At 59.6% G+C, this 134,229-nt stretch overlaps 5 protein-coding genes, 2 long non-coding RNA genes and 1 pseudogene across 13 annotated transcripts in view; 2 read left to right on the plus strand and 6 right to left on the minus strand.

The window, feature by feature from the left end:
- Positions 1 to 13,569: 13,569 nt before the first annotated feature.
- Positions 13,570 to 24,056, minus strand: MAP4K2 (mitogen-activated protein kinase kinase kinase kinase 2). The gene is made up of 32 exons (XM_074273631.1): positions 23,883 to 24,056; positions 23,740 to 23,797; positions 23,579 to 23,669; positions 23,210 to 23,274; positions 22,731 to 22,786; positions 22,349 to 22,396; positions 22,103 to 22,145; positions 21,733 to 21,805; positions 21,531 to 21,662; positions 21,373 to 21,435; positions 21,078 to 21,159; positions 20,847 to 20,954; positions 20,673 to 20,751; positions 20,506 to 20,564; positions 19,943 to 19,986; positions 19,813 to 19,851; positions 18,881 to 18,914; positions 18,656 to 18,761; positions 18,464 to 18,552; positions 18,324 to 18,365; positions 18,085 to 18,169; positions 17,928 to 18,007; positions 17,482 to 17,542; positions 17,131 to 17,248; positions 16,976 to 17,034; positions 16,292 to 16,395; positions 15,448 to 15,625; positions 14,957 to 15,025; positions 14,768 to 14,854; positions 14,337 to 14,407; positions 14,192 to 14,247; positions 13,570 to 14,024 (listed from the first exon to the last, which is right to left on the minus strand). Exons 1-32 carry the CDS (start codon positions 23,976 to 23,978, stop codon positions 13,937 to 13,939), a joined length of 2,463 nt encoding a protein of 820 aa, XP_074129732.1. The 5' UTR covers positions 23,979 to 24,056; the 3' UTR covers positions 13,570 to 13,936.
- Positions 24,057 to 24,271: 215 nt separating this feature from the next.
- MEN1 (menin 1) lies at positions 24,272 to 27,865 on the minus strand. Its single transcript, XM_074276125.1, has 9 exons — positions 27,421 to 27,865; positions 26,576 to 26,784; positions 26,349 to 26,477; positions 26,087 to 26,127; positions 25,916 to 26,003; positions 25,416 to 25,552; positions 25,172 to 25,307; positions 24,922 to 25,077; positions 24,272 to 24,810 (listed from the first exon to the last, which is right to left on the minus strand). Exons 1-9 carry the CDS (start codon positions 27,863 to 27,865, stop codon positions 24,361 to 24,363), a joined length of 1,791 nt encoding a protein of 596 aa, XP_074132226.1. The 3' UTR covers positions 24,272 to 24,360.
- Positions 27,866 to 27,870: 5 nt separating this feature from the next.
- On the plus strand, positions 27,871 to 32,845 carry LOC141547661 (uncharacterized). Its single transcript, XR_012483581.1, has 4 exons — positions 27,871 to 28,536; positions 29,218 to 29,635; positions 31,094 to 31,229; positions 32,713 to 32,845. It is a non-coding gene; the product is annotated as an uncharacterized LOC141547661 (long non-coding RNA).
- On the minus strand, positions 31,473 to 54,431 carry CDC42BPG (CDC42 binding protein kinase gamma). Of its 4 annotated transcripts, none has more exons than XM_074276124.1 (36): positions 54,172 to 54,430; positions 49,536 to 49,627; positions 49,359 to 49,442; positions 49,042 to 49,137; positions 48,504 to 48,652; positions 47,934 to 48,027; positions 47,649 to 47,849; positions 47,063 to 47,311; positions 46,574 to 46,644; positions 46,247 to 46,359; positions 45,540 to 45,619; positions 45,077 to 45,256; positions 44,453 to 44,545; positions 43,878 to 44,011; positions 43,710 to 43,788; positions 43,291 to 43,397; positions 43,094 to 43,208; positions 42,711 to 42,859; positions 41,578 to 41,666; positions 41,171 to 41,223; positions 40,870 to 40,977; positions 40,424 to 40,477; positions 39,607 to 39,712; positions 39,365 to 39,498; positions 39,132 to 39,271; positions 38,104 to 38,185; positions 37,790 to 38,006; positions 37,308 to 37,370; positions 36,564 to 37,142; positions 36,292 to 36,389; positions 36,003 to 36,087; positions 35,486 to 35,606; positions 35,000 to 35,108; positions 34,181 to 34,307; positions 33,971 to 34,056; positions 31,473 to 33,332 (listed from the first exon to the last, which is right to left on the minus strand). In XM_074276124.1, the coding sequence occupies exons 1-36, from the start codon at positions 54,338 to 54,340 to the stop codon at positions 33,276 to 33,278; spliced, it is 4,563 nt and encodes a 1,520-aa protein (XP_074132225.1). In that variant the 5' UTR covers positions 54,341 to 54,430; the 3' UTR covers positions 31,473 to 33,275. The 4 variants fall into 4 exon arrangements, with proteins under 4 accessions (XP_074132225.1, XP_074132224.1, XP_074132222.1 ...); XM_074276123.1 differs by having other exon boundaries at positions 34,934 to 35,108; XM_074276121.1 differs by having other exon boundaries at positions 39,365 to 39,712; positions 54,172 to 54,431.
- A 235-nt stretch (positions 54,432 to 54,666) lies between these two features.
- On the plus strand, positions 54,667 to 59,348 carry LOC141546156 (uncharacterized). Of its 4 annotated transcripts, none has more exons than XR_012483254.1 (3): positions 54,667 to 55,877; positions 56,099 to 56,613; positions 57,618 to 59,348. It is a non-coding gene; the product is annotated as an uncharacterized LOC141546156 (long non-coding RNA). The 4 variants fall into 4 exon arrangements; XR_012483253.1 differs by lacking the exon at positions 57,618 to 59,348 and adding an exon at positions 56,644 to 57,608 and having other exon boundaries at positions 56,099 to 56,348; XR_012483255.1 differs by lacking the exon at positions 57,618 to 59,348 and having other exon boundaries at positions 54,667 to 55,881; positions 56,099 to 57,608.
- Positions 59,349 to 61,832: 2,484 nt separating this feature from the next.
- On the minus strand, positions 61,833 to 65,938 carry LOC141546818 (ribosome biogenesis protein NSA2 homolog pseudogene; annotated as a pseudogene).
- Positions 65,939 to 70,059: 4,121 nt separating this feature from the next.
- On the minus strand, positions 70,060 to 88,630 carry EHD1 (EH domain containing 1). The gene is made up of 6 exons (XM_074273399.1): positions 88,518 to 88,630; positions 86,475 to 86,901; positions 82,366 to 82,463; positions 72,392 to 72,804; positions 71,012 to 71,176; positions 70,060 to 70,875 (listed from the first exon to the last, which is right to left on the minus strand). Exons 1-6 carry the CDS (start codon positions 88,534 to 88,536, stop codon positions 70,351 to 70,353), a joined length of 1,647 nt encoding a protein of 548 aa, XP_074129500.1. The 5' UTR covers positions 88,537 to 88,630; the 3' UTR covers positions 70,060 to 70,350.
- A 26,804-nt stretch (positions 88,631 to 115,434) lies between these two features.
- ATG2A (autophagy related 2A) overlaps positions 115,435 to 134,229 on the minus strand; it is a 20,721-nt gene continuing 1,926 nt past the window's right edge. The window contains exons 2-41 of the mRNA XM_074276399.1: positions 133,933 to 134,095; positions 133,709 to 133,861; positions 133,507 to 133,609; positions 133,173 to 133,311; positions 132,968 to 133,066; positions 132,563 to 132,659; positions 132,333 to 132,479; positions 132,082 to 132,246; positions 131,477 to 131,720; positions 131,246 to 131,396; positions 131,056 to 131,148; positions 130,765 to 130,920; positions 129,549 to 129,792; positions 129,347 to 129,443; positions 129,073 to 129,235; positions 126,194 to 126,336; positions 125,974 to 126,119; positions 125,720 to 125,880; positions 125,143 to 125,293; positions 124,868 to 125,067; positions 124,707 to 124,787; positions 124,521 to 124,627; positions 124,349 to 124,441; positions 123,436 to 123,506; positions 123,079 to 123,155; positions 122,425 to 122,595; positions 122,020 to 122,146; positions 121,676 to 121,923; positions 121,374 to 121,582; positions 120,982 to 121,117; positions 120,415 to 120,612; positions 119,906 to 120,007; positions 119,395 to 119,479; positions 117,909 to 118,056; positions 117,735 to 117,807; positions 117,285 to 117,367; positions 116,949 to 117,070; positions 116,667 to 116,821; positions 116,213 to 116,365; positions 115,435 to 116,098 (exon numbers count right to left, since the gene is read on the minus strand). Coding sequence (XP_074132500.1) covers positions 115,862 to 116,098; positions 116,213 to 116,365; positions 116,667 to 116,821; positions 116,949 to 117,070; positions 117,285 to 117,367; positions 117,735 to 117,807; positions 117,909 to 118,056; positions 119,395 to 119,479; positions 119,906 to 120,007; positions 120,415 to 120,612; positions 120,982 to 121,117; positions 121,374 to 121,582; positions 121,676 to 121,923; positions 122,020 to 122,146; positions 122,425 to 122,595; positions 123,079 to 123,155; positions 123,436 to 123,506; positions 124,349 to 124,441; positions 124,521 to 124,627; positions 124,707 to 124,787; positions 124,868 to 125,067; positions 125,143 to 125,293; positions 125,720 to 125,880; positions 125,974 to 126,119; positions 126,194 to 126,336; positions 129,073 to 129,235; positions 129,347 to 129,443; positions 129,549 to 129,792; positions 130,765 to 130,920; positions 131,056 to 131,148; positions 131,246 to 131,396; positions 131,477 to 131,720; positions 132,082 to 132,246; positions 132,333 to 132,479; positions 132,563 to 132,659; positions 132,968 to 133,066; positions 133,173 to 133,311; positions 133,507 to 133,609; positions 133,709 to 133,861; positions 133,933 to 134,095 — 5,691 coding nt within the window. The 3' untranslated portion in view covers positions 115,435 to 115,861. The remainder of the gene's footprint in view (positions 116,099 to 116,212; positions 116,366 to 116,666; positions 116,822 to 116,948; positions 117,071 to 117,284; positions 117,368 to 117,734; positions 117,808 to 117,908; positions 118,057 to 119,394; positions 119,480 to 119,905; positions 120,008 to 120,414; positions 120,613 to 120,981; positions 121,118 to 121,373; positions 121,583 to 121,675; positions 121,924 to 122,019; positions 122,147 to 122,424; positions 122,596 to 123,078; positions 123,156 to 123,435; positions 123,507 to 124,348; positions 124,442 to 124,520; positions 124,628 to 124,706; positions 124,788 to 124,867; positions 125,068 to 125,142; positions 125,294 to 125,719; positions 125,881 to 125,973; positions 126,120 to 126,193; positions 126,337 to 129,072; positions 129,236 to 129,346; positions 129,444 to 129,548; positions 129,793 to 130,764; positions 130,921 to 131,055; positions 131,149 to 131,245; positions 131,397 to 131,476; positions 131,721 to 132,081; positions 132,247 to 132,332; positions 132,480 to 132,562; positions 132,660 to 132,967; positions 133,067 to 133,172; positions 133,312 to 133,506; positions 133,610 to 133,708; positions 133,862 to 133,932; positions 134,096 to 134,229) is intronic.

The following is a 134,229-nucleotide window of genomic DNA, read 5'->3' on the forward strand; positions in this document are numbered from 1 at the left end:
GGCCTCCGAGTAGGCGCCTGGTCGAGGGGCGTAGAGTTGCGCATGCGCACGGGAACCCTGGCTGGGCGCTGGGCGGACTCGGGTGGTGGAGGTGACCCGCCCCTCTCGGGCCTAGGACGGGGATGCTCACCGACCTTGACGTAGCAATTTGCCACGTGATCTCAAGCGCACGCCCCCTCCACCCCTACAGGTCCACAGGGAAGGGACCTAGGGAGACCATTTGTCCACACGGGGAAACTGAGGCCCGAGGTGGTCAGGACGCCCAGTCCAAGCCCACGACCTTTTGGGCAAGCGTCCAAGCAGGATAGGAGCTCAAGTTCCCATTCCCCCTCGGTGTTGTGGATCCCCCCCACCACACTCGCGCCCCATCCGGATCTGGTTTCCGCCCGGGGATCTCGAAGCTAGAGCGTCATCAGATCTGCCCCCGCCCCGAGGCCACCTAGGGGGTTCAGCTTCCCAATGGGGGGCAAGGGCGATGACGTCATTGCCTCAGCTGCCATAGCTGTCACAGTTTCCACGGTTCCCCCCCCTCTCTGCACCCCAGCTCTCGAACTTTGGTCACCTCGTGGCATCCCCTGCCTCAGCCGTCAGCATTATGAATTGCCTGCTTGCCCTCCCTCCCAGCATGCCCTTGCTAGCTTCGGGGGCCGCCCCAGGGGGCCTCCAGTCCCATCCTCCTTCCCTCTGGGACCTCTGCAGTTTGGCCGGGCCCTCCTAGCTGCCAACGGGCAAGGCTCAGGCCACTGACAGGCGCTCTTCTTCCTCCTTTCTCCATCTCAGAAGCCCGGGGTCGCGTCCCTCCCTCCCCCGCTCCCCACTTCCGCCCTGGTCCTGCTCTGGGCATGCCCCTTCCTTCACCCTGAGCTCTAGCTCTTCCCCCTCATCCTCCTGCTGCAACTCCCCGGAGCTGCTGCTCCATATTATGAATTACTCATTGGAAATTTCAACCGGTGGCCCCGAATGTAAATCAGCACATGCCGGGGCACTTTTTTCTCTTTGGCCGGATTTTCATAAAGAAATGGGTATTTTTAAAAATGAATATACATGGGATAACCAGAAAAAAAAGGCATCTCAAACTCGGCCTGCCTGAGTGAGCCATTACCCCTCCTCTCCTGCTCTTTCCTCTCCCAAATGTCCCCTTTTCAATCCAGGTCTCCCTCCCTCCAGAAACAGCCTCTTCCCTCCACTTAGTTGCCAGATTTTGCCATTTCTCCCTCCAGAACCTCTCTGACCGCTTTTTGTATCCTGCAACTTCTAGCTTAGTTCAGACCCACATCACCCGCTCATTTCCTCACACCAGTCCCTCCAAAATGTCCATTTCCCATCTCCAAGCCTTTGCCTGCAATTTCTTCGTTCCTTAAAGAGGCCCTTCCTTCTCTGTTCTTTAAACGGATGCTTGAGCGGCGTCTGCCTGAAATCTTTCCCGAGCCCCCAAAGTACATTTGTACTGACTGACTTATATTTACATATTTATGTCTCCATGTGTCCCCGTGGATTTGTTACATCTAAGATCCAATGTAAACTCTCTCCCTGGCACTGAAAGCTTGTTCCTTTTCGCCCACTTCTTCGCGCCCCCCCCCCATTGTGGGTTCTCTTGACAGAGGTACCGAGGGCTGCGCCATTTTCTTTCAGACGAGGAGACTGAGCTAAACAGGGTGACCTTGTGATGCTTTCTTTTCTCTAAATTGTAAATTGTCTCTATTCATTCCGGTGACTTAGCACCTTGCAAGAATCCTAACATGAGGTGACTTGCCCAGAGTCACACGACTGGGAAGCGTCTGAGGCCAGATTTGAACTCGGAAAGATGAGTCTTCCGGATTCAGGCCCCCTGCCCGCCAGCTGCTCTAGGCCAGACCCTTCCAGTTCTGGGTGAGATGGGGGCTGTGCTCTTTCCTGGCTGTTCCAGGAACACAGGCCAGCGATGACTCCCCATTCTCTGGGATGGTCCCTAGGCCTCCTACAGGAAACCTTCCACCCGGTCTATTATTTTTCTGTTTTTAGATTGCTCACAAATTGTCTCCCTCTGGAGGGTGAGCTCCTCCAGGGCAGGTACTGCATTTTATGGCTCTGTATCCCAGCACTTAGCAAGTGCTTAATCCTGGTTAGCCTTAACTAGGGAAGAGAATTTGGGGAGGATGAATCAAATCATCAAAGGGAGTGTTTCCTTCCTTTGAACCCATCCAGGCAGGAAGAGACGGGGTCATTCCCTAAGCCATTTGTCAAAGTGACAGAGAAAAGCTGTTGGGGGGGAAGGGAGGGAGCTTGGACACTCCTCTCAGAGGAGGAAATACAAAAGGTCTGGATTTCAGAGATCCCAGCAAAGGGGGGCCTAGGAAGTCCCAAGAATAACAGAGCAGCCCTTTCCCCAGCTCCTCCTCCTTCCTGACTTGACTCCCACAGGATCCAGTGTTTACAGTAAACTGGACTTAGGTGGTGGAGCCCAGCCTGAGCCAGGTGTGAGGAATTTCCTAAAGGCTTTGAGCAATTAGAACTTTTCCTCTCAAATCAATCCTCCAGAGCTAGGAAGGTACTAACTCTGGGACTGTTAGAGGCCCTTTTATTGCCCCCAGGCCAAAAATAAGAGCTACCCTAGCTTTCCGGTCTTCTGGGGAGCTTCTGGGAGCCCTCTGGTCCAGCCCTCCATCTCCCCCCCAGTTCCAACTCCCAGCTCCGGAGCCCAACATTAGCCATCCTCCACACACGCCCCACCCCGTGCTTGGGTAAACTCCACCTTAACACTTAGTAAGCACTTAAATGCTGATTGATTGAACGGTGAAGGAAATCTCCTAAGAAAATCCTTTGCCAACCTAAAAGCAGTTAGGTAAACTTAACTGTGATTTTTTAAGAGATCCCAAGTCTAGTGAAATGGCCCCTCCCCTCAAGGAGCTTATATTCTAATGGGGGAGCCGGCCAACAGGTAAACCAGAGGTAGAGCCCAAAATAAGCACCAGGGAGAAAGGTCACCCTGGAGAGGGAGGCCCTGGAAGCTGGGGGAAGGGGAGAAGGGGGCAATGCTAGACCTTTATGGTCGAGTATAGCCCCTTGATTGAGTAATAGGAGCAAATACTTCAATTCTGTCAAAACATTTAATTAATCAGAGTTAAGCTAATATGTTTAATGGAGTGCTCCGAGCCACTGGATAAAGTCAGATGATAAGATATATTAGCATTAGTTGAAAATTCTAAATATAAAACGAATTACAAAATAATTTTTGAGTGTTTTATGTAGGACGTCCTGCAAGAATTAAAGATGTAATCCAGCAAGACCTCATATGCTTATTATCTGCAAGACTTCATATCAAATTTCTTATTTTACAAATTTTCTTAAATAGGAAAAACATTTTTACCAAAATAAGTCGCAGGGGAGATGTTTAATGTAACAAGGATATGTAAAGTTAATTTTGATGCTGGACTTTATGTGAACAAAAGTTTGTAATATTTGATTCAACACCAGATAAAGTCTTAACTCTTGCTCTGCAACAAGTGAATTTCTGTGTTTTGTTTTAAAAACAATAATGTAAAAAGGCTTGCTTACCCAAACATGAGGTGGAAAATGACAGGAGAATCTATAAGTTTTCTGCTGGAAGGTGGAAAAAAATTTTTTTGGTTATTTATTTTTTAGCTTTTTGCCACATAGAGCCCAGCAATGAAAATGAATCACTAGTTAAAATGTCAAATATCTACTTGTCTACTGCGTGATCCCAAATGTATCAAATGATAAATGTGGATGCAGTTTCATATATTGTTTTGTGCTGTGGTGTTTTTTGTTTTTAATAATTTATATTTAAACTAACTTTTGGAAGGAAAGGCTCCCTTCCAACGTGACTCTTTTCCATCCCTGGCTTACCAATTACACTCTCACAGAAACTCGACGAAAACATCGTCTAGTGTCCGGTTCATTTGAAATCACTAGCAAAGGAAGAAGAATATAAGCAGAAGTTCAGAAATGTTTAAAGTCATCCTTAGTGCTCCAATAAGAAGGCAGAGAAGATTTGTTTCCGCAGAATATTGTGGATATTCCCAATGCCTCACAGTGCCCTGTGAGAAGAGCGAGTGTTTGTTCTGCAGGAAGGGCACCTTGTTGATGGAGATCATATGGCTATACCGGGGATGAGGTATGATTACAGGGTAACCCAAGAGAAGGCGGGAGCGACTCCGGACATCGGACAGAATACGCAGGAGTCTGCTTTCAGCCGTCCTGGGGAATCAGTTTGCATCAGAATGCCTCAAGAACAATCTGATGGGGGGGAGAAGCTTCAAGAAGTCATCAGGTGCCCTCTGGACTCACTGAGACCTCCCCGGAGCCCGAGCTCTTTGGGCTGGAGAAAAGTGTTACCAGGCCTCACAAAGGCCTCGATCCTGGGGCCCAGCAGGGCGACACGGAGGGGAAAGCAGGGACCGAGTCCTCCCTTTGCCTTGTGCTCCCTAAGCTCAGTGCTCTTGGAGTCACATGAATGTTAGAGAGGAGATGCTGTTAGCTTCTTATTAATTTACTTGGGGGGGGGGCATTCAGGCCCTTAGGCAGAGGAGCTGCTCCCACAATCTCTAACCACATCCCCTTAGTGCTGTGGAGGGACTTCCTGGGCCCGAGGGTAAATCTGGCCTCTGAGACCACGTTTCCTCCTCTTTCCTTCAGCTGCCAAGGTCTTCTTGGATCACGGCAGGTGTCCGTTTTACCTCCCAGCTCTGTCTGCAGAGATGAGCCCACGGTCCTGGCTTGGGCCAAGCCACTTGTCCAGGGGTCTCCGAGAGCCTGGGACTCCCCGGCCACGCTGCCCTCCCCCAGGTCCTCCGTGCCTCCTCAGGACCCACATGCTGAGCCCCTTCTCCCTCTGCCACCCTTCTCACCCCAAACAATTCTCTCCGTGCCCGCTCACGAGGGTGCTCTGTGCTTTGGCCCCCCACATTCTCCCCTCTTTTTCCTCATCTACCCCGAGGAGCAAAGGCTGCGGTTGCCATCTTGGTCCTCTTACCACCCAGGATGGGGCCTGGCCAGGGAAGCCAGGCTTATCAGTTTATGGGTAACAGCCTCTAGGTCTTCCCAACAGAGGCCAAATACTTAAGTTATACTGACCAGGTTTGGTCCTTTGGCTGGGGAGGCTGGGGACTCTAGGTTGGAAGGTCATGTATGAGGAAATAACCCGGGCCCTGCAGCAGCCTCCACAAGCATCCTTAACCTCCAGGCCCAAGGTCCGGATTGGGCCCCAAAAGGCCGCCCAGGCCCTGAATGGCAGAAGCTTCCAGCTTCCTCCTGCTCCTGATCAGAGCCCTGGGCTCTTCCTTAGTCTGGAGAGCTCACATACTAAAGCATCCCCAGACTTTCCTTCCTGCCCTGCTCACCGCTCAGCCCCAGTCCATCAGCAGCCTCTCTCCTTTCCCCCCTCCCCCGCGGGCAGCCAAAGCTTACCAGAAGGCCTTGCCCCTGGTGTTTGTGCTGCTGGCCTCGGATATGCCAGCTGGCCATAAATCTGGAGCCCATTGGTGAAGCCTGTGGACTCAGGAGGCCCCCCGCGTTCAAATTCTGCCTCAGACATTTACTCTGTGTATGAGCCCGGGCAGGTAATTTAACTCTGTTTGCTCATCTGTACAATGGGCTGCAGAAGGAAGCAGCAAGACACCCAGTATTTGTCCAGAAAACCCCAAATGGGGTCATGGAGAGTTTGACAAGACAGTCAGCAAAATACTGAAAAACACCCGTCCACAAACTTCAGATATAGCAATGGGCCCCAGTGCTTATTCATTCATTCCTGCTCATTCCAAACCTTCCCCGCCCCTACTCCCTCACATCTGGTTTCTTTGATAATTATCCACCAGCTTAATTAGGTTCAGCATTTGTGAGTCCTCCTCTCTCTTGCTGGGCTGTAAGTCTGGGGACATCTGGAGGATTCCCCGGCGGAAGAAGATCCTAGAAAGTGGAGAAGCGGTAGAGGTGGGCTTGGGGGGCTCAGGACCACAGATTTCAAGCTGGAGGGGTCTTAGAAACTCACCATTCTACGAGAGGAATCCAGCTCTGTGGCTCGCCCCTACTCGGGGTCACTTGCCAGCCCCGCTGCAGGATTTCACCCTCCATGCGCCAAAGGCTGGCAGCTCGACTCTTCTCCCCTTCTTTATTTTCTCCTCCCCCTCGCCCCTGGTAAACTCTTTGAGGCCCTGTCTTGCTCCTTTTCTTTGTATCCTCCAGTCTCTGCATCCACACCCACAGAAACTCAGGCAAGGCTTGGCTCTTTCTAACTCCATATTCAAGTCATCTGTGTGACTCATTAGCCATAAAGAAAACCAAGGTGTCCTTGGGCTATGGGAAAAGAGGTGAGGGATTCCCTCAGCCTGCTCAGGACCCATCGGGAGCCATAATTTAAGAAGCATGGTCAGGGAGAAAGTGTTCTGAACAGGTCTCGAGTCCCTGTCTTATGAAGGTCGGTTAATATAAACAGAGCTATTTCACTCAAAGAAGACTGGGGAGCCATCTTGAACTGAAAGGACTGCCAAATGGAAAGGGATTTTGTTTGTGTTGTGTGGCCCCATGGGCAGAATCAGAATTGCATGAAGGCAAATTTACTTTTTAAATTGTTTGGTACTTCATTTTTACATGTAAAAACAATTTTTAACCTTCGTTTCAAAATGTTGAGGTCCAAATTCACTCCCTCCCTTGAGAAGACAAGCAATCTGATGTAAATTATACATGTAGTAATCATGTAGACTGGGCCCGTGGGCCAGATGCCCCCGCCGGCTTCTGGCAAATGGGCTGAGGGATGGAGACAGAGTGTGAGCCTTTGTTTTTACTAAAATGCGGCCCTCCCACAGTCTGAGAGACAGCGAACTGGCCCCCTGTTTAAAAAGTTTGAGGACCACTGATGCAGACCAACTTCCTATTTTAGTTATGTTCTAAAAGAAACCATAAAAAATTCCCCCCAAAAATAACATAAAATTTTTTGAAAGCGTGTTTTGATGAGTACTCAGACTCCATCAGTTCTTTTCTCTGGGAATGGAGAGCATTTTTTCATCCTAAGTCCTTCAGAGTTGTATTGACTCATACTGCAGAGAAGAACTAAATCGCTGGCTAAGATCACAGTTGATCATCTTATAATATTGTGTACAGTGTTCACCTGGTTCTACTCCTTTCGCTTTGCATCAGTTCATGTAAGTTTTGCCATGTTTTTTCTGAAAATATCCTGCTTGTCATTTCTTAGAGCACAACAGTATTCCAGGCAATCAGTTGTTTAGCTACCCCCCCTCCCTGATTGATGGACATCCTCTCCAGAAAAGAGCCGCTCATCAATATTTTTGTGTATATCGGTCTTTTTCCTTTTTATCTCTTTTGAGATACAGACCTAGTAATGGTATTGCCATGTCAAAGGATGTGCATGGTTTTATAGCCCAATGTAGTCCCACATTGCTCTATATAATGGTTGAATCAGTTCACAACTCTGCCCACCATGTCTATTTTCCCACAATCCTTCCAACATTTGCCATTTACCTTTTCTGTTCTATTAGTTAATCTGATAGGTGTGAGATAGTACCTCAGAATTGTTTCACCTTGCCTTTTCTCCAATCAATAGTGATTTAGAGCCAGGGCTTCTTAAGGTTTTTCTACTCTCAACCCCTTTTCTCCCAAGAATATGACCCTGAGAATATAGATATAAGATAGATATACAAGTCAAACATTTACTAATAATAAATCATAATTTTGCCACCCCCACATTCAATTACGAGACTCCATGTTAAATCATAGTTTCTAAGAAGCTGAGATTCATGTGCATCCCCTTTGATCCAGCAGTGCTACTACTGGGCTTATATCCCCACTGAGAAGGGGAAAGGGACCTGAATGTGCCAAAATGTTTGTGGCAGCCCTTTTTGTAGTGGCCAGAAACTGGAAGATGAATGGATGTCCATCAGTTGGAGAATGGTTGGGGAAATTATGGTATATGAAGGTTATGGAATATTTTTGCTCTGTAAGAAATGACCAGCAGGAGGAATACAGAGAGGCTTGGAGAGACTTCCATCAACTGATGCTGAGTGAAATGAGCAGACCATTATACACTTCAATAACAATGATCCTGTATGAGGATGTATTCTGATGGAAGTGGAAATCTTCAACATAGAGAAGATCCAACTCACTTCCAGCTGATCAATGATGGACAGAAATAACTCCACCCAAAGAAGGAACACTGGGAAGTGAATGTAAACTGTTAGCGCTACTGTCTGTCTACCCAGGTTACTTACACCTTCGGAATCTAATAATTACTGTGCAAAAAGAAAATGGGATTTACACACATATATTGTATCTAGGTTATATTGTAACACATGTAAAATGTATGGGATTGCCTGTCATCTAGGGCAGGGAGTACAGGGAGGGAGGGGAAAATCTGGAAAAATGAAAACAAGGGATAATGTTATTTAAAAAATTACTCATGCATATATACTGTCAAAAAAATTTATAATTATAAAATTAATAGGAAAAAAAAACACATCATGCCTAACATACAGTAAACAATTAAAAAAAAAAAAAGAAGCTGAGATTCAGAGCATTTTTCATGTGCCTATAGATAGTTTCGATTACTGAAAATCTGAAAATTGCCCATGGAAAAACAAGTCTTAAGGATTGTTGAACCTTTGATTATGGGAAAAGGAGCGCAGTAGCCTCCGGTTCAGCTGCCCTGTGGTAACAAGCTCGAGAATTCCCAAATCGAGAGTTTTTGATTTAGAGCCATCACTTCCAAGCCAGAATCTCGGGGGGGGGGGGGGGGGAAGGAAAGCTCTACGAAATCTAGACTTATCATGGCTAACATCACGCCAACTAACATGGGGGCTCTCCCTCCTTTCCCCAAGCCAGGCCTTCAAGCAGGGTTTAGACAACCATTTGTACAGGTATGATGAGGGTGCCTTTCATCTAGATTCAGATTATAGGGTGGACTACATGGATCTCTTCCGACTCCGAGATTTTGTGATTCTCTGAGAATTGGCGGGACTTGGGGACTGATGGGATATCAGTGCCGGGACCGATTGGTATGTTCACATTCTGAACAACACGGGCTAAATGCACATTTCCACATGTGGTTCTTAGCAGCCCCTCTGCCCTGTTTCCCACCCCCACGGCCATCCAGGACTGGAGGCTGCTTTCCTTTTCCTCGTCTCCGGAGCTGTCATGGGCAGGTTTGTGGTGAGAACAAGGCTCTCTAAACTTAACAAGGCTGGTTCTCAGAAGGTAGACACAGTCTTTGGTTCAGTGGAGGAAGCAGCAAATTCACTCAGCACCTAAGCAATCGTGATTAAGTCACCTTAGTTTCCTGATGTGTGAAACCAGGGAAGGGTGGGCTAGATAACTTCTTAGGGTCCTTTCAACTCTAGATTTTCCAGAATAGTAAAGACGGCTCCATTCATATATTGTGCTTTAAGATTTGCAAAGCAGCTCACAGACTCTGCAGAGGGAAGATGGAGAAAATCATGTAGCCATTTTGACGGAATCCTCTGCAGATTTATGCCATGTAACCTCAACTGGGCAAACTTACTCTGGCTCCCTTATCAACTCTCCCACTCCAGTTCTCATCTCTTTTCAAACTTCCTATGGTGTCCCTTTCTCCTGCTTTTCTCGGCTGAGAATCTTCTCTCATATTTTACAGAAAGAAATCAAGGCCATTTGCCAGGAGGTCTCCCCTCTCCGGGATTCTTCCTCATGTCAGTATGCTTTCCACCACTACCCCCTCCACCCCCGTCTCACGTGAAAAGGCGGCCCCACTCCTTACCAAGCTGACCCCTCTACCCAAATAAGATGGGGAGCAAGTAGGAGAGGACAGGGTTACGAAGGCCCTTGAATAGCAAGCAGGATATTTTGTGTTTGATCCTAGAAGGAATAGGGAACCCCTGGAGGAACATAGGAAGAGGTAAGGGGGTGACATGGTAAGGAGTGACGTGGTAAGAAGTGACATAAGGGGGTGACATGGTAAGGAGTGACGTGGTAAGGAGTGACATAAGGGGGTGACATGGTAAGGAGTGACGTGGTAAGGAGTGACATAAGGGGGTGACATGGTAAGGAGTGACGTGGTAAGGAGTGACATAAGGGGGTGACATGGTAAGGAGTGACATAAGGGGGTGACATGGTAAGGAGTGACGTGGTAAGGAGTGACGTGGTAAAGGGGGTGACATGGTAAGGAGTGACATAAGGGGGTGACATGGTAAGGAGTGACGTGGTAAGGAGTGACATAAGGGGGTGACATGGTAAGGAGTGACGTGGTAAGGAGTGACATAAGGGGGTGACATGATAAGGAGTGACGTGGTAAGGAGTGACATAAGGGGGTGACGTAGTAAGGGGATGATGTGGTAGAGGGTGACATGATTGGTCCTGTGCTTTAGGGAAATCATTTATTGGAGTAGGGTTCCAGAGGTGGAAATGACTTGCCTTGACAACAGATGCGTAAATGGTAGTTTGCCAACATTCAGACTGCTAGGATTTAAAAATCAGGGTGCTAAAATGGAAAGACTGCTAGTTTGGGGGTGAAAGGACCTGGATTCAAATCCTGCCTCTGATAATATCTGGGCGACCTCCAAAAAGTCACTTGATCCAAGGACCTGTCTCCTCATGCATAAAATGAGCCGGAGAAGGAAATGACAGATCACTGTCCCTGCCAGGAACGCTCTAAGAGGGGTCACAAAGAGATAGGCACAAGTGCAACGAATGAACGGTATAGCCTGAAAGTTAGGCAGGTCAAGGAGGTAGCCCGTGGGTGGGGGATGGGGAAGACCTCTCAAGAAGGCCGCCTGCTGTGCCGGAGCGAGGCCCTGGTTAGCCCCCCCGGGTGGAGGGAGTAGCTGCCCACTCCCGTAGCCCCGAGGATCCTTCAGGTACCTAGAGTCTAAAGTAGCCTTTCCCAAATCTCCCCACACCTCCCTCGATGGCCCGTGTCTCGTTTCGAGTGACTTCCAGCCCCTTGAGATCACGAGGGAGCTCAGAGCCCGCCGTCCTCGAAGGGGAGCTCTGGCTGGTGGGTCCGCAGCGCAGCTGCTGCCCCTCGTTGCTCCTCACAGAGGCTGGGATCGTGTATCTCGAGGGACCTTCGTGCTCATCTCATGCAAACTCCTCCTTCTTCAGAGAGCTGACGGCATAGAGGGGAAGCTCCTCGAGGGCTGGCCGGCGCCATTTTTCTTTCCTCGATGCCTTTCGTCTGTTGCATCGACTCCACGGGCTTGCACGCATCATGGCACACGCTCAACTTCCAGGTCATTTGTCAAAAGATTTAAGGAGGCACATGGCAGCGCAGGGCCCTCAGCCACGGCTGTCTGCAACGCCCCCTTCACACGGGCGTCTGCGGCTCCTTTTCTGTTTCTGGAAGAGCTTCCTACCCGTGACAGATCAGCTCCTGTCCCACACTGACTTCTAGTCTCTGGGGAAACATCTTGCCCGGACTTCATGGAAGGTTAAATGCCCTCCCCGGCTTCCTCTTGGCCACGTGCTCATCAGGCTCCTGGCTGAGAGAACTCTCCTTGCTTAGCCAGACGTGAGCGTTACTCGCCACTACAGAAAGCTTTCAGCTGCCTTGGGCCGGAGAGTCCCCAGGGAAGCGGCGAGTCGGAATCGTTTCTGGTCCCCGGGCAGATGAGGCTCGGGGAAGGCAAGAGTCCCGCCAGCCTGCCGGGGTGATGAGAGCCCGGGATTTGGAGGCCCGTGGCCGCCCCCGGCTCCTCTCCCACCTCCCTCCTCAGGAGTTAGACCCTCAAGGACCTTCCTCCCTCTCCCCCTGCAGGCTGACATTGTTCCAGGCCTGTAAGGCATATAAAGCACCTGGTCCCCCCAACCACCAGTTTAAAGTGGGACCTGACGTTCGGAGGATCGTCCGCGCCCCACAGTGAGGAGTGCTCAGGGTGGGCTCGGACCCTCGGCGACTTCCGTAGCTGCCTCTCGGCGCACACGCGGGCACGGCAGGCAGCGCTGGGCAAGCCCCACATCGAGGAGCGACTGCAGGTAAAAGTGGAAGGCGGCCTGGCAGAAATCGAGACCAGCATTTGGGCCCCAAACGGACCGTGAGATATGTAATGAACCCAGCCGCGGAGAACAACCTGTGACTAAGAGCCCTAATCCCTACTATCCACGCTAATCCAGATAATCCGGAACCATAAATAGGAGCAGAGTTCTCCCCCAAAAAGGGACACAGCAGATAAAGCCTGCTTCTCTGGACTCGTGAAACTCTCCTGGATGGAAGTCTGTGGGTTTTAAGCACAAGGTGCTCAATAAATGCTGAGTTATGTTGCCAAGTGACTCCCGCTTCCCGAGACTGATTTCTCTCATGTTTCTGAATTGGGTCTGAAGCAACACTCGAGAGCAATCCAGCAAACATTGACCAAGTACCTACTGTGTGCAAAGCCCTGACTTACCGGAGCGGGGACAGCCTCAGAATTCAAGGCAAAGTGCGCTTCTGGCGTCTCCTCTCCCTGCCGCGCTGAGCTAGCCCTGTGCATCAGCACACGTGAGCTCACCGGACCCAGGACTTCGGGCCTTTACAGGGAAGAGGCTCGGGGTCGTTGGCTTGGGATTCGCCGCCCCCCACATCCCACCTTGCAGCGAGGGGCCCCCCGAGCTGGTCGCTCACCCCCTTTTCCTGTGCTGCTGGGTCCCCACGTAACCCCGACCTCGTGAGCACACTTCCTCCGGCTTTATCATTGTTTTAGCAAAGGAAACCAGAAAAAACAGCACTACATCCTTTCCGAAGGACGGGTCTTCCCCTCCCGCCTCGGCTGAGCCTTTGGGCGCCACTCGGCGCGGCTCGCTGGTCCGGAGCCGCTCGGTTTTACATTATCTAAAGCTTTTCCGTCCTGACAGAATCACGAGACAGAACTGGACAGACTCGGGAACACCCCCTCTTGTAGGTGAGGAAACTGAGGCAGAGACGGGGTAACCTGCCCAAGATGGCGGAGGCAGCCTCAGAGCAGGCATTTAAGCCCAGGGGCTCCCCCGCACCTCCCACCCCCCGGGCACATGGTTAGCTTTCCCAGGACTCAATGAGATTTTTTTTCTATCAATTGAGTTTGTAATTTGCAAAGCACTTGCCACTTCCGAGCCTCGAAGCTGGGACCCTTCTCTCCGTTTCGGATGGGAAGTCTCAGGAAGCGAAGGCCCAAGGTCACGCGCTAAGTGAGAGTTCAGAGCCTTCCTCGTTTTCCCGGTTCCATCCTCCGTAGCTCGTGGCTGCACGCGGGCGACGCTGGCGGGGACTCACCGAGCCCCGAAGGCTTCCAGCTAACGATGCCCGGGCGCCAAACTCCGTTGTTTTGACGCTTCCCGAGGACTTGGAGGCCGCCAGGGCCTCTTCCCTGACAGAAGTCCAGGTGTTTGACATGACGTAACCTACTCTTCCCAGGGGTCCCCCCCTCTCCTTTCCCTCAAGCCCACTTAGGCCCGCCCCGTTTGGAGGGCAGCCCCTGGCGTTCCGCGGTCGAAGTGTGGCGACCCTGGCAACGTGCCCGAGCAGCCGATGGCATCCGGGGCTACGCGAAGGCCATGGAAAGTGACCACGGCGTCCCCACGGGACCCGGAGCACCTGGCGGCCTTCCCTCCCCGGCAATGACCACAGGACCCAGAGGAGGAAAACAAGTGGACTTTAATACCAATATAGCACTCTGTTAAATACCATGTTCCCTGGACCATTGGGGGGGAGAAGGGAGGGGGGCCCTCTACCACCTGTCCCAGAGGGGCTGTGCCCATTTCTCAGGCAGGCACAGTGGCCAGCACCCCAGCAGTCTAAGGGAAAGCCTGGAGCCCGGGGGGCGGAGGGCACAGTCACAGCAGCTTGGTCCAGTCCAGTTATTGCAAGGGTGTGGATGGGGGGGTTCCCCTGCTCCCCGCCCCCCACAAACATCTCAGGAACACGCCTTCTCCCCCTCCTCCAGAGATCCCCGGCTCCGGCGGTCTGGCGCCGCCCCGCGGGGCTCCCGGCCCGGGCAGGGAGGGCTCAGTAGCTGCTCTGGTGGCCGGTGAGGATGTAGAGGTTGCTGTGGGCCCCGGGGTTGTCTGTGGGGGTGCTCTGCAGGATGATATCTCTGGGGGAGAAGAGGAGGTGGGAGGGGGAGGCAGGAGGTGAGCTGGTTCTGGCCCCGTGGGCCCGGGCCGGCGTCCCGGGAGCCGTTCTGCTCCGGGGCCTCTGCCCTTAGCCTTCGCCGTCCCCTCCCCCTGAGCGCCCCTTGAGGCCCAAGGCTCCCAGCCTTACCTGTGGGCCCCGAGCACTTGGAATATCCTCGTCTCGTCCGTGATCTCCTGAGTCAGCTGGGGGGGACGCGGGTGTCACGGAGTGCGGGAGCCATTCGGCCCCCCCATGGGGGCCCCCCCACCATGCCCCCCAGACTCGCCCTTACCTCGTTTGTCTCCAGGCTCCGCCCCTGCATGCCGTGCTGCCAAAAAGCCAGCACGCTGTCCTGGAGGCAGACTGAGGGCCAGGGGGCGTCAGCGAGGGGGGGGCCCTCCTCCCCTCTGCCCCACCCCACAGACAAGACAGGAGCTAGATCCAGGGCTAGAAAGGGCCCCCGGGGTTCTAGCCCCACCTCCCATATCACAGATGGGGAAACTGAGGTTTGGCCCGCCCAGAGTCACACAGGCAGAACGTCCGGCCAGTGGCCTTCCCGGCCCTCCCAGCAGCATTTTCCACCCTGATGGACCGTCCTGGCCCCCCTCAGAGCCCAGGTCCGACTTAGCCCCAGGCACTAGATCCTGGTGATCTGTCCCAGACGCCCGGCAGGCTCAGGACACAGACATCACCCTCGCCCCGGGCCGTGGGGCCCTCACTTACCCACAGTCTCGATGGGAAAGTCAAAGGTGAGCTCTGGGGCCAGGGCGCCTGTCGGGGCCCCCTGAAGGTTGACTGTGCGGACACAGCCTGCGGGGCAGGGCGGGGCTCAGTGTCCAGCCCAGGGGCAGCCCCCCAGCCCCCCTCCCCCAGCCCAGGGGCAGCCCCCTCCCCCCAGCCTCAGACACTCACGTTCGAAGCACACCAGTACCGTGTCCCGGTCCACCTGGATCACCTGCTGGGCAGCGCCCGGAGTCCCCTCTGGGCAGGGGAAGCAGAGGCTGAGGTCAGGCTCGGGAACCTCCCCAGGGCCCTCCCTGACCCCCAGGCCGGACCCCCGACTGCTCCTGGTCCTTCTGGTTTAACAGAGGAGAGATCCGGAGCCCAGAGAGGGGGGGCCGAGGCCCAGGGGAGGGGAACCCCGAGCCAGGGACTTGTTTGGGAAACACTCTGTCAGCCTGTTCGGGGCAGGCCCTGGATTCCAGGCTTGTGCCTCAGTTTCCCCAGTGTTAAAAGGAGGAACGCAGGCTATCCAAGGGTCCTCCAGCCCTACGGCTGAAAGCCTACAGGTCTCGGAGGCTCCCCTGGCCTCAGTCTCCCCATCTGTAAAGTGGACGGGCAGGTTATCTTCCATCCCAGTGACCCTTAAAAGGAGCGAGGGGAGGCCGAGGCCCCTCACTCACCGGGAGGGATGAGGAAGTCGGGACTGGGGCCGGCTTCTAGCGGGAGGATGTGGAACTGGAGGCCGAGGCCGTGGTCCCCGGGCCCTGTGGCCCCCACGCACACCTGGGGCAGCTCCTTCCCTTCCAGGATCAGAGGCTCCAGGAGCCCCAGGGGGTTGGGGAGGACGGTGCTGAAATTCTGAGGGCCAGAGGGGGGCGGCAGCTTCCTCACCCAGCCGGAGACCACCGGGAGGAGGGCCAGGCCCAGAGACCCTCCCCATCCCCCCCCCCCCGCCCCAGAACCAGAGACCCTCCCCATCCCCCCCCCCGCCCCAGAGACCCTCCCCATCCCCCCCCACCCCAGGACCAGAGACCCTCCCCATCCCCCCCCACCCCAGGACCAGAGACCCTCCCCATCCCCCCCTGCCCCAGGACCAGAGACCCTCCCCATCCCCCCCCCCCCGTCCCAGGACCAGAGACCCTCCCCATCCCCCCCCCCCGCCCCAGGACCAGAGAGCCTCCCCATCCCCCCCACCCCGCCCCAGAACCAGAGACCCTCCCCATCCCCCCCACCCCACCCTGCTCCAGAGACCCTCCCCATCCCCCCTCCCGCCCCAGAGACCCTCCCCATCCCCCCCACCCCACCCTGCTCCAGAGACCCTCCCCATCCCCCCTCCCGCCCCAGAGACCCTCCCCATCCCCCCCACCCCACCCTGCTCCAGAGACCCTCCTCATCCCCCCCCACCCCAGGACCAGGGACCCTCCCCATCCCCCCCCCCCCGTCCCAGGACCAGAGACCCTCCCCATCCCCCCCCCCGCCCCAGAGACCCTCCCCAGCCCCCCCGCCCCCTTCGGGCTCCCAGACCTTGAGAAGCAGGAACTTCTTCAGGGGCTCATACCACTGCAGCAGCAGCAGGCTGGAGGGCAGGGCGGCCAGCAGGAAGGTGCTCCCCGTGTAGGGGTTGCGCACTGGGGGGGGAAGAGCCATCAACAGGCGAGGCTAAGCTCCCGGGAGGGAGGTTCCCAGCCTGGGTGCTGAGCAGGGAGGAAGGGAAGGGGGCCTCCGCCCGGCCTCCACTCCGGGCCTCCGACCATCCGTGACGAGGCCGCCGTGAGTTGGGCGCTGACAGCCCCCTTCTGGTTCCTGAGCTGCCCTGGCACGGCACCCCACGCACCCAACAGCCCCCCGAGCCCCTCTCGGAGCCTCCCAAAGCTTCGGGGACCTGGGGTAACAGCGATGCCATCTCCCGCGGGTGAAAGCTCATTTCCTGGCACAGGGCCGCCCCTCCAGGCAGGGCAGAAGCCCTCTCGAGCCCTTGAGGGCACTGCACGGACCTCTCCTTATGGGCACAGCGGGCACCGGTCAGCCCGGGCCGTGCCTCCCCCCTCCCCCCCCCTTCTGCCAAGGCTGGGCCCTCTGCCAGGCTTTGCCTGAGTCTCCTATCCGTGGCCCGGTGCGTGCCCTGGGCCTGGCACTCGGGAGGCGGGCAGTGCCCTCAGGAGCGAGCGCACCCGGGGCAGGGAGGCGAGACGCCCGCCCCGCTCTTACCCACGCGGCACTTGAGACAGCCCCTGGTGTCCGCGATCTTCACAGAGAGGGCGAAGCGCCTGCGGGGGAGGCTGGCGTGAGCGGCCGCCACCCCGGCTTCCCCTGGAGAGGCTTGTGGAGGGGCCGCCGGAGCCCCCGGACCCCCGACCCCCTACCTGGGGATGATCCGCTGGGTGAGCAGGTGGGTGGGGATGGAGAGGGGGGCCTGGCGCTGCTGCTGCCGCTGCTCAAACAGTGCCGGCAGGTCGTGGGCCCAGACGTGGGTGGTCTTACCTGGGGGGCGAGAGGGGGGAGGGGCAGACCAGGAGCGTCCCCTTGTGGCCCCTGACGGCGTTCCTGGCTCAGGAACAAGGACCGTGGCCCCGCCCACAGAGGGGAGACTGAGGCGGGAGGGGGGAGGCCAGAGGACCTGTGGGGGAAGTCCCTTAGTCCCCCCCCTGCCTCGGTTTCCTCATCTGTAAAGCTCCACCCGGAACCCCCCCTCCCCGCCCCGCCGGCCCGGGCACCTGACAGGGAGAGGAGGACGTTGTTGACACAGTAGAGCCAGAAGCAGCGCTGGGGAATCAGCTGAGGGAGGAGACACCTGCTCAGGGCTGCCCAAGCCCCGCCCCCAGGCCCTGCCCCCACCACTCCCCCAAGACCCACATGGCCCCTCCCCTCCCCGCCCCCATCACCCCCATGGCCCCTCCCCACCCCCGCCCCCATCACTCCCCCAGGACCCACTATGGCCCCTCCCCTCCCCGCCCCCATCACCCCCATGGCCCCTCCCCGCCCCCGCCCCCATCACCCCCATGGCCCCTCCCCGCCCCCATCACCCCCATGGCCCCGCCCCCTCCAGGCCCCGCCCCCAGGCCCCTCGGTCACCCCCCCCCCCCCCCCCCCCCCGCCCTGGTCAGTCCCAGCTCCTGGGGACCCGCCTGGGGCCTTGACAGAAGCTCCTCCTCCTCCTCACCTTTTCCAAGGTGTCCTCGTGCAGCTCATGCAGGTTGAGGGTGTAGATCCCCTCCTCGGCCCCCACCACCAGGAACTGGTCTGGGGAGCAGGAGTCTGGGTCAGGGGGGAGGGGAGGGGGCCCGGGCCACGCCCCGGCTCCCGGGGCCCCGCCCTACCTCGGGTCACGGGGTGGATCCAGGTGACGGCAGCGTGGATCTGGAGCGGGCAGCCATTGAAGACCTTGGAGAAGCAGGCGCCCATCTGGGGGGACAGGAGCGGGCCCTCTCAGCGGGGCCCGGAGCCCGCCCGCTTCTTCCTGTCCCTGGGAGGCTCGGGCCTCAGTCTCCCCATCTGCTGAAAGGGCACAGCTCGGAGCCCCGCCCACGCAGGGGCGGGGCCAGGCGGGAACACTTACATGAACTTTGGGGGTGGGCGGGAGGCCGCGACAGCAGGACCGCTGAGGAGCAAAGGGAGGGGGCTCAGAGCCAGTTCGGTCCGGGTCGCCCCACGATCCCTTCCCCGCCCCCCTCCGCGCTCCCGGGAAGTCCGGCTCACCTCCGTGTCCTCCTTGCGCTTCATGGTGGCCCACTCGGTGGAGAGCAGCGGCGGGGTCTCGGGCCGGGCCAGGGGCGGGTCCGGCGTCCCTGCGGGCACGGAGGCTGGGTCAGCCGGGCCCTCTCCCTCCCCGCCACGGCCCGGCACCGGGGCTCCCAGGACCCCGAGCTGCTCCCGCTCCCCTGGCCAAACCTGGCGGGGACTCGGGGGAGCTCGCGTCAGAAGGTCCGGGGGGCCCGGGCCCCCCGAATGGCGACCTCTTGATGGTTCCCGTTCCGTCCTCAGGGGAGTCCAGGACCTGAGGAAGAAGAGAGCAGGGCGCTTCCCTCAGCCCCGCCCCCCGGCCAGGGCCGTCCCACAGATGTGCCTTCCCCGCCCCCCAGCCGGAGCCCCCCAGCCCCGCCCCCGCTGGCCCACCTGTCTCTCCAGAGCCGGCTTCATGGTCAGACTCCTGGGGGAGAGAAGTTCCGTGAGCCTTCCCAGAAGCGTCAGCCCTGCTCCCCACCGAGGGAGGCGCCGGGCCTCCCCCAGCCGCCGGGCCTCCCCCAGCCGCCGGGCCTCCCCCAGCCGCCGGGGCAGACCCAGAGTCGGTCCCTGCCCTCGGGGAGCTTATGAGGCGCCGCAGCGCTGGCAGAGCGAGCTGACGGCGGGGCTCGTGGAGAAGGCCCAGCGAGGACTGTGGCACAGGAGGGAGGGGGCGGGGGGGGGGGGGGGGGCGCGCCCCACCAAGAGCCAACCCAAAGGCGCCCAAGGAACTGCCCGGCTCAGCCCCGGAGACTGGACCCGGCTCCGCCCCTTTGTTCTGGTTTTCCCTCCCGGGCTCCTTCCCTCCCTCTCCCGCTTTCCTCTCTCAGGCACGTGTGTTAAGAGCAAGTAAAGAGGAAAACTCCTGGGTCTGCTGGGTGCCCCCAGCCTGGGCCGGGGACCAGCCACCCCCACGCGGCCCAGAAAGCAGCTCGCCAGCCCTGCCAGCACTCAGCGCAAGGCCCTTTCCAGCCAGGGCGCAGCAGACCCCGCCCTGCAGCACTGCCCCCCCCTAGGAAATGCCCTTGGATTGTTAACAAACTGCCCCTCTCTCCTGGCCTCCCTGCCTCCCTGCCTCCAGGCCCTCCCTTCTCCGGTTCATCCTCCTCACAGCCTCCCTGAGGCACACTGAGGGCTTTCCCAGCCCTCTCCTCCCCTCAATCTCCCCACAGACCAGCACCCCCTCACTGCTGCCTCTGCACCCCCACAGCTGGTACAAGGCTGGCAGGGCCAGGGTCTCTAAAGGAGGAGGAAGCCGGCCGCCAGCGGACAGAGTGGCCATGGGCTTTCGACCCCGGCCTCTCCAGGCACAGGAGGCCACTCACCTTTCCTCCAGGGCCTCCTGGACGGACTGCAGCAGACTCCTGCGGAGGGAGGGAGGCACAGACGGACCATGGAGCCGGAGGCCTCCCTCATACCCGCCTGCCTCCCGCCCCCAGCCCCCTCCACACCTACCCGGCCAGCTCCTCCTTCCCCAAGAGCGTCCACTCCTCCTCCCACTGTGGAGAGAGAACCGCGGTCACTGACCCAGAGGGAGCCGGGCCCAGAAGGGGACAGGGAGGGCCTCGGGGGCTGGGCAGGGACCCCCCCCCCATCAGACACACACGTGTCACTTGGAGGCTCACAAGCACTAGGTGACATTCTCCCCTTTGATCCTACTAAGGCCCCGAGTTGGTAGCCACTGTCGTGCCCCGCGTCAGAGTTGAGAATGAGGGGGACGGAGGTTAAATAACGGGCCGGAGTTTACAGGGAGGAAGGCCGTGGGCCTGGACTCGAGCCTGGGGCTTCTGGACAGAGCCCAGAGCTCCGGCCTCAGCTTGTGGCATTCTTGGGGAGAAAAAGGCTGGGCCCAAAGCCACCAGAACCAGGGACGGTCCCATACCGAGTGAGCGGAGTCCTTCCGGGCCGGAACCTTCAGGGGTAGTTCCTCCCCTCCCACTGACCAGTCCCAGGAGGCCCCAGCGTGGAGGCCTGTGCCAGAGCCCAGGGCCTGACTCCCCCTCCCCCACCCTTCTCACCGGCTCACACAGAGGCTCGGTCTCCTTCCTCCTGGGGGCACCAAACTTCACCTGGTGAACTAGAAGGAGAGGGCACCATGAGGTGGGAGCCCAGGAGGGCCAGGGGCCAGGGAAAGAGCAGTGGGAAGGGAGCCACCTCTCCCTCCCCCCAACCCACTGTGGCTCACACTGGATCTCGGATGGAGTCCTCTCTGCCTGGCTGTGCTGGCCCCTGGAGCGGATCGTGTCAGGAAACAAGTCGTAAGTCTGCAGCAGAGAGGGCGGTGAGGTTCGCCCCCCAGACGCCCCCGCCCCCCAGACGCCCCCGCCCCCCAGACGCCTCCCGCCCCGGCCCAGCTCACCTCCAGGTCACAATCCTCTGGCGTGGGGACGCCCAGGTGGGGATCATTGAGCTTGTCCAGGAGCTGCATGAGGAGGGTCCGGGGGAGGGTCTGGGTGGTGAAAGGGTGCTGGAGGGGGTGGGGGAGAAAGGAATCAGGGAGCACCGGACACAGAGGCCCCCCCGGGGACAGCCTGACATCCCAGGGCCCCCCTCCCTCAGAAGTGCCCCTCCCCCCCCCAGTTCCTCTGACCTGCAGCAGTTTCTCAGCAGGGGGCCTCTTCTTGGGGTTCTTGGTCAAGGCCAGCTTGAGGAAATGGTGGAAATTCTGGGACCTGAGGGCCGGGACCGGGTCTGAGCTGGGCCGTGCCTGAGTGACCAGCACCCACCCGCCCGGCCGGGGCTTGCGCGGGAAGGGTCGCCAGAGCTGAGCCAGGAAGGAAGTGGGAGCCTCTAACGACCCCGAGCTGAGGAAGGGCACGTTCTAGGCGAGGGGCGGCCCGGGCAGAGGCCGGAGATGGGAGGCGGAGGCCGGCCAGCCCACTCACCAGCAGGCCTTCTCCTTCAGCTTGGGAGGCTGGAAGCTGCTCTTGGACATCAGCATCAGGGCCCTGGGGGAGGAAAGGAAGGCTGGCGTCAGGACCGGGGCTCTGGCCGAGCGGGACCGGGGCTCGGGCCGAGCGGGACGGGGTGCGGGCAGACTGACCTCATGGGGTGCAGGTGGAAAAGCGGGGGCTGCAGCTCGGCCAGCTCGATGGCGGTGATCCCGACGGCCCACACGTCGCAGAGCTCGTTGTAGCCCCCCTTCCGCTCCACGGCGGCCACCTCCGGGGCCATCCTGGGGGCAGGGAGGCGGTCACCTTTCTGGGCCCCGGAGGCCCTTCTCCAGGATCGGGGGTTCTCCTTACCAGTAGGGCGTCCCGATGAAGGACTTCCTCTTGGCCACCGACGCCGTGAGCTCGCCAGACACGCCAAAGTCAGCTGTGGGGGGAGGGGGGAGCCGGCTGCCCAGGCGGCCCCCCCTTCCCCCGGCCTGAGCCAGGATACACCTGGCTGCTTGGCCCAGCTCCCGGCCTCTGGGTCAGCCGGAGCCCTCCGGGGCCACAGCACATCCCCTCCCCCCGGGGGGCCCGGCTTCCAGCCCGCGTCAGCCCCAGGGACTCGCCCCGCACCAAGGGCCTGGCGGGCAGTTTGATGGGCACCCGTCTCTTCAGCCCCACCGGTGGTCCTCCCTGTGCTCCCCCCCACTGCCCCCTCCCTGGCTCCCCCAGCACTGACCCAGTTTGACATCTCCGTGGAGAGTGAGAAGAAGGTTGGCTCCCTGTGGGGACACAAGAGCGGGTTCTCCCCTGTCCCCGAGGGAGCCCCCCACTTGTCCCCTGATGTGGGGTCCCCAGAGACCCTGCCCCCGTTGCCCGTGGCCCCTCCCATCTCCCATCTCTTTTTCTGTGGTCTCTGGTTCTGTGTCTACACACACACACACACACACACACACACACACACACACACACACACTGCCCCTACCTTAATGTCCCTGTGGATCTTCCCCTGAGAATGCAGGTGATGCAGGCCCTGGGGGCAGCAGAATTCGTGGGTCGGCCCCCCGCCTTCCCCCTGCCCCTTCGGGGTCCCCAAAGCCACCCCGGGGTGGGAGCTCCGTGGGGGTTCGGGGAAGGGCGCCCCCCACGCTTCCTCCCACCTCTACTCTCCCCCAAACGGGAAGTGGGTGAGGCAAGAGGGAAACGAGATGCTTCCGGCAACAGGGGAACGGCCCCTCCCCCTCTGGCACCAGTCTCCCACCGGGATCAAGGGGCCTCCCCACCCAGGGGACCAATTAGTGCCCCTGGGGGAGAGAAAAAAGGGAAAGCAGAGGCGGCCGAGGGGGGGCCCAGGAGGGCCGGCCTACCTTCAGGGCCTCCCGGCACACGTAGGCGATCTGCTTTTCCTCCAGGGGGCCGGTGGCTGAAAGAAAGGGGGAGGTAGAGGCAGAGGGAAAGGCTGCTGGGGCTGGGGGCGCTCAGTGCCGGGCCGGGGGCAGCCGAGGGAGCCGGCGGAGCTGGGGGGGCTCAGTGCGGGGGGGGGGAGGGGGGCGCTCAGTGCCGTGGGGGCGCTCAGTGCCAGGCCGGTGCCAGGCCGGTGGCAGCCGAGGGAGCCGGCGAGGCTGGGGGGGCTCAGTGCTGTGGGGGCGCTCAGTGCCGGGCCGGGGGCAGCCGAGGGAGCCGGCGGGGCTGGGGGGGCTCAGTGCGAGGGGGGGGAGGGAGGGGCTCAGTGCCGGGCGGGGGGCAGGGCTGGCCTTCAGTGCCCGGGGGCCTCGAGGAGGCTCCGTCTGGTCCTGGACGCCCAGGAGCGGCCGCCCCCTCCCCCCGGCCGCGTCCCGGATCTCACCCTGGTAGATCTCCTGCAGGGAGCCTCCTCCACAGAACTCCATGCAGATCCACAGCCGGTCGTTCCTACAGAAAGCAAAGGAAGAGACTTGGGGGGGGCAGCCGGCCCAGCAGAGAACTTACTTCGGAGACCCCCAGCCGCTCACCCCTGGGGGGACAGACGCAGGGAGGGCTAACGACCGGGCCAGGATCACCCGGGAACAAGCCGGCTTTCGGGGCAGCCTCTCCCCCCCTGCCCCCAAACCGGGGCGGCCCAAGATGGCATCCTCTGGCTCGGGGCATGCAGCTGCCAGAGAGGAGCTGGGGGGGCATGGAGGAGGGAGAGGAGAGAGGGGGGAGGAGGGGAGGGGGAGGAGGGGGAAGGGGTCACCTGAGGTAGCTGCCCAAGTAAGTGACCACGTTGGGGTGGCGACACTCTTTGAGGATGGTGAGCTCCTGCTGGAGGGAGCTGATGTCATCTCCTGGAAGGAGCAAAGGCTCTGTCACCTGGGGGGGCCGCCGGCGCCCCTCCCCCCGCGGCCCGGTCCTCACCTGGGTCCACTTTGACGATCTTCACGGCAGCCAGCTCCGAAGTCTCCGTGTCCCGGGCCTGCAAGGGAGTCCGGAAGCTAGCGGGGTCCGGGCCGGCCGCGGGCTCCTTCCCCGCCCCCCCTCGCCTCCCGGGCCGCGCGCACCTTGTACACGTCCCCGTAGGTGCCGGAGCCCACCCGCTGCAGCAGCTCGAAGCGCTCCCGGGGGTCCTGCAGCGACACGTCCCGCAGCAGCGCCATGGCCCGCAGGCGGTGCCTGCCGGGCGCCGGGAGCCGCAGCAGCCACAGCCCAGAGCCGCCCGCCCGCCCGCCCCGAGGGGAGGAGCCGCGGCCCTGCCGAGCCGGAGCGGGGCGGGGCCGGGGCGGGGCGCGGGGGGGAGGCCCGGTATTCCCCGCCCCGCCCCGCGAAGGCTCGGGGCGGCACGGCCGGCCCCCCCTCCCCCCCCGCAGGGGGAGGGCGCCGAACGCTCCGCGCCCCCGCACGTCGCGCCCCCCCCCACGCCCCACGGCGAGAGCAGGACGCGGACACCGGGTTTGTTACAAAAATTTATTCATCTCCGGGAGACTAAAAAATAGATCTATGTACAGAGGGGCGGGGCGGGGGCGGGGCGGGGCGGGGCGCTCAGAGCCCCTTGCGCTGCCGCTTGAGGAAGGACAGCGTGTAGTCGCTGGGCGCCGACACCTTCTGCTTCTTCATCTGCACTTGCGACTGCGCCGTGAGCTGCAGCTTGATGGCGCTCGAGTTGATCTTGGTGGCCACCAGCAGCTCCTTCATGCCCTTCATCTTCTCGCTCTGGAACGTGAGCACCGGGCCCTCGGGGGGCGGGGAAGCGGGCGGCGCGGGCGCCGGGGCCGGGCCGCCCCCCTCGGGGCCCTTGGGAGCCCCCGGGGTCAGCCCCGGCCTGCGGGGCACGCTCTTGTCCAGGGCCGGCTTCTTGGGGGGCGGGGGCTCCTCGGGCTTGGACTCTCGCCGGGGCCCCCTCCTGCGGCCTTCGCGGGCCTCCTCCCCCCAAGGCTCCTCGGTCTCCGCAGTCTCTGCCTCCCGACTCACGATTCGGACCTTCTGCCGGACCTGGGGGGCCCGGCGGAAAGCTGATCCTGGCGCCTCAGCCCTGCCCCCCCCCTCAGCCTTGGCATCCCCCCCCCTCCGGCTCGTGTGGGGGGCCCCGGGGGCCCGGCTCACCTGGCCCTCGAAGCGCCCCAGGGACTGCACCAGGAAGGTGGCCCAGCCCACGTGCAGCACCGGCGTGGGGCTCCCCTCTTCCCACTTGCAGATGCCGTCGTAGAAGCGCAGCAGGTGGGCGAAGCACTCGGGGTCCTGCAGGGCCGAACCCTGGGCCTGGGAGCCGTGGGCACACAGTCAGACCGCTGCCCGCCCCCCCCCCAGTCACAGCGGGGGTCCCACGCCCACAGGCCTCTGGCGGCCCCCTCACCTGGGCGTGCTCTCCGCCCCGCTCGTCGCCCGCCTCCGCCAGGGCGGCCGCCTCCTTCAGCAGGTTGGGCACCACGTCGTTGGCCACCTCGAAGAACTCCTTGTAGATCTCCTCGTCCTCCCGGCAGTAATTGTAGCTGGGCGGGGGGAGGCCGAGTGAGCACGGACGTCCCCCCTCCCCAAGCCCCTGGAAGAAAGGATCCCCCCCGCAGGGAGAAGGGTGGGGCAGGGGGGGGCGCCCTCACTCCTGGATGACGGTGGCCGTGTCGGCCCAGGCCTGCAGGGCCTCCCGGACGTTGCGGTTCCTGCAGTGGTAGCCGGCCAGGTACATGTAGGGGTAGATGTGCTCGTCCCGGTAGTAGGTCTTGGCAGAGGCGATGCCCTGGGGGAGGGGTTCAGAACGTCAGCGCCCACTCCCCGGGCACCCAAGGCTGAACCAGCCCTCCGCTGCCCCAGCCGTGCAGCCCTTGGGGTCCCACAGAGCCCCTTGAGGGCCCCCACGGGATGTGAATTTGATGTCTTCTGGCCAAGGTCCGGCCCACAGCTGCTGTCCATCCTGTGGCCCTCGAGTGTCCCCCCCAGGCCGGGAGCTCCCCAAGGGCAGGGGCAGGGTCTGGCCTCCGTGTTGTGTGTTGCGGGTGACCCCAAGGGCAAGGGCCCCCTCCTCCTGGGTAGCAAGCAGCCCTGCTCCTGAACCCTCCCCTCCCATGCTCCCAGCAGGCACCCCCCCCCCAGACACACAAACCTTATGGTAGATGGTGAGAGGGTCCGGCCGGCCCGGTGTTGGTTCGATCTCTTCCAGGTCCGCCAGGTTTCCCAGAGCCATTGGATACCTAGCGAGAAGGCACGAAATGATGCCCGCTGTGGCCTGGGCACCCACCGTTCCCCTTCCCTCCTGCTCTTCCTCATCACTCACCTTTCCAAGTGTCCCAAGTCATAGAGCAACCACAGGAGACTCTGTGGGTGAAGAATGACAAAGATGGGTCTTGAGCCTGGGGGCCCAGAACCCGACCCAGAGACCCCACGGGGCTGAAAGCCTGACCTGGGGGCTCCATGGAACCCAACCTGGGTCCTATAGGTCTGGGAGCCCAATCTGGGGTCCTGTGGGGCCAGGAGCCCAAGTTGGGGGCTAGCGGAGAGGCAAACCTGCCATCTGGGGGAGGGTCCCAGGGCCTCACCTGCTGCAGTTGCAGCAGCTCCAGAGAGTCCGTGTGCATGTCGATGGTGGGATTGATGGCACACACCATGAAGGCCACCTCCATCTTGCGGTCACAGCGCATATAAGAGCCCTTGAGGTACAGCCAGCTCTTGGGGGCAGATAGGGGGCCGGGTTAGCTCTCCCTCCCTGACAACGCCTCATTCCCCATTCACCCCCCTCTCCCGGGCACAGGGAGAAGGGCCTCACCCGCTCGGCCACGCCAGCATTCACCGTCTGTCCCCGGCGGTCCTCGTTGCCTTTCCCGTGCCACGTCACTTCGGCCGTCTGCTCCCCATTGGGGCCAAACACCACCCAGGCGTGGTCCTCAGACAGGGCCAGATGGACGTCTCGGAGGCCCAGGGCCTGGCAGGCCCCCACCACGGCAAAGGCCACCCCGGAGCTGTCCAGCTTGGTGCCTGTAAGTGGAGAAGGGTTGAAATTCTGGGAGCCAGGCGGAGGGAACCCCAAGCAGGCCCCCCAGGGGTAGCGGCCCCCCTCCCCGCAGCATTTCCTCCCGTCTCCCCCTCCGCAGGCCCCGCGGTCTCCGCCTCGGCCCTTCGGCACGTGTGCGCGCTGGTGTTCACGTAAACAAAAAGGCCTCGACATCTGGACTGAGCTCTGCCGAGTGTTCTCGCAACTCCGTCTCACAAGATTCCTGAGGGGAAGCCAGGGCAGCCGTCCAGTGACCTTTCCCAGCTGGCTCTGGGTTCCAAGGCCCGGGGCTGGCAGCTGGCCCATCGTCACGTGACCCAGGCAGCCTCTTAGGTCCTTTCTGGCCTGGCCTCCGGGATCCTCCCCAAGACTGAGGCTCCCCGGGGACCTGGAACCAGGGCTCTGAAGGAAAGCTGCCCAGGTGAGCCCCGGCTTCCCACCTCTCCCCTGTAAGAATCGTCCCTCGTCGCCAGAGGGTTCCTAGGCCTTTCCTCGTGACAGCGCCATGAAGCGCCCCCAGACCTGCCCGCGCCATCTCCTCCCTCGAGGTGGTGGGGACTCCGCCAAGGATGGGGGGCTCTGCCTCCGCAGAAAGGGTCCCTTTCCCCACAAGCCCAAACCTGTGATGAAGCTGAAAAGGGACTGGATGTGGGCTCGGTCCTTGAAGTAGGAACGGCTCAGGCTGTTCCATATGACGTCAGAGACCTTCTTCACCAGCTCTCGGCTAGAAACGCCGCCCTCCCGGGGGTAGAGAGACAGGTCCACGGCGCCTCGGATCTGGGCAGTGAAGCGGGCGTAGAGGGCTGCGATGATGGAGAGATCGACCACGGGGAAGTAAGTGAGGCCGCCGGGGGGGTCGGGGGCCGGCCTGGACTGGAAGGACAGCTCGGGCACGTTGGTGGGGATCACCCGATTGACAGCCAGGAAGTGCTCCACAAAGCCCAGCACCAGGGACAGCAGCACCAGGTCCGGCTCCTCCCGGTTCAGCTCGGCAGTAAAGAGTCTCACCACATCATCAATGGAGCGCAGAGGGAACAGGTTCTTCTGGGCAGTCTTCAGCCCCATGGCGACCTGGGCAGAGAAAGGAAGCCCTCGGACTCTGTCAGCGTGCCCAAGGCCCGCGGCCTCCCTTCCTGCCTCCTCCACTAGGACTCATCTGACTCTCCGCCTTGGCTTCCTCTTGCTCTGGGGAGAGCTCTTTCAGATCCTCCCCATCTCTCATCTGCTCTCAGGGGCCCCCATTTCTTTACCTGTCCCTGAGGCTCCGGCCCCTCTCTCACCTCCCCCCGGGGCTCCCGCATCTTCCTTCCCTCCCCCCTGGTTTTGGAGTCCGCCACAATTGTCCCTTCTCCTTACCCCCATCCTGTCCCCTTCCCTTAAGCTGGGAGTGCCCTCCGCCCCACCCCCTCCCCAGGGCTGGTTCTGGCCCAAACTCCCAAGACATAGACTGGAAACAGGCTCCTGCAGAAAAGGGCTAAGGTCGGGTGGGAAGGAGAGCTGGGATTTGAGGCTGGTCCTTTCATCCCAAGGCCAGAGCCCTTCTCTCCCTCCCCCTTGGGATCTGGATTTGAATTCTGCCTTCAGCGTCTTCAGAAGCACAAGTGAAAGATCTGCAAGGACGCTCTAAGCCCACCCCCCTTCCCTACTTTCTCTCCCTCTAAGGCAGAGATCTGGGGCAAACCCTCCTGCTGGAGCCCCCCCCCCAGGCCTGGGGTGGGAGAAGAAACTCTCAGAAGGTAAAAGCTCATTTTTGTGTCCTTCTCTGGGCATTTCAGTGCCCACTGAGCCCGAGAAGAAAGAACTCCAGGTTTGGGCTTGGAAGAACCGGGTCCGGCTCCCTTGGGCCAAACTCTCCTGCTCTGCTGTGCCTCAGTTTCCCCATAAGGAGAAAGGACCTGCAGGTTCTACAGGGGTGGGCGTCAGCGGGCTCCAGGGACCCCTTTGCACTCCTCTTTCCAGAGTGCCCCTCCCCCAGGGGTTCCCCACGAACCCCCCCATCCTGACTTGTCCCCATAAGGGGCACCTCTCCCCAGGAGCAGGCCATCCTCCCTTCCTACCACTTGTTCCCTACTCCCCCTTCCCCCAAAGCCCCACCCCCTTTCCTTCCCCGATCCCGCCCCAGGCTCCTCCTTCATAACCCCCTCCCTCGGCCTCTCCCCCACCCTTCCTGCAACTCCCTTCCTTTCCCCGAGACCCCGCCCTCCCCGAGCTCCCTCCCCTCCCCCAAGACCCCAGCTCCTCCCTTCTCCGCGGGTCCAGATCCCAGTCCGGCCGCCCTCGCCCCTCCCCTCCAAGACCCCTCCCTTCACTTTCCTCGGCCCCCTCCTCCGAGACTTGGCCCTCTTCTGTCACCTTAAGCCCCCACTCTCGCACCTGCAGCTCCTCCCCCTCCACTTCTTTCTCCTCTCCCTCCCCAGGGTCTGCCGCCCCCTCCCCCGTCCTTGGGCCGGACCAGAGCCGCAGTGGTCAGCGGCGACCCCTCCCACGGGCCCCAAGCCCCCGGCCCCGCGCCCACCTCCGCTCGTACATCCCACACAAGGAGCTTGCCCAGGAGCCCGCGGGGCCCGGAGCACACCGGGAGATGGAGTCCACCCCGCCCAGCGCCGCGCGGAGCATGCAGGGAGATGGAGTTCTCGCCGGCCGCTGTCGCTCACGCGCGGGAACCCCACCCCGGAAGGTCTCCCCGGGGATCGGGGCGGAGCCGCAGGGCTCTCGGGAAAAGCGGTTGAACGCACTTCGGAATCTTCCGGGCGGAAGGCGGGCGCCGGAAGAACTCGTCTCCCCCCTCACACAGCATTCTGGGAATTGTAGTTTCGGCCCTCACAGCGTGTAAAGGTGCGAGAACGGGGCTGCGGGCGTTCCCAGTTGGAAGCTCTGAAAGCCGAGCAGAGAATTTTGTGTCTGGTCCTGGAGGGAGTAGGGAGTCCCTGTGGCTTATGGAGGCGGGGACGGCGAGGTCAGAGCTGAGCTTTAGGAAGTCACTTTGGATGCGGCTCGAGGAGAGAGACAGGCAGGGAGCCCCGCCCCCCCCCCACCCCGCAGAGGGCCGGGCGGAGGGGGCGCAGAGGCCGAGGAGAGCGGCTCCCGAGCTGGAAGGGACGAGGGCTCAGGTGGGGGGAGGGGGGAACCTGAGGACTGGGAGGGCGGGAGTGGCCTCTGGCCATCTCCGGGAAAGGCCCGACCCAACCCAGGAAAGAGGTGGAGGCGAGTCCTCGGCCCGGAAAGGCTCCTTACATCCGGGGCTTCCAGCGCCGAGGCCCAGGGGGAACGGTCTGGGCGGCAGGCGGGAAACCCGGGAGGCGGTCTGGGAACCGACGGCCGGCGTTGTTCTCGGCGCTCCTGGCGGCTCCGCTCGGGCTCCGCAGTCACCGCCCCAGGGCCCATTCAGAGCCGCCGGAGCCTCCGGCCACCATCCCGGCAGACTCCCTCAGACCTTGGCGCCCAGTCAGTCAGCCTCGTGCGTGTCCGCTCTGGGAGCGCGCAGTGGCTTCTTTGGCGGCCACTGATGGTTTGCATCACTCAGGCCGCGCCCCCCCCCCTCCCCCTCCCCCCGCCCGGGTGCCAGGCTCCAGCTGGCACGGGGAGCTTGGGCAGCCCCCGCGCCTCTTGCTCTCTGGAGAGGTGACTATCAGGCTGCAGCTGGAACAGTCCTGCAGGACTGGGAGGAGTCCCGCCCGCTGCTCTGCGCCCGCGGGGCCGGGCGCTCTCTTGTTCCCCGGGAGAGGCCTCCCGTTCTCCGGATCTTTTCTCCCACACTGCCATCGATCCCGCGCGGGGCTTTCTTGGCTAAGAAGTATCACAGACGTGGCGGAGCCTGGGCCCTGCGCCCCCCCGGAGTGATCTCGAAGAGCCCGGCCCTGGAGTCCAAATCTGGTCTCGGACACGGGCAGCCGGCAGGTCACTGAACCCCGCCCGGGACCGAGCGCTCCAGTGTGGGGGAAGTTTTCTTGCCTTTTTCCTGCTCTAGTGTCTGAGGCAGACCAAGTGGCAGTCACCCCACGGGAACAAGTGTGGGCGGCCCGCCAGGGGGCAGCCTGACCTCTCCCTCCGGCGCTAAGGAAAGCCCGCGCCCCCTTCCCGGCAGAGTCTCTTGGAGAAGGCGGGGAGAGAAGCCAGAGATGTCCCTGGGGGACGCGGCCCCTCCATGCTGGCGAGCAGCCGCCGCCACGGGCCCCAGTCTGACTAGTGCTGTCCCTTTCTCCGCTCCCCTTGGAGCTCCTGCCGGGGTGTCTGCAGCCATTGAACATCTTCCCATCTGCGGGGCCCCAAATAACGCACTCGTTCTGCCCCTAGATCAAGGGCTCCCTATCAGTGCGACCATCCTTCCCGGCCCCCGAGGATCACGGATGCTGACCCTGCAATCGGGCGAGCTCCTGCACCCGCCGCGGCCAGGCTCTTCCTCTGCACCTCTGGCCACTCCCGCGTCAAAGTGAGGGTTAAAGGGCAGAGCGGGAGCCCCCCATCCCCCGGGATTCCCGAGCCCCGAGATCTCCGTCACCCAGACTGCCAGAGCAGGGAAAGCGCAGGAAGGGGGGAGCCCCGGCCATCTACCTCCATGTTCTCTTACAGCCTGATGGGGGACACTGGTGGGAAGAGCAGCCGCTCTGTGACCCCCAAACACACCCCGTCTCTTCTCCCCCTCCTCAGGGTACAGTGGGGGAGGAGCCAGAAGGCAGCTTATAAAGACATCTTTATTAGATTTCTTTTGTCACATCAAATGTCAGTGTTGATCCTTCCACAAACAGTGTCCGTCAGATAAATACTTGGCTGATCCCCCCGACTGAGAGGTTTAAAAATAATAATAATAATAACCACAATAATGAACCCCCCATATCTCCCTAATAGAGTTGTCTGGAACTTTGAGAAGTCACCCTGTCTCCAAAAACAGGGCAACAAAGTCCAAATCCAAATGGAACTCCCAGCATCCCTCAGCCCCCAGCTCAGACAAGTTAGCCCCTCATAAATAATCCCGGAAGCCTGTTCTCCTCCTGCCTCCCGGCTGATGGGATGAGGAGCCCTTTAGCTAGCCCCCTTCTCCATCCTGCCTGCATTCTCTCCTGCCTCCCCCAGCACTGTGCTTCTCCATCCCTGCGCTGCTCCTCCCCTTCTCCATCCCTGCACTCCTCCTCCCCTTCTCCATCCCTGCACTCCTCCTCCCCTTCTCCATCCCTGCACTCCTCCTCCGCTGCTCCTCCCCTTCTCCATCCCTGCGCTCCTCCTCCCCTTCTCCATCCCTGTGCTCCTCCTCCCCTTCTCCATCCCTGCGCTCCTCCTCCCCTTCTCCATTCCTGAGCTGCTCCTCCCCTTCTCCATCCCTGCGCTCCTCCTCCCCTTCTCCATCCCTGTGCTCTTCCTCCCCTTCTCCATCCCTGCGCTCCTCCTCCCCTTCTCCATTCCTGAGCTGCTCCTCCCCTTCTCCATCCCTGCGCTCCTCCTCCCCTTCTCCATCCCTGTGCTCCTCCTCCCCTTCTCCATCCCTGCGCTCCTCCTCCCCTTCTCCATCCCTGCGCTCCTCCTCCGCTGCTCCATCCCTGCGCTCCTCCTCCCCTTCTCCATCCCTGCGCTCCTCCTCTCCTTGATCCCCCCAGTTCTTCCTCTAACCCTCCTCTCACTCCCCGGCTTCTCTCTCTTTCACTTCCGTACATCCTTTTCTCCTCCTCGCCCTTTCTCCCCTCCTGGATCATGGGATCTGTGGTTTAGAACTGGAAGCACCTTAGAGAGCCCGAGGCCCCGGCAGGAGGGGGCTTGCGCTGGCACATAGCGCGGGGCACACAGCACCGGGCACACAGGAGGTGCTTGGTAAGTGTAGACTGACTGGCGGCCGTTAGCCTGGGATCCCAGTCCAAATGTGCTCCAGCTTCCCTCGGTCTCTCCTCAGTTGCTTTCTCTCCCTCCTCTTCTCTCTCTCCTAGGTCCCAGCGCAGCCCCCATCTCAGGACGTTTCCTCCAGGACGCTGTGTCTGCCGGGCTCGGACCGTCCCGTCCGTATCTCAGCAGAGGACGCGGGACGGCAGCCTGTGACCTCCCCACCCCCAGAGCCACCCCTGGGCTCCTCCTTTCGCTTCCCCAATGTGCGACTTTTCCCTTATCTTCATCCACCGGTGCCCCGGGCTGGGGCTTTGGCACAAGCAGGATCCTCCCCAGGGGCCATGCCAGCCCAAGAGAGCTCTGGTGCCCTGGTCAGGGCAGGGGGGGCAGGAGGCCCGGGCGATGCCAGGGACAGGGGTGGGCGGAGGAGGGCTCCTCGAGTCTCGGGTTGGCCCCGCGCAGGGAGCTGGGCAGGGGTGCTGCCCGAGCCTGGTTCCCCGGGGAGCTGCTCCGTCCTGCCCCCCTGCCTGCCTGCACAGCGCCAGGCCCGCAGGGGGCTCCAACCCCTGCCACTCCATGTGCTTCTCTGTGTAGTCTCTTTTCCTCCTCCCATCTCCCTTTTTGGGATTGGCGCGGAGGAGGGGCTGGTCTTTCCAGCCAGGACGGCTCAGCGGGAACTATCGGATTCAGGGGCCGGGGGGAGGCTCCGGGGACGGTCCGAGATCTGAGAGGGGGAGGCAGGGGATCAGGGGGTAGAATGACAGGCAGGACCCCCACCCCCTTCTCGGTACCCTGCTGGCCTCCCTGGGGGCCCCCCTGTGGCCAAGAAAAAGGCCCCACCCCTTTGTATACCTCTGGCACCTGGGGTCTCCCAGGGTCAGAGGCAAGGATGGGCCAGGACACGGGGATCCCTAGGCAGGCAAGGGCCGGATTTTCTGAACAGAACAAAGTCTGAAGGGAGATTCTTTTTATGAAGCTCCTTGAAAGAACTGAAACAGACTATTCTGGGACATCTAGGGCAATGTAGACCAATGGGGAGTCCACCATTGGTCTTGGCCCTTTGACCTTTGGCCAGCTGCCGCCCCTTCTACGCTGCAGTTCTCCCTTTCAAACAAGGGGAGACAACCGGTTCCCTTCTGATCCCCATGTTCCGCGTACGAGGAGCTCGATCTGGCTTCCGGGGACCCGGCTCTGGGCTCTCAGGTTCTCTCCCGCCACCCTCGCAGCTCCACAATCTGCTGCTCCGAGCCCGCGCCGGCACTAACGGCGTGCGGAGGACAGCGGCCCGTGGGGCGGGGAATGGGACAAGGGGAGCAGGGGACTAGGTGGGGCTGGACCCCGGAACTCCTTCCAGCTGCTCACCTGGCTCAAGGAGACCGCCGGACTCAGGGGGCCCTGGCTGCAGGACACCGACTCGCTGGACAGGGAGGTCCTGGGTTTCCTCCTCACTGTGGAGAGAGGGGCTCGGTCAGCCGGCACTCGGCCGTGTCCCGACCGGACGTCCGGAGGGAAGTGGGCGCGCTCCAGGCCTCTGGCCCAGGGCAGCAAAGGGAGGACCTGGAGGCTCCTTACCGGAGTCCGTCTCTGGCACGAAGACCTCGCTGCCCATGGAGGCTGGGCGTCGGAGAGCCTCGGAGAAGCTGTGGGGCCTCGTCGGGCCGTGGCTCCGGCCTCCTCCCCGGCACTTGTCCTCCGGAGCCTGGAGCAAAGGGATTCAATGTGAAGAGGAAAGAGCGCTCCCGGGCGCCGAGCTGAGGGACCGACGCTCAGCCACGGGCACCGCCCTCCGTCTGTAAAAGCCCTGTCGGGGCCCGCTAGGTGCCAGAGACTGGAATACAAGTCAGTCCCACCCTGCCTGTGCCAGGCCCATGGTGGGCATCGGGGACGTGCACTTAAGAATCTGACAATCCCTGCCCTGGGGAGCTTCCTGTCCCTTGGCACAAAAGAGAGCCCAGCCGACTTCGGACAAGTCACTGGCCAGGGGAGCCCGGTCCCTCCGGCTGAGCGCCGGGTCGCTTCTGACTCTAAGATCGTTGGCCTTGGTGCCCCGTCTGCCAGGGTCCCAAGAATAGAACCTTAGACCCAGAAGAGACCCAGAGTTCACCTGGAACAATGCTTTGTATTAGACGGGAAAATGAGGGTTCAGAGCCCAGGCCCTGACTCCCAGTTTTGTGCTCTTTCTGTTACCTGGAGCCCCGACAGGGCCGGGGGAGGTACTGAGCTCTGAGGGCTCTGCTAACGCGGCTCTGCCACCAAGATCCCCCTCCAAGCTCCCCCTCTTCCTCGCTCTCTGCCTCCCCGCCCCCTCCTCCACTGAGGATTTACCGGGGATTGGCCCACAGGGCTTCTGACCGGATCCGCTCTCTGATCCTGGATCCCCAGACGACTCACCGGGGGCAGCTCTGGCCTCCCGTCTCCAGGACCCACGTGGGCCAGGTGGCTGAAGTTTATTGGTGGAGAGATGAACTTGGAGCGTATGAAAGGGTCCTTCAGCAGCTCCCTGGGAAGAGGGTGGGGGTGCAAGGAGTGAGCAGCCCAACACGCCCCCCTAGAAAAGGGAAGGGTCCTGGGAACGCAGGGGCGTGGGGCAGGGGGAGGAGGCAGCTGGGCTGGGCCGAGGCCAGGGAAGCGCTGCTGGGAGCCAGGCCTGGAGGCCGGGGGACTGGACCCAGAGGCCAGGGAACCGCTGCTGGGAGCCAGGCCTGGAGGCCGGGGGGCTGGACCCAGAGGCCAGGGAACCGCTGCTGGGAGCCAGGCCTGGAGGCCGGGGGGCTGGACCCAGAGGCCAGGGAACCGCTGCTGGGAGCCAGGCCGGGGGGCTGCTGCTGGGGGCCGGGTTCAGAGGTTGGGGGGCCACTGCCGGGGGCCAGCCCCTACCTGCGCTGCTGTTGGCGCTGTTCCTCGGAGACTCGGAAGAAAAAGCGCCGTTTGCTCTTGGATCGGAACAGCTGGCGACGGCTGTTGTCAGTCAGGTCGGGGATGTCAAACTCATCTTTCTCTGCAATAGCGGCCCCCCTCTCATCAGCATCGCCCAGAGAACCTGGGGAGTTCTGGTGCTCGACCCCTCCCTGATCTCTGTTGGGGCGGTCCGGCCTTGCTGGGAGTCCCCGGGACCCTCCCCCACCTCCACCTGGCCATTGGGAGGGCGTTTGCCTTTCAGGGGCACCTCCCTGAGCGCCCTTGGACCTCTTTTGTCCCAGTTCAGGCGTCACTCCCGCCACTTATTATTCTCAGAGCGCGACCTCCGGCCTTGCCAGGGTCACTGGGCTCGGAGGAGGCAGAGGCGGGGCTCGGACCCAGGCCCTGCCCCTGAACGTCACAGGGGCCCTCGTACCCTGCTGCCCCCCGAGGACAGGGAAAGGGCCCCAGGCTGGCCACGCGCGCCTGCACTCACCCGCCAGCCGGTTCCTGAGGTAGGTCAGTCGGACTTTCTCGGAGCCAAAGAGACAAAGGGAGCCCTCGGGGTTCAGGGGTCGGACCTGATCATGGGGCGGAGAGTTAGTGATGGTGAGACTGGGGACGGCGGGGCCCCGGGGCCCGGCCGCAGCCTCCGCGCCTCTCCCCTCAGATCGCCCCGGCAGAGGCGGCCGGAACCCCTGGGCCTGGCCCTGGAGAACTTCCCAGCCGGCTCCCCCAGCCAGCCCCCCGCCGGGCCCCCACCCCCACTGTGCTCGCAGCCGCACCTTCTTGAGCGGCACCGACTGGACCCACTCTGCCCTCCGAACATGAAACACGTCAATGGCATTCTCGCTGAACACTGTCAGGTAGGGGGCTGTGTAGCCTGGTGGTTGGAGGGGATTATCCCCGTTACTACTGAGAACAGCAGCTCCCCTCCCCCAGGAAGGCCCCCCCAAAGGGCAGGGCTGTGGCATTAGGGGAGGGGGAGGAGGAGGATTCGAAAGCAGACCCTCCCCTTGTCCTGGGACCATCCCGGGACCCCATTGCCCCGACTCACCCCAGCCCGTGGGGGCCGCGGGCCAGAGCAGCTCCTGGCTCCTGGATCTCTTGCCCGAGCGGTCCACGTAGACGCCGGCCGTGGAGAGCAGGAGCAGGAGCTCGCTGAGGCTGAGCTCGACGGCGCCCAGCGCCTCGCAGGGACCCTCGGCGGGCAGCCCGGCGCCCAGCACCAGGGGGGCCGCCTCGTTGAGCAGCGGGTAGAGGGCGAAGGTCCCGGCCGCCCCCACGCACAGCCGGTCGCCCACCAGCACCAGGCTCTGCACCGGCCCGGGCGCCTGCAGCTCCCGGATACGCCGATGCCAGGGCCCGGGGCCGGGCCCCAGCTGGTAGCACAGGACCTGCCGCTTCACGGCCACGCAGAGGACGGGGGTGCTGGCCTGCAGGACACGGCCCGCCGCCAGGCTCTGGCAGCCCCTCGACTCAGCGATCTTGGCCCCCCCTGCCTCGCCGCTCTCCAGCTCGTCCAGCGCAAAAAGGCGCACGCTGGGGCCGCGGCCGCACAGGACGGCCAGGAGCCCGGAGGGCTGGCTCACGGCCAGGCGCTGCACCCGCTTGCACTCACCCACCTGGAAGATGTCTGGGGAAGGGAGTTGGGACGTCGCCACGGACCGTGCCCCTCCACCCACTGCGGCCCTCCCCCTCCCCCCATGGCCCCCACCCCGCTCCAGTCCCCCTTCCCCACTCACAGGCCCACCTCACCCCCCATTCCCCCCCCCGTCTCCACCTGCCCCCCCGCCCTCACCGTTGGTGTGCAGGTGGATGACGTAGAGTCCTTCTTCAGTGCCCAGGGCCAGCCGCTCCTGGTCTAGAGGAAGGAGGAGCCAAGGGTCCGGCATGAAGGAGCTGCCATGCCCCGGCGGTCACACTGCCCCCTGCCCACACTGCCCACGCCCCAGGCAGCCTTCTCCGGCCTCCAGAAGCCCCGGCCTCAACGTGGCGGTGGGCGAGGGAAAGGGCGGGTTAGGGTCCTGACGGCCCCCGTCCCAGGAGACGCTTGGGCAGCCGGACACAGCCCAGCCTGAGGACCGGCCCCCAGAGGCAGAGGGACGAGGATCAGTTGAGATGTCAGACCCCTGCCCGGGGGCATCGTCACTGCCTCCTCCCAGAATCTGCCTCTCAGAGAGCGGCTTTAAACATTTCACTTTGAGGGGAACTGAGGAATTGGCACTTCCCCCTCAGTGCCCGGCCCTGCCCCTTCGCCGCCGCACCAGAGAGGAGGCTCACCGATAATGGCCGCGCAGAGGGCGTGGGGCAGCATGGGCAGCCCGTTGTCGTAGGCCTCCTTCAGGGTGTAGACGGGCAGGGGCCGCGGGCGCATGTCCATCAGCAGGCGGCGCAGCTCCCCCAGCACCTGCAGCCAGCGCGCCCGCTCGCCCTCGCTGTCGGCCAGCAGCAGCACGGAGCACCGCGTCGGGGGCACGGTCAGCTGGGACGCCATCACCTGAAGAGAAGCCGGGCTGGGGGTTGGTGCGGGGCCCCGGGTGGGCGGGACCCTCAGGCCAGGGGTCTACCCTCCCGCCCCCTTTGCAGCCACTCACCCTGAAGATGCAGGGCAGGTCCCGAACCTGTGCGTGGATGACATCGGACGCTAGGACTGGGGTGGCTGAGAACTGGGGGTCCCTGAGGAGCACAGAGAGCAGGATGGCACACCCCTCCCAGAGCACCCTGCTTGTGGTCTACCCGGAGCCCAGGCTCTCAGAGGCATCGAATGCCCCTAGATCTCGGTGTCCCCGAGGAGGGGCCACTCGGGCCCAGGGGAGCAGTGGGAGACCCTCCAGGAGGGGCCCGAGCCCTGAGATCTGTCCCATCTGGGACAGTGAGGGGGCACCACAGCGCTCCCCGAGTCCAAATCCCACCTCGCACACTCCCTAGCCAAGTCCCTTTGCCTGCAGCCTCAATTTCCTCATCTGTGAGATGGGTCAGGAAAGGAAACGGCAAAACCGCTCTGGAGGCTCTGCCGAGAAAACCCCTAATGGGGTCACAGCGGCCGATGGGACCGCCCTCCCCCCCGTGCCCCCGGCTCCTCCAGCCCTTCTGGACAAGTTCTCATCGGCTTCTGCTCCACTGAGGAGGCGCCCACCGCTCCCAGAGAAGGGAACAGACTCCAGTACTTGGGAATGTCCGGCTCCGGGCTTTTGGCTCGGGGACAGTGGCCGTCTGAGCCCAAGAGCCGGCCTGGGCACATAAAGGAGACTGTCGGGGGCAGAGGCCCAGGGGGTAGGGCCCGGAGCCCCCCGCGCGGCTGGACGACTCTCGGCAGAGGCGTCCCGGGCTGGCCGCGCCCTCCTGAAAGGCCCTCCTGCCTCTCTAGGTCAGGCCCAGGGGCCGGCGCATCGGGACGCCCCAGGCCCGAGGTGAAGGACACTGCCGAATGACACAGGGGCAAGGCAGAGCCATGGGGCCTCCTCTGGAGGCCTTCCTGGCCATGGAGGCCCAGAAGCCTCCCTCCAAGGGGCCACTCTTCACTGCCCGCCTCCATCTCTCCTTCCCTCCTGCAGACTCCCGTGCCTCACCCGGACCGCCACGCTCCAGGGCCACCCCAACAGCCCCCCCCAGCCCTGCCCACCTCAGGTCCAGGGTCTGGATGAGGGCACTGCTCGCGGGGGAGAGCTTCGGGTCAGGGGCATCGTACAGGAGGAGGCGGAGGTCGCTGAGCACGGCAAACACCCTCTGCCAGCCTCGGCGCACCCCCGAGGGGCGCGGCACCTGGACAGAAAGGAGCCGGACGAGGATGAGGGGACCCCTTCCGAGCCAGCCTGGGCCCCGACCCTCCCGAGGTCACCCCCGGGCCCCACTCACCGACAGGAAGCCCTCGTAGGCTGTGCCGATGCCGGTCTCGGCGTTCACCCCCAGGACCGTCCGGAGCAGCTCGGGGGGCACAGGGCAGGGAGGGGCCAGGGGGGCACAGGCAGAATGGCAGAAGTAACCACAGGCTGGGGGTGCAGGAGAGAGGGATGGCGAGAGAAGCCAGGCGTGGGAGAAAGGGGCGTGGGGCCGGGGGAGGGCGCTCTGCGGGCCGGGGCAGGAGGAGGGGCCCTCACCTTCACACGCCACTCCCTGGCGGCTGAGCCCAAGCATTAGTGAGGTGCACCTCAGGCACTTGGTGGGCGACGGGAAGCTCCACGGGCGCAGGGCATGGGAGCCAGGCTGCCAAGGGCACAGAGCCAGTCACCCCCAAAATCTGCACCCCCAGAACATGCTCAAAAAATTACTCAGTAATCACTCTGGGGTCCTTCCCAGCTAGGACGCTCCCCGCTCTGCCCCCGCTGGGACGCCCCCCGCTCTGCCCCCGCTGGGACGCCCCCCGCTCTGCCCCCGCTGGGACGCCCCCCGCTCTGCCCCCGCTGGGACGCCCCCCGCTCTGCCCCCGCTGGGACGCCCCCCGCTCTGCCCCCGCTGGGACGCTCCCGGCTAGGACGCTCCCCGCTCTGTCCCCGCTGGGACGCTCCCCGCTCTGTCCCCGCTGGGACGCTCCCCGCTCTGCCCCCGCTGGGACGCTCCCCGCTCTGTCCCCGCTAGGACGTTCCCCGCTCTGTCCCCGCTAGGACGTTCCCCGCTCTGCCCCGGCTGGGACGCTCCCCGCTCTGCCCCGGCTGGGACGCTCCCCGCTCTGTCCCCGCTAGGACGTTCCCCGCTCTGCCCCGGCTGGGACGCTCCCCGCTCTGTCCCCGCTGGGACGCTCCCGGCTCTGTCCCCGCTGGGACGCTCCCCGCTCTGCCCCGGCTAGGATGCTCCCTGCTCTGCTCCCGGCTAGGACGCTCCCTGCTCTAAGGTCCCTCCTGGGTCTCCCACAGGCAGGCAGCTGAGCCAGGCCACGCAGCAGGGATCTACAGAGGATGGTTCCGCCTCGGCTCTGACCTTGGCCGGAGGACTGTCAATGGGAGCCGGGGTCTGGGTTCGAGGAAACACGGCCTGTTTGCAGAGAGAAGGAGACACGTCAAGGGGTCACACAGGCTTGGACCCAGGGCCAAGGACAGCGCTGTGTGGATCTGGGGAAGGAAGGAGGACTGGCGCGGCCCAGCTCGGGCCTTTCCTGGCCACTGCAGGGCTGAGCCACTCAGCCCCAAAAGCACCCAGTATCCTCGGCGTCGGGCTTATGCTCCCCCCGCCACCATTACTTCCTCCAGGGCAGTGTAAGCTCCCTGAGGGTGGGGGCGGCCTCACAGGTGCTTCTGCAATCACACTGAACAGTGCCTGGCACACAGTAGGTGCCTAATAATTGCTGCGTGAGTGAGAGGGAGGTGTATGCTGGGGCCAGGGGCGGGGTGGGAAGGGCCTGGGCCCCCTCGACGCCGGGGTCTCACCCCCATCCGCAGGCTGCGGCGGCCCTCTGGCCGGAGCTCTGGCTCAGCCCCGGGACGCCGGGGGTCAGAGGGGTCTGTGCAGCTGACGGCATCCTTTGAAGCATCTTTCTGAAGGAACAATCGGGGAGGTCCGGAGGAGGAAGCCAACGGCAGAGAGGCCATTCTCCTGTCTGCCTCCTCTTCCCCTTCCCTCTCCTCCTCTTCCTCTTTCCTCCTTCTCCCCCTTCCTCTTTCCCTTCCTCCTCCCCCCTCCCCTTCCTGCCTCTCCTCCATTCTACCCCAGCCCCCACCCCACTCTCACCTCTGAGCTCCGGAAGGACAAGAACGGAATCAAAGAACTGGACGGTTTGGAATCTGGAAAGAAAGAGGGAAGGGAAGTGGAGGCCAGGCCCAGGCCTCGGCTCCTGCGTCAGCGTGCGGTGGGCCTCTGGCCCTCGGTTTGCCCATCCGTGCAGAGGAAGAGGGCGTCCCTGACTGCCCAGGCCCCCAGCTCTGGCGTCCATGGCTGCTGTGTCCAGGCCCGCACGGCCACTGGCAGAGGCCACTCCCCGGCGAGCCCGAAGCCGGGCATGTCTGACCGAGCTCATCTCGGAGGCCGAGCGATGGAGGCGGCCAGACCGGGATCTGACCCCCGGCCCTCCGTCGGGGAGTCCGGCGGCCGGCCTGCAGGACCCCAGGAAGGCCCCCCTCCCACCGCCAGGCTCTTACCCCCCTGCCCCCGGGTCTTCAGCTCCTCCCGCAGGGCCGCCAGCTCCTGCTGCAGTGCCTGGTTTCGCTTCTCAGCTTCCTGCAGGCGGCTGGAGAGGGAAGAGGGGCCTCCTTGTCACAGGCCCCTGTGGGCCTCCCATCTCACTGGCCCCCTTCATCAGGAAGCCTCCCCCAAGCCCATCCCTCCCGGGCCAGGGGGACGGAGACGGATGGAGGGCTTGGGGCCAAGTGAGACTGGCGGCCCAGAGGGGGCCCAAGGACCCTCCCAGCTTGGTCTCCTAAGTCCCTTCCAGTTTTGTGTTCTAGGTCTGTCCTGACTCTGGGTTCTAGATCCATCCTGAGTCGTCTTCCAGAGTCCCCTACCTTTGTGTTCTAGATTCCTCCCAGCTCCGAGTCCTAGGTTCTCTGTTCTACCTGGAAGCCTAGATTTCCAAAGACCTTCCCAGCTCAGTGTTCTGATACCTCCTAAGGTCACAACCAGCACTTCTGCTCCAGGGCGAGATGCACACAAGTCCCCACCCACGCCCATACCCGCAGACCATGAGTCTCTCTGATGGCCATGGTGACTTCTTAACTGGACATGAAGTTTAAAAGACCCTCAGCCCCCTCAGAGTCGGGCACCCCGGAGGCAGCCCTCGTCGTGGTGCCCAGCTGCGGTTCCGCCATCAGCTCTTATGTTCTAGGTCCTAGAGTCCTTCTTAGCCCTACACAGCCCATGCTCCGGGCTCGACCTAGCTCTCATGTCAGGAGCATCCCTTCCGCCAGCCAGCCTCTCCTGCCGCCCCGCACTCCTCCTGCAATCATGCTCCACAAAGGTGCCCCCAGAGCCTCTGGCTGCTCATCTGCCTCCTCCTCCCACAGGGCCCCATCTTCCAGCCATGCCGGCCCTCCCCACCCTCCCTCGGGGGCCTACCTCTCCCCACCCTCAGGGGCCTACCTCTCCCCACCCTCGGGGGCCTACCTCTCCCCACCCTCGGGGGGGCCTACCTCTCCCCACCCTCGGGGGCCTACCTCTCCCCACCCTCAGGGGCCTACCTCTCCCCACCCTCGGGGGCCTACCTCTCCCCACCCTCGGGGGGGCCTACCTCTCCCCACCCTCGGGGGCCTACCTCTCCCCACCCTCAGGGGCCTACCTCTCCCCTTGGCGCTGGGCTTCCTGCACCTGGCCCAGCTGCTCCTGAAGGCTCTGCTTGGCCCGGATTTCAGCCTCCAGCGCCGACTGCAGCTCCAGCTTGGCTGAGGCCTCCATTTTCTGAAGCCGCCGGGCCTTCCACTGGTGGTCCTGGCCCACGGGAAGTTCAGATGCGGTGAGAGTCCCCCCCCCTCCACGGCTGCCCCGGACTCCCACCCAAAGGGACGCCATAACTAATCTGCCACAGGACTGTAAGCAAATCCACCCCCTTTTCAGCTTCATTTTCCTCGAAGATGGCTGAACTGTTGGATTTCTAAAGGGCCCTCCCAGCTTGGACTTTCCAGAGTCCCTCCCCCTCCAGATGCATCGGGACCAGGCACTCACCAGTGGCCGGGCAGGGAGGGTCTGGGTTCCTGTGTTGCGTAAGGCTTCCAGCTCCTCCGCCATCTTGGTGGCCAGAGCCTGCAGGTAACCTCGAGAGACCTTCTCATCATTCACCCTGTGGGAGGCAGGGGGAGCTCAGCCCAGGAGCCTTCCCTCTTCCCCTCTCCCTCCCCTCCCCCCCCCCCCGCCCCACCCACCAGGTAAGGATGTCCGAGATCTGAGCCTCCCAGTTGCTCTCGCTCTCCTGCCGCTCCCCTTCCAGCTGCTTCTTGCTCTGCTTCTCTCGCTCCAGCTCTTGCGAGAGCTGCTCAGAAAGAAGAAATGCCCGGTCCGGCCCAGACTCGCCCCTTCCACCGGGTGCTCGCCTCCATTCTGACTCGGAGGGAAGGCTCCTTCCAGCCTCCCATTCTGGCTCTGCCCCTTATCCCCTGTGTGGTCCTGGCAGGGCTTTTCCTGAACCTCGGTTTCCCCATCTGCACAATGAGGGCGGGGGGCTGGACTCTAAAATTATGAGATCCCTGAAGGCCCCCTTCTCCAGGAAGCCCCCTTGCCTTGCTTCTGCCAAGGCTGGCTAAGGAGGGAGGCCGAGGGCCCGTCCCGGGGGGCCCGGGCTCACCAGCTCCTGCTTCTGGGTCAGACGTCTGTTTTCCTCCTGGAGCCGGACAAGTTCCTCCTTCCCTTTTGGGCTGCTGGGGCTGGGGAGAAGACCCCGGGTGATGACTCCCGAGCTGTCCCTGGCAGCCGAGCCCCCCACCCTGCCCCTGCCCCTGCCCTTCCTCCTCACCCCTGGCTCTGGGCCTGGTCCAACTGAGATCTCAGAGCTTCCAGCTCCTTCTTCAGGGCCTCCTGCTGGCCCGCCCCCTGGGGCACGGGGCTCAGGGGGCCGGAGCCATTGGTCTCAGGGGACGGGAGGATGGCCTAGGACGGAAGAAGGCAATCAGCCCCCGGCACCAAGCCCCTCTCTCTCCCCAAAGACCATCACCCCAATGATCAGACCCAGCGAGGTCACGGGGCCATGTGCCCCTCCTCCATCCCCGGGGTCCACATGCCCCCCCCCCCAGTCAACTCCAGCCCCAGGGCAGGCACAGCAGGGGGCACGTTCACAATTGGGAAAACAGTTAAGCTAAAAGAATGAAACTCTAATGGTGGCTTTTCAGGCACCAGGCAAGAGCTGGAAGGGGCTGGCACGTGGAGCCGGGGAGGTTCCCTGACGTTCCTGAATTGGAGCAGGTCCAAGGACCCGACAAGCATAGGTCTGGGATGTGCCCGATACCCATCATGTGCCCGGGACGTGCCCAGTGCCTGTTATGTGCCTGATGCCCAGGACATGCCCAGGATGTGCCCGATGCCCATGGGTACCTTGACTCGGGACCGCTCCTTCTCCCTGCTCCTCTCCCTCTGCTTCCGGAGCCGCGTCACCTCGCTGCTGAGGGCGGCCACCCTGGCCTCTAACTGAATCGGAGGGAAGGGTCACAGGGTCAGAAACTGCCCTTGAAGGTGACTTCAGGCCAAGCAGAAGCGCTAAAGCTTTGGGTGTTGGGAGGGGGAGACAATCATTTATCATGCCCCTACTGTGTGCGGGCACTTTGCCAAGCACACTTCAAATAGCCCCTCTTTGGATCCTCAGATGTTAGGATCCTCTCCAGGTAACCCCAAGGTTCACTGGTCTTAGGACCTGAGCACCTATCAGCGTTGGGCACTCTGGGCACGGAAATGCCCTCCTCTGCTGCAGATGCCCGCTCACGCCACCCCGCACACAGAGGCCAGGGGGTGCTGGGCGCAGCGCCTCAGATCAGGGCCCCCAGCCTCTGGGCCACAAGGCTAGAGAGAGCCCTCCGACGCAGGCCTGGCCGCCTCCCCAGCCAGCGATAACCATGAAGTGTTTTCTCCTGTCCAAAGGAGCCCCGAGGCTGGGGGGAGGGGCTCGGGGTCCCAGGCCCTCTTGGCCGCCCCCCACTTTTCCCCTGGGCCAGGCTCGGCCACCTCAGCCTGGGCTTCCCGGGCAGTGTCCAGCTTGTGGCTCAGGGCCTGGGCCCGGCTCTGGGCAGCCCCCGTGGCCTCCTCGGCCTCCTGAAGCCTCTGCTGCAGCTCCTTCTGCCTCCCGTCGGAGACGAGCAGCTCCTGGGCCTGGGCCTGCAGCTGGGCCCGGGCCTCCGACAGCTCCTGGGAGGGAGGGGACAAGGAAGGTGTGAGGCTCGGATCCGAGAGCCTGGCCTGCGTGCTGGAGGGTCAGCCCCCGCCCCACCCGGGGCCCCCAGACCGTCCCAGAACTCCCGGGCACATGAGCGGGGCAGGCCCCAGAAACGTCTCATCTCTGAGGCTGCCACAGGCCCCGAACCGCATGAACGGTGGCCCAAGCTGGCACTGCCCCCCATCCCCATGATGCCCCTGCCCCCACGGTGCCTCCACCGCCCAGGACCCCCCAGGCAGTGGCAAGGACTCAAACCTGGCAGAGCTGGTCTCTCTCCTGCTGCCAGCTGCTCCCAGGGGCCAGCCTCCCGCCTGGGCCGCCCTCAGCCTGGGCTTCTGTGGGGGGGGAGTCAGAAATGAATGCCCCGGCCGGCCGGCTGCCATCCTTGGAGCTTTGGGCTCTTCGGCAGCGGTTCCGCTGGGGCCCGGGGCCGGGGCACCCCTAAAAGTCAGCTGGTACCAGAGGAGACTGGAGAGACCGGGCCAAAGTGGGCCACTTAAAGAGAGGGGATGGTCAGGCCCAGGGTGGGCAAGCGAGACATTTAGGATTAGAGAGCTGGGCCTGGGAGAGGGAGAGCCGAGTTCAAATCTAGCTTCAGACTAGACCCCGGGCAGGGCACTTAATGTCCGCTTGCCTCAGTTTGCTCATCTGTAAGATGGGGATAATAAGACCTCTCACCTCTCAGGACTGTTGTGAGAATCAAATGAGAGAAAATTGGCACACAGGAGGTGCTTAATAAATGCCTATTTCCTCCCCTTCCCCTTCCTTCTATTTCAGGGCCCTTCTCCCAGATCTGTAAAATGGGATAATAACCAGAGCCCCAGCGCTAGGAAAGAACCAGAGCACACGGAGCCATGTCGGTAGTTGCAACGCTGGGGAAACTGAGGCCCAGAGGTGTGTGGGGAGGCAGGCGGCGCCCCCGGGGCCTGCAGAGGCCACCCCGGGGGCCGTGCCCGCTGTACCTTGCAGCTTCCGGCTCAGCTCGGCTTTCTCCTGCTCCAGATTCCGCATTCTCCGCTCAAGGCTGGAGGCCGGCAGGTCGGGGCTCCTGTCTGAGCCGGGCCCGGGGCTGGAGCTGGGGGGGGGGCCGGAGCAGTGAGGGACGGCATCCCGCTCCCCAGAGAGCCTGGAGACGGCCACACTCCACTGGGAGAAGCGGGGGCGGGGGCAGGGCGAGCCCCTGGTCTGCAGCAGGACCCTGCCCCCACCCGGCCCCGGCCAGCCTCCCATCCCCCAGAGTCCTGCCCATCCCCCCAGCTCCCCCCAGGAGGCAATGGGGTCACACTTACGTGAAAGTGAAGCCCACAAAGGGCAGGTGGTGGCCCGAGAAGGTCCCGTGGGAAGCCGGCGGCAGAGTCCCCTGTGAGGAGGAGGGCGGTCAGGGGCGGGGCGAGCAAGTCCAGGCAGGAACGAGGCCTTCCTCAGTCCAGGAGGCGGCAAGGGCCGGCCACGTGTCCCCCAGCGGACGGCTGACCCCGCGGCCCCGTCCCAAACGCCCCGAACATCCTCTGATCCCCGGGGTCTGCTCCGTGCCCCCCCCGGTAACCCCAGATCCCCAGGGCGGTGCAGCCCCCCCTCTGTGTGACACTCACCGGCTTCACACCCGCTCTCTGTCTCTCTCCCCTTCCCCCCACCCCGTCTCTGTCTCTCTGTGGAGCCTTCTGGGAAGTGTAATTCTCCCCTCCCTGCCACCCCCAGTTCCAGGAGGGTAACCCAGGAAGCAATCCTCCCTCCAGTCAGACATCGCCCCCCCCCCCCCCCCGGTACCGCCCCCTCACCGGATGGTTAACGGTATCATCATCCACGTCAAAGTTGGAGGTGTCCACAGGCCCCCGGAGCTCGGGGATGTAGGGGGCGGTGCTGGTCGGGAGCCGCTCCCAGTCCACACCCTCAAAGAAGGGGTGACCCCGGAAGTCATCCAGCCCCCCCCGGCCCAGCCTCTCCTCCTGGTGACACAGGAGTTTGCGGATCAGGTCCCGGGCGCTCTCCGACACCTCGGGGATGTCTGGGGGGAACTGCAGGTGGTCCTGGAGGGGGGAAGACAGAGCCCAGTCACCGAAGCAGAACCCCAGCCTAGAACCTCACACCTCCTTGTCTTAGAACCTCATCCCCAGCCTAGAACCTGCATAATCCCCAAGCATTTGTTCTTCTGATCCAGAACCCCGTTGACTCCTCCAGTCCCAAACCTGAGTCTAGAACTTGGGTGTGTGTCTGCATCCCCTTGCCTGGAACCCCAAAGAACATGGCTTTAGGGGGCTTTAAGTCTAAGCCCCTCCTCTCCCAGAAGAAGAGGCTGGGACTCGGCGAGGGAGAGGGACGGCCCCTTCCCCGGCCTGCCCGCTCCTCCCGCCCCATCCCGCTGACCTCATAATTCATGATCTTGCCGTAGGTCTCCACCAGGGACTCGGCGTAGAAGGGGGTCTCCCCGAAGAGCAGCTCGTACATGCACACCCCCAGGGACCACCAGTCGCACTGCGGCCCATAGTGGCCCTTTCCTTCCTCCATGGCCTGAAGGATCTCTGGGGAGATATAGTCAGGGGTGCCCACGGCCACCGAGGAGTCCACCTGAGGTCAGGGACAGGGGCGCGTGAGGCCGGGGCCGGCCGGTGCCCGAGGCCACGCCGCCCCCCCCGCGGGGCCTCCCCTCACCATCCCGTTGGCGTTGAGCTGCAGGCAGGAGCCAAAGTCGGCCAGGCGAATGTGCCCGTTCGAGTCCAGAAGCACGTTGTCCGGCTTGACGTCCCTGCGCCAGGAGAACGGGGACCGGTCAGAGTCCGCGGCGCTCCCTCAGAGAGCGCCCCCCCAGCCCAAGCTGGGCTCTCTCTGCTGAGGGTCAGCCAAGGCCCAGAGGACGGCGGGCGCCAGAGGGCAGAGCGGGCCCTGCCAGAACTCTCTGGTGAAAGGATCATTTCAACCGGCCTTTTGGAGCCCCCCACATGCTCTGGGGGGGGGGAGGAATGTGGACAAGGGTCAGGGCTCCTGTGTCCCAGAAGGCAATGAAAGCCTGTGAAAGGAGAACAGGGCAGCTGCCTTTGGGAGGAGGAGAAGGGCGGGCAGCTGGGTCAGAGCCTTTGGGAGGGGCAGAAGGGCGGGCAGGGGCAGGACCCCGGGGAGGGAGGAAGGGCAGGCAGGCCGGCGCGGTGGGCAGGGATGGGACAGAGGCAACTTTGAGGCTCTGCTGGTCCTAGAACGGGGACCTGGGGTGGGGGAGGGGGGCACCTGTGCACGTAGCCCAGCTGGTGCAGGGAGTGGATGGCCAGCACCATCTCTGCCAGGTAGAACTGGGCCAGCTCTTGGGGCAGCCGGTCTTCAAATCGGCTCAGCAACGTCAGCAGGTCTCCACCAGCATAGTAGTCCATCACCAGGTACTGGGCAGGTGGGAGGGAGTCAGCGTTTATTAAGCTCCGACGGTGTACCAGGCACCTCCCTAAGTACTTCTCACCCTCTCACATCCGACCCAGTCTCACCCCCCCAGGGACTCTTAGGCATCCAGGGCCCTGCGACCTACAACCTCAAGCCCAGCTCCTCAAGTTGTCCGGGAGAATTTCAAAGCCTGGGAGCTAGCCCCCCCTTCCCCAGGCGCCCCGATGGTCACCAAACCTCGCTTGTGAAGCCCGGGGATGAGGGACCACAAACACTCTCCGCCCCTCCCCCCCACTCCAAGGCCCGCAGCTGCCCCCCTGACAGCCTCTCCAGCCTCGGCCCGAACTGATCTGAGCCCCGAAGGCCGGGGGCCAGCCCTCGCTGCCAGGCCCACCAGGTAGTCTTCATCCTGGAAAGCGCAATGGAGAGTGGTCACCCAGCGGCCATCGCCCTTCACCAGGACATCTCGCTCCTCCCGGAAGCAGGCGGTCTGAGGAGAGAAGGAAGGACAGGGTCAGCCCCACTCACAAACTACCGACCCAGGAGGCCCAGCTCTGACCAAGTCTCCGGCCGCTCTCTCTGAGTCGGTTTCCCCAGCTGTGAAGCCAGGATCTGGACCAGGTGACCCCACCCTGACATCCTCTGGCCAGCCCCAGGCTCCGGCCATCGCGTGCTCCGACACTTCCTGCAGACAGAGGACGGACCACTGACCTCGGCCCTCTTGAGCATCTCCCATTTGTGCAGCATCTTCATGGCAAAGATCTGGTCCGTGTTCTTCTGCCTCACCACGGCGACCTGCAGGGAGCCCAGGGAAGTAGTGAGGGCTGGCCCCCGAGGCCCGGACCCTTCACCCGCCGCCCGCCTCCACCTCCAGGTGTCCAAACTCACCTCCCCAAAGGCCCCCCGGCCAATCACTTTGAGGATCTCAAAGTCGTCCCTCTGGAGCCTCAGTTCTTTCACCTTTGTCACAAAGGGGGCGGCTGCCGGGGAGAGAAAGACTCGCGTGAGCGCAGATGCCCAGGAGCCCTTTCCGCGGCTTGGGGAAAACACCCCTCCCCTTCGTCGAGCTACTCGATGACCTCCTTCTGCTGTCAACTTGCTAGAAGACCCTGGGCGGGTCACCTCTCCTTGGCCCTTAGTTTCCCCCTTTGTGAAAGGGAGGAGTGGGACGAGAGAGGCAGCACAGCACGGCCTGGCCTGTCTCTGCCACCTCCAGGAAGAAATGAAGGAAGGAAGGCATGGGAGGGAGAGAGGGAGGGAATTGGGGAAGAGGAGGGAGGGAAAGAGGAAGGAGAGGAAGGGAAAGAGGGGATAAGGAAAGAGGGAGGGTGGAAAAGGGAAGAAGGGAAGGAGAAAGGGAAAAGATAGGAAGGGAGGGGAAAAGGAAGGAAAGAGGGGGGAAGGAAAGGAGAGAGAGAGAAGGAAGGAAGAAGGGAGGAGCATATTTTTCTTTCCTTTTTGTTAACGCGCAGACTAGACAGCAGTTGGCAGTGCAGACAAGCAGGGCAGCTGCTAAAGCCACAGGCTAAATTTATTATATACTTTAAAAGAAAAGTAAAGGGCACACGACAGTTACACTTTCCCCACGGTTTACACGGAAATGCCCATTTTATTTGCAGTTTGTTAAGCTCAGAATCTTTTTTTAAGGCAAAGAAAAAGTCACGGCTGCTGTCTGAGCAGGGGGCGTCCTTTTGGGCCAGGAGGACGCGGGCGTTGGCCTGGAGCCGTGCCTCCTTTTGAAATAAAATCCACTTCAGGCTAGTTGGTTCCCTTTAGGGGGCTCCGGCTTTGCCTTTAAAACGCCGACGGGGAGAAGAGGTCCCCCGGTCCCGAGGATCCGGTCCAGCTACGAGAACCTCCCTGAGGTCCCCCCCGGCCCCAAGTTCTAGCACTACCCTTTCCCCACGCTGGGCAGAAGCACCCCAATTCCCATGAGCCTGGGTCAGTTAGCTCCTTAGGGAAAGACAGCTTCTCTCCCGGGGGCGGATGGGAATCACAGGGCAGGGAGTTGAGTGCTTACTTGGCCGGGCTAATGGGAGTGTGTTGGGGAGACTGTCAGCTACCCCTCCCTCAAATCCAGTTACCTAGAAACCCATCCAGAGGTAGCCCCATCCCTGGGGCGTCTCTGGGGTGAATGGGCAGCCCCACGGGGGCTGATGGGATGCACAGTTCCCCCAGCCCCAAAGAAGGCAAGCCGGCAAAGCCTGGGTGAGACTCGGGGGCACAGCCCCATCCCTAGCTCACCCTGCCTGGGCTCCCGGCTCCGGGCTCCCCCGGCAGGGGCCAGGTCTGGGCCTGTCTCGGGGAACCGGATTGGTGACATTCCTCATAGGGAAAGCATGGGGGGGTGCAGGAGGAGAAGGAATTGGGCTGGGGCCTTGCCCTTGTCAGCCCTGGGCCGGGGGGTCAGCGGCCGGCTTCTGGGGAGAAGCAAAAGTGGGAGCCGGGGGAGGGAGACAGCGCAGGGACTGCCCAGGAGGGAGCCGAGAGTGGGAGGGAAGGGAGCTTCCAAAAGGATCTTGGGACTTAAAAGGCCTTACAGAGCATCACCCATCCCAGCTGCTCCTTCAGTTTTACATAAGGAGAAACTGAGGCCCAGAGAAGTGCCCAAAGTCCCACAGGGAGTAACCGGCAAGTTCCAGGGCCCTTTCCAGAAAGGGGCACGGCGGGAAAGCGGCTGGCCTGCCGGGCTTGGGGAGGGAGCCTGAAGTGATGGGACAGCCCGACTAAATCCAGGGCACTCAGTCCCTCCTGGCGGTGACGCAGGGTTCCTGCCCTGCCCCAAGCTCGCTCCCCTGGGGAAGCCTGGGCAAGAAACTTTTACTGAGAGTGTAAACACAGCCTTGAAAGCAATCAACAGCCGCTCCCTTCCTGGCTCTCCCATCCCTCCTCCCAGCTCCCTCCTCCTCACTTCTCTCTCCCTCACACTTCTAAACCTGTCCCCAGCTCCGACCTCTCACCACACTCTGCTCCCCCCTCCGGGTCTCCCCCTCCCCTCCCCCAGCTGCCTTTTCTCTGCCCATCCTTGCTCCAGGAGAGGCACCCCACGGGCTTATGGGACTTGTGTTTGGACAGTCTCCGAAAGCTCACGGACCCTTCCCAGAATGCACAAGAGAAAACATTGAAATGCGGTTATGGATGTGTTTAAAGTGCCCAGGCCCAGGTTAGCGGCCCCTGAGCCAGCCCAGCCTCACGGCAGAAAGGAGAACAGGCTCAGGCGTGGAAAGTGACCTTTCCAAGGGCCACAGGAGTGAGCTCCTGGACAGCAGAGACGGCCCGGTTTTCTCCGGCACCCCAAGCCCGGCCTCGGCTCCACAAGCATTCGGCTGAATCCCCCCGAAGTACAACAGGCGGACGGCCGAGCTCTCCGTGGGCCCCGGCCAGAGGGGAGTCAGACTGGGGAAAACGACAAGTCCTGGATCCCGCAGCTCAGGCCCGTTCTCTGCCTCGGTTTCCCTCCTCAGGATGTCGCTCCTCCCTAACTGTGGGCTTCCACCCAGAGCTGCTCCACAGGTTTCATAAACAGAAACCCTGCAGCGGGGGAGGAGGGAGCCTCCTTCCAGAAAGTAACTGCTTCTTAGCCTGGGGAAGGGAGAGAGGGAAGAAGGCCGAAGGAGGCGGCCGTGGGAGCTCCGCGGGGGTCGGAGGGGGCCGGGCGAGGCAGGCCCCCGCAGCCAGCCGGCCAGGGAGGAAGGTCCATTCTTCCCCTAAGCCTGGCTCCTCGGGGGATGGGCAGACCCCCCAGTGCAAGTCGGGGAGCAGGGCGAGTCAGGGCAGAGGAGGGAGGATGAGTCACCCCTCCCCACACTGGAGCCGGGAGCCAGAAGGCTGAAGCCGAGATCCAAACAGAGACAGAGACAGAGACAGAGAGACACAGAGAGACACAGAGAGAGAAATAGAGAGAGACAGACACAGAGACATAGAGTCACAGAGATAGAAATAGTCAGACAGAGAGACAGTGAGAGAGACAGAGAGAAATAGAGACAGACACAGAGACATAGAGTCACAGAGATAGAAATAGACAGACATAGTCAGAGAGACAGAGACAGAGAGACAGTGACAGAGACAGAGAGACAGAGAGAGAAATAGAGAGAGACAGACACAGAGACATAGAGTCACAGAGATAGAAATAGACAGAGAGACAGTGAGAGAGACAGAGAGAAATAGAGACAGACACAGAGACATAGAGTCACAGAGACAGAGATAGACAGACATAGTCAGAGAGACAGAGACAGAGAGACAGTGACAGAGACAGAGACAGAGAGACACAGAGACAGAGATAGACAGACATAGTCAGAGAGACAGAGACAGAGAGACAGTGACAGAGACAGAGACAGAGAGACACAGAGAGAGAAATAGAGAGACACACAGAGACATAGAGTCACAGAGATAGAAATAGTCAGACAGAGAGACAGTGAGAGAGACAGAGAGAAATAGAGACAGACACAGAGACATAGAGTCACAGAGACAGAGATAGACAGACATAGTCAGAGAGACAGAGACAGAGTGAGAGAGACAGAGAAAGAGAGACAGACAGAGAGACATAGAGAGACAGAGACAGAGATAGACATAGTCAGAGAGACAGTGAGAGAGACAGAGACAGAGACAGAGAGAGAAATAGAGAGAGACAGACACAGAGACATAGAGTCACAGAGACAGAGATAGACAGACATAGTCAGAGAGACAGAGACAGAGAGACAGTGACAGAGACAGAGACACAGAGAGAGAAATAGAGAGAGACACACAGAGACATAGAGTCACAGAGATAGAAATAGACAGAGAGACAGTAAGAGAGACAGAGAGAAATAGAGACAGACACAGAGACATAGAGTCACAGAGACAGAGATAGACATAGTCAGAGAGACAGTGAGAGAGACAGAGACAGAGACAGAATGGGGGCCGCTGGGAGGGAGCACTGAAACAGCGCATTGGGAAGGAACCTTAAACTCCATCGGGCTTAAATTCTGCTCAGAAAGCACCTGTTGGGCCCGGGTCTCCGCTCTCCTTGCGCAGCGGGCGCGCTGAGGGAGGGAAGGATTTTGCCCGGTGACCAGGCCAGGAGAGCCTGGGCTCCTGCCTCGCGGCCCCGGAGCCCCGGGAGGGTGGGCGGCCCGTCCCCCGGAGCCCACGTGCGGGAGTCGCGAGGGGGAAGGCCGAGGCGCCGGGCCCCACCCTCGGAGTCCCGGAGCCTGGGGCCGGCCCGCAGCCGCCGCTCCTGCCGGGGTTCAGGGTCACCCTGGGCCGGCCGCTCCCAGGTGACTCAGCCGCCTCGGTCCAGGGAAGGGGGCTGGGCCGCGCCGGACGTCGGGACGGGCCGAGGCGGAGCGGCCCTCTTCGGCCCTTTCCCCCAGGGCCCGCGCGGGTGGGCAGGCTGGGGGGAGGGCCGGCCTGCCCACGGGTAACAAAGGGGCCGGAGGGGCCGAGCGGGGCGCTCGGCCCGGGGGGAAGCGGCCGCCGCCCCTCCCTCTCCCCGGCGGGGCAGGTGGCGGTCCCCAGCAGCGCATCCCGGCCCCAGCCCACTCACCCCAGCTGAGGAAGAGCGCCACGTTCCTCTCCCGGCGCAGGGGGGCGCTGGAGAGCTCCTGGTGCAGCCCCAGCAGGAGGTCCAGCAGTCCGTCCAGGAGGCCGGCGGGCTCCGCGCCCCCGCGCTCCCCGCGCACCAGCCGCTCCAGGGCCTGCAGTCTGCGCTCCATGGCGCTCGGCGCGCGGGGCTGGGGCCGCGCCGCGCTCGGCCGGAGGGGGCCGCCCCCCGGCAGCCCCGCTGCTCCCGAGCTAGGGCCCGGCCGGCTGCATGGGCCGGCGATGCCCCGTGGCCCTCTCCCCGCGTCCGGACCCCCCCTCCCTCCCGCCCCGGCTGTCACCTTCCTCTCCCGGCGGGCGGGCGGGCGGCCTCACCTGGGCTGGGGCCGCCCCGGCCCCGCCCCTGACGGACAGGTAGCTGGCGGCCAATCGGCGGCGGCGGCCGGAGGTGGAGGTGGAAGCATGGGTGGGACGGGAGGGGGCCGAGCCCCGGTCAGGAAGTTGAGCGAGTGTACGGGTGTGTTGGGGGGGCTCCTACGGCCGCCCCGCCCCCGCCGCCCACCCGGGCCGTCGAGCTGGGAGAACTCCGCGGAGCCCAGGCCGGAGCGCTCCCGGTCCGGGGTGAGGGGCCTCGGGGTGCTGGGGCGGCCGGCCCACGGCCTCCTGGGAGATGTAGTCTCTCCTCAGCCCGGGCCATTCCTGCCCTCCCCGGACCCGTCCGCCCAGAAAGCCCGGGGGAGGGCAGAGGGCCGGCGGGGGGGTTAGGAGGCCCGTGGGGAGGGGCTGCCGCCCGGGCTCCCTCCTCCCTTCCCTCCTGCCTCAGTTTCCTCATTCGTAAATGAAGGTCTCCCTGCCCGCCTCCCGGAGGGTGCTCTGGACCAGGGACTGTCCTCTGCCCCCAGAAACCTCAGAAGGGCGAGTCAGCGCGAGGAAAAAGACGGCAGGGCCGGGACCCCGGGAGAGCGCCTGGCCCAAAGGGACAGAGGCCGCGCCACTTTCCTGCTTGCACCCCAAGGGCAGGAACAAGAGCGCTGACCAGAGTTGTGCTGGGGGCCCCCCGGAAAGGCTTGGGGGGGAGCCGCCAGCAGCGGAGGCGAGGAGGCTCCCGGAGCCCGGAGGGGGGGGTTCGGGCCGGGCCGTGGGCCCAGGAGCTCCTGCTGGCGGAGAAGGGGGCGGGGCTCCCAGGTGAACTCAGCACCTCATTTCCAGGGACACGAATCAAGGGCTTCACTCTCCGGCCCTTCCCAGCCCCGCCATGGCCCCACTTTTTCCTATATCCCCCCCCCAGCCGGCCTTTGCTTATAGCGCCCCCCCCAGCCTGGAATGTTCTTCCTCCATACAAAGCCCAGCTCCGGGGCCGCCGCCCCCCCCCAGAGCTCCCATATCCTCTCAATTGTTAAGCACTTCCCCCCTGCCCCGCCATCCCTTTGTGCTCCTCGGCCGCTAGTTATCTGTGCGGAGCTCCCCGCCCCCATCCCCAGTAGACTCCAAATCCTATTGTAGCCGGAATCATCTCATTTTGGTCTGGCCTTCCTCCCTTCTGCACCCGTGCAGGTTCCTGGCACACTGTAGGCGCTTAATAAATGCTTATTGGATTAGCTGCCTTGGAAAGGACTCGGTGGATCACACCTAATTAGACCAACGGAGAGGAGGCCGATCTATTCCAAGGGATTGCCTTCCCCCGTGCCTGGGAACAGTACCTGGGAGCCAGTAGGTGCTTAATAAATGCTAATCAATTGAAGCGAACTTTGGGAGGAGGGTAGAAGCGGAGTCTGGCCAGGATTTGGGAACTGAGCAGGGGGCAGGAGGTGGAAGTACCAGGAAAAGGCGGTGTCTTCTTTAAGGGCATTTTTTCGGAGGGGGGAGGGGGGAGGTGGCTGCTGGAGCAAGGAGGCCGCTTCCATCTCCCACCTCCGGCCTTTTGCCCACAGGCCCGCTCCCTCCCGAGCTTCTTTCCAAGTTCAGCACGGCCGAAAGGCTCTTTGGGATCCCTCTGGGTGTCCGTGGTCTCGCCCTCCGGGAAGGATCTGTCCCAGGCTGCCCGGCCTCTTCATTTCCCGGTCTCCTCCTCTCATCATCTCCAACTTGTTTTAGCTCCTCCCCCTCCCCCGGAGTGCCCACCCAAGCAGTCACTGTCTCGCTGGCCCGCGATGGCGGGCGAGAGCAAGGATTGGCTAGCAGGTACTCTGTGGCCCTACTGTGTGCCCGCACAAAAGGAACCAGTCCCTGCCCCGGGGGGAGGGTGTTTTCCTGGAGGAGGAGCTGGGACTTAGAAGAGGCCAGGAATTCCAGGAGGGAAAAGCCAGGCCTGGGCTGGAGTGCCCGAGGGAAGAAGAGCAGCCAGGCCGATCTCACCGCCTGTGACCCCGGCAGGGAACGAGCCTGGCTTTAGCACCTACTGTGCGCCGGCACTGCTCCAGGCACTCTACAATCATTACCTCTGGAGGTAGGTGCTCTTATTATTCCCATTTTACAGATGAGGAAACTGAGGCAAATGGCGGCGACAGGACGTGTTCAAGGTCACACAGCGGGTAATTTCCCCAGGCCAGGCACGTGCCTGGTCTCTCCCTCCAGAGGCACGGCTCGGAGCTCGGCCTTTGGAACTGTGGCCGTGCAGCTGCGGAGCTGGCGCGCGGGCGCCTGGGACTTGCCCCGGGCCCTGACTTCCCAGGGCAGACTCCCATTCCGGCCTCTAACCGGACTCTGCTCCCCCGGGGCGAATTCCGGACCTGGGCCCGGCTGCCCCCAGCTCCCTTCCCGCGTGGTTAGAGACCCTCCTGCTCCCGGGGCGGGGAGGCCCTTCAGCCCCGGTGCCCGCCCTCCCTTTCCCCCTCGCTTCATTCTTACATTCCTCTGGGGAGATAAGGCCTGGAGAGCGCTGGCAGCCTGGCGCCCGCGGGCACTTGGCAGAGGTATGCCCCCCTCCCCCCACTAGCTGGGGCGGCCGGCCTCTCCTCAAGGACCCCCCCCCCCACCGCGGGACCAGGAGCGTGGGCGGCCACTCCCCGGGCGCCATCTTGGCCACCACTCTCCTCCCTCAGCGTTCCCCCGTCCTGCTGAGGTCCTGGTCGCCTTCAGCGGCCCCGAGCGCCCCGCCCCCCCTCCTGTGCTCAGTGTTTGTCACGGAGGCCAGGACTCTGGGCAAGACCCCCCCCAGCCTCAGTGTCCACACCTGGAAAAATGGAGCCGGGAGCACTAGTGCTCCCACGGGGCTGAGGTGAGGAAATACAATACAAAGCCCGGACCGCGGGGCGCCCCGGCACGCTGTGGGGTGCTGAACCCCATCCCAGAGTCCCCGGGGCCTGCGCGTCCAGCGGAGCAAGAAAGGGAAACAATGATCCGCTTCCTTCCCAGAACTGCTCTGAGGATCCAGTGGTTACAGAATGCTTAACGAATGCCTGTTATACAGCAGATGCTTAATAAATGCTTTTTTTTCTCCTGGCTGCTCAGTTGATTTATGAATTGAGGACGGAAGAGCTCCTACAGCTGGGGCCAGTGCCTCCGGCCTCGGCTGGGAGTGACCTTGGCCGGCAGCAGGTTTACTGAAGAGGAACTGAATCCCAGGGAGGAGACGCCCCCAAATGACCCAGATTCGAATCCAGCCGGCCCTCTGTCCACCGGAGATCACGTGGCTCTCACCTGAGCTTGCCCGGCGGGCCCCTTCCCGGTCCCCAGGTCTCGTCGGGAGGGTCCCAGGAGGAGGGGGCTCGAGGGCTCCTTCCTCCGGCAGCCGCATGGGGGCCCCAGAGACCGAGAGAGGGGGAGGCTTGTGCAGGCTAGGCTTGGGGTGCCCGGGAGAAGCCTCCACCAGGGGGCAGCACGTGCTCCGGTCCATGCGGGCAGTGCCCTTGGGGGCCTTTCCTGGCCTGCTGGAAGGCAGACAAACGCCAGAGTGAGTGAGAGCGGAACAGCCTGGCACACAGTAGGGGCTCCGTAAACGCTTATTCCCCCACTCCAAGTCTAACATTCTCCGAACTAAAGCAGCCTCTAGTTTTTGTCTGTTTTAGTCATCTGGGCTCTAAGCCCCCTCCTTCCGGCTCCGGCATCCCCCGTTGTAAGACCCAGCGCCGACGGTCCTGGTTCTAAGGCCACAATCACTGTGGACGCTATGCCCGGGTGGATGGGAGCTCTCCGGCAGAGCTCCTCCCCTCGGGGGGCCAGGAAAGCTTCCTCCAGAGGGTGGGCTGTCCCAGGGGAGCGTGGGGGGGAGAAGGTGCTCCCCAGCTCTGTCCCCAGCAGCAGCCCGGGACCTAAAGCTGCCTCCCCGGCCCAGAATGAGGACCAGCCACGGCACCCCCTCGCCCCGGAATCCATCACTCGTCAGCCTTTCTCTGCGGGCCACGGGCGGACTCAAGCACAAAGGGAAGAGGCAGCTCCATGGCACCGAGGGCATGTGTGATCCTGCGTGAGCCTCCCAAACAAGCAGGCACAGGGAGCCAGCCGTGCAGGGAAGGGCTCGGGTCCCAGCGGAGGAGACCCCACGAGCTGGACCGGGGATGTCTGCGGGGCCGATCCCAGGCTTCCTCGGCTCTGAGTCTCCGGGAACTGCCGGGGATGCCGAGGGGCGGGGGGAGACGGGGAGCGGCCCGACGGGCGAGATACAGAACGTGTGGGAAGGGGAGGGAGGAAGGGGATGCAGCCCACTGCCTCTCCCCGCGGGAACGGCCGCTCCTGGGAGACCGGACGGCAGACAGGGAGCGCTCCGGCCCCCTCCCCGCCAGCTGGAGAGGAGGCTCTCTGCCTGGAGGCTCTCCCAGGGCTGGCCCCCTTCAGGTTCGGCTCCTCTGGGGCTCAGAGGCCGGAGAGGGGAGGGCGCCCCTGGAGCCGAGGCTTTGGGAGGCTCCCGTCGCTGGGCTTCAGGTCTGCAGCTAGCCCAGGGTCAATACCTCGGGGATGCCTGGGGAAGTGATCCGGCCTGGGGAGAGCCTCAGGGAGGTGAGACGGAAACGCCCTTAGCCATCCCATCTAGCCCGACGGCGGACTCCCCGATCCCGGCTGGGAAGGAACCGGGCCGAGCTCCGAGCCCGTTCGCCCAGAGACTGAGGCTCCTCCGTCCGCTGCGGGGAAGGTGACCTCACCTGGACCGAGAGGGCCCCAGACCTGCCTCTGATGTCCCTGAGGTGTCGCAAGGGAAACGCCTGCACGGGTGCTCCCGCTGTCTTTAAACAAGAGGAAGGAACAGCGAGGGGGCCCGAGGAGGGACGTCGGGGAGGAGAGAGGGGAAGGGGGGGACGGAGAAAACCGGACTTTCTGCTGCCTATGTCTCAACCATGAGTCAAAATGTCCAGGAAGCAGGCGGGAAAGCTCAGGAAGCCACGACCACAGGGCCCGGACTGGGGGCTCTGGTCCCCACACAGAGCTTTGGCAAGCGGCAGATAGGGAGGACTCTGGGGGAGAAGCGCACAGGGGAAAGGGCTGGCCCGAAGCAAGTGGTTAGACCAGAGGAAGGGGATTTGGGCCTTCTCTCCCCCAATCAACCGATAATCTCACCGGCCCTTTGTTTCTAGGGAAAACCCCAAATATAGGGAAGCCACTTGTGAGGGGGTTCAAAGAGAAGAGGTGAGCCTGGCCCCCCCACCCTTCCCCTCTAGGAGTTTGGGGGCACTCTGCTCTCAGAGAAAAGGGGCCCACAACATCGGGGGGATGTACCTGGGGCCAAGCTCACGCCCAGTCAGTTTGCCACTATTGGGGAAGGGGCCCCGAGCTTGACTACCTTTCCACCAAATAAACATACGTCAAACAGCAGAGACCAGTGCAAGGAGCTCGGAGAGCCCCCAAGAGAATAAATACGGGCCATGCAAGAGGGCAGGCTCCCGCCCACCAAGGGCCAGACACCAGCTCAGCTGAGGGAGTCCTGGGCTCAGGGCGGGCCGGGGGCCTGCTGGGGACTGCCAGCTCCTCCCGCTGAAGCGGGCCTGGTCCCCTCCTGAAGCCAGAAGCTCCCAAAACAGCCCATCACTTGGGGAGCTCCCAGAAGGCCTGGCAGGGGCTGGCACCTGTCCGCTCTCAGGCACTCTGGCCGCCCCTGACTCAGAACGGGGCGCTCCTCTCACGGTGGTATTAGCTCCATTTCACCAAGCAGGAAACTCAAATAAAGATCAAATGAGTTAACATAAATCTTAAAGCCTTACGCAAATGCAAGCCGTTCTTAATAAATACTTGTTTCCTTCCTAATTTTTACCCAATAAAGTCAGAGCTAAAAAACTGGAAAAATATCAATTGCTGGGGCAGCTGGGTGGCACAGTGGAGGGAGCACCGGCCCTGCAGTCAGGAGGACCCGAGTTCAAATCTGGTCTCAGACAAGTAATATTTCCTAGCTGAGTGACCCCAAGCAAGTCACTTAACCCTAATTGCCTTGCAAAAAAAAAAAATATATAGAATATCAATTGCTTATGGAAAGGCTGAGCTAATGTAATTAAATGACAATTCTACCTAAATTGGTTTACTTGTTCAGTACCATACCAATCAAACTGCCAAAAATTATTTTATAGAGCTAGGAAAAATAATAACAAAATTCATCTGGAAGAACAAAAGGTGAAGAATATCAAGGGACATAGGTGGCGCAGTGGGTAGAGCACCAGCCCTGCAGTCAGGAGGACCTGAATTCAAATCCGACTCAGACACTTAACACTTCCTGGATGTGTGACCCTGGGCAAGTCACTTAACCCAGCCTGGGGGGGGGGGGAGGAAGAATATCAAGAGAATTAATGAAAAAAAAAAAAATACAAAGGATGGTGGTCTGGCAGTACCAGACCTAAAAGTACTTGACAAAGTAGCAGTGATCGGAGCCATGTGGTACTGGCTAAGAAGCAGAGTGGTGGATCAGTGGAATAGATTAAATACACAGGACGCAATAATCAACAACTATAATAATATAATATTTGACAAACCCCCAAACTCCAGCTTCTGGAATAAGAACTATTTGACAAATTGCTGGGAAAACTGGAAAATAATGTCAGAAACTCGGCATAGACCCACATCTCACACCCCATAGCAAAGTATGATCTAAATGGGTACATGATTTAGCATAAAGAGTGACACCATAAGCAAATTAGGAGAGCAAGGGATCATTTACCTGTCCCATCTTTGGAGAAGGGAGGAACTGGAGAATATTATGAAAGGCAAAATGACAACTCTGATTACATTAAATTAAAAAGGTTTTGTACAAACAACAGAAGCAAGATTAAAAGGGAAGTACACAGCTGGGAAAAGCCATTGTTTCCGATAAAGGCGTCATTGCCAGAATACATAAAGAACGGCGTCAAATTTATAAGAATACAAATCATTTTCCAGTTGATAAGTGGTCAAAGAATATGAACAGACAATTTTCAGATGGCAAAATTTAAGCCATTTATCATCAGATGAAAAGAGGCTCCAAATCACTACTGATCAGAGAAATGCAAATTAAGACCACTCTGAGATCCCACTACACACCTGTCAGATTGGCTAAGATGACAGGAACAAATAATGATGAATGTTGGAGGGGATGTGAGAAAACTGGGACACTGATACATTGCTGGTGGAGTTGTGAAAGAATCCAACCATTCTGGAGAGCAATCTGGAATTATGCCCAAAAAGTTATCAAACTGTGCATACCCTTTGACCCAGCAGCGCTACTACTGGGCTTATATCCCAAAGAAATACTAAAGAAGGGAAAGGGTCCTGTATGTGCCAAAATGTTTCGTAGTGGCTAGAAACTGGAAGATGAATGGATGTCCATCCATTGGAGAATGGTTGGGTAAATGATGGTATATGAATGTTATGGAATATTATTGCTCTGTAAGAAATGACCAGCAGGAGGAATACAGAAAGGCCTGGAGAGACTGACATCAACTGATGCTGAGTGAAATGAGCAGAACCAGAAGATCATTATACACTTCAACAATGATACCGTACGAGGATGTATTCTGATGGAAGTGGCCTTCTTCAACAATAAAAGGATTCAAATCAGCTCCAAATGATCTGTAATGAACCAGCTACACCCAGAAAAAGAACACTGGGAAATGAGTGTGGACCACAACATAGCATTCACACTGTTTATTAAAAATTTACAATTTTTCTTGTGCAACAAGACAACAGCATAAATATGTGCACACATATTGTATTTAAGATATACTTTAACATGTTTAACATGTATGAGACTGCCTGCCATCTAGGGAGGGGGTGGAGGGGAGGGGAAAAATTGGAACAGAAGTGAGTGCAAGGGTCAATGTTGAAAAATTACCCCTGCATATGTTCTGTCAATAAAAAGCTATAAAAAGAAAAAGAAAAAGAAATGGAAGATCCTGGCATTATTGACCTGGTAATCAAGATCTAGAGCAAGAAAGAGCCTTTGGGCTCCCATTGCTCATCCCTGTAGAGAGGAAGAAGCCCAAGCCCAGAGACATTAAGTGATCAGCCCAGTCACGAAATTAGTAATTAGCTAATTAGCAGGCGCCCCAGGCAGGATTTGAACCTAGGATTTAACTCCCTGACTTTATGGAGGGTTGGGGAGGTATGTGAGCAAAGCATGAGCAATCCACCCCCAAGGAGAGGGGAACCGTCCTATAAAGTTGTTGTTCATCCTCCATTTTCTAGGAGGTGACGTACCGGATAATGACTTCTTTGTTTGTTGCTTGTTTGATCTCCAGGGAGAAGATTCCAATGTTTTCTGCCCTGCGAGTAACTAAGTTTTTTAATCGACCATCCCAAAATGGGAAAAAGTCTCATAAAAGAATAGAAAATAGCGTCTCATCTCTTTTCCAAGTTAACCTCAAATCAAAACATGTCAGGTGTAGAGCCGGGTCTGTGGCTGTTTTGTGACTATTCAACAGCGTCAGTTTTCTCGATGTCGTGTAGAATTTCCAATAATTGTCAAAGAACTTTATTCACTCAGCCGATCAAACGGGCAGGAGACATCCTTCCCGCCCGCGTCGTGGTCCAGACGGTTGGTCACCGGTGCATATTCTCCCCAGATAACTTTGGCAGCTCACTCACATTCACCTCAGGGACGGCCCCTTTGATGTAATAACACCCCAGTTGTTCGTGGAGGGGAGGAGGGATTCTCCTTTCCCCCAGTGATGGGTAGGCAAAGAGTGGCTTGAAGTTCAGGATGAATAATTTCCCGAACCACTGGCCTGATACATCTTCCCGATTTTGGTAGGTTTTAGGTAAAGCCGTCCCCAACAAAGCAGACATTTGTAACCCTTCTCTTGCGAGTCTCTTTTCCCTTTCCTGTAGGAACAACTTTTCCCACTTCTGCTTCTCCCTGGGCACGGACTTTGGGCAAGGGCACTCCCCATTTACCGGCCTTCTCTTCTCGTTTCGGCTGAGTCGGGTGGGGAAGGGCCTTACTTTGGATTGTCCCTCCCTGGCCATCCAGCAGATCCGCAGGCGGGCTCCTTGGGAGCTTGTTCATCATTCTTTCCCTTGATATTTTGTTCTTCGTGGATCTTGATCTTTTTCGTCTGAGATTTCTTGACACGATGCCGTCTAGAGTCGGTTTTGGCCAATCCTTTGCTTTCTTTGGCCATTCATGAGCCTCTTGCTTTTTCTTCTTTCTCTTTTTCTCTTGCTCATGCAGGTGGTAGCCATACCATTTTCTGGCTGGGAGCCCAGTGAGGAGCCACCAAAAAAGCTTCCAGACTTCAGATTCTCTGCCGTCAACAATCACTCCCATGAGCCAGAAAAGAAAAGCCGTTATCTTGACATGTGCATGAATTGTATTTGAGTTTAGGCTTGTAATACCAGAGAAACTGAGGCAAGACAGAGGTTGGGTTTTAATCTTTTAACGGGGAGAGTTTTGACTGGCCGGCCTTGTCCAAATCATTCGAGGAACTGAGGCAGGGAACTGATAGAAGGTTTTAGCTAAGGTTCAAACAGAATACCTAACCTGAGTATTCAATCTTGTAGGGGAAACAAAGGCAGATGGGGGGGGGGCCCTGGGTGGGCAGACAAGCCATAATTCCAGGAAAGGATCATAACGTAGTCTTGACAGGATATGGGTCAAGAGAAGAGGGTCGAGGGCAAGAGCCCCCTCAATGGGAGGGGGAAGTATCCTAGCAAGGATCAGATCATGCGCCCGGATTTCCTGACACACTGGTATGTAAAGGTGATGGGAGCTCCAGGATTCTTCCTGACTCAATTCTCCCAGCCCTAATAGCAAGGAAGGCGGGGAGGGGTGGTGGCTATAATTTTTTTTATTCAGGGCATAAGAGGCTCAAGCTTAAAAGACAAAGGTCCCTAACACGTGGGGCCAAGGGTTCCTGATTCTGGGAATCCTGCTCTTCTGAGGATGCTCGTGAAGGCCACTGGGGGGTGGGGTGTTCATACTGGGCTAGTTCCTCGAAGGAGCATCTCCCCTCAAACCTGGGCTTGTCTTCATTGACTAGACAGCTGTCTGGGTCTGTGAATGAGTAACAGTGTGAATGAATGAATGAATGAATGAATGAATGAATGAATGAATGAATGAAGTACTTATTCAGCATTTACCATAAGCAAGGTCCTGGCCAAGCTTTGGGGATACCAACGGCAAAGTGGGACAGAGCGGGCCCTCGAAGAACTCACGTTCTCAGGGCGGGAAGTTTCGGCTGCAGGGCTCCGGGGTAGTCGGGCTTCTCTGAGATGATTTCCGCTGATAAATTACATCGGTGTCAGATCTCGAACCACGTCGTGGCCCTTTGGTGGCCAGGGGCTTCCCAAGCCCTGGGGTTCGGGCTCCATCAGGGTCTGGGGGGTCCCCTCCTATCTGTCCCTCAGGCTGCCTGCCCCTGAGCTGCTGTTGTTTGGCAGGTGACGCCTGACCTTTCCCCTCATGACCCGCTCTCCTCCTCTGGATGGTCTTTCTCATCTCAGCGTTACCCCGGAGTCTCGGCCCAGGTCTGTGGCTTCTGCCCCAAGGGGGACTTCGGATGGGTCCTCAGGACACCCCTCGTGGCCAGGGACACTCATTCACCCCCAGACAAAGGGCGCCCCACGAGGGGACCCTTCCCCACGAGCAGCCGAAGCTGGGCAGGCCCGCCTGGGCCAGGGACACTCACTTCCGGCTTGGCGCCTCCTTAGTCACCGGTTCTTCCACTCCCGTCCAATTACGCTCCGAGTCACCGTGATTGGCTCCCCTGCGGACCAGCAGCCGAGGGGAAGGATGGATGTGAGCGGTCCCAGTCCCTCCGGACAAAGCAGGGTGCACCGGAGATGGCCCCGCACGAAGGACCCCTTGTCTCTTACTCTCTGCATGGTCAGGAGACACTCCTTCACGCTCTCTGCCTCAGTTTTCTCCTCTGTAAAATGAGCCACCACGGGGGCTGGATAGTGTACTCTGAGCCCGAGGGATTCTGTCCAGTTGGGTTTTCCTATTCACTTGCTCCATGATGCTCATTTTAGAAGCTTTTCCTCAGGACTAAATAACTCCATGTTTTTCCCACCAGCTTTTAAAAGAAAACCCAATTTCTTTCCTCCAGGTATGGCCAAACAGGGCATTGGACTGGCGGGCAGGCGGTGTCGTTAGTGTTCATGCCGCAGATCACCTCCGCCCCTCACCCACAAGTCTCCCAGGGCCCCCCCTCACCCTAAAATAAAACACAAGCTCATACTCGGCGTTTCGGGCCTCCACGACCCGGTTCCCCGCTCGCCTTCCGGGTCACTCCCTTCACAATCTGCGTTCTTCGCTTCTGCCGGAGGTCAGACCAAAGCACAGCGTGACCCCTCACTCCCCAGCGCCCGTGGCTCCCCATTGCCTCTAGAAATCATTAATGGCTTGGGGGCCCAGAACTGAACTCAGCCTTCCAAATGGGCTCTGCCCAGGGCGGAGAATCGTGACTCTCCATTCAGGAAGCTGGGTCCCGCCCACCGTGTCCTTTACCAAGAGGTTACGGGCGGCCTCCGCCCCGCACCTGCCGCCAAGGAGACTGGCAGAGCTCAGAGCTCCAGGGGGCCGCGGCTGGGGGGGGGGGGAGCCGAGCCAAATTTGGCATTCGTTTGATGGGGCCCAGCCCGGTAAAGGACGGGCGATCGGGCCTTGAGTCGCCCAGGAGCTCGGGCCCCTACAGTGGAGAAGTGGGAGCCCTCATTTTGTTTTTGTTTATGTTTTTGAATGCAGGGGAGCTTTATTTTTCCTTCTTGCCAGGGCTGCCTAGGTGAGCAGCCACGCCTCTGTTAGTCCAAAGGCAGCTCCCGTTTCCCACCGGCCCGGGCCCCGATCCCCCTTAAGTTACAGAAGTCACGGAACCTGGGCTCACCCCGCAGCCCCCGGAGCGTCCATTCCCGAGGAGGACCAGGGCCAGAGCCCAGAAGTAGTGTTTTTAGACAAACAAAGAAGGATTAACCTGGAGCTAAGGTGAGGTGGTGAGCTCCCTGGCCCTCAGGCCCCTCCTACAGCACAGGATTTCCAGCCCAAAGGGCCTCTCAGCGTGGTCCCACGGGCTCCGGTCCTCCTCAGCTCAGGCTCCCCGGGTGGGGGTGGGGAACGGGTCGGCGTTCTCGGGGCCCAGCCAAGCCCCGGAATTCTGGAGAAGGTTTTGGAGTGAGCTCCGTGTGCCTCGGAGCCCCAGCCACGAGGGGTCCCCCCACCGAGGGGCTTATTGTCCCGGGCTCCCGCTGCCTGCACTTAATGAGCCAGATGGCTTCCCACCCACCCCCAGCTGGCCCGGCTGTGCAACTGGGGGAGAGGCGCCCCGTATGGTATTCTAATCATCCACCAGGCCCCGGCCAGAGGAAGCCTCCCCTTCCCAGCTGGGGGCCCAGGCCCGAGCCCCTCAGGCGCCAACCAGTCTCCAGCCCCACCCCGGGCCAAGTACGGCCAGGCTCCAGAGAAGGGGTCAGGGGGACACAGGGAGGGGTGGCCCCAGCTTGGAAAACATTTATTTATAGACTCGTCGTCACTGGAGGGAGAAGGGACCAGCAGGCCGGCCTTGGCCTAGCCCCGAGCGCGCTCTCGCCGCTCCCCAACACTCTCACCAGGCCCAGCAGAGCCCCCCCCTCACGGCAGCCCCCCTGCTTTCTTCGGGCCCTGGACCGGGAAAAGGCATCAGCCAACCCTGCCCCCACTTGCCCCCCGCAGGGGCCGGGCCTTGCGACTGCCCCCCCCCCTGTGTCTCCCTGTCTCTCCTCTCCTCTGTCTCCACACTCGGCCCCCAGCCCTTTTCACCTGATCTACTTCTCTAGTTTAACTGCCCCCCCCCCACACTACAGCCAGACGGAGGCCGGGCTCCACCTCCTTCTGGCCAAGCGGCTCCGCCCGGGCCCTCTCCCACCTGCCCATGGTGCCCGAGTGTCCCCCCCCAGGGTCTCTCCCTCCGGCCCAGCTCCGTCCCTGGGCCTTGGAAGGGTTCTTCCCGCCCTGGTCGGGTATCTCTCCGGCTCCGGCTGGAAGCCCCCCGCTTGTGGAACGCCAGCCCCAGGCCGGCCCGTGCGGAGGCGGGAGAACGGGTCTGCTTCGCTGGGAACTGGAAACAAACAAGCGCGCCTGCCGAGCGGCCATCTGGCGCTGTGGTTTGGCCCGCAGAGCCGAGAAGCGCCGGCCGAGGCTCGCTCAGCTTTTGGGGGGCCGCGCCCGGGCTTTGCCCAGAAGGGACATTCCCTCCGAGGGACTTGCTGCGCATCGGGGCGCTGGGGAGACGGCCCGCGAGCCCTGCTCTGTCCGGGCTGGGTCCAGAGCCAGAGCTGCCAGATCGCCCCGGACCGCACGCTCTGCCACCCTGCCCCCTCCAGGGTCGGCCCCCACCCCCACCCCGGCTCTTGCTGAGGAACCTGGAGGTTGGGCACAAACTGCCAAGGAGCCTGATGTGGACGGGCCGGCTCTCTCTCTCCCCTGTGGTTTTCTCCTTTTGCTCTGGTTTTTCTCTCCCAGCACAATCCATAAAACAAAGTATCAAAGTAGCAAAAATAAAACCCGGCAGGATGGAGCCAGCCGTCCTGCCAGGGATGGAGCCGTTCCCACTTCTCCTCCCGGGCTGCCCGTCAGTGACCTCAGGACCTCACGGGCCCTCGGCCATCCCTGTGGGTCAGTCTGCTTTCCGGGCCCGAGGTCAGCTGGACCCGGAGCCAGAAGGCACCTCCGGCGGCTGCTTACTGCCCCCACTGACCTGGGCCTGCAAAGCCCCCTCTCCACTCAAAGGGCTCTTCTCGCCTGCATTCACACCAACTCCCACCTAAGGGCCCGGAGCATGGTTTGGCAGAGGCCGGTCAATAATCCGGGTTCAAATCCTTGTCCCTTCTGACCCCGGACACAGCATTCGCACAGCCTCCCGTTTTGGTCCCTAGAGCTCCGAGTCGTGGCCCAAAGTTCTGGGGAGTCGGGACTGCGGGAACGGGCCGGGACGTCGCCCGCCTCAGGACTGTGGCCAGTCCTTCCCCGGCCCTCCTGAACACTGGTAATTAGGGAGCTGTCGTTAGGAGCCACGATGAGTGGGAGAAGACACAAAAAGTCACGTTATTTGGGCCGAGCTCCTGATAAAGATCCGAGTCCGTGGGTGAAGGGCCTCCGGCGCCCAGCCGGGAGCCAGCTTGTCTGCAAGGACCCAATAAATGGTCTGCCCTTGCAGCCCCAGCCCCTGCCCCAGGGATCCCAGCTAAGGCCTTGAGCCAAGCCTCCGCCCCTTCCAGGTAAGGCTTTGGGGGAGCTCAGAGAGCCATTCCACCACCAACTCCCCCGGGCCCCCCTTTCTCAGCCCATCTCCACCAGGCCCCGACAGGCCGTCCCCACCCCCTGGCCCTTCAGCCAGGAAAAACCGGGGCGAGCGCCCCCAGAGATGTGCGAATAATTACCAGCCAACAGCTTAGGCACCAGTTTCCATTTTTTAATGCAAGAAAAAAAATCCTTTTTTTCCAGGTTTTCCACATGTGAGTATAAATAAGACCTTTTCATAAGAGATGAGCCCCCCACCCCGGCAGTCTCCCCCCACACTCAAGCCCTTCTAGAACGAGGTGATCGGTGCGGCTGGAGGGAACGCTGCCGCCACGTTCTGGAGGCTCCAGACCGGAGGACAAGAGGCTGGCAGGGAGGAGACCTCCCCGACGTCCAGCCCGGCCAGGGGCCGCTTTGTCCGTCACGAGCAGCGTCCCGGGGGTTCAGGGCTACTGGGACTCGGCAGGTCCTGGCTCCCAAGGCCCAAAGTGCGGGAGGAGGGGAGGCCTTCCCGCCTGCTCCTGCTAAGACACACTGGGGCACCGGCTTCCCTAAGCTGCCCACAAGTGGGGAGAGCAGGCCCAGGACTCGGTTCGATGCTCCGAAGCCCGGGCCCGATTTAAGGGGAGCCAGGCGTCCTCGGGCCACCGCAGGCCAGGCTACCGCTCACAGACCCATAGGACCCCGGGGGCCCCAGGGAAGGCACCACCTTGACCCAGAGGGTCCGAGGTTGAACAGGGCCATCAATGGCTCCCAGACCAGGGGCCTCCACAGCTGTCCTCAGGGCTGGTGCTTGTGAAAAGGGGTCTAGAACCCGGCTGTTTCCAGACTGGCTAGAAACTTCCAGGAAGCCAAAGTCAAGTGTAAAAAAGAACTAGTTGGTTTTCTTCCACAGATGAAAGCCCGAGGGCTGCTGGGCCTTCCCGGGGAGAGCTCCTGGAGCATCTAACCTGGGGTGCCGGGGGAGGTGTCTGGGAAGGAGGATGCACAGGGCCTCGAGGGGGAACCAGTGCTGTGGGCGAGGGTGGCGAAGGCACGAGTACCGCGTGAATTCAAGAACACAGAGGGAGGGCGGCCAGCGGCCCGTGACGGGCCCCTCCCCTCGCTGGTGTCTGACCGGTGGTCACGGCCAGCGGCCCCGCAGCCAGAACGGGGAGCGGGGAGCTGCGCCACGGAGCCTGGGGTCCGGCTCTCTGGGTCCCTGGTTTAGATGGCTGGGGGAGGGAAGGGGGAGGGTCTCTTCCCGGGGCGGGGGGACACACAGGGGAGGGAGGGAGCAAGAAAGAATACTGCCTCTAACTTCATATATTAAAAATATCCATAGTTCTTGTGCACAAAATTCCAACATTGACAAGTGCTGGCCCTGTCTCCCACCAGGCTCGGGGGAAGCGGTTTGAACGGTGGTTTTCCTTTTCGAGAGCTGCGGAAACCCATCTGTTAGTTAGGTCTTTATGGAACAGACACGGCAAGGGAGCGCTGAGAATGGGAGCCCTTCCCCTCCCCCCCAACTTCTGCTGCTCCTGGGGACGCCGAGGGGCGAGAGGGGGGCGGCCCCCCTGCCGGGGAGGGTGGAGGCCGCGGTCACTCATGCCTCCGTTTGGAGGGCGGGATCAGATGTGGGGGCAGGTCGGCGGGAAGTTCATGCCCTTCCAACTTGACCTTGATCAAGTGGTTGGCCAAGGCAAACTCCTCGTCATCCAGCAGCCCGTCCTTGTCCACGTCGGCCAGCTTCCAGATCTTGCCCAGGACCGTGTTGGGGAGCTTGGACTTGACCATCTCCTTCTTGGCATTGGCGCCCGTGATCTTGCCGTTGACGGGAGACAGGGTGTAGAAGATCTCGTCGTAGGTGGGCTTGTCCTTGCCCACCACCCACTCGACGTCGTCGATGCCCTCTCCGGCCCCTTCCCCGTAGCCGTGGCCGAAGGGCCCGTTCATGGTGCCGTCGAAGGCGCCCCCTTTCACGGCCTGTGAGGGCATGAGCGACTCCTCCTGGCGCACCATCACCATCAAGCGGGCGATGTCTTTGGACAGCATGTCGTCCACCGTGTCCAAGAGCTTGGGCTTCAGGGCCTGGAACTTACTGAAGTCCTGAGTCTGCAGCAATTCCTATGGGAAGGGCGAGGAGGAGTCCCTCAGCCTCCGAACCCTGACCCAGCAGGGTCACTGAGCCGCTCCAGCCCTGCCCCCGAGCGCAGGACCCATGGGAGGGGGCCCTCCCCGCACTCCCCCCGGGCAGACGTACCTGCATCTTGCGAAGGTTTGGGAAATCCCCGGGGGAGATCTGGTGCTCGCGCTCGATCTTCTGGTAGATGTCCCCCAGGTTGTTGACCAGCTCCTTCTTCTTGCTCTCTTTGCCGAACATGTTGGGCATCTCCTTCTTGAGGGAGCTGATGATGTAGGCGTGGACCTAAGGCACAGGAAGAGTCAGCGGGCCTGGCTGGGGGGGGGGCAATCCGGCTCCAGTACCCGGGCTGCCACTTCTGCCGGGTCCCAGCCACACAGCGGATCAAAGTCTCCGAGGGTGGGGCCCCCGGCCCAGACAAGAGCAGTCCCCCCCACGAGGTGCCGAGTCCATGCTCTGGAGGGGGCCAAGGACCCCAGCCCGGAGGCTGCTGGCGGGGGTCAAGTTTCACCCAAGCTTTAATCCCTGCACTTAAGCCTTCTGCCACTAAGACACCCATTGGGTGCAGTCGCCCCCTCCTTTCTTCCAGGCCCCCTCCCAGGATAAGCTTGCCAACCAAACACCAGGGCCCAGGCCAAGCTCGGCCACGCTCCGTCTGCTGGAGGCCCCTAGGACGGACGTCACGTGGAGGAGGGGGGAGGGGGGCACGCACCCATCGGCCAAGCTCAGGAGGCTGGGACTAAACTCCAGGTCACGCTTTGCTGCCCAGCGCCCACACTCTACCCGCACAACGAGGCAAGAAGGGGCAAGGAGTTCTCGGAAGGGCAGGAACTTTGGCTGAAGCAGGAGCCTGGATGGCCTGGGGACAGGGCCCATGCAGCCCTACCGCCATGCTGAGCCCACTGTCCCCCAGGCCCCGGCCTGGCCCCCGAGGAGCCACAGTGTCCAAAACCCTGAACTCCGACGTGCCCAGAGGGGCACGGCTGGAAAGTCCTCCCCAAATCTGGGGAACTTCCGGCCAAGATGGCGGCGTGGAGGCAGACAGCTGCTTGAGCTCCGCGTTTTCTCTCAGGACTTACTTCATGACAAGCCTCGGAGTTAATGCTTGACCAGAAAAGGGAGCCCAGAGAAGACGGCAAAGCAAAGGGGATGAAAGAAAAGCTGCGTCCTGCTAGGTCCGAACAAGCAGGAGGTGGGTCCTGACTGCCCAGGCCCTTCCCTCGGTTCCAGGGCCTCTGGGAGCCTCCACCCCTGACTTCTGGCCCCTCCCTGCCTATCTTCTTGTCAGAGAGGTGGCTGATCTAGCTCCCTTAATTTGAGGACCGGCTCTTCCAGAAAATTCTAATCCTGATTGATCTGTACCCACAGTTCTCAGAATTCGCACTGGAGCCGTCACTGCTGGCAGCCGACGTTTGCTTTTCTGCTGTTGACAAGAGGGGCCCAGCGTGCCCCCTCTCTCCCACTCCCCCCAGTAAGCACACCCCATTCCCTCCCACCTACCTTGGCCAGCCGGGCCCGCTTGATCAGGTCGTTGAGCTTCCTGAGGGCGGCGTTTCGGGGCAGAGACTGAATGTCTTTGAAGAGGTCCTGCTCCTCCGCCTCAAAGAGCTTCCGGTTGTCTGGGATGAGGAGGGGGTGGGACCAGAAGGACCCGATGTACACGCGCACCACCTCGGGGGTGTTGATGATCTTGCCCAGCGACCACATGAGGGCCCCGTAGACCCGCATCAGCTGCTGCGTCTCGATCTGGTCCGCCTTGTTCAGAACCACCCGGATCTTATCTTCGTGGTTCTTCAGGGCCTTGATCACCTCGGAGAACTCGTCCGAGATGTCCAGTTTGTGGGCGTCAAAGAGCAGGATGATGCGGTCCACGCGCTCGGCAAACCACTCGAGGACAGCCGCAAAGTCGTAACCTGGCCAAGGAAGCGAGACAAGCGGTGAGTTCTGGCCCCGCCACCTGGGTGGGCCCGGGGCAGACCCAGCAACAAACAAGGGACACGCTGGGGGACAACAGGCTCCCCGATACATTGTAGGCGGAGCTGACAGATCAGTATGATCATTTTGGAAACAATTTGGAATTATGCAAAAGATAGGGACGAAAATGTCCCCAGGATTCCACCGATGATATACGTCAAGATATTTGTAGCAGCCCAGGGCTCTTAGTGACAGCAAAGATTTAGGGACAACGTGGGGTCCCTCGAGTGGGAGTGGCTAAATGCATCGGGTGCGGAAGAAACAAGCAATGAGACACATGAAGAGGAGATGTCGGCGGGGCAGAATGAAGCAAGCAGAGACAGGAAAGGACCTACAATGAATGCTTCAAAAGAAGCACAAACAAAAGTGCTTCCAAAAGTGCCCCCCAACGTAACCACAGATTTAGACTTTTTCAATAGATGAATCGGTTCTGCTCACACACAACCCTTCCTTTTCTGTGTTTAAAAAATTAAAAAATAAAAAAACAAAACGTTTAGTTACTTAGCCCTAGTTGCCTCAGGAAAAAAAAAAAAGTGCTATCTGTTACATAGGATGGTTCTCTGATGGGAAAGGAATACTGAAAAACTATGGCAACAGACAAAAGAGACATCAACAATTTCTTATATACAAAGACTCCTACTCCTGCCCCTATCAGGTGGGCCTCAGTTTCCCTTTCTGCAAAATGGGAGGATTGGGGTCAGATTCGAGCTGGAAGGGCCTCTGTCTCTGAGGCCCCCCGCCAGGATCCCCTTGCCAGAGGGCGTCCTGCCCAAGGACCATCATCCCAACCAAGTGCAGGTGATCAATTATCCAGCTGTCTCCGGCTCAAGGCTCTCCCAACAGCTTCCACTGGGGCAGGAAAAACCCACATGAGAATCTACGTTCTTCAAACAAACAGCAAGATGGAGCCAACCTTCAGGGGGACAAAGCACACGCTAAGTAAGTGCTGTTCCTGGGGATGGAGACCACTTGGAGGCTCCCCACCCCCAACTCTCCACACCCTCCTGAAAGAAAAGCATCACACTCCGGCTTCTGGGACGAGAAGTCACTTTCACAAAAATTGCCGGGAAAACTGGAAAATGATGTCAGAAACTCGGCATCGACCTACATCTCAAACCTACCAAAATAAGCTCAAAATGGATATATGATTTAGACATAAAGGATGATACCGTAAACTAAGTAGGAGAACAAGGGAAAACTAACCTCTCAGATCTCTGGAGAAGGGAGGAATTTATGACGGAACTAGAGAACATTATGAAGGGCAAAGTGGACAAGTCTGATTACATTAAAATGTTTCTGCATAAACAGAACCAAAAGAAACAAAATTATATTATAAGAGAGGCACAAAGCTGGGAAAAAGAATTTGACAGCCAGGGTTTCTGATAGATAAAAGCCTCACTTCTAAAATATATAAAGGACCATGCCAAATGTATAAGAATTCAAGTCATTCTCCAATTGACAAAAGCACAAATGAACAATTTTCAGATGATGAAATTAAAGCCATCTGTAGTCATATAAAAACGCTCTCCATCACTACTGCTTAGAGAAACGAAATTAAAACACCTCCGAGGTATCCCCTCACACCTCTCAGATTGGCTAAGATGCAGGAAAAGATGATAAATGTTGGGGAAACGGGGACACTCATACGTTGTTGGTGGAGTTGTGAAATAATCCAACCATTCTGGAGAGCAATCTGGAACTATGTCCAAAGGGCTGTCAAACTGTGCCTACCCTTTGATCCTGCTGTGTCTCATCTGGGTCTGTATCCTAAAGAGATCATAAAGGAGGGAAAGGGACCCACGTGCAAAAATGTTGGTGGCAAAGAACTAGAAACCGCCCAGTAGATGTTGGGAATGGCTGAATAAGTTATGGGATATGAAAGTAATGAATACTATAAGAAATGATGAACAAGCTGATTTTATAAAGGCCTGGAGAGATGGACACAAATTAATGCTGAGAAAAACAAGCAGAGCCAGGAATACATCGCACACAATAACAGCAAGAATGGGCCATGCTCAACCGTGAAGGCTCGGTTCTTCTCAGTGGTTCAGGGATCCAAAGCAATCCCAATAGACTCGACAGAAAATGCCCTCGACACCCACAGAAAGAATTACGGAGACTAAACATAAACCAACACACGCTACGTTCACTTCTTTTTTCTGTTATTTTCCTCTCACGGTTTTTCCCTTTCGTTCTGATTTTTCTCTCCCAGCATGCTTCATAAAACAATGTGTTTAAAAAATGACTGTACATGAAAAAATTTTTAAGAGGCCTCATGACATCTAGTTAACTTCAGGGACCCCCCACCCACCCACCCATCCCTGCCCCCAGCAACACGCTTCTCTCTTTCAGGGACGAGCAGAGAGACAGCTCGGAGATTCCCCATCTTGGCTCAGGACACGGTCCACCATTAACCCTCCAGCGTGGCTCCCCTCCCACTAATCCTCGGAGGTGATGGCCACTTAGCAAGAAACCAACACCACCAAGAGTGGGCAGCGAGTCACCGCCCAGCTGGCCCGGCCTTGGAACGCCCAAGTTCTTAGCAGGCCCACGGGCATCTGGAGGCGGCCAATTTTCACTCCATCTGACACACAGATCCTTGCCAACGAGAAAGATTAACCACCAGTTACCAGAGAAACAGTCAGTGACATTTCAAGCACTTTCTGGGATGGAGCCTATTTGTTCTGCTTGACATCGTAAACGGCTCCTGAGGCTCCCTTTGAAAAACCCGGCCGGGCACCTGAATGACAAGTTTTAATTCAGAATTCTCGCCAAGCTCGCCCCCAGATGGGCTGCAGGGGCACAAAGTTCTCAGAGAGACCGCTCCTTCAGAAGGCAGGCTGCAGTCCCAATACCATCACCGACCCCCCCCGGGTGTGCTTCCACGAGCCCCTCCTGTGGGCCAGGCCCGGGACCAGTGTCCTGCGCTCCTTTTTATGTAGGTGTCGCCCCCGGGTACACTGCGCTTTCTTTGTGTCAGCGGGCACTGCCACTGATGGGTCATCATTAACGGACAGCCCAACGTTCCATCCCACAGAGCTCTATTCACGGACATCCGAGCAGCAGAAAGATGGCCAGAGGAGCAGCTGGGTAGTGCAGTAGATAGAGCACTAGCCGTGAAGTCAGGAAGACCCGAGTTCAAATGTGGCCTCAAACATTTATCATGTCCTAGCTGTTAAGCAAGTCACTTAACTCCAATTGCCTCAGGAAAAAAAATGGCCAGAGGGAAAGGCAAAAAGGGGGCGAAGGTGTGGGGAGCCAGCCTGGCTGTGAGCGCCCCAGGTTCTGGGGTTACACGAAGGCGAGTCCCCGCAGCCCTGACCGTAGCGCACGCAGGGCCCAGGTTTAACGTGAAGGCCAAAGAGGACCCCTGCCTCCCCATGACTCAGCCCTGCCAAGGGCCGAGCGGGCTGGACGCAAATCAAGCAGCCGGTGCAGAATGCTGGCGCCTCATCACAAGGCTTCCAATGTAAACAGTTAACACAACAAGTGTAAAGAATAAGGCTCTGTGGCGAGCCCACGCCCGCCTCTTTCGCCATGTCTCTGGGGATGGGGGCTCAGCAAGGGGGGGATCAAAGGGGAAGGGCGTTCCCAGAGAAGCCGAGAACAAACTAACCTGCCGCCCCCTCTCTCTGGGGCCTGGGGCCAGTCCTTTCTAGCTGTAAATCTGACCGTTCTTTGCCTTTGGGCCTGGAGGACCTGTCTCCACCTCCCTGTCCTACAAGGCAGGGGGCTGAAGCCCGTGCGGCCACTGGCTCACCCTCCATCTCTCCCTTGTAGTTCTTCTCTTCTCCCCCTTGCAGTTCTCTTTTCTCTAGACTTTTACCCCATGAGAACAGCAGCTTTCTGCAAACAGCCCCAGCACCACTCACATGCTAGGACTTGGCTTCAGTCTGGGGGAAGGGCAGCCTCAGAAGCCAATGAGCACTCCCAGCGGGGCCTGGCAGGTTCCCCAAGAGTGAGGCGCACCCCTGAACCTCCACACTATCCTGGGGGGCTGAGGAACTCTCCAAAAGCTACTGGGCTGATGGTAGGGTCTCATCCTACAAGCCTTCAGGCCCCCGAAGGGCGTGGGACCCAGGAAAGTTCTCCGGGGGACAAGGCCCTGGGCCGGCTCAGTGCCGCAGACCTGCGGGCCCCTCACTCAGCTCCACAGACTCGCCTCCTCCCTGCTGTCCAAGGGTAGCTCTCAACAGCCACGTGCCAGGAATAGTTTTCAGAGCACAGGGCCTGAGGGGGCTTGTGCTCGAGCAGCAGCGGGCCTCCATTCCAGACCTAATTTAGGAGATCTCCAAGCCCACTGCAGGGGGGTGGGACCCCGGACATGGAACGCTTTTCTTTCTACACCAGGTAAAGGGCGAGCTGTACTGTGACCCCCACTATTTGGCCAGCCCACCCCACCGCGAAGGCTGGCAGAGGGAAAGGCAGCTCCTTCCTGCCCTGGGTCACCAACATGTTCTAAGTGGCTTCAGCGACCCAGAGCCCAGTCCGTGGGGGTCCAAGTGCTGAAGGCAAATCGGGGCTGGGAGGTGAGACACGTGTGAGTCTGTTACTCAGGTCCTCCTGACTTCAGGGCCGTGCTCTGCCTGCTGCCCCAACACGTGTAGGGAACAGCAGGAAGAGAACGGCCCACAGGCGGCCGTTGGGAGGGAGGTCCCGGGCATCAGGTGGGTCTCAGAGCAGCAGCTGGATGGGCAGGGGCCTCGGGGCCCCAGAAGGACGGTGGGGAATGAGCTGGGAAGATCGGCCAGGAGTGGGGAGCCGGGGGGCAGGGACAGCGCCTCAGAACCGCTCCGGCCCTTCGCGCCCTCTCCGTTCAGGCAGAGCGCAGCCTCCTGCGTCCAGTCTGGAGGACAGGGTGCGTGGGCCGGCCACCCTCACACAGGACGGGAATCCATCAGCCAACGGGAAGTTGTGGTTTACTCGGTCAGATCGAAAACTGTTTCCCAGAACAGACACTTGACAGGACGAAGCTGCAAGTTACAGACAGACAGACTCGGGGGACACCGGAGCCTTCCACAGCAGAGCTGATTATGGGGGGCGGGGGTGGGGCCGAGAGCAGGTAAAAGCAGCACCTGGCCCGTGGCCCCGGCCCGACGATGAGCAAGTGCCCACTGCTTTGGGGAGCTGGAGCCCTTGTGTCTGCCTCCCTCGTGGTCAGTGTCTGGCCCGGGGCTCCCCTCCCCCCAGTGGGGGGGGGGAAGAACTGTTATACCCATTCCCAGTGTGGCCAGGACAGGGAACAATAGGGGGTTTCCTGCCATTCAAGGCGAGCGGGCCCGGGCACTTCTCCTGACACGTGCCTCCAAGAACATACGTGTCCAGCTCATGTCCATAGGACGCTCCCAGGGCGAGGCCAGCCCTTGTCCAAATGGCCCCACGAGACCTTTCTCTAGGACTGAAGATGCATCTGGCCTCCTGAGCGTTATAGGCCATTCCCCACAGCCAGGCTGCTCCCAACTGACCAAGAGCATTGGGGGCTAAGGGAGCGTCCAGGAGAATGGCCACCGAGGAGGAGGGAGAGGAAGAAGAGCAGCTGATCTAGCAAAGGGCCGGAGCTCGGGCAGGGCGGGAGGAGAACCAAGATCAAGGCGACAGGGGTGCCAGCCCGGGGGGGAGGGCCGTCACCGAGGAGGCGCGTGCTCGTCGGCCAATGCCCCCGACACGGCGGCTGCTCCAAGGGCCCTCAGACGTCCGGGGCCGGGAAGGGAAAGATGGACGTTGCTGGCAAAGCCCCTGTGAGCGGGTGCCCGGAGGCAGCAGCAACAGCACCTCTCTCTAAAAGGTGGGGACACCCGGCTCCCTGCAGCAGAGATCTCCCACGCTGCCTGAAGAGGCGCTTCCCCAGCCCGCCCACCCAAGGACACAGCGTCCAGATGCTATCTTGTTCACAAATCAGGTGGCTCACAAGAACCAGCTGGCTCTGGGCTGGCTCCCCCGCCCAAGCAGCCCCTCGGGGTCCTTCCTGACTGGATCCACCAAGACAGACGGCCCGGCCCCACAACAGGCCCAAGCCGCTGCCCCAGCCACCCTCTGCATCCTTCAGACACATTCAAACAAAGTGGGATCAGACCCACCGAGGTCATCGTCGTCAGTCCTGGAAGGACCCAAGCTCCTTTCGCCCAGACAAGAGAAGGGGAAGGGGAGGGCCGGGCCCACTGTCTTCCCCTCACCTTTTCTATGTTGGGGCCTACACCCCAGGATGCTGGGCTCAGAGAAGTCCTCGGTCCCCTGGACTGCAAGGGAGGGCAGCGGGGCGCACGGGGTCACCACCAAAAACATGGCACCCACTGAGGCGTTCCCCAGGCCGCGATGCTCAACGAGGCTTTGTTTGCACGGCATCCTGGCTGCTCGGGGAGGGGGCGGCCTCCACCTTATCTGGTGGAGCAGCACTTCCTGCCCACATCGCTGGCCACCCTCAGCTGGCAGAGCGGGGGTGGGGAAAGCAGCCTGATTAGCAGAGCCGGGGCCGCCCTCCCCGCCCCGCGCCGCAGCCAGGGCTCCCGGATGTTGTTCCCAGGGAACGAGGTACAAACGCCAGGGGCAGCTGAGCCCCGGGCCACGTGCTGGTGGACGGACGGATGGATCTCCGGGAGGGAAGCACCTGCAAGGGGAGGAGCGGGAGGCCCGGGCGGCAGGTCTGGGAAGTTCATCGTGTCCTCTTCCTGTTTGGTGAGCAGGGTGTAACCGAGTTCGGAGGGGCAGGAGGTCCCCGAGCAGCAGCCAGTCGGGCCCCGTCTGGGGCTCCCCGTCGCTCTGCGAGCCTGGTGGGCAGGCAGCAGGCGAGGCCGTTGTCGCCTGCGTCCTCCTCGCCCTCGGTCCCGCTGCCTGCAAGCATTTCCAGAGCTCTGAGAGTAACAGCGAGGACAGGAGGCCGCCCTGCTTTATTCCTGCGCTTACTGGGAGAGTTTCTAGGGCAGCCGGCGTCCGGGGCTTTTTCTGCCGGAGAGAAACGGCCTTTCCACACTCCGGCATCAAGGACTTTTCCAGCATTACAGTTCACTCTGCACACACCTTTCCCTGCATCTACCAATCATGGCTTGGGGTATTTTTCCTTTTTTTTGCGGAGGCCCTAACCCTGGGTCACACAGCCAGGAAGAGTTAAGTGTCTGAGACGAGATTTGAAGTCGGGGCCTCCGGACTCCAGGGCTGGGGCTCTGTCCTCTGAGTCACTTCGCTGCCCCCAATTTTCCTTTAACATAATTATATTCATTCTTTTTCCTACTGGAAAACCATCCAGGAAGTGCCCCCAATCTTTGCAGGTCCTTCCCTCACAGCAGCCAACGAGTGTGCGGGCCCAGGCCCAACGCTGCTCGGCACCACCACCGATGACCCGTCAGTAAATGCTCAAACCCCGCTTTGCACAAAACCGTGGAGAAAAGCCCCGAGCGCCGTGACACTGCGCCCTCAGCACCCGCCTGTTTGGCCGACCCTGCTCTCCTTCCTTAACTGTGTTAAGGTCAGTAACATAACCGCAAATGGAGAGAACATTAAAAAAAGAAAATCGTAGACGAGGGACTCGGTATGTGCTTAAACCTAGCCCCAAGGACAAGGAAAACAAACCGGGCACAGCGGCCACCAGGGGTTACGGCCGAGGAAGGCGGCAGCGTGCCAGGAGAGAGGGGCGGGGGAGGGGAGCACACAAACCCTCACGGAGCGAGCAGCGGGGCCGCAGTGCGGGAAGAGGGGGAGCTCCTGTCTGCCCACTTGTGCCGCGTCTCCCACCAAGCAGCAGCGGCCCTGAACCAGCCTCCGTGGGACCCGGCCCACTCTGCTCGCAGCCACACAGCCGCTTTCGCTGGGAAGAAGTGGTTCTAGGGTAACCTGTAGAACGGGTGCCCGCAGGGGCGGTACGAAGGGAGCGAGGGGCAGAGGTGCTCGGGCCCCCTCATCTCAGGATGTGGACACACTCTGAGTCTGCCACGCCGGCTCTCACAGTGCCCAGGAGGGTGAAAAGGGCCGGAGGCGCGTTCTTTCTCCCAGGAGAAGTACCAGCCCTGCTGGCGTGCCGAAGTAAACGGAATGCCCACCTCCGGCTCCTAAGAAACACCCGAGTGCCTGGTGGCCCCCGGAGCCTCTGCCCTTTCTCTGGACAGAAGGTGTGGGACGTGCACGCTGACTCAGAACCAGGTCCTGGCTTCCGGTCCCACTTGTCACCCTGCTCTCGGGGTTCTTCTCTGTAGAAGGGGGGCTGGCTGCTATGAAAGCAAAGGCGCGGCAGGACAAGACCGAGCTCTGCCATCCTGCCCCAGGAAAGCCTTGGAGGAGGCAGCGGCTTAATGAGATGACAGCAGCCATTAACCTCGGGCTGCCTCCAGATGTGGCCCCCAGAAAGGGCTGGAGAGGGATTCTGACCCACCCTGACCCTCAGCAGGGCTGAGTCATTTGAGCCAGGAGATATGCAGGAGGTGAGCCTGAGGGCCAGGTGTGGGCAGGCAAGCCCAGGGCCCAGTCCCCAGCAGAGATGCTCTGCAGGAGCAAACGCCCACCACCCTAGCGGAGTGGGCCTGTCCTCCCAACACCTGTGGGGTCACAGAGCTTTTCAAGGATCTGCATTTGAGGCAAAATAGCGAGGGCACCGGACTAGAAATCGGGAGCCCCACGCCTTCCCCTCTCCCCTTACTACAAAAGGGGAGGAAAACTCCGAACCGTAGGTGTTCAGATCTCAGAGCCCTTCCCTGCACCTGCGTAAAGGTCGGAGGCAGCACTGAGGAAGGGTCTCCAGGTGACACGGGCGAGCCCTGAACTCGGGGCCAGCTTCCCCCTTTTGCATATGAGAACACTGACAGAGCCCGTGACATGTCTCAGGGACTTTCCCAAACCTGAACATGAAATCGAATGCAAATCTATCTGCGCTAGAAACGCGCAGAAGAGACTCTGGCTCTCCCAGCAAGGCAGGGCTGCCGGCCACACGGACACCCACCCCATGAACCCCCATTTGGCTCCTGAAGGCATTAAAATAAATCCATTAATTCACATGAAGGACCAACAGTGATGAATTACACTGGGCTAGGCCTGGAACTTAATCTAGGCCCCGATTCTACATTCTCTGCTTCCCACGCAGCCTGTGGCCAGAGCAAAGGCTCCTTGGGGGCTCCCCCACTTTGGTGAAGGCCTCCTGTGAACCCCAATCCCTGCCGGGGAGCGCGGGGGTTCGTCACTGGCCGGGCGTCCCCTCTCCCTGCTAAGGCCGAGGCCACGGAATCTGGGCAGCGCTGCCCTCATGCTGGTCCTGCCCACCTGGAGGCCTCCCTGTGCAAGTCAGCGCCGGCCCGGGCCTCGGCCTTGGCTGGAGCCTCCACTTGGCACAGGGCGGCCCAGAGGTGAGTATTCCTCCAGCTGGCTCTATGGGCACTTGGTCAGGGTAACAGACGGGTTCAGACGGTCAGTCAGTCATGAAGACTGGGTGGCCGAGAGTCGTCTGAGGGCGAGTCTTTCGGGGAGGATAGGGGAAGGGGCTGCAGACCCTGCCCCCCCGCCCCACCCCAGTCATTCCTCACCTCTGCTGATCCGCTGTTTTTCTCCAGAGAGGATTCCCGGCGTGTCGATGATGCTGATGCTCTCCAGGACAGGGTTGGGCAGCTGGGCACACATGAACCTGCACGGGACACGGACAGAGGCTCACCAAGGACCCCCGTCTGCCCCGGGGCCCCCACCCTCTCTGTCTTCGGACACCCCGACAAGGAAGGAGGAAGGTGGGTTCCCAGAAGCCGGCCCACTGCCGTGCAGGCGATTCGGGGAAGTGAGGCCGGGGAGGCCGCCGGCCGCTGAGCCAGCTCTTTGCTAAGCACGCGGCCTGAGCCAGCACATTCGCCCGGCCCAGCCCTGGGACTCAGCCTTCGAGCTGCTGACTTGGGAGAGAAAAGGACACAGCTGATAAGTCGCCGCTCGAGTCAGGGGGGCCGCTCTGGACCTTGGAGCCCACGGAACTTGCCAACTGAACTTTCCCCCGTGCCACGGACCCTCCCCCGAACCTTCTGGTCTCCCGGGGCCCGGCCCTGCCAGGGCTGCTGAGGCAAAGGGGACTGATTTCAACAGAGGCAAAGGTGGCCGGGTTTAAAGGGAAAGGAAGGGATTCAGCAATGGGCCCAGAGACCGGGCCAGCCCTCGGTTCCCGGGTCTGTAGAGAAGGAGCTTTTAAAAAGGAAGACCCAGCTTCTGTCCAAGTCAATCACTAACAATGGCAGCAACTGATTGACTTGGTCCCCCCGACCGTGGGCTGCTCTCTATGGATGGGGCCGCAGAAACCACCCTGCCCTGGCACCTGGCACCTGGGCCAAGTGCCAGGCCCGCCACGTGAGGCCTTTGACCTCCTGGGACCCCATTTCCTTATCTGGGCTGGGGGATCCCCCCCGTCCCTCTCTCGTGGGGCTCTGTATTCTCTCTAAGCAGCCATGCGACTTGCCCCCCCACGGACAAGGCCTGGCACCTCGGAGAGGAGCCCCGGAGAACCCCCGACCTCGGGGAGCTGAAAACTGCTTCCAAAGCTAACTTGGGAGCCTAGAAATGAATGCCCCGCCCCGGGGCCTTAGCCGGTTACACAATCCCCATTCCTGGAAGGCCGCTGGAAGTCATCTCAGCCTGGAGGGGCTTTGAGCTGAGGAGGAGCCCCCGCTGGCACGGGCCCCTGGAGAGGGCGAGCACAGGACGCCCACTGCCAGAATCCAGCTAAGCCCTCCCGGGAGGCCTTGACCAGGCCAAGGGCCCAAGACCATGGGGCAGTGACCCCAAGCAGCCTTAAAGGAAACGTGCTGGGGAAACTGCGGCTGGCTCACGCCCTCCTAGCGCCCAGCGAGGACCTCGGCTCCCCGCCCTTCGCCGGTCCCTGGTCCTCACTAAGGCGGGGAGGCCAAATCGGACCCTCCCCCTACAGAGCAGGAACCGAGGCTCTGTGACCAAGGGGGGAGCCCGGCCTCCGGGCACTGCCTCAGTGCCCACCTGCTCCCCGGAGAGCACTCGGAGGAATGAATGGGAGTTGGGGGGGAGGGAGGAAGGAGGCCCGGGGCAGCCCCAGCCGGGGTTTACATCTGCCTTTTTAGACCCAAAGCCGGCCCCCAGAACTGCAACAAACGGGCTCCCTGGGAGCACTCTGACCACCTCTTCCTCAGGAGGCCCCGCGGCGGGCACCCGCACAGAAGGTCACAGCCCCCCGCGAGTGGGCCCCAGAGCCTCCCTCCCGAGGCTGCCGTGACCTCCAGGACGGCTGCACTCCCCACGGAGCTGGCTGGTTTCTGGTAAAGGAATGTGATCACACTGGGCAGGGACTTGGGGGTCAAAAGTCACCTTCCTTTCCCAGCTCTCCACTGACTCAGCCTGGAGGAAACTCCCCCAACCGGGAGAGAGCCGCTGTCAGGGTCCCCCAGAGAAGCCGGCAGGTTTCCCGACACAGCGGCCGGCCTTGCCAGGAAGGGGCAGGGCGAGCCCGCGGCCGGCTCGCTGCTTCAGCGGGTCATCGGGCTGAGACTGGGGGGCAGCCCCTTCCCCTCCCGGCTCGCTCTCAGTCACCAAACTGAGACAGCAGAAAAAAAGAAGTCCCAGCGTGCGGCCGCGCGGCTGACTCTGAAATGCCGCCGCCTCCTTTTTAATGACACGTTTAAAAATATGCCATCAAAGGAGGGCAAGGGGGGAAGAATGAATGAAATCTCAGCAAGACGCGCAGCCGGAGGGCGGCAGAACCCGAGCGGTCAGCGGGGAGAGGAGAAAGAGGACAAAGTTTAGTCCTAAATTGGACACACTCCATCTGGCTCAAGGGGCCTCAAAGTTAGTCGTCTGAGAATTGGGGGGCGGGGGCCCCAATCAATCCAAAGTGATCCCCGCCCCCCAGGATCCTGACCGCCCAGCTCCACCTCCCCCAGCCAGGAAGGTAAAAGACGGGCCAAGGCAGAGAAAAACCGCACGCCGTGCCCCCTGCCCCCCTAAGGGAGTGAGGCCCTGGAGCTCTCTCCCCTCAAGGTCCCTAAGCCAGCGGGGGCTGGAGGCCCCCCCCCCCCGCCTGAGTCAGAGCGCCCAGAGGTCAGAAGGGGCCGAGACTGCCCCCCACAAGCCCAGCACACAAGTCCCACCGCTGGCTGCATGTGGGGCACATCCTGCTGCACCCCAAAAAGAGAACGGGGAGAGCTGCCAGCTGGGACCCGGCCGCAGAGCCCAGGAGGACCCAGGGCATCCCGCCAGCTCGGGAGGAAGCAACCCCAGTGGAAAAATGGGGGCAAGTGAGGAAACCCAACACCTTCAGGGAACGGGGGAGGGCCCAGGCGGGGGGGGGGGGGCAGGGAGGCGCGGCCCAGAGCTGCAGGAAGAGTACAGGGGCTTCTCCGGCCCAGGAGGGCCTGGGGGAGGGTTTGTGAGGAGGCGCCAATCGGGCAGAAGCCTTCTTTTAGATCCTCCAGGGCCCCTTCAGGCTGGTCCCTGACACTGGGTAGCCAGGAGACTCTGGGGGTGCCTGGCCCCTCTGCCTGCCTCAGTTTCCTCATCTGTAAAACGGAAGCTATCCCGGTCCGGGGAGCGGATGTCCCAGCCAGAACCGAGGGAGCAAGGTGAAAGGGGGAGGGGAAAAGGAGGAGTCCTCCTTCTAAACCTGACCCTGACTGGGGGAGGAGGAGACCCCGCGGGAGGGGGTTGGGGGAGGCTCCCGGGGAACGAGGTTCTCAATCAGGAAAGATCCTCAGCCGCCCCGGCCCTAGGGGGATCTGCTGGAAGAACGCCTGGGTGAGGATTCGCACCCAGAGGGACCCCGAGATGCTCTGAGATCTTCTAACTGGGGGACTTCCCCTGGCAGGGTCTGAGACCTGGGGCCGTGGGCAGACCCCAGGGGTCCTCCCTGATTGAGAGAGACGTTCCCAGGGAGTGGGAGCACCCCCAGGCCAGAGGGGACGACTCTGGCTCCTTAGAGAACTTCCATAGCAGGCAGAGGGAAGAAGGTGCTATGGGGGCAGGGCGGCTACTTCTACCATGGGATGTGTATGAAGAGGATGAATGGCCAAAGGAGGGTGAAGGAGGGGGCGGGGCTGCGTCCCAGGGCGTGGTGGTGCTCCAGGGTCCTGGGGGGAGGGGGTGTCTGGAGCAGAGTGGGGCCTCGGGGAGTAAGACTGGGTGGGGGCGAGGTTCCGCAGGGGAAGTTCCCAGAATGGGAAGAAGGGAAGAAATATCCCAAGAGCTGAAGGGAAGTGGGGGGAGGCGGTCTCTGGAGGAGGGGCCTCCCCAAAGGAGTTCCCGGGAGGTGGGAAGAGCCTGGGCACAGGCTGCTGGGGGAGGGGGGGCTGGAGCCTCAGTCTGGGGGGAGGGGGAGGCTCTCCCCCGAAAGGGTCTTTAGTCCAGAGGGGACACAAAGGGCCTCGGCTCTTAGGGTGAGGGCGCCTGGGAAGGGGGCTAAGAACCTGGGGTGTCCCCGGTGCAGAGCGCAGAAGCAGAGGGATCACTCCAAAGGTTAGAGGAGGGAGGCAGCCCTCGCACTAGCTCAGGATAAGGACGCACTGGTGGGAGGGGTCCCCCGGCCGCCCCTCCCCCCGGCCCAGGAGGTGATGCTCACTTTGAGGGGCTGCCCCTTAGCCTGGGGGAGGGGCACTCAGCCCACGAGGGTCCCCGGCCCGCCCCCCCGGAGCCCCCCACTCACCGGTTAAGGAAGGCGTTACCGAAGGCGTTGAGCTTGCGGAAGGGCCGGCGCGGGTCCACTACGAGCGCGTTGCCCGGCACCACGCCCTCGGCCGTGCCGTGCATCACGGCTATGAAAGAGTCGGTGGTGGGCTCGGGCCCGATGCGCATGCCGGGGAAGTCCTGCTCGATGAGGTGCCGGATGAACGTGGTCTTGCCCGTGCTGTACTGGCCCACGAGCAGCACCATGGGCTTGTTGTCGAAGTCGGCATCCTCGAGCGCGGGCGAGTGGAAGTCGTGGAAGCGGTAGTGCTCCTCCAGGGGCAGCAGCTTCTGCGCGTACAGCTGTCGCAGACCCTCCGCCACCGTCTGGAAGAGCTCCGGCTCCTTCTTGCGCCGCGCATCCTTGTTCACCCAGCTGAACATGGTGACAAGACCGGCGGCCGACGCTGCGCGGGGAAGCGGCCGGTGAGGTGGGGCGGCAGCGGCCCCGGCTCGGCTCCTGCCCCTACCGCGCCCCCTCCACAGCGCGCAGGCGCACACGCACACACCGCCACCCGGCTCGGCCCGCCCCTACCGCCGAATGAGAGCGCGCCCGCCCGGCCCCGGCTTTTATAGGCAGCCTTGGAACGGGGGCGGAGCCGGAGGCGCCCGCGTGCTTAGGCGCGCGCCCGCCAGGCCGAGATGGGTGGAGCCACCGCTCCGGGACCGCAGCGCCACGTCCTCCCTCGCTTTCCATTGGCCCAGGCCAAGCCTCGCGATATTACATCCTCGCGGCCGTAGCCGCGGAGGCTACTGAGGCAACTCTAAGAATTTTTTCTCCACCCCCCCCCATACACAACCACCTACTCGTGGAAAAGGGGAGAAAGTCGAGGGGCGCGCGTGCGCAGGAGAAGGAACAAACCCCGGGCTAGAAAGAGGCGCGAGGGCGGGGCTAACTTTGTCCCCGCCACCTCCCTGGGCCCCGCCCCCTCGGCTCCCGCCACCCTGCTCCTCGCGGATCACGTGCCCCTGGACACCTTGCACTGTGCCCCGGGCCCCCAGGATGCTGATGTCCTTCCAGAGTCGCCCCTCCCCCGTCAGCCGCTCCTCGCACCCCCTCACTTTGCAATTGGGGAAACTGAGACGACCCACAGTCTTGCATGAGACCCCGGCCCCAGCGCTGGAGGGAAGCCAGGTCGTGCCAGGGAAACTGAGGCTCCGGAGGCACCCGCCCGAAACCCAGAGAGGGAAGAAGTTCCCCCCGACTTCTCCGGGCCCAGCAATGAGGGCACCCAGGGGCTTGAGCGTCTGGGAAGAGCCGAGTTCAAATCCTCCTTCGGACACCAGCCAGCTGTGTGGTCCTGGAACAGCCTCGGTGACGTCCTCAATATAGGAAGGGGGGCGCGGGGGGACGTAACCCCCCTCCGAGGACCCGGGAGCAAACCCCGCTCTCCGGAAGGCTGGGCTCAGGGAGGGAGGAAGGCCTCGGTCCGCGGGGCTCCAGATGCCGCTCCTGGCCCAATCCACCCCCAGATCCTTCGGGAAGACCCGCATTCCCCAAACGCACGATGCCCGAGCTTCCTTCTAAACCCCTCCTCCTCCCCTCTCCTCCTCCTGACCCTTGCCCAGAAAAGACCCGAGGCAGGCGGGGACCTAAAATCAAGGGGGTGGAGACGATGTATACAGCAGGTGCTTAATGTGTGTTGAGTTGAACTACGATAAGTGAGAAGAGATAAAAAGGTAGAGAAAGCTGAGCTGGATAAAAGGGGGAGGGGTGAATTTTTGAATCCTCTAGGCAACCTGAGGGGCAGGAGCATCACAGGCCAACTGATTGTGCACACAGAAGGTGCTTAATGGATGAATGAATAAGGACTGTGCCTGTGTGGGAAAGGTGCCTGTTGATTTTGAGGAACTAGATTTGGAAATTCCCCTCCTCGGTGTTTGGTAGAAGGGGAAGAGCTCTGGGGAAATAATCAAATTTCCTGGGCAATCCACAAGGCTGAGGTAATCTAGACCACTTCTGCTCTCTGACCTGCCCCCGCTCAGTCCCTCCTTGGGTCCTCGGACACGCCGGCCGCCTTACCCGTTCCTGGTTCTTCCATTGTCCTGGTTGTCCCACCACCATCCCCAGAATCGCATAGCCCCTCATCAGCTGCCTCTGGGGTGGGCAGCAGCGGGGGTTGGGCTCAGGTAGCAGCCCTAAGGATGATGTCAGAGCCCTGGGATCGGGGATTGTTAGGTCAACAGAGGGGATGCTAGGTGATGGCTTCCTCTGGGCAAACAGAAGGCAGGGAAGGTGGCCCAGACTGGGAGAGCATGGAGCCGTCCCTAGTGCTGCTCTTTGCCTGGAAAGAGAAGAAAACGGGAGGGAATACCCTCATTCTGGGGTGGGGAACCATTCCAGGGAATGTGATGATTGAATTAGAGAAGCTGTGAGGTCCGGGATTTGGGACAGGCTGGTATTACAAAAGAATCTTCCTAGAGCCCAACAGCCCACAAGCTCCCCAATGTCCACCATCCAAAGCCATCCCCTAATACCCATCACCCAAAAAGATCCCCCTAATACCCATCACCCAAAAGATCCCCCTAATACCCATCACCCAAAAAGATCCCCCTAATACCCATCACCCAAAAAGATCTCCCTAATACCCATCACCCAAAAGGATCTCCCTAATGCCCACCATCTAAAATATTCTTTCTAATGTTCACCATCACTACCAAAAAATAAAAGAGCTGACCAGGTTACTCCTCTACTCAGAAAACTCCAGTAACTTCCTTGGCATTCTTTAAATGACTATGAAGTACCAAAGTCAAGGTGATAGAGGTAAGGACCTACTATGTGCCAGGTACTTTGCTAAGTATTGAAGATGGAAAAAAAAGCAAAAGCAGAGAGCTTCCAGCTAACAGGGAGATAATTAGCAACCAAGTCTGTACAAATGAGCTACAGATGGAATAAATCAGAAAATCTGAAAGAGGAGGAAAGCTCCAGGACTGAGGAGCAACGGAAAAGGCTCTCTATAGGAACCCGGATTTCAGTTGGGGCACAAAGAGGGACTCCAGGAAGCAGAGAGGAGGAGAGCAAGCATTGGGAGTCTGGGGAATGGCCAGAGCCGAGGGATGGGGCCCTTCACAATCTGCCTCCCACTTGTATGTCCAGAATGGTTCCAGGGAAGCCAGAAGACTGGTCTCAGACACTAGCTGGGCGAACTTGGCCAAGTCCCTTAACCCTGCCTCAGTTTCCCCATCTGTAATGAGGATAATAATAGCATCTAGCTTCTAGGGTTTTTGTGAGGATCAAAGGAGATCATTTTAAAGCACTTAGTACAGTGCTTGGCCCATAGCAAGAGCCACATAAACGGTAGTTATTAGGCGACAGACCGTGTTATAAGGGTCCCCTCCCCAGTCGCCTGGCCCCTATGAAATGAGCCTCAGTCCTGGGCCCTGTTGATCATTTTGTACTGTCCCAGGGGCAGGGTATGGAATCTCGGGCCACAGGGGAATGTACCGGCCACAGGAATCCCAGGGCAAGGCCTTGGGCTGGGAATTGCAGCCAGAGCAGCCCAAGGAGTGGCCCTTGGCACCCCATCTTAGCTCGACTCACCTGCCATGACTGGACACGAGCTTGGGGAGAGCAAAACTATAGAGGAACAGGGTTAAGTTTTGTGCTTTCTCCTCCAGACCCAAGAGGTGTAGGGGAAACCGTGGCCCAAAGACAAAGGGAGAAACATCTAAACATTTGTTCTTGTCATATCTTTGAAATAGTTTTCAATTGTGTCCCACTCTTAGTGAGCCCATTTGGAGCTTTCTTGGCAAAGATACTGGAGTGTTTGCCATTTCCTTCTCCAGCTCATTGTACACATGAGGAAACTGAGGCAAGAAGTGATCTGCCCAGGGTCCCCCAGCTTGTGAGTGTCTGAGCCCAGGCCTGGCACTATCCACATGCTAAACGTCACCCATTCTAAGTGGCTCAATTGAATTGGGGTGCTAATCACTGGGCCCCGACAAATGGAAGGAATCCGATCAGGGAGTATTCGATCTGGGGGCAGGAAAGAAGGACCCCCTTTAGGGTAATCACGTAAGGATTTTCTGGTAGGCCTGGTTCTGGGCAACTGGGCCAGAGTGGACACGTGCGAATGGCAACGTAAAAGGACATTTACTTGAGAGGGAATACAAGAAATACGACAAGAGTTAAGAATCAGGCCACAAATCCTCCCGGCCAGCCCTGTCTCAAATTACAGCCTCCCATTCTTGCAGGGAATTTAGGTCAGACATCTCCAGCTGTTTCTCACACTCCCTCATTGGTGGGGACAAAGATAGTAGATTAGGGAGAACAGGTTTGTGGGGCTCCTCTCCAGCTGCCTCCCCGGCCACATGGGGCAGGGATGGAACTCGGCAGCCGGGGCGGGGGGGGAGGGGGGGAGAAAGCTGGCAATATCCAGGCAGGGATGGGGCTCGGCAGCCCGGGGGGAGAAGCCTGGCAAATCTTAGCCGGGCATCTCTGAAGCTCTGAAGTCCCAGAACCATCACTTGGCAAGATGGCAATGGCAGCTGGCGTGCCCTGCCCTGCCATTCCTGCTCAGCCTGGAAGACAGAGAAAACCCAGCGGTGTAAGAGCTACCTGGAGGTGCGGGCAGCTGCTGGCTGGCCCTCCATTCATTCCTGGACTCTCAGACTCTGCTGGGATTTTCCCACATTGACTTTCCCAGAGCTCCATCCTTCCAGAGCCCCCTCGAGGGGGCTGTCATCACCAGCTGTATGGTACCTAGGCTCCTGGACGATGATTTCCCTTCCCTACGGATAGTCAGTGAGCAATTACTCCTGAATGGGCCTGGCACCCTGAGCATACAAAGAAATGCCCAAAGCAGCCCGTGCCCCCGGGCACCGGGAGAGACAACATGTAGATGACTGGGTATATTCGAGGGATATGAAGAATTAATGAAAGGCCCTCTGAAAGGGGAAGATGTTATTAGCAGCTGCAGAGCCGGGGGCTTAGTTCAAAGGCAAAGCTGAGGAGGGAGGGCATCCCGGGCATTCGGTTCAGCCAGTGCAAAGGTGGGGTGAGAGGAGATGAAGGGTCGTGTGAGAGGAAGAGCGGGGAAGGCAGAGAGGGAAGGAGGTGTAGGAAGATTGGGGTTCAACATCCCTCCCTATCTTCCCAATTGGAGCAGTTGGTAGTGATCTCAGAGGTTATTTCCCTTTTCTCTCCGCCTCCCCACCACCTGTCTGACCCATCTCCCCTCTGGGACCACTGGATTGAGCAGGGACTCCCGCTGGGCAGCTGAGCTCAGATGGACGGGAGAGAGTGTAGAGAGAAAGCTGAAAAGGCTGTGCTGCAGTCTGGGGGAGAGGTGATCGGGCCTGAGCTCCGGCTGTGACAAGAGGGAAGAAATAACAGGATTTGCCAAGACCCTGGACGTGGGGCCCGGGGGGGGGGGGGGCGAGAAGTTGAAGATGACCCGGGTTGGGGTGTTGGGGAAGATGGCAGTTCCAATAATAAGGAAGTTCAGAACGGGGAAGGATGGGGGGGAAGTTAATGAGTGTTCTTTGGACTGTTGAGTTTGAGATGTCTGAAAGGTGACTGGAGGCACGTGACCCAGCAGAGAGGCTAGGATTGGACACAGAAATATATGGGTGTCATCTTCACAGAAATGGTTGAAACCCATGAGAGCCCATGACAAGCGAGAAAAGGGGGCCCAGGACAGCTCTGTGGGGGACCCCCGCAGCTAGGGAACAAAGAATCAGCCAAGGAGACTAAAAAGGAGAATCGGGAAAGAGAATCTAAGCCAGAATGTCCAGGAGGACACCATGGACCAGAGGTCAAGAAGGAGTGTATTTGCTTTCATTCCAACCCAACCAAGGCCATTGCTAACTCCCGCTCCCTTTCCTTCTCCTGACCCCATTCCACGGCTCTTAAGAAATTCTTGGGATAATTCTTCTTTATCCACAGACTTCCCTTCCCTTCTTCCTTTTCTCTTCTCATCCCAGTGGAATGCTGGCTCCTTCCCAATGGGGCCATATGCCAATATTCTCAGGGAAAGACTCATTGTACTCACCCTGCCTCCAGGGATAAGGAAAGGGAGGTTTAAGTCTAGATTCCAATTCCTCCACCACTGCCTCCCTCCTTGTTTGAGGAGCTCGCCATTCATCCATAACACCTTTGAATCATCACTTCCATTTCCTTCTCTCTTTATATCTTTTCCCCACAAAAAATCTCCCATTCCTGAAGCTCCAGTTGTCATGTTCCCAGGGTGACCCTCGCAGGCCAGGTCGGCCCAGCCCTCCGGTGCCGTGTTTTCAGTCAGCAGTTCTAAGACTTAAGCACATCATCGTCTCCCTCTTCCCATTCTAAGAATGAAACCATGAGGCTCCTCCTGATCCTTGAAGCCTTGCAGTCATCTTTCATCTGCTTCCCTAACAACCAAGCATTCCTGGAATTTTAGCTTCTCACGTCTGGAGCTCAGAAGAGAAGTATAGATTCGGGAATCATCTGTGGAGAGTTTGTGATTCAGATTGTGGGAGTGAAAGAAGCTCCTACAAGAAAAAAGGGAGAGAGAGAACAGAGCTGTGGAAACTTCCTGATCTTCCAGAGCTTGGAAACACAGGAGACAGAGGAGGAAAGGGTAGGGAGGTAGGAGAAGAACCAGGGAACAATGTTCCGGAATACAGTTTGGAATTATACGGGCTGGGATGGGGGATGTAACTAAAATGTCCGTTACTTTTAACATAGGGATTCCAGGGATAGTCGGTGACCAAAAATAAAGCTCCATGGGCACCATGATATTGACAGTAATGCTTTTTGTGAAAGCAAAGAATTGGAAACAGAGAAAATGTTCCGTTGATTCAGGAAATGGCCAAATCAATTGGGCTGACAGAATGTAGACAAGGATTGTACCATAAAAAATGTCGGACACCTTGAATGCAGATAAACTTGGAAAGACTTCTATGAACTGATTCAGAGCGCATCAAGCAGAACCAGGAATACAAGATTAAAGGAGCGATTGCAACCACACAACTGAAAGTGAAAGTTGCAGAATGACCAGGACCAAGTTTGGCCCCAAAGAAGGAGGAACTTCCCCTCCTTCCTTTGCAGACGTCAAAGCCCAAGTGTGTGTGTGAACCAGAGCAAACAACATCAAGCTTTGGCTGATGTCTTGATCAGTTTTGTTCAATTTTCTTCTCTTGTTTTTTAAAGTCTTTGTTATAAAGAATGACTCCCTGACAAGGGGAAGGGCATAGTGGACAAGAAAAATACACACGAGATGTAAAAAATCTATTTTTAAAAAATGTGAACTAGGAGAATGTCTCTGAAGTCAAAGGAGAGAGAATATCCAAGAGGAGGTGATAATCAAGAGTGTCAAGAGGATCTAAGACTGAAAAAAGACTGGCCATGAAGAGTCCTTGGTAAAACAAAGTCACCAAAAAAAAAAAAAGTCCTTGGTAGGGTTCAGTGGATAGAGCATGGGTCCTGAAGGCATGTAAATCCATCTCAAGTCATCCTGATCTATCTGGCTCTGGAGCTCCCAAATTGGGGCCCAAAGAGTCAGCTATGACACTAACAATTGAAGGACAACAGTGTAATTGGACTTCTCTCTCTCTAGACCAGGGGTTCTCAAACTGTGGCCCGTGGGCCAGATGCCGTCGCTGAGGATGTTTATGCGGCCCTCCGAGTTATGGCAAATGGGCCGAGGGGGGGAGACAGAGCGTGAGCTGTTGTTTTTACTGTAGTCCGGCCTCCCACAGTCTGAGGGACAGGGAACTGGCCCCCTATTTAAGAAGCTTGGACCATTGCTCTAGACTTTCCTTACTCCAGTTCATTCATTCATTCATTCAACAAACATTTATTAAATATTTCCTGTAGTGACAGATACCGCAGAAGTGCTCAGAGATGGGAATCCAGACAATAAAAACAGACTCTGGCCTTCAGAAATTTAAATTAGGGGTAGGAGAACAATTGTAAATGGGCCGAAATGGGATAAATTTCTTCTCCTGGCCTATTTGTTAACTTCCAAAAATCCACCCCAACCTTTTTTCATTACTTCCCATGGGATTCCTGTAATCCAAACAGGCCAGGCTCATCCCTGTTTGATTCAATCCAACAACCGAACAATGGTAAAAACCCTTGTGTTAAGTGGTCCTGGAGATTCAAAGCTACAGAGAACAGTCCTGACCTTAGCTAGCCTTCCATTTGATTGGGGGGGGGGGAGTTCACAACAAGAGAAGTACTCAGGAATTGCTATTTTTTGTCCTTCTTTCTGGAAGAGGACCAGGATTCAGAAAGATGCTATAACATGCAAATGAATTGGATTTAAATGAGGGAGAGCTGTGCAAGGTCCTGTGCCTCACTTTCCCTACAGAGCCAGACATAGATCAGGAGGACTGGAGATGGATTTTCATGTTGGCCTTTCGTGGTCCAAGAAATGGCAACAGCCCGGATTCAGAAAAACTCATCTTTGCCTGGATTCAGAGAAATGGCAGCAGGCAGAGCAGGATGAATCCTCTGCAGAAGCACATGATTGAGCTGTTGGTGCTTATCTGTGGTCTGAGAAGAGGGATGCAAAAAGTGGGCTCTCTCAGTTCAAGAGAGATCTCGTGCAGAAGCATATGGCAGAAATAGATCGCGCCCAAATGGGTCATTCTGGTCTTGCTTTATGGTTAACTCCAAGTTGAAGCATTCCTATATTCGAGATTTTGAGCACAAGCCTTAGAGCAGGGGTTCTCAAACTACGGCCCGAGGGCTAGATGCGGCCCACTGAGGACGTTTATGGGGCCCACTGGGTTATGGCAAATGGGCTGAGACAGTGTGAACTTTTGTTTTTACTATAGTCCAGCCTCCAACAGTCTGAGGGACAGGGAACTGGCCCCTATTTAAGAAGTTTGAGGACCACTGCTTGAGAGAGAGATAAATTTTTTTTCAACACCATGTTTCTTAGAGAAAGAATTGGTCATTGACATGACTACTCAAGCCAAAGGTCTAATATTTTGTCATGAGGAGGCAGGAGATCTCCATCTTGATGTCCAAGAGTCCATGGGATCATTGAGGCCCAATTGCTTGTTTAGAGGCAACCAGCTGTGCTTGCCTTCCTCAGGTAGTCAGGACCATAGGATAGTAATGTGCACATTGTTGGGGGTTAGAAGTGGAGATGGGAGGGAACTCTATAGGACTCTGTAGAAAGGAAAGACTATATTGAAAGCTCATAGGGGATCTGGGGACCCCTTTTACATACATTTTGGGAAATCTAAACATGAGCTATTCCATGAATCTTCTAGGAGATTTTCTGACAGTAAAGCAATGACGAAAGAAAGAAAGAAAGAAAGAAAGAAAGAAAGAAAGAAAGAAAGAAAGAAAGAAAGAAAGAAAGAAAGAAAGAAAGAAAGAAAGAAAGGAAGGAAGGAAGGAAGGAAGGAAGGAAGGAAGGAAGGAAGGAAGGAAGGAAGGAAGGAAGGAAGGAAGGAAGGAAGGAAGGAAGGAAGGAAGGAAGGAAGGAAGGAGGAAAGAAAGAAAGGAGGAAAGAAAGAAAGAAAGAAAGAAAGAAAGAAAGAAAGAAAGAAAGAAAGAAAGAAAGAAAGAAAGAAAGAAAGAAAGAAAGAAAGGAGGAAAGAAAGAAAGAAGGAAAGAAAGAAAGAAAGAAAGAAAGAAAGAAAGAAAGAAAGGAGGAAAGAAAGGAAGAAAGAAACGACTCTTTCTTAAGTTAACCCTGAGTCTGAACTTGGTCCAGTTTAGGAGCTGCCGAGGTGGGCTGGGAATAATAATAGCAGACATTTCTTTAAAGCTCTCCCCAACTGTTAAATGAAGATTCTTTAAGCCTAGGGTTGAGCAGGCCACTCCCCAACTCAAGGAACTCCAATGATTTCCCATCATCTCTAGGCTAAGATATGAACTCGATCAGTCATTTTGTAACTTACTCTGTACCAGGCACTGGTCAACTCCCCCATTTCACAGTCAAACCCTCCCCAAGCTGGCTCCAGTCCATTTTTCCAGAATGATTACATATTGCTCAGCCTTGTGCGCTCTGAATTCCAGATGAATTGGCCTATTTGCCATTCCTGATGCAAGATACCCCATCTCCTGCTTACGTGCCTTTATGTTCGTTCGCTGTCCCTCGTGCCGTTCAAGGTCCCTTCAAGTGCTACCTCCAAGAGCCCCTTCCCAATAATCCCAATTGTTAGTGCCCCAGCTTGCAGGTATCATTAAGGATAATAATAATAGCTCGCATTGATATAGTGTTTTAAAGGGCTTTATAAAATATTAGTGAATCCTTCTATGTGACCATCTTTCAAATATTTGAATACAGCGATTGTATCTTCTCTAAATCTGTTCTTCTCCAGGCAAAGCAAGTTCCTTCCATTAAGTTTCACATGCCGTGACCTGCAGGCTCTTCCCCATTCTGACAGCTCTTCTCTGGACACTGTTGGTCATCGGGGCCCTCTTGAAATATGGCGCCAAGAACAGAACACAATCTACATCTGGGGCCGTCCACGCTCCGTAGAGCAATACTCAACTTCCTTGCAGTAGATACTATGCCCCTCTCAGTGCCATGTCCGTTGCATTGCTTGATGGACTCCTGTTAGAGTCTGCCATCCATTGAAACCCCCAGATCTAGTTCAGATCATCTGCTTCCAAGACACCCCCTTCCCATAGCCCTATCTTGTCTGAGCTTGGATTCTGGCTCCAAAGAAAACCACCTATGGGACTGGTGTCTCTCTACCACTCTCTCTCTCTCCCCTTTATGACTACTTTATTCAGATGATGATGGTGGTGACCTCCATCTGATCTACCTTACTTTGTAAAGTTCTTTCCAAAGCAGCTTCCCAAAGTGCTCTGGAAATAATGGGCTTACAGGTCCAATGACCTTGTGATGAAGAGAGCCCTCTACACCCAGAGAGGACTGTGGGAATTGAGTGTGGATCACAAGATAACATTCTCACTTTTTTTGTTGTTGTTCACTTGCATTTTGTTTTCTTATTCATTTACTGTTCTTTTTTTTTTTTTTTTTTGATCTGATCTCATGCAGCAAGATAATTTTATAGATTTTTTAAATTATAGTTTTTTATTTACCAGTTATGTGCATGGGTAATTTTACAGCCAATTGCCAAGCCTTTTGTTCCAATTTTTCCGCTCCTTCCCCTTACTCCCCTCCCCCAGATGGCATGTTGATCAATACATGTTACATATGTTAAAGTATAAATTAAATTGTATAGATATGTTTATACATATTGGATTTACCATCTATTTTAACATGTTTAACATATATTGAATTGCTTGCCATCTAGGGGAGGGGGTGGGGGGAAGGAGGAGAAAATCTGTAACACAAGGCTATGCAAGAGTCAATGTTGAAAAATTATCTGTGCATGTTTTGAAAACAAAAAGCTTTATTAAAAAAAAAAAGAAATTAAACAGAACTTTCAAAGATCCACCAAAGGAAAAAAAAAGGAAATAATGGGCTCATCTGGGTGAAATACAAAGCATTCATCTTTACTTTGAAGGCTCCAATTAGGCTTGCTGACTCCATTGCTACTCATCCTGGCCAAACTGGAATACTCATGGAATTCACCATTTCATCTCTTTCCTTCATGTCTGGACTGCGCTCTGTCCCTGTTTTTGTTTATAAGAATTCTGCTGTCATGTGGGTGCCTGCAGAATGTCAGGCTTGTTGGACCGGCACGTCCCATTTAGCATTTGTCTGGCTCTTGTGAATGCACATGAGGGGAAGGGATGTTGGGATGGAAGAATTCCCCACTGGTGGATTCTGGGGGCTGGAGAGAGGGAGGAGTTGAGGATGGGGATGACAGAAAATGGTAACTGGAAGAATGGGGAAAGCACCATTTCCCTAAAGGGCTAAAGGGAAAAGATGGAGACTGGGTCATCCCCAGGAATGGTGGACTAGGATGATTAGCGTCCAAGAGTCAGGAGGACTTCTGAGAGCTGTGTAAAGGACCTGCCCTTCTTCTTTGAGTCCCTTACCCTTTGTGCACCCTTCCCTCCGTTAGATGGATTTCTCCCCAGCCTCCTTCCAAAGGGCGACGGCAGACGCAGCATGGCAGAGTCCAATTCTGATCTGTCTGGAGTTCTCGGCTGCCTTCACCTGCCTTTCTAATCTGAGCCTACACGAGGAGCCGCTGGTCATGAGAAGTAGATGCTCCCGGCCTTGGTGATTATCCCACGAGCTTGGGAGCCCTCGCATCTCTGTTTCTAGCGCCGGCTACCCCCCACCCACCAAACATTTCCTGGACTGCACGCCGGTCCAGGGAGAAGCTGACCATCCCTCGGAGCCCCCTAGATGGATGACCAAAGAAAGCCCTTCCCCAGCTGGCCAGGGAAGGTGAAACGCGGCTCAATGTCAGTCCCACAAAGCTTCATTTACTGGACGGATCAGGTGAGGGTGGGGAGCAGTAGGGGAATGGGCCAAGCAAATGGTTTGTCTTTGCTGGGTTTGTCAGTGTGCCCCCGTCGCTGTGTTTCTGTGCTAGGGACCCCTGCTCTACCCCCTGCTCTGCACTAGGTACCTCTTCTAGTAGACCCTGGATACTCTGGGGAGACTCTGAACAGGAGCATTGTCAAAGCTTTGTTCTAGAGCATCATGGAGAAGTCCTACTGGGAGGAGGAGGAGGGTTAGGGAAGAAGGACAGGAGGAGAGGAGGAAGAAAACAAAGGAAAGGTTTTTATGCCTGCCAAGGACAGGGATCGAGGTGTCTGACAGCAGGGTAGGGATCTGGGTCAGGCTCGAGACAGCGGCATCCAACACTCAAGGGCCTAGGACCAAAAGGCAGGAGCTAGGGTGCAGAGTGAAGAGGCTCAGACGAAAATGGGCTTGCCATGGAGAGCTTCAAAAACCGCTAAAGTCCATAAAACCTCAAGTTCTTCCCCTATTGAATAAAGGAACAAAATAAAAGGAGGCTCCTCCCAGCTGGGACATCCCCTGTTCTAAGGTCTCTCCCAGCTCCAACATGAAGTTTCCTTACTGTTCTGGGGCCAGTCCTCACTCTGGCCTGCTAGGTTCTAGGATGCCATTATATGTTTTCTCAGCTGAAGAGAAACTGAGGCCCCTAAAAGATTCACGAGTTCCCTGCCAAAGGGGGGAGAGAGCCTCGGAACGGCTTCCGGGGTTCTCTGTGGCTACGCCCCGGAGATGCCGTCTCCTCTGCAGAGCAAAGGGGGCAGGGTGTCTGGGAAGCCCTGAATGGCTCTCTTGTCTGGCTCCAGAGCCAAGTCCGGTTCTGCCAGAGGCAATGCCATTGACTGGACCACAGAGCCCCCGCCTTGTCCCTCCCGTCTCCCCAAGGCCCGAGTGCGTGGTGGGAAAACCCGGCCCCGGCGGATTCCAAAACAAAATGTTTCTGTGTTATTTATAAAAACCCTTCAGCAAGTGTTTGTCAAAGTCCTTGGCTTTCCCCTCAGATCTCAGAGAGCTTTAAGAAATGATCCCCTTCCCCCGGGTGAGGCTGGGAGGGCAACAGAAATCACTTCCCCCTCTAGTGACAGGCCAGGGGGAGAGGGTCTGAGGCTTCCGTTGTCACACAGGGAGAATAACTCCAGTGAAGGGCTGACTTGCAGGTGATTGGGAGACTCGGAGGCAGAGATCCCGTACTTAACTGGAAGGGACAGAGGCCGTCGAGTCCATCTGACAGATGAGAAAACAGAGGCTGAAGGAGGTGCCCTTGCCCACATTCACAGGAGAGTAAGTGGCAGAGGCTCCCAGACCCCAAAGCTGGCCCACTCTCCCGCCCTCCAGCTCGGACTCTTGGACTCTTTACAAAACAGGAAACTGAGGCCCAAGTGGGGCGCAAGGTCCAGGGACCGCAGGCAAAGTACTTTTGAACCTTAACGGCCTGTGTTCCTGCAGGCAGCTGCGGCACCTTATAACCCGCTCAAGATGGAAAACACAGGGCCTTGTTCCCAGTCTGGGGGTTTCCGCACTGTGGGAAAATTGCCTTTTGACCCGCTCACCCCGCTGCGGCTTTCATAACCATTTTCACTTTCAAACCAGCTTCAGGCCCTTTGGACAGGCTGGGGAAGGAAGATGATGGTTTTACGTTGTTTACAAAAAAGCCTTCCTCTTTCTGGTCTCAAGCATCTGTCAGGAGATTTTCATCCGGCTCTTGAGGCTCTGGCCTTGAGGCGTTAATGAGACCCAATGACACGGGGGCCTGATTAACCCAGAGCAAAGGAGGGTACCCGAGAGTTTGGGTTCCAGACCGAAGAGACAATAAACCCACCAAATGTCAGGACGGGAGGAACCTTAGAACTTAGATCCAAGGCTGGTACTTCTAACTTCAGACATGGAACCTCAGAGTGGCAGGGCTTTAAAATGTCAGAGGTGGGAGAGACCTTAGAACAGGGAATATTAGAACTGTGAGGAACCTTAGAACAGGGAATGTCAGAACTGGGAGGAACCTTAGAACAGGGAATGTCAGAACTGTGAGGAACCTTAGGACAGGGAATGTCAGAGCTGGGAGGAACCTTAGAACAGGGAATATTAGAACTGGGAGAAACCTTAGAACAGGGAATGTCAGAGCTGGGAGGAACCTTAGACAGGGAATATTAGAACTGGGAGGAACCTTAGAACAGGGAATGTCAGAACTGAGAGGAACCTTAGAACAGGGAATATTAGAACTGTGAGGAACCTTAGAACAGGGAATGTCAGAACTGGGAGGAACCTTAGAACAGGGAATGTCAGAGCTGGGGGGAACCTTAGGACAGGGAATGTCAGAGCTGGGAAGGGTCTTAGAAAATGGACTGATTCAGAGAGGCGTGGAGACTTACAGGAACTGATGCTAAGTAAAATGAGCAGAACCAAAAGAACATTACACATGGGAACAGGAAGATGATGCAATGATCTGTTCTGACTCTCTTCAGCAATGAGACGATCCAGGCCAGTTCCAAGGGTCTTGTGATGGAGCGAGCCGTCCGCATCTACAGGACTGTGGGGACTGAGTGTGCATTGCCACTCTTTTTGTTGCTGTTTGCTCGCATTTTATTTTCTTTCTCATTTTTCCTCCCTTTTGATCTGATTTTTCTTGTACAAGAGAATTGTATAAGTATGTATGGAAGAACTGTACGTATTTAACATAAAGCAGATGACTCGCCATCTAGGCGAGGGGCTGGGGGAAGGGAGGGAGGAAAATTTGGAGCCCAGGGTTTTGCCAAGGTGAATGTGAAGAACGATTTATGTGTGGGTTTTGAAAATAAAAAGCTCTAATGAAGAAAAGAACAGGGGCTGGGAGAGCTGGGAGGGGCCGTCGAGACCACCTGATTTAACTCCCCCATTTTAGAGACAGAAAATGAAACCCGGAGCGGGAAGTGATTTGCTTAGCCCAAAGAAGTGCTGGGAAGAAGCCTCCGAGTGGCCGCCCCTGCCCCCACTCTGGCGGGGGCCCTCCACACTCCTGCAGCACGCTTGGTCCAGAAGCATGTCCAAAAATGCCTCTAGCCCAAACCGAAGCGCCCTGGCCCTGTGGGATTTTCTCCAAATATGGGTGAGGAGCTGGGCCAGGAGCCTGCGGAGCATCTCGGGCTGAGAGCAGGCTCATTTTTTCCCATGGCTGGGATGTGTACGCAGCTCCGTCCCTTCCATCCCGCCAGCGCCGGGCCAGCTCCACCAAAAGGGGGGGCAGAGGCCGAAGCGGGGAGCGCAGAGGCTGAGGTCACTCAGAGGGTGTGGGACAGGCCCGGCCGGGACAGATGCAAGCTTAGCCTCTGCTGGGAGGACCCCAGAAGCCTTTCCCCTTTGCACTGTTCCCAGAAACCCCCTCGGGGGTGGCCAAGAGGAACCGGTGGAACTTGGGACTGGCCCCAGCTTCTCTGCAGACAGGATGCAGCTGGCTCTGGGCTGAGCCTGGAGGTCAGACTGGAGAGACCCTGAGCCTCATGTGAGGAAAGGATGAGGCTCTGCTGGTGGAAGTGCGAGCACACAGAGCAGTAACTAAGACCCGCAGGAAGTGAAGGAGGGTTGGCAGCCCCGGCCCACAGCCCCGGTAGCATCCTCTGTGACCCACAGCCTGGGCACTTAGCAAGTCCCTGGGCTTCTGTGATGCTTCAGCGCCCATGAAGTCTGGGGCCCTGGACCAAAGCCACGGGGGCTCCACCCTAGTTACACTGCCTGATGGGGGAAGGGAGAAGCTCTTTCAGAACTCATTTCCACAATCAGTGACTGGAAAATAGGGGAACAGATTATGGTATCATTGCTTTAACAGACTGAGACACTGTAAAAACCCAAACCAATAAACCCCCCAAATCTCTTAGACGTGATTCCACAGAAATATGGGGAGTCCTCTTTGAAGTGCTGTAAAGCAAGAAAAGCCGGACCGCCCTATATTTTACTTTAGTTAATATTTTCAATGAACAAAGAGCTCTTTTCTTCTCCCTACCCCCTATTTGGAGGAAAAAAAAGAAGAAGAAAAGCCTTTGTAACAAATATGTGCTGATTACAGTTGCATAAAAAGAAATAAATTCAAAGGGAAGTAAGATATCGGATGGACGTGGAAACGGAGGAAAAAGTCGTTCTTCTGTTCACCAGCTCCTGTTAAACAGGCTACAATCACAGCAGCACGTGACCAATGCCCCGTCCCTGCTGGCTTGGGAGAAGACATGGCAAATCCCCATTCTTCCTTTCTCTGGAGAGCTGGGGACTCGTGGGGGCTGCGCCTGGCGGGCTCTTGGGGCTCTCTGGGATCTCTGGGGTCTCTGGGATCTCTGGGGTCTCTAGGCTCTCTGGGCTCTCTGAGATCTCTAGGTTCTCTGGGTTCTCTGGGTTCTTTGAGATCTCTGTGTTCTCTGGGTTCTCTGGGCTCTCTGGGTTCTCTGGGATCTCTGGGCTCTCTGAGATCTCTGGGATCTCTGGGCTCTCTGGGTTATCTAGGTTCTCTGGGTTCTCTGAGCTCTCTGGGGTCTCTGGGATCTCTGGGCTCTCTGGGCTCTCTGGGCTCTCTGGGTTCTCTGAGCTCTCTGGGTTCTCTGGGATCTCTGGGTTCTCTGGGCTCTCTGGGTTCTCTGGGATTTTTGGGCTCTCTGGGATTTTTGGGCTCTCCGGGCTCTCTGGGATTTTTGGGCTCTCTGGGATTTTTGGGCTCTCTGGGCTCTCTGGGATCTCTGGGTTCTCTGAGCTCTCTGGGTTCTCTGGGCTCTCTGGGTTCTCTGGGATTTTGGGGCTCTCTGGGATTTTTGGGCTCTCCAGGCTCTCTGGGTTCTCTGGGATCTCTGGGCTCTCTGAGATCTCTGGGTTCTCTGGGATCTCTGGGTTCTCTGGGCTCTCTGGGTTCTCTGGGATTTTTGGGCTCTCTGGGATTTTTGGGCTCTCCAGGCTCTCTGGGCTCTCTGGGTTCTCTGGGATCTCTGGGTTCTCTGAGCTCTCTGGGTTCTCTGGGATCTCTGGGTTCTCTGGGCTCTCTGGGTTCTCTGGGATTTTTGGGATCTCTGAGATCTTTGGGATTTTTTGGGCTCTCTGGGATCTCTGGGATTTTTGGGCTCTCCGGGCTCTCTGGGATCTCTGGGATTTTTGGGCTCTCTGGGATTTTTGGGCTCTCCGGGCTCTCTGGGCTCTCTGGGATTTTTGGGCTCTCTGGGATCTCTGGGATTTTGGGGCTCTCTGGGATCTCTGGGATTTTTGGGCTCTCTGGGACTTCTAGGATTTTGGGGCTCTCTGGGATCTCTGGGATTTTTGGGCTCTCTGGGATTTTTGGGCTCTCTGGGATTTTGGGGCTCTCCGGGCTCTCTGGGATCTCTGGGATTTTTGGGCTCTCTGGGCTCTCTGGGATTTTTGGGCTCTCTGGGATTTTTGGGCTCTCTGGGCTCTCTGGGATTTCTGGGATTTTTGGGCTCTCTGGGATCTCTGGGATTTTTGGGCTCTCTGGGATTTTTGGGCTCTCTGGGCTCTCTGGGATTTTTGGGCTCTCTGGGATTTTTGGGCTCTCTAGGCTCTCTGGGATTTTTGGGCTCTCTGGGCTCTCTGGGATTTTTGGGCTCTCTGAGATCTCTGGGATTTTTGGGCTCTCTGGGATCTCTGGGATTTTTGGGCTCTCTGAGATCTCTGGGATTTTTGGGCTCTCTGGGATCTCTGGGATTTTTGGGCTCTCTGAGATCTTTGGGATTTTTGGGCTCTCTGGGATCTCTGGGATTTTTGAGCTCTCTGGGATTTTTGGGCTCTCTGGGCTCTCTGGGATTTTTGGGCTCTCTGAGATCTCTGGGATTTTTGGGCTCTCTGGGATCTCTAGGATTTTTGGGCTCTCTGAGATCTCTAGAATTTTTGGGCTCTCTGGGATCTCTGGGATTTTTGGGCTCTCTGGGATCTCTGGGATTTTTGGGCTCTCTGAGATCTCTGGGATTTTTGGGCTCTCTGAGATCTCTGGGATTTTTGGGCTCTCTGGGATCTCTGGGATTTTTGGGCTCTCTGGGATCTCTGGGATTTTTGAGCTCTCTGGGATCTCTGGGATTTTTGGGCTCTCTGAGATCTCTGGGATTTTTGGGCTCTCTGAGATCTCTGGGATTTTTGGGCTCTCTGGGATCTCTGGGATTTTTGAGCTCTCTGGGATTTTTGGGCTCTCTGAGATCTCTGGGATTTTTGGGCTCTCTGGGATCTCTGGGATTTTTGGGCTCTCTGAGATCTCTGGGATTTTTGGGCTCTCTGAGATCTCTGGGATTTTTGGGCTCTCTGGGATCTCTGGGATTTTTGGGCTCTCTGAGATCTCTGGGATTTTTGGGCTCTCTGGGCTACAATTGCTACAAACGTTGGTTTTCACGAAATTTTTTCCCTGTTACAGGAAGAAGCCAATAGGAAGGGGTGGGGTGGGGTGGGGAGGTACCTGGAAACGTCATCAGGGAAGGGTCCCTCCCAGACCCCTTTACTTGGCCGGTGGCAGGTCCCCACCTCCAGGGGCCTCAGAGGCGGGGGGACACATCCCCCTTTAACAGATGAGCAAAGGGGGGCCAGGAAGGACTCCCCCGCCTGCACTTACTACTAAGACTCGCAATAGAGCGGGGCTGGGCCTTCCAGCTCCCCTCGGTGGGAAGTTGTGGGGGGCGTATAGGGCCCTTTGGGGGAGGGGCCCTGCGGACCCCTGGCTCCCACTTGCTCCCCACTGCTCTCGGCTTTCCCGATGCAGGAGCTGGTCCTGGGAACCAAGCTCAGGGACTGATTTTCGGGCCGTGCGCTCCCCCTGCAGGCCAGGCCGGGAATCGCACTCAGTCAGCGCTTCCCCGGTGGTGGTTTTGGGGCGCGGAACCAGGCCTCCCCCTAGCGGTCGGCGACTGTGCATGTGGCCCGGTGCGGGCTCGGCGGCCCCGGCGCGTCACGTGGCCCGGCGCTGTCCACCCTGCCCGTCTCGGGCCCTTCTAACGGGGCTGGGGGCCTCGCTCCCCATCCAGGCTCCACAGGGGCCGCAGAGACGGGGCGGGAAGGGCTGCCCCGCCCGCGGGAAGCTTCGGTCTCGGGACCGAGGAGGCCGCGGGAGTGACGGCAGGGCCCGTCCTGCATCCCGGAGCCTTCCTGGAGGAGGAGGCTGACAAGCCCGAGGTGGCGGGTGTCTAACGGAGCCCCGGGAGCTGCCGGGGGAGAGGCCAGAGGAGCCCCAGCTCCGCCCTTGCGGGGGCTGCTGGGCCCGGAGCCCGGGGTTCGGGCTGGGATAACCCCTAGGTTGGGGGGGGCGCTGCTGGGCCCCGGTTGTACCAAGCCGGAAGCCGCTTATTTATCTGACGGGGAGGGCGGCCTCCCGCAGAGGTGATGACGTCAGGGTCCCCCACGCCCCGGGCGGGGCCGCTCTGTGTCCGCTGATTGGCCAAGATCACCAAAAGAGACCCCCCCCCCCCACGGGAGCAAAGGCGCTTTCTCCGAGCTGCAGGCGCTCTCCCTTAGGAAGGGAAAGGGGGGGCATTCCCAGAGTCCCAAGTCAGGGGACTTGTCCCCCACCTTCCCCCCAAACTGGACCTAACCCCGTTTCCCAGATCAGGAAACTGAGGTCCTATGTGGAAATGAGAGGCGTGGGGGCTGCCCTGCCCCCAGCCAGCTCTCTCTGTTTTACTGCCACGAGGGGCCCAGAGGTGGAGTCGGAAAACCAAGGTTGGGTCTGCTGCGTGGCCTTGAACGAGTCCCTTAATTGCTGTCTGCCTCAGTTTCCTCATCTGGAAAATGGAGGCAATAATAGCACTTGCCTCCCGGGTGTTGTGAGAATCAAAGGAGATCAAAGAGCTACATAAAAGCTAGTGGTCACTGGGGCTGTTATCAGAGGTCCTCCCATGAGCCTCCCCGGCTCTCCACACCCAGGGTCCCTGCTCAGGGCACACGACAGGGGGCGCCGGCCTTTGCCTCCCAGGGCCCCTCTCCTGCCGCCGTCTCCCCTCAGCCCTCTTGTTGCTGTTCTCCCGGCCCAGCCTGTGCCGCCCAGGGCACCCCTCAGAGGCCTGAGCCCAGGCCCGCACCCCCGAGCTGTCCCGAGCAAACCTTCCCCTCGCTTCAAGCACTGGCCCCTCCTGGCTGTGCTCTGCCCAGCGATGCCCCCTGGGCGCCCCGGTGCCCAGGGCTGTACCAGCTCTCCGGGCGAGGGCGGACACGGACTCTCGCTGCGCGGCGTCACCCTCCATGTTTGGGGCTGCCCCCTTCCCTCGCTCCCCCCAAAACCTTTCCTCTCCTCCCACTTGAAGTCTTCATCGCCTCATCTGGACCGGAATCCAGCCATGAAGGGGGGGAGGGCCCAGAGGGAGGTGGGGAAGCTGGGACGGGAGCCAGGATGGGGGGATGGGAAGATACTGAAGAAAGAGTGGGACTGAGCCGGGAGCGCGGCCCACCCATGTTCTGGAGCCCGTCTGTACATGTGAGCCCCAGCACATCTTTATCTGAGTTCGTGTCTCTGCACATCTGGGCTTCGGGTGCACAGGACTTGCGTGTATCCTCTGCAGGACATTCTATGTGGGTCAGGTAGTAACAGCCAGGAAGCTGGGGGCTGCTGGGGAGGCTCCTTGTGTTGGAAAGGAGCTCAGGGTCCAGGATCCAGGGGCCTCGCTCTGCTCTCACCTCGCCTCTGAAGACAGATAGGACCAAATGACCTCTGGGAGCCATTCCTTCTAATTCCAGGATCCCAGGAGAACTCCTGCTGCCTCAGTTCCCTCCTCTAGACAAGGGATATTTATTGTATGGACACTGTGCCCACTGCTGAGGAAATTCAAAGTTCAGATAACCCCCTCCCCTGTCAATAGTACTTGAGGGTTTAAAAATAGCTAAATTATTTCACTGGCCTAGAAGGGAGAAAAGACAGCAGTGGCTATTGGGAATCCACATTAACACATGATTCAGTTGAAGTGAACAAGCATTTATTCAATTGATCAATCAATAAGCATTTATTAATCACTGTGCGAGGCACTGGGGAGAGAAAAGGAGGCAAAAGCCAGTCCCTGCCCTCAAAGAGCTTACAGCCTAATGGAGGCGACCACAGGCAAATACATACAAACTAGCAATAGACAGAATAAATAGGACATAATGTTCAGCTGGATAGCTCTGGGACCAAAAGGCAAGGAAGGCTCCTGGAGAAGATGAGATTTTAGTTGGGACTTAAAGGAAGCCAGGAGATCAGGAATTGGAGCAGAGGAGGGAGAGCATTTAAGGGCTGGGAACAACCAGAAAAAAATTCCCGGTCTTGTTCATGGACTAGCCAGGAGGCTGGTTCACCCTCTCACAGAGGATGTGTCAGGGAGTGATGTGGAAGAAGACTGGAAAACCAGGCGGGGGAGGAGATAAAGGGCGTTGAAGGCCAAACAATCTTGTATTTGATCCTGGGGCCACAGGGAGCCACTGAAATTTATTGAAGTATCAGACCTGGGGTTTAGGAAAATCCCTTTGGTGGTTGAATAGATGATGGATTGAAATGGGAAAGACTTGGGCTCAGCAGAGATTGCAGATATTTAGGTGTGAGGGAGTGAAGGTCTGCTTCGGGTGAGCGGGGGAAATGGTGAGATGAAAGTGACTGACCAGAGGTGAAAGTGACGAGAAGTTATACGGAAGTGAAAGTGACCAGAGATGGTACAGAGGTGAAAGTGACTGACCACAGGTGAGGGAGAGGTGAAAGTGACCAGAGATAATACAGAGGTGAAAGTGACAAAGAATCCCCATGGTTAGAGGCTGATCTGGTAGAGGAAGGGGCAAAGGAGACAGAGAAGGGGTGGGCAGAGGGGAAGGAGAGCCAGGGTGAGAGGAGAGAGAAAGAGAGGTGTTCTGAAAATCTAGAAGACTCAGGAGAAGAGGGTGACCAAGTCTCCAAGGGCAGAGAGGTCAAGGAGAATGACTGAGCAGCTGGGAGATTCCTGATTACTTTAAGGAGATAGTTTCCTGGATAGTTCCCCAGGTCAGGCTAGGAGGGAGGTAGAAATGGACCCCATGGCCTTGGTAAAGTTTGGGGCAGAGGGGGGCAGTGATGCTCCTGGGATCACTGCCCCCCTCTGCCCCAACCTTTATCAAGGCCATGGGGTCCTGGGTGGCACCAGAAAGGGCTTTGGGCGGGCCAGGGTCTGACAGCTAGTGCTGTTTCCCACAGTGCTACCTTTGGGAGGCCAGATCCTGGAGTGTGCAGCTGAGGAGAGGAGCCCGTGGCCTCCCAGCTCCCAGCAGCCCCCCTCTGGAGGATCCTTGAATCAGAGCTCACTGTCTCTCCTCTGTCCTATAGACATCATGGGAGGTTTTCTGTTTCCTCCTCCCCTGCTCCCTGGGGAGTGCAGGGAGCCCCAGGAGTTAGAAGGAGCACAGGGAACCCCCCTGACAGCTTGTTCCACTGGTTTCCAGCCCCTGGGCTTTTGCTCACATCAGGGTCTCCACCTAGAGACTTCCTTCCCTCCAATGCCATTTATCATTGGCCCCAAAAACTCATCTAAGATCACAAAAGAACAAATTCAATCCTGTTCTTTACCTCCTCCACCCTCATGGCAGCCTATGGCTAGTGTGGGAAGTGCCCTGGGGAGCGCAGGTGCCCCCCAGGCCAGCCCACCCTCCACCACTCTAGAGCTGGAAGAACTTTGGAGGTCCCCTAATCCTATACGCCCATTTAACAGATGTCAAATCAGTCCCATGGCCATCCTCTGACTTGGAGTCCCTGATGACTCCAAGGTCCCCTCCAGCTCTCGATCATGTGAGGGGTCACCGGTGGTCAGAGGTTCAGCAAATTGGGCCTGGACCTCTTGAAAGCCCTCCTTGATGGACTCCCTCCTCCTGTGGCCACGACACTCACTAGCAAGGCATTTGTTTGCCTCAGTTTCACCCTCTGTAAAGTGGTTGTGAGGATCAAACAAAACCATAACTGCAAAGTCCTTAGCCCAGGGCCCGGCCCAGAGCAGGCGCCACATCAGCGTTAGCTTGTAGAGCTGTGGCGTGCCCATGATGTCACCTTACATGGTCCCCCCCAACTAGTCCTGCCTCCACTCAACTCAATAAGCATTTACTAAGCATCTAGTTTGTGCCAAGCTCTGGTGGGGGAAGGGCTCCAGCCCCTGCCCTCAAGGAGTCTGCCTTCTACCCCCACGGAAAGGGCTGTTGGTATGAGCTGGTACCAAACACTGCAAGTAAGAAGAAGGGGGATGAAGGCCTAGAAATCAGACCTGAGCCTTGGAGGGAAACTGAGGATTTCAAAGAGGCTAAGGGAGGAGGGGATAGAGAGAAGGGGAGGAAGGAGGGAAGGCGGAAAGGAAGGGAGGAAGGGAGGGAGGGAGGAGGGAAGGAAGGAAGCAAACAAGCAAGCAAGGAAGGAAGGAAAGAAAAAAGGGAAAAGGAAGAGAGGAGGGGAGAAAAGGCAAGAAGGAAAAAAGGAAGGGAGGGAGGAAGAAAGGAAAGGAAGGAAGGAAGGAAAAGGGAGGGAGAGAGGAAGGGAAGAAGCAGCATTTATTAAACACTTATGAGGTGCCAAACACTATGCACGTGCCCAGCAGAGATGCTCCCATTTGATCCTGGACACCTGAGGAAGTCCCGGGGCATCCGCTGTTCACCACTGTTTCCCTGCCTGCCAGTCTTCCCCGAGCTTGGGGCCCAGAGCGCCTCTTCCCTGGCCTCTCCCCCAAACCCCGACGGGCACCCGCCCTGGTAGCCGGGATGGGTGGGGGGTCCTGAGCTGGCTTGGCTGGACTTCCTGGGCCATCCTCCTCCCTTCCCCACAGCAGGCCCTGGCAGCTTATCCCCGTGGGTATTGAGGCGAACATACCTGTGACCTATGGAATTGGCAGCCAGAAGGGAGACTGAGGACTGGCTGTCAATTCATAGGTCAGAGCCCTGCGCACTCTGGGGGGCGGGGTGCAGCCTGCCCTTCGACGACCTCCGTGTCTCAAGGTGGGCCCTGAAGCCTCTTCTTTCTGCGGCGATCTGGGCTGCCCACCCAAGGTAACAGCGCCCCCACTGGAAGAAGGAAGCCGTCCCACATGGAGTTGCTGTTACAGGGGGTGGGCGCCACCACGACTCCCCTCCTGCTGTCTTGCTCGGCCGGCCTGCCTGGCAGCCCTCATGGTGCCCGTGCCCGGCCTCCTGCAGGCCTTGGGGTCATAGTCTCTTTATTGGCTCCTTATCATCTGGCGCCCACTTGGCGTGCCCTCACCCCTGCCAGTGCTCCTTACCCCGGGCGAAGTCCGTGCCCCAGCCCCTGCCAGCCTCAATAAACTGGGGAGCGGCTCTGATTTACAGCTCGGGCCCCCTCCCTCCCTCAGCCTTCTTTGTCCTTTCGGTTTCCTGTTCCCAACCGTTGCCTGGGCCCCAGCGCCCTGGGCCTTCCCAAGAGAAGGCCCCCCACCCTCCCTCCCCTCCCCAGCCTATCCCCCCCCCCCAACAAGGATTGCAGGCTCTGCTCGCCTCCTCAGGCCTGGGGGCCCAGGAGCCATCTCCTGAAACATTTGGGGTGACGGGGAGCACAAAGAGAGGGGTGGCAATAAACAAGCAGAGGCAGCAGGGGGCAGAGGGGCTGTCGCCAGGGAGTGCGTTCTCCTGGCACAGTAGACCGGGGGCTGGCTCCGGAGTGCCAGATTCTGGATCCCAGCTTGGCCCCTGGTTCCTGTGACCACAGGCACTCCCCCTCGGTTCCTCCCCTGTAAAAGGAGCCACTGAACCCCAAGTCCCTCTCAGCATGATAAGGAGCACAGCATTGGCCCCTCTCACAAAGGAAGCTGAGCCAGGTGATCGGCCCGTGAGACCTCGGCCTTGGGACAGTGATGGAGGAAAAGGGACTTGCCTTTTCTTCCCAGAGGCACCCGCTGGCCCAGGCCCTGCCCAGATGGCAACAGACAGTAATGATCCCTTTATTTTGTCAAGGCCTTCCCAACCAAGAGCCCATTTGGGCCTCCTGGGAGAGTGGAGCTTGCCTGCACCCAAGGAGCTGGCCCCTAGCCCCAGGGACCGAGTCGGCCAGGGCTCCAGAGCCCTCCCAGCGGGGCCTCCCCTTCTTTTGCCAGGACATGCAGTGCAGGCCCAGGGAGCTTCAAGGATGTGGGTTCAAATTCTGATTCTACCACTTAGTATCTGTGGGAGCTGGGGCCAGTCCTTTTGCCTCATTGGGCCTTTGGTTTCCTTTTGTGTAAAAGCCGGACTAGCTTCTCCTGGCTCTAGGCTGACGATGCTGGGGTCATCCTCCCCGGGGAAGTTACTCAAGCCTAAGTCGGAGCTTGGGCCAGAGCCACACACAGGAAGTGCTCCTTGCTGACTGACCGGCCCTGAGCCTCTGGGCAGGGTGTGGGCGCAGGAGGCTCATAACCTGGGAAGGGCAGCTCACTAAAGCTCCTCCACCCCCTTGGGAGTTGCAGAAGATGGCCCAGAAAAGGGAAACAATGGCAAAGCTGGCTCAGGACTCTGGGCTCCAGGGCCAGGAAGGCCCAGGGGAGCTCCGGCTGTGGATTCTCTCTGTCCCGGAACTTCTGGGCCCAGCTCACTTACCTTGTTGTGTTTGATCTTGGACAAGTCATTTTCTCTCTATAAAAACAAAGGTTTTGGACTAAGAAAGTAGGAAAACAGGGAAGGGGGTGAGGGGAAAGGGGGACACTCTCTGGGGAACATCACTGGCGGCTCGTGACCCCCACCTCGCTGCAAGCAGACTCTACCTTCTGGTCAAAGGGGTGCTCGCCATAGCCTCCGGCCTCAGGAACGGCTGCTCTGGAGCCCTGCTCCACTCAGGGCTGTTTCGGTGTCAGCTTGCACCCCCTTCTCAGACCCCCCCAAGTGGAAGGCTGCCAGCAGCTTTCCTGGCGGGTGTGGTCATGGGGACTGGGGATGGTCACTGAGGCAGGACCCAGACCCGCAACTGGCTGAACTGGAAGGGTCCTTAGAGATTCCCTAGGGTCACCCCCTTGCAGAGGGGCAAATGGAGGCCCTCGGAGGGGCGGCATTTTGTCCAAGGTCACCGGGGGACTCTGGCAGAGCTCTGCCCCCAGGGAGCTGACCTGGCACCCAAGGCTGGCTGGCTGCTCAGAGTGGGAAAGGGCAGGAAGCGGGGCTCGGGAGGACCCTGGCCCAGAAGGGAAGGGACGCCAGGGAGGCGGGTGCCGAGCGGCTTACCTTGCCGGGTCCGTCCCTGGGGTCCGTGCCCGCGACCTGCCAGGGGCTGCGCTCCTCGTGGGGCTTGCAGGGAGCCCGAGGAGGAAGTGAGCCAGAAGAGAGGGCCTGCTGCCTTTTGAATTCCCGGCCAAGCCCAGTGCCCCTGGGGGTTAATGATTAGCTTGCCTGTCAATATGGGATCACAAGTGTGGTTGGAAGGGCGACCTTCGAACTTGTACTGTGCCCGGGGAGGGGGTGGGGTGGGGGCTCCAGGAACCCAAGCATCCTGGCCTGGCCCAGGCTAGCCTCCCAGACTTTCCCACTGGAAAAGTCTCCCCCAGTGCTCGCGCCATTCCAGGACAAGGGAGCGTCTGGGGGGGAATGGAAAGGTGTGACAGGGTGGGCAGCCATCCCTCTCAGTGCTGAGGCAGGACAGAGGCCAGGAATCTCAAGTTCAAGTTTGGATCTTCAGCAAAAGCAAATCTTAATCTCTGGGCCTTGGTTTCCCCATCAGCAAAGACTAAACCTGGAGCATTGTGGGAAAGCCAGCTAATCTTATCTTCTACTCAGCATCCTGTTCTGTCCAGGAGTCTGGCTGGGACAAAGGTTCCTTCTAGGTGGCCTTTACCCACCCCTCCCTCCCTTGGGGCCTGGAAAATGGGGGCAACCCCTCAAGGACTGTGACTCCTCTGCCAAATCTGAGCCCCCGACCCCCTTCTCTTAGCTCTGGAGGTACCAAGGCCGGGCTCCTGGGTACTGTGCATATCCAAGGGGGCAACATGGAGCCATCAGCCAACTGACCGACATCAAACCCTGTGCCAGGCGCTGGACGCGCCACATTGCTGGGACCTAGAGAGGCCGCCCCTCCGAGAGCCTCGATTTCTCAGGGCCCACGGCTTAGCCCCCAGAGGGTGCAGTCTCCCCTTAGAGACCATGAGCTCGGCTTCCCTTCCACCTGCCCGATGGGGACCCCCCTCCTCAGGGACATCCTTTAGTTCCCTTGAGGTCACCCACACGCACTGTGGCTGTCAAGGGCTTTCTAAATGTCAGTGACAATGACGAGGGCCGTTCACCCAGGACACTTCACAGGAGCAAACGGGAGAAAGGGCCACTTGACGAGGACTGGGGACTGTCCCCATGACATCCCCTGCGTGTGCCCGGGAGCTCCCCGACCTCCTCCTTCCATATCCCTGGCCGTTCCCCCCCACTCTGGTCTTGCCCAAGCACTTAACCCTTCAAGCTTTCATGGGGCCCACTAGAACCTGGGAAGGCCCAGGACGGAGTGGAACTTCAGCCTAGAAGCCGGCCAGCAGGTCCCATCAGGGAGCTGGCTGCCCTCAACTGGGTCATTCCCTCCGGCCAAGTGTGGCTCCTAGCCCCCCGGCTGAGGGGGCCGGCAGTGTGCACCCTCACTTAGCGGAGAGGCCCGGGGTTACCAGCTGGGGCCCTGAGAGAAGGGGCTGACACCACAGCAGACGGAGAATATGGGGGAGAAGGCTGGGGGAGTGGGGGCTCCTGCGCTGAACCTTGGGAGAAGCAGCAAGTGGCAAAGTCCGGGAAAGCTGATGGGGCGACCCAGGCTTCACCTTGCCCTCTCTCTGCCCCACCCCACGCCTCAGAGACTCAGGGCAATGGCCCTTCGTGCTCCCAGATCTCCCGGCCCCCGCCCTCTTCCTCGCCTTCACCCCACTACCTGGAGACCTTCAGCCTTCCTGCCACATCCCCAAGGATGGGGCAGCCCCGCCCTGGGAGTGGAGGAGTCAAGGGCGGGATGGACACAAGGTCCAAGGTGGGGATGCGCTGGCCAGGAGCCCCCCCCCATCTGGAGCCATTGGCTGGAAGCCAGTGGGCTGCTCTTGCAAATGTCCTAATGGGGGAGGGAGGGCAGGACTGGAAGCTGGGTTCAAATCCTACCTGACCCAGGAGCCCTTTTAAATTTCTTTTTGCCTTAAACAAGGTTCCTGCTACTAGGCCGTGTGTGAGCTTGGGCCCATCCTGTGGCCTCGGGCTCCTCTTGTCAAGGGATGGGGAGGGATTGGCCTGGAAGGTCCCTTCCGGTCCTAATCCTGACCCTGTGACCTTTCCTAGAGGTGGGTGGCTGAAGGTGGAGCCCATCTGCAGCTTGGGCTTCTGCAAAGCTCCTGGTGAAGGTCTCTGGGCCCCGCCAGCACGTGCCCCTTGGGGGCTTCCTGGGCCGGCTCCCCTGGACCCCGCCCAGCTCATGGGGGGCTCCCCAGAACTGGCAGCTGGCTCTGGGAGAGCCAGGACTCAGGGGCCTTGGGAACCCCCGTGACCCGGTGGTGCTCCCCAGTCCAACATCCTCGGGACCGGCGCCCACCCCCTTCCAAGCCCTGGACACTGAGCTGGGGAAGTCGCCTGGCGCCCTCTGGTGGAACGAGGGCAAAAGGGCAGGGGCGGCTTCCTGGATCCAGGTCCATGGCCACCCAGGTCAGGTGTGGCCAGCAAAGGGGGGGGGAGGACAAAGGGCTCGGCGTTAGCGCGGCGAGGGGCATCAAGAGGAATGGGGGATGGCGGCTATGGGCACAATTTATTCACATCATGCAGCAGCCGCGCCCCCCACTCCCGAGGGCTTAGAAAGTGATACACGGAACCACATGTGCGTCCCGGGGCCTGGCCCTCCCCCCGGCGGAACACGGAACTTGGCTAGAGAAGACCCCAGGGTGAGAAGTCTGTGCGTCCTGGGGCTCGGCAGCAGCAGCAGCAGGGGCTCGGCCCGGGCCGGTCCCCCAGCCCCTTCCTCGTCCTCAGGGCAGGACCCCTCAGCCCAGGCCCTAAGGATGGGGACGGGGGGTGGGCAGGGGGACTCAGTTTCAAAGCGGGGCGTCTTCCTGCGCCACCCTGGTAGCCACGTGGCCAAGACCCCGCACCGGTCAGAGAGCCGAGGCCCACGACTCGCAGGACGCAATCGTCCCCGCACTGGACCCCATCGTCCCCCTCAGTCTTGTGGCTCCTCTGACCGCCACTTGAGTGCGTGGTCCTTGTGGGCGTCAGGCAGGATCTGGTTGCGCATCCCTCCCAGCAAGTTGGACGTGGCTTCGGTGGCCAAGATGAGCGGCTTCACCACGGTGGGGGGCAGCTGGCGGATCACCCCCCCGACGGCCCCCGTCAACCCCTTCTGCTCGTGACCCCGAGAAGCAACGTCACAGATGGTCTGCGCCGTGTCCAGGATGCCCTGGGAGGCAAGAGGAGGGCACGGGATAAAGCGGCAACGAACAACAGAACAGGTTGGGGGGAGGGGGCACCAGGAGGAGGCCTGCCCAGGAGAAGGTGGAGGCTGTGGGGGTACCTCTCGCACGGTGTCGTAGGCCTTGGCCACGCCTTCCCGGAGGTCGGCCGGCTGCTGTCCCTTGCGGTGTTTCCGGGCTGAGCGTTTGTCCTGAAGCGAGCGGGAGACCGGGGCGGCCGGTGACAGGATGTCATAAACCGTCTCGGCAGTTGCCTGGAAGGAGAAGGGGAAGGTAGAGGCCACGCGGAGAGGGCCGGGCCTCCGCGCCCTCGGCCTGCCCCGTCCCTCCCCAGTGCGGCTTCTGGTCCGGGCCCCCCCCCCACGCCAGCTCTCGTTTACACCATCTCTAAGCAAGAGTTCTTATGGTGCTTGCGGGGCCGACGAGCCCTTGACAACATCTCAAGCCAGAACTCCCAGGGCCATCCAGGCCCACCCGATTACGTCAGCAGCCCCCCACGAGGGACTGAGAGGTAGGGAGCGCCCTGTGCCAGGCCCCTCCGCCCGATCTGGTCACCTGGATCGCCTGCACGAGCCGGTTGCTGAGCTCCAGGGCAGCTGAAGCTGTGGAAGACCCGAAGGAGGCGGCCCCCCGCTGCAGCCCCCGCATGAGGCGTCCGTCCCTCCGGTACTGCTCAATAGGAAGCCACAGCAAGTCTCTAAGGCCATGAACTAGAGCAGGAGGAGCGGGGTCAGAGCGCTTTCACCCCCAGCTTTGCCCACCCTCGTGCAATGAAGGTTTTTAGCTGTCCCACAGAGCCCCTCCAACATGGCCTATCGATGGATAAGCAGCACTCACAGAGCTGGACCACTGAGTGCATGGGGCCCACGCCTCCCAGAAGCCCCGGCAGCTGGTTCTTCCGGATATCCTGGAGCCATTCATTGAGGGCATAGCCCAGCACCTTGTCAACCCCCAGGAGCCTGTCCACAGAACACAGGGAAAGGGGGAAGTTGAGTGGCTTCCTGGAGTAACAAGGGCCATCCTCTCCCACGGAAGGCTCAGCCATAGTACCGGTGTGGTCAGGGTAGGGGGAGACTCATGCCCGTTTTCAGCCTCAGAGCTTCCCAAAGGGGGTGGCGGGGAGAAGAACACCCCAGAGATGGGGGATCTCAGGGAGAGGCTGGGAAGGCTCACCCATGCCGACAGCAGAGACGTTTTAGCTTGAGCTCTGAACAATTTAGCTGGGCCAGGCCGATGAGGATCCCAGCGAAGGTGCCCTGGGAGGGAGAGGTGGGCAGGTCGTTGCAGAGCCCGGGACTGGGGGGACTCAGGAGACCCCCAGACCCAGAGGGACACCTAGGCATCAGACACCAGGTCTCAGGACCACTGCCTTCTGCTCCCTGCACGTCCCGGCCCCCTCCCTGCCCCAGATGATGCAACCGATCGCTCAGCAGTCAAGAAGATGGGGCTTGCTCGCGGGTGATTAAGGGGGCCTCAGAAACCATGCACCACCCACCCACCCCTCAATATGAGAACTGGGCCCGGGCCACGCAGCTACTCAATCATGACGGGACCGGGCGCTTCAGGCCGCCCTACATGCACCCGTACATTAAGTGGCCGTGGGCCCCGGGTTCCAGCACTCACCACTTGGTCGATGGTGACGTGCTTGCCATGATAATCCAACCAAATTGGGACCTCGGAGGTAAAGCGGAACTCCCTGCAGAGGAATTTAGTGTGGAATGAGCCCTCAGAGACGCCGGAACCAGCAGGCCCGCCTCCCTCCGTTCCCCTCCCACCTATCCCAGGCCCAATCAGCACCTGAAGTAAATGGGCTGCTCAGTGGAGGTTGCAGATGTGGATGTGGAGCTCTGCTCACTGACTGTGGTCTCCAGAGAACTGCTCATCTCTGCCCCCTCTGGCAGCTTGTCTTGGGCGGCACTGGTCCGGACGGTCGGATCCTGGCGAGCTGGAAAGGAGAGGAAGCAGACGGCGCGGGTGTGATGGGAGGCCCCTGGATGCCAAGAAGCCTGGGCAGTGGGAAGGTCCCTGGGGCCCGCTCTGGCCTTGCTCCTTATCCCACTTTGATCTTTGGCAATCAGGTTCTCCTTTGCCTGACTTCAAACATGGGAGGCTAAAAGCATCAAGATTGGTCATGAAGCCACATTCGTGCCTCTGGAACCCGAGGGGCATCGATCAGAAGGAGAGGCCTTGGGGGGCACAGCACAGGGCGGGCCAGACTAAGTTACTCAGCCCCACTGCGCCACAGGCAAAGCTCTTAGACAAAGGCATAGGTCATCCGCTCCCCACTCTGAGAAGCCTCAGGCTTTGTTTCCTCTCCTGTCAAAGGAAGCTAATTCTAACCTTCCCTGCCTATCCCATCGCCAGGCTGGGTGAAGCCCACAGCTGCAAGCCGTACCAGCTGCAGGCTGCCAAGAGAAGGGAAGGAGGAGGAAAGGCCTTGGAGGTGCTACTTTTCCCTGCCTGCACTTCCGGGACTTGGTCTATTCTGGAGCTTTCCCAGATTCGGGACCCTCCAGACCATTTCTACACAACTACCGCAGTACTCATCCTCACAGGTGGGACACGTGTACCACTGCGGAAGAGCCGATGTACAACTAGCACAGGGCTCGTCCTCCCATTAAGATACACAGCTAGGGGGCGCAGTGGAGAGAGCACCAGCCCTGAATTCAGGAGTTCAAATCTGGCCTCAGACACTTAACACTTCCTAGCTGTGTGACCCTGGGCAAGTCACTTAACCCCAGCCTCAGGGAAAAAAAAGATACCTGTGAGCAAACAGAATTCCTGTAGCAAGCCCGGCCTCATCCTGATGTAGCTTTACAGTCCAGCAAATCACCTTCTTGTTGTCCCCCATATTCACCACCCTATTTCTTGTGTCCGGGCTTTCGTTCGTTCTACATTTTCCTCTCTTAGAACTCTCAGAACTCCTTGTTTCCTTCAAAGCCCAGCTAAAGTGATACCTTCCACGTGCAGCCCAGCCCATCGAACCCTGCCCCGTAACTCCGTGTCTAGTGTAACCCTGATGCTGAGGAGGCGGCGCTCCAGGAGGGCAGAGACTCCCTGTGGCTTGTGCCCCCCGTGCCCAGCACAGTGCCCGGCCCCCCACAGGTCCCCATAGCGGGTTCCTGAATGAAATCCTCCCTTACTGCAGGAAGCCTTGCAAAGGGATCCCTCCTTTCTGAGAACGCCCACGAGACAAGCTGGAAGAACGAGCGGCTCCTGTTCCGTTGCTGAGAGAACTAAGCTCGAGGCCTCATTCCCCCTCTGCCCTTTGCCCCAGCCTCACCTTCAGTTGCTGTGTCCATCGGAATGACAGGGTTGATGCCAGCAGCCAGACTAGTGAAGAAATCTTTCAGGAAGAACAGGGCGTCCTGCAAAGTATGAGGGGGCAGCCCCAGAGATTGTAGAATGGCTAAGGACCAGCGTGCGCGCGTGCACGCACACACACACGCACGCACACACACGCACGCGCACACACACACACACGCACACACGCACACGCACACACGCGCGCACACACACGCACGCACACACACGCACGCACACACACACGCACACACACACACGCACGCACACGCACGCACACACACACGCACACACACACACGCACACACACACACACGCACACACACGCACACACACACACCCACGCACACACACACACCCACGCACACACACACACACGCACACGCACGCACACGCACGCACACACATAAATGTGTATAAATGTACACTCCTGCACAGCCACATGAACTCACACATATACACTCACTCTCTCTGGAAAAAGCCAATCTCACCTGGTCAATATTGAGCCGCAGGGGCATGAGGGAAACTCGGAGACAACATTCTGGACCTCCCAGGCCAGCCTCTGGGGTCACGTGGAGGGCTTTTATAGTGAGCTGGGGGGGAGGAAGAGAAGAAGTCACTGCCCCAGACGCCTCTAGACCTGGAATCCCATGAGGACTCCTGAAAGGCCTCCTGCCTGCGATGCCCATGGCTCCAACTTGGGCTCCTGAACCCGGGAGCCTTGCCCACCGCTTTGGCCCTTGAACAGAAAGGACTCTGGTCCAATCAAAGGGCTTCCTCTGGAGACTGCCAATTTCCCACTGAAGACCTCGGTCCCAGCATTAGTCAGACGTGAACTCAGCTGCGAGATCCTGCACAAGTCTCCTGCCTCAACGGCCCCTGTGCCCCTTCCAGCCCCAAACGACGGTGTTCGGATTCTTCACCGTCAGGAGAAGCCCGTGTGGCTCTCACCGCCCACCCTCCACCCCCCATGCAGATTCCGGGGGCTCCCGCCCCATACCATGTTAGAATGAGCCCGCCGGGGCATCTTCTCGCTTGTGTAGAGGTAAAGGAACTTGTTGATCTGGGAGGAGGCCAGGCGATCCCGAATCTCCAGCTCCTGGACGATGAACACCTGGCGGGCCAGGGGCTGCTCCCCCAACTCGGCGCCGGGGGCTGGCGCTCTCTCTGTTGGGTAAGTCTCATGCTGGAAGCTCACCTTGGGGGACGGGGAGCGGCACGCACAGACACAGACACACACAGACACCACTTGGTGACTTGCAAGCATTTACGGCTGTGCCAAGTACTGTGCTACGCTCCTGAGAGGCACAAAGTGGTAAAAATCAGCCCGACTCGCGGCGCTTCCGTTGTTGTCCCTTGGTCAGCACGCTGGCCAGGTCGGCCCCAGGGGGCTTTGGATAGTGGGTCTGGATGACCCTGGGCCACAATTACCCCCCTGGGACTCCCCATTCTCATCTGTAAAATCTCTCAAGTGTCCCCTAACTCCAGACCTGCGGCGCCAGGTGCTCAGTTTCCCTATCTGTAAAGGGCTTCTCAGCTGGGGACCCTGAGCCTCCCCTGCCCTTACCTTGCTGAGCTGGATCTCCATGAGGATGTGGTGCTGCCGGCCACTACCGCCCTGCGTGCGCCAGGAGTTCTGGGGCCTATTGAGCCCAGAGCACCGAGACGGCGAGCCCCGGGGACCCGAGAGGCCGGCTTTCGTCCTGCCAGGAAGGAGGGAAATCATTGACTAAGCACCTGTTAAGTGCAAGGACACAGCTAAGACTTAGCTCAGTGGGTGGCCAAGGCTACTCCAGGAACAGCTCTGCCTATTCCAGACGCTGCAGACCCTGGGGGCTGTCCCAGGTTCCTAGGAGCTACATGGTGGGCCCAGACACCCCCGTGAGTGATCCTGGGACCTCCCTGAGCCCGACCGCACGGCCGCCTCAGAGGGCATGGGAGACGTGCCGCCGCCCTTACCTGTGGCTGTGGTGAGGACCAAAATCGTGGCCCCCGTAAAGGTGCCAGATCAGAGAGACCTCCCGTAGCACCAGGCGGTTGGTGGGCATGGGGAAGTGGGCAGGCGCTCGCAGCAGGTCCGTGCTGCCCAGGGGGCGAGAGAAGTGCCCGTCCCGGACCGTGATCGAGCCAGGCTGTAGCTTCGTCACTACTGGCTCGCCGTCTCGGGGCTGGAGAGAGAGAACAGACTGAGCGGGGCAGGATGACCGAGCCCCCCGCTCTCCTTCAAGTCCCTGATGGCTCTGCCCCTCCCAGGCACGCACAGGTATGCCAAGACCAGGGGCATCCAGGATGCAGAACTCATCGCTGTCCAGGGCATCCCCATCTCCATCCTCCTCCTCCTCTTCCTCCTCCTCTTCTTCTTCCTCCTCTTCCTCCTCCACCTCCTCCTCTTTGACTCCAAGGCTGCTTTCAGAGGCACTATCAGAGGGTGGAGGGGGCTGGGCCCCACCCCCCTCACCTGGGAACAGGTAAACAGATACAGGAGAGGCCTGCCGCAAGGGCTCACCGCCTGCAGGGACAGAAAAGCAGGGGACGGACAGCTGGGTAGCGCCGCCGGTGGGGCACAATCCGCCCCACGCCGCTGGCCGCCTGCCCCAGCCTGTACCTGGAGGCAGGGCCAGGTCCCGCAGGCTCCGCTCTGTATCAATGAGGGCATCCGTCAGGTCCCGCTGATTGATAAGGGCAGTCTCAGCCGGGGGGCAGGAGGGCAGGGAAGCCGGGCTCTCTGAGAGCTGGGGGGGAGAGCGAAGGGGTGAACAGAAGGAAGGTGGGAAAGCTCCCCACGAGCAAGCCCCGCTAGGGCGGATCCAGAGATGCCCAAGGGGCAGAGGGGGCCGGCCCACGTGATCCCTAAGGCCCACTCCCCAACAGACGCCTCCTACCGCAAGGACCTGCAGCCAACCTTGGCAGAGCCGAGGCGAGAAGGGCCCGGGACCCCGTGCCGCTCTCCCCTTGGGCCCACCTCGTCCACATCACCAGAGCAGGCGCCACCGCAATATCCGCCCCTCACCTGAACCTTCTGGCCGGCGATCTCAGTGGGGCTGGGGGGCCGGGCCGGGGGGTGCAGATCCCCAGAGCCCACCACGTACTGCAGCAAGTTGACCAGCAGGGCGCAGGAGTCGGCGCAGCTGTGCAGATGTACCACGTTGTTGGAACACCGCAGTTCAAAGAGGGGCTGGCTCTGTGGGGGGGAGGGCACTCAGGAGGTGGCCTGACCCAGCAGGGTCTCCCCAAAGCTTGGGCAGAGCTGGGGGGTGGAGGCAGGAGCGCCCCTGGCCACCACATGCTTGCTGTAGGAGCCCAGGGGTCCCTTTCTCTGGGCCAGTTTTCTCATCTGGGATGACTTCTAACCAGCCAGGAAGGGCCTTGGGGGCTGCTGGGAGCTCATGACCCCTTCTCAGATTCTGGGGTCCTCCAGGGGGAGGGGCCGCCCCACAATGGCCGAATTTCCCAGCCTGTGGGATCGCCTGAGCTTGGCCCCTGACCTTTGCTCTCCCTTGTGAGGGACGGGGCCACCGACTCGGCGGTCGCAGAGGGCTGCCCCAGGCCCACCTCCCACCCTGAGCTTCCTTCACCTTGCTCTCAGCTCCGGGCCCCAGCATCTCCCGGATGGGGGTTGGGGGCAGGTGGAGGGGATGTCTGGGCCCCACGTGCTGCTGCTCACCAGTTTGCCCTCAGTGCTGCCCTTCCAGGTCTTGATCACAAGCTCCAGCAGATCCACGTCCAGAACGCAGACATAATCTGCAGGGAAATTGAGGGAGGGGCTCAGCCAGCCTGGGCAGGACAGCCCCCTCTCTCACCGCAGAGAGGTTCCACTGTTCGTTCAGCAAACATTAAACACCCATGGTGTGCAGAGCCTCTGGAGGAGTGAGCCCTGCTGGAGGGAGGCTTGGCAGGGAGCCCCAGATACAGGCCCATGATACACAGGACTGAGGAAAGGAGGCGCCCTGAGCGGGGGTCTGGAGTTGAGAATTGGAAAAGCTGTCCTCAAGCCCCCTCCCCCACCTCTTGAGCCTCTCACCTTTCCGCAGATCGAGGGGCTCACTCCCACACCTGTCGGACAGGTAGATGGCGGAATCGTCGAGGATAAACCTGGCAGGGGAGATGGAGCCAAATGAAGGAGGGAAGGGGGGGCGGGGTACAATAGCCTCCAGCAGCCCCGTCACTTCTAGGGTCTTTGGCCCTGCCCAGCCTGACCCATCTGGCCTCCCTGGCGATATCTCCCAACTCCAGGTGTTTGCCCGGGCTGTGCCTTCTGCCTGCAGTACCTCCTCTCTATCCGCTGGCTCAAACACCACCTTCTTTCCCCGTGACATTCCTGAGCCCCCCTAATCCCAGGCTCCCCATCCCTCCTGGCTCTCCCTTAATGAGGGCCCGTGGTTGGCCACCTACATGGAGGGAGGCAGAGAGCAGAGGATGGCCTTAGGAGGCAGGAAGGGGCAAGGGCAGGAGATGGAGCAGGGGCAAACAGCCCTCTCTGTCCCACCGTGGGGCCTTAGGTCTGCTGGACAGCCCCATCCTAGTGAGAATATCCACCCAAGACGGACCAAGCAATGGGGAGAAAACCCCTTGGGTCCTTGCTTGATGTCCCTGGGACTGCCCCCAAGCCCAAGGAGAGGAGCTGACGTGGCAGCTGCCGGGAAGGCTGGCTGGAGACGAGAGCTTCCCAGGCCGGGGCAGAACAGGGGCTTCTGGGAGAAAGAGCTTCCTGGCCCCAAGCGGTGCTCAAGAAATGGCCTGAAGTGCTAATCTGCCACAACCACCATCGGGGCCCCACACGCAGCGGGCTCAGAGCCCCCCTCCACCAGACAGGGCGCCGACTCTGGCGGACTCAGCCCCCGGGAGCTCTGCGACGGCCCCTTCGGGCCACTATAAGACCAGAGCCTGGCTCCAGCAGCCCAGGGAGGGAGGAGCATGGTGGCAGGGCCAGCCACCTGAGCAGGAAGGTGGAGGTATCCATGATGATGTTGCTAGAGAGGGTGAAAGTCTCTGCAGTGATGAGGACACGCACTGGAAGGTGGAGAGGCCTGGGGGGAGGGGGACAGACATCAGTTACAATCGTAGCAGCGCGGACCCCGGGCAACGGCGGCCCTGAACCCCGGGTACCTGTAGTCAACGGCGCAGGAGAACAGGTGTGTGTGCAGGACGGTGATGACCGTGGGCGGCAGGAAGCCAAGGATGGGGTCGTCCAAAACATCCAAGAAATCCAGGAGCTACAGAGCAGGGAAAAGGGAGTGAGGGGGGGAGGGCAGCAGGGGCTCAGAGCAGCCCCGTCACCTACCCCCCACTCACCTGGCAGTGCCAGCTTTGGTTGGGCAGGGCCATGCGGTGGCGAAGGGTGGCTCCGTGGAGCCGAAGCGTCACCAGGAACTCCTGGAGGAGGGCAAATACATGGTCAGAGTGGGATGGGCCTGGGGGGCGGCTCCTGGGCACAGATCAGGGTGGAGCAGTACCTTGACGTTCTTCTGGGGGTCCAGATGAATGCGGACAGCCGTGGAGAGCATACGAGGCCCCTGGCCCTGGCCCTTGCGGCCCGCGGACCCCCGATCCGTCACCCCTTCCTCCGAGGGGTAGATGGTCGGGGCCAGCTGGGCGGGCGGGGTGAAGCTGGGCACCTCGAGGCGGGTGGGCAGCAAGTAGTCGTCCACGACAGCTGTGGGGAGGCAGAGCCTTAGAGAGGGGCGCCCTGCTCCCCTGTCCCCTCCCCCAGCCCGGGGCGTCCCCGTACCTCGGTGGTAGAGGGCCGCCTTCTCGGACTCCAGGCAGAGGTAGCCGAGCCCCGGCTGGCCCAGATACTGGGAGACGCTGAAGATGGTGCCCTGGGTCACATCGAGGACCAGCTCCCCGTGGCAGTTGTCCAGCTTCTTCCCACCCTCCCCCTAGGAGGGGACAGGGCCTGAGTGAGCCGTGGGCCTTCCGCCCCCCCCCAGATGGGCTCCAGGCCCTAACCTATGCAGCTTCTCCCAGGTCTGAAATTCATCTGTAAAACGGGCTGAGACAACCCCGTCCTTTCTGGCTGGAAACTCTCGGAGGAGGCCCAGGAAGGAGGCCTCTGCCCAGGAACAGCTCCCTCTGCTTTCAACTCCTTTGCTCGGCATTCGAGGCCCTACACCATCCTGCCCCCCCCAGTCTCTGCCCTGACTGAGAGCTTCTCCCAAACACACACAGCCTCACCTCTGCTGCCTCTCCTCGCCTGGTTCAAGCTGCACTGCCCCCTTGCTACAAAGCCCCCCCTTCTACCGTGGGTTAGAGCCTCCTGGAGCGCTGCCTAAGGGGTGCTCATCCCACGCCCCTCCCCCACTCACCTTGGCCTCACACAGAACGGTGATACGCCCCTTCAGCACCGTCACCAGAGTGGAGAAAGTGCTCTGGGCGCGGGGACTCCGCGGCTCTGGCGCAGGGGGCTGTGGGACCCCCGACTCATCCACCGAGAAGAAGTGTGCATCTTCATCGTCGGAGTCCGAGTCTGGGCAGAGAGAGCGGGGCTGGGGTCACCAGGGGCCAGGCCCTCCCTCCCAGCATCCTCAGCCTAAGAAGGGTGGAAGCTACACCTGCATACCCAGTTTGAAGGCGGATTTGCACATCTTGAAGTCCTCCTGCCAGAAGGTGGCGGGCCCAGGGAAGCCAGGGGCGGCCGCGGAAGCCGCAGGGCCACGGTCGGGGAGCAGATCTCCGGGCTCCCACATGAGCAGGTCGTTATTGATCCTGGGGGGAGGGAAGGGTAGCGGGGTGAGAGGAGCAGGGACCCCCCCTGCCGTGCCCCCGGGTGCTGGCCTCACCTGTTGTAGATGCTCTCGTAGAACTCCTTGCTGGGCAGGAAAACGTGGGCACTGGGCAGGGTCAGCTCCAGGCTGCAGCGGGACAGGGCCAACGTCCGGCTCTGGAATTCTCCCATCTCCTCAGGATCACCAGGAATCACCATCTGGGGGCCGGAGGATTCCCCGAAGATCAGTGGTGATCTGTAAGCTCGTCTGGCAGGGAGGTTCTGCCAGGAGCTCCACTAGCCCATTGTAGTCTTTGGGGGATAAGGTTAAAGGCCGAGTCCCAATGGGACAGGGATTAAATGATCTGCCCAAAAGTGGCTGGGCTGAAGAGGCAACCCAGGGCCTGCTTCCTGACAACCCCAATCGAACCAAAGTGGGATGGACTGCGAGGAGTGAGCTCCCTGTCACTACAGGGCTTCAAGTAGAAGCTGGATGGCCAATTTTCCGGCCTGTCCCCACCAGCCTAGTCTGATGCCACGGACGGGGCCTCCCACGGAGCCCCCTTCCGCATACTCCCGGAAGCCGATCTCAGGCCCCAATGGCCTCAACAAGCCTCTGCTCCATTCATCCCTCCTCCAATCCACGTCTCTGTGCAAACTCTCTTCTCAATGACCCACTAAGGAGTCAGTGTTCTGGGGCTCAGAATCCCCTCTGTGGTTCCCCACCACCTACAGAGCTCTAGGCCCTGGCACTCAAGGCCTTGCACGCCAAGCTGCAGGAAGCTTCTGACTCAACCCTTCGACACGTCCACATCCCGGGCAAACTGGACTACATACAAGAGGGCGCCACTGCCCATAGAGCCCAGAAAGACCCAAGTTCAAATCTTGCTGCCTCCCTGACCGGAGCAAGGCTGTTTGCCCCACGGAGGCAATAACCTCACCTATCTTGCACGACTGCTGTAACAATCAAATGAGATTAGATTTGTAAAATGCTTTAGCACAGGGCCTGGCATACAGTAGGTGCCATAGAGATGCTTATTCCCTCTCCCACCTCCCAACCCTCCAGTGCAGTTCTCACTCTTAAATCCAAATTAAATCCAGCAGTCCTGGATGCTGTTAGTCACTCTCTTGAGGTTTCTGGGACATCCCCCCCCCCCCCCGGACTCTTTCCTGGTTCTCCTCCTTCCTTTTTGACCACTCCTCTGTCTCCTACTCCAACCACAGGGATCTGTTCTGGACTCACTCTTCTCCATACTGCTCCCATTGACTCAATGACCATATCTACACTAATTACTTTCCTATCTCCCTCTCCTGGGCCCCAGCCTCTCTGCTGATCTTCAATCTCCAATTGTCTTTCTGATGACTCTGGATATCAGGAGACATCCTAAACTCAGTCAGTCCTAAAGTGACCTCATTATCTTTCCCTCTAACCCCTCCCCCTCAACATTACTGTGGAGAACAAGCTCATCCTCCTAGATTCACCCTGGACTCCTCTCTCATCCCTCAAATCCAAGATGACCTTAAGGCCTGTGGATTTCACCTCTGCTATCTTTTGTAGATTTCACTTCTACATCTACTTCTGGCAGATTTCACCTCTCTAATATCAGTTGTATAATTCACCTCTGCAAACATCTCTGGCAGATTTCACCTGTGTAACATCTTTAGAAGGCAGATTTCACCTCTGCAACATCTTTTGTAGATTTCACTTCTACATATATTTCTGACAGATTGCACCTCTCTAACATCTCTTGAATATTTCACCTCTGCAAACATCTGTCAGATTTCACCTGTGTAACTTTAGTGCATTTCACCTCTACATATATTTATGGCAGATTTCACCTCTCTAACATCTCTGGCAGATTTCACCTCTGCAACATCTTTTGTAGATTTCGCTTCTACATATATTTCTGACAGGTTTCACCTCTGCAACATCTTCTGTATATTTCACTTGTCTAACATCTCTTGTATATTTCACCTCTCTAACATCTCTGGCAGATTTCACCTCTGCAACATCTTCTGTATATTTCACTTGTCTAACATCTCTTGTATATTTCACCTCTGCAAACATCTCTGGCAGATTTCACCTGTGTAACACCTTTTCGTAGAAAAATTTCGTAGGCCATGCATTTCTGCATGTATTTCTGGCAGTTTTCACCTCTCTAACATCTCTCCTAGATTGCAACCTCTCGCCCCTGACCCAGCCCCAAACTGAGGCAGACAGACTCCCACCCACTCATACTGGACTACTGCAGTTGCTGCTGGGGGTCAGACTGCTTCAAGTCTCTGCCTACTCCTATCCTTCCTGCATCCAGCCACAAAAGGGATTTTCTTCAACTCCTGCTCTCTCACTTCCAGAATTAAGTGCAAAATGCCTTTCCTCCTTTTCCAGCATTCAGAGAAAGAGGCTTATGGCCACTTCCTTGCCCTACTTTCTTGGCCTTGGGCATTTCCAGACCTGGGACACCCACCTCAATCCAGATTTCCATTTCAACTAAAGAGTCACTTTCTATGAGAAACCCCTCCCAAGCCCCCTCAAACTATCTGATGACTTCTGAGATAAGATCAACAAAATAAAGTGGAGATTATCTCCCCTGCCAGGCTGGGAGTTCCCTGAGAAGAGAGACTGTTTTCTCTCTGTATCCCCAGCACCTGACCCAATACATAGTAGTTCTTAATAAATGCTGGCTGATATGATGTGACATTTGACAGGAGGACTTCAGGAAGTCTGTAGGCCTGCCCAGTTTGGCTGTCCCTCTGCACCACAGGTAATCAATCTCTCTTTCTCTCTGCTCTCATCCTAAGACAATTCAAACAGGTCTCTGGGACCTGACTCTGGAGTGGTAAGTAACCCTCTCACTGTCAGGGTAAGTGGAGGGGCGGGATGCCCCCCACTCTCCAGCTCCAACAATCCTCACCTTCTGGGAAAAGCAAGGTGGGGCAGGAGTGGGTTCTCACCTCCTCAGTCTCATACATGGTCCTCTTGGAGGAAAAGGGCGAAGGCTCAGGCTGGCGCAACTCACAGGGGCTCTCAGCTGATGACAGCTCCACTTCTTCCCCTTTTTCCAGTACCAGGTCCCACTGGGAGCTGCTATACTGGGGGTTTAGGGTCACCACTGCCCTGCCAGGGAGCAGGGCTGTTACTGGGGAATGGGAGCACAGATTTCCCAGACGCAACACCTTCACCCCCACCCCCACGGTCTGCTCTGCTGGGGGATCCCCCCACACTTACTTGGGGAGGACGTATTTGCGGTTGGGGCCCTGGGGATCCAGGATCTTGGAAACTCGAAGGCAGGGGACAGCAGGCTTCTCTCTGTCTTCGTAAGTTGCTACATTGGGACAGGGGAAGGAAGGAGGGAGGGCTGGTCACAGCTGTGTTTGAGTCTGGGTCAAAGCTTTGGGAGGGAATGGGGTGGGTTCTGAGGCTCGCCTACCATGCAGGTCACTGCAGGTCAGCTCCAAGCGGGTGGGGGCCTGGGGGCTGGGGCCATGGCTCAGCTCAGACTGAAAATCGAGGTCCGTCAGCTCGAGGCGGAGAAGTTCCTCCCGCACGGCCCGGCCTGCCCAAGGGTTGCGCTCTGGGCGCAGGTCAGGGATGGGGAATCGCAGCCGAAGGGTGGCGTGAGGGGCCACGACCCGCAGGACCGTCTGGCGCTCCACGGTACAAGGAGGTTCACCCTGGAGAAAGATGAAGCTCAAAAGGGCTCATGCCATCCCCTGCCTCCTCCCTACTTTGGGGGAGTGGGGCGGGGCTTCTTGCCTGACATGGTCCTGAGACTAGAAACTGTGATTGTCCTTCCATTTTACCAATGAGGAAACTGAGGCACAGGGTGGGGCCACCCCCATTCTGTCCCCCACAGAGAGAGAATGTCCCTGGCTCTGCTTTCACAGGGTCCTCTGCCAAGAGAATGAGAGGGAGCAGCAGGAGATGGGCACCAGGATCAGGTCCTGAGGCCTCAGAGGCTCAAGTTCGAACTCCTCCCTACTTTTCAGCGAAGTGACTGAGCCACGCAGGACCACGTTAACACAAGCAGAATTTTAACCCCGAGCCTCATGTGCAGATGTTCTTTGCTACTGAACCTTGGTCAGGAGGCATGGCTGCTCAGCTCCCACCCTTCGCTGAGACCGTGGGCTGGCAACAGCAGGAGCTGGGGCTGCCCAGGGAACCCCAGGCAATCCCTGAACAACTCGGGCCCGTTCCCTCGCCCGAAAAATCAGGAGGCTGGACTCTGGAGGCCTCCAAAAGCCTGCCTGCCTTTACAGGGGATCCGAAGATCCAAGCCTTCTTGGCTAGGACCTCCAATGACCTCAGAAGCTGAGAAAGCCAGGCTCTTTCCCCTCCCCGGCAGGGTCCAGCCCGAGCCAACAAAACGCTGGAAACTGAGACCTCTCTTCCACCCACTTCTTTACTCAGGAAAGCTCTTTTTCACTGGGCCCAGGCCTGGGACACCTCCCACCTCTCCTCTGCTTCTTAGAGCCCATCTTGTTCCGTTTCCTTCCCCAGCTTCCAGAGCTTCCTCAAGGGCAGCTAGTGAGTTTGCTGCCTGACTGACTGCTTTGAGCTCCCGATCCTTTTCCCCTGCCCTCCTCCCTCTGGTCCCCTTTTTCCCCGACCCTCCTCCCAAATCCGTCTCCTCCGGGCTGGCTCACCAGCAGGCCCTGCTCCCGGGCCATCGGGGTGGTGGCAAGATGGAAGAGCGCCCCGAGCCGGTCCAGAGCCCCCAGCTCCACGTCAGATTGGAACTCAGCCAGTTCCAAGGACAAGTCAGAGGTACAGAGGCACGAGGCCGCCCGCCGGGGGTGGCTCTATCGGGGGCAAAGATGGAAGGACACAGGTTTAGAGGGAAGGCGTGCCGGGCACAGGCCTGGAAGAAGTCAGAAGCCCAAACTTCGTTCTGCTAATGGGGAAGTCTACAGCCGGAGGGGTCCCTCCTCCCTTACCTTGGGGATCCGCCGCTGGGTCTGGATGTAGCGCAGGTGTGCACAGGGGCGGGCTGAGGCCCCGAAGCCGGAGCCGTTGGGGAAGCTCAGGAGCTGTGGGACAGGAGGCAGGGGAGCGGGGAGTGAGGGCCTGGCAGCCCCCTCGTACTTCCCAGCAGGCCCGGGATCCTCCGCCCTCCCCCTCACTCACCTCTGTGTATTCGGGCTCAGCTGCCCCTTCAGGCCACAGACACTCCAGCACCTCCAGCTGCCCAAAGAGCAGGTCAGTGCTAAAAGCCCGGGCCCTGCCGCCGGCCCCTCCGCGCTGCTCCCAGCTCAGCTGCACCGCAGAGCCCGTTAGCCTGCAAGATCCAAGGTTCGGGTCTCGGCCGTCGGCTCGGCCCGCCACCCAGCCCAGGCCAGACCGCCACGGCCGCCATACCTCACGTGGCTTCGGGGACAGGCCTTCTGGAAGCGGGGCCGGAGGTGGTGAAAGTCCCGGGACCCAAAGGGTCCCTCTTTGGCAGCGTCAAACTCGGCAAAGAATCGGGCAGCGAGGTCAGGGGGGCAGCTGGGGGGGGTCCCGGGGGGCTGCTGCAGGGCTGTCAGCGTCATTCCGCCCAGGGTCACTTTTAGCAGAGACTCTGGGCGCAGGCTCTCTGGGGGGATGGGGGCCGCTGCCTTACCTGCAGGAAGAGAGTGGGACAGGAGGCAGGGGAGGAGGGGAATGAGGGCCTGTCCCCCTCACACTTCCCAGCAGGGCCGGGATCCTCCGCCCTCCCCCTCACTCACCTCTGTGTATCTGGGGTAACCCTGGTGTGCCTTCCACCACCCCAAGCGTTCCCCCTTTAATGTGATCAATCAAAAGTTCTCCCACAAACGCTCATTTGTTCAAAGCCCTAGAGGATGATACCCAGCCGCACAGACGGACTTGGGGAGGCCCTTCCGTACTCCACCCCACGCCCCCTGGTAAGTCTGGCCCTAGAACTGCTGCTTGGGGACCGCCCCCAGCCCTCTGGGCAAAGGCCCCACGCCTCCTTCCCTCACCAGGCAGGCGGTTGAGACCGTGGAGGGCAGGGTGGGTGTGGGGGCGCCGGGGGGTCCCTTCGCTGTGCAGGGACGAGCCCAGCTCCACATCAGTGAGGGAAAGCTCGGAGACAGAGCGGGCGGACGTCACGCTGCTAGTCAGAGCAGCCATGGAGAAGAAGAGATCTGGGCGGGGGAGAGGGGGCGGGCGGCTCAGAGGGGGTCCCGGGCTCCCTCCCCCGCCCCGGCCAGCGCAGGCTCCTGGCCCGTACCTGTGCTGTCCATGCCCACCAGAGGGTCCGAGGAGAGCGTCGGGCCGCCCCCCTGGAGCTGCTGGCTCAGGTCCTGCTCGATAAGCCGCAAGTCCTCAGCCCTGAGGGGGCGGTTCTTGTTCACCTTCTCCGACAGCCCCTCCGTGTCTGGGGAGTGCAGAGGAGACGGCTCAGGCTCCCGCCCGCCAGGCGGCCTGGACCCCCCTCCCCGGCTTGGGCTGGGGGCTCACCTGCTAGGCTGAGGGCACTGAGGAGGTCCTGCAGCTGCAGGAGATGCTGGGGGGCCAGGAGCAAGTGCAGGCAGCCTAGCTGCCCCGACACCTCCATCTGCCGGGCGAAAGTCTGGTCAGTGGGGGGCGCCGGTGTCAGGGCGAAGGAGGGAGGGGCCCGTGGAGCTTTGGCCTCCGCCCAAAGGCGGAACCCGGCCCTTCTGTCTCAGTCCCAGTGAAGAAATGCTCCCAACCTACTTCCTATCCCAGTGGCCCCCTCCTTTCCCAGAAGCCTCCAGACCCCTTCCACCCCCCACCCCCGACTCCTGGGAAGCGTCAGGAGGCCCAGCTCTGCCCCGGCACCGGGACCCCTCAGCTGTCCTGCTTCAGCTCCCCCCCTCCCCCAGAGCAGCCCCAGCTCCCTACCCTGGGCCCAGGAAAGGCCTCGTTCTGCTTCAGTTTTACGGTCAGCTCCATGTACCCGGAGCAGCTGCCAATCTGCAAGGGGGGGCCGGGGGACTCTTCCTGGAAGTAGAGGTCAGAGGTCAGGAGGATTGCCCTCCGCCCTTGGTGGTTCCGTTCCCCCCCCCTCTACCCCAGGGCCCATCCCCCCTCCAGAGCTTGCTCCCACCTGAGGAGGGGGACACTCTTCGTAGTGAAGCTTGACACCAGAGAGCTGCAGCAGCTTGTGCAGGAAGGCGGGGGGCTGGTGTACATCCACGGGGGGAGCCTGGCTCGGGTCCCGCACGGCCTCGTCACAGTATTCCAGTCTGGGGGGACGAGAACGGCCCCAGATCAGGCAGGGACTGGCGCTGGTGCCGGGCCCGTGCTGGGGGCGCCAATGGAGACCCCGGCCAAGAGGGGCTCCCGCTCCCCGTGGGGAAAGGAAAGGGAGGGCAAAGGGGGGAGGGGGGAGCCTCGGAAAGGAGCTGGGGGCTTCCGGTCCCTCCCTGCGTGCTGCCCACCTCTGAATGTGGATCTCCACCGCCATGCCGCTGTCTCCGCCACCTGGAGTGTGTTCCACCCGCACGATGGTGTCCAGAAAGGTCACCTTGATCCTCCGAAGCACTGGGGGGCGGAAGAGGCCGGGGTTAGGCCCACCCAAGCTCAGGAACTCTGGCTCACAGAAGCCAGGAGCAGGGGTGGGGGGGACGGCCAGGCGCTCACCTGTCTCGATGGTCTGGGCGAACATCTCCAGGCCCTCCAGGGGCTGGGGGGGCTCGGAGGGCTCGGGGGGGCCCTCGCGAAGGCACTCCTGAGCCAGCTGCAGGCTGGTGGTCATGCAGGACGTCCAGCTCTGGGATTCGGCCGTCCCAGGCACTGTGGGAAGCGGGCGTCAGGACCGAGACCTCCCAGAACCCCCAGCCCCCGGCCCGCCGCCCCGGCCTCACCTTGCCCGCTCCGCGGCCGCAGGGTGAGCTGCAGGCCGGACACCTGCATGGTGCAGTGGTCGGTGAGGAGGGCGGCCCAGGGCACCGCCACCTCGATGGAGCCCACGAAGCCATCGACCAGCTCCAGGGGCGATTCCACAGACTCGAGCAGCTCGTTCACAGACTAGGAACAGAGGGGCGCCGGGGCCAAGGCAGAGTGAGGGGCGGGGAGGGGCCGGGTCCCACTCCCCAGTCTTGCCCCCGGGACAAGTCACTTCACTGTGCCTCAGTTTACTCATCTGCAAAATGAGCTGGAGA

The sequence above is a fragment of the Sminthopsis crassicaudata genome, chromosome 6 (genome assembly GCF_048593235.1).
Source record: "Sminthopsis crassicaudata isolate SCR6 chromosome 6, ASM4859323v1, whole genome shotgun sequence".
NCBI lineage: Eukaryota > Metazoa > Chordata > Mammalia > Dasyuromorphia > Dasyuridae > Sminthopsis > Sminthopsis crassicaudata.

Coding starts and splice junctions, on each gene's coding strand:
- MAP4K2 (XM_074273631.1), bottom strand. CDS start 23,978: ATGGCGCTGCTGCGGGACGTGTCGCTGCAGGACCCCCGGGAGCGCTTC. Junction 18,553..18,655: donor CTCCCCCGAGTCCCCGCCAG/GTTTGGCCAGGG, acceptor CCGTGCCCGCAG/GGACGCCGGACCCGCCCCTG. Junction 15,626..16,291: donor AGAAGTTCCTGCTTCTCAAG/GTCTGGGAGCCC, acceptor TCTGGCCCTCAG/AATTTCAGCACCGTCCTCCC.
- MEN1 (XM_074276125.1), bottom strand. CDS start 27,865: ATGGGGCTGAAGACTGCCCAGAAGAACCTGTTCCCTCTGCGCTCCATT. Junction 26,128..26,348: donor AGCTGCTGCAACTGCAGCAG/GTGAGGCCCTGG, acceptor CTTCACCCACAG/AGTCTCCTGTGGTTGCTCTA. Junction 25,553..25,915: donor CTCTCACCATCTACCATAAG/GTTTGTGTGTCT, acceptor CCCCTCCCCCAG/GGCATCGCCTCTGCCAAGAC.
- CDC42BPG (XM_074276120.1), bottom strand. CDS start 54,340: ATGGAGCGCAGACTGCAGGCCCTGGAGCGGCTGGTGCGCGGGGAGCGC. Junction 49,138..49,358: donor AGATGCTCAAGAGGGCCGAG/GTCAGTGGTCCG, acceptor TTCTCTCCTCAG/ACCGCCTGCTTCCGGGAGGA. Junction 37,371..37,789: donor CCTCTGCGCGGCCATTATCG/GTGAGCCTCCTC, acceptor TCCTTCCTCTAG/ACCAGGAGCGGCTGGCCCTG.
- EHD1 (XM_074273399.1), bottom strand. Junction 71,177..72,391: donor AGCGGGCCCGGCTGGCCAAG/GTAGGTGGGAGG, acceptor CCTGTGCCTTAG/GTCCACGCCTACATCATCAG. Junction 70,876..71,011: donor CAAACCTTCGCAAGATGCAG/GTACGTCTGCCC, acceptor CCCTTCCCATAG/GAATTGCTGCAGACTCAGGA.